The sequence below is a fragment of the Eleginops maclovinus genome, chromosome 21, assembly GCF_036324505.1.
Source record: "Eleginops maclovinus isolate JMC-PN-2008 ecotype Puerto Natales chromosome 21, JC_Emac_rtc_rv5, whole genome shotgun sequence".
In the NCBI taxonomy this organism is placed as follows: domain Eukaryota; kingdom Metazoa; phylum Chordata; class Actinopteri; order Perciformes; family Eleginopidae; genus Eleginops; species Eleginops maclovinus.
Window position 1 is genome coordinate 6,414,809 of NC_086369.1, and position 144,179 is coordinate 6,558,987.

The 144,179-nt window shown below is 40.2% G+C and overlaps 2 protein-coding genes across 4 annotated transcripts in view; one reads left to right on the forward strand and one right to left on the reverse strand.

The window, feature by feature from the left end:
• The window catches only part of cdh19 (cadherin 19, type 2), a 17,848-nt gene extending 11,699 nt beyond the window's left edge, over positions 1–6,149 (forward strand). The window contains exons 9-13 of the mRNA XM_063873929.1: positions 679–815; positions 1,666–1,787; positions 2,082–2,199; positions 3,318–3,569; positions 4,422–6,149. Coding sequence (XP_063729999.1) covers positions 679–815; positions 1,666–1,787; positions 2,082–2,199; positions 3,318–3,569; positions 4,422–4,942 — 1,150 coding nt within the window. The 3' untranslated portion in view covers positions 4,943–6,149. The remainder of the gene's footprint in view (positions 1–678; positions 816–1,665; positions 1,788–2,081; positions 2,200–3,317; positions 3,570–4,421) is intronic.
• An 18,220-nt stretch (positions 6,150–24,369) lies between these two features.
• Positions 24,370–105,277, reverse strand: cdh7a (cadherin 7a). 3 transcript variants are annotated; one of them, XM_063912686.1, is made up of 11 exons: positions 105,187–105,277; positions 73,720–74,014; positions 63,777–63,896; positions 54,100–54,267; positions 52,127–52,314; positions 49,493–49,746; positions 48,341–48,477; positions 45,972–46,093; positions 36,113–36,230; positions 33,696–33,944; positions 24,370–26,139 (listed from the first exon to the last, which is right to left on the reverse strand). In XM_063912686.1, exons 2-11 carry the CDS (start codon positions 73,730–73,732, stop codon positions 25,625–25,627), a joined length of 1,884 nt encoding a protein of 627 aa, XP_063768756.1. In that variant the 5' UTR covers positions 73,733–74,014; positions 105,187–105,277; the 3' UTR covers positions 24,370–25,624. The 3 variants fall into 3 exon arrangements, with proteins under 3 accessions (XP_063768756.1, XP_063768755.1, XP_063768757.1); XM_063912685.1 differs by lacking the exon at positions 105,187–105,277 and adding an exon at positions 100,193–100,429; XM_063912687.1 differs by lacking the exons at positions 73,720–74,014; positions 105,187–105,277 and adding an exon at positions 68,186–68,212.
• Between the last annotated feature and the right edge of the window lie 38,902 nt (positions 105,278–144,179).

A 144,179-nucleotide genomic window follows, 5' to 3' on the forward strand; every position in this document is an offset into this window, starting at 1 on the left:
TAATGTCCCTTTGGAGACAATGTTTCATTGATTAACACATTACAGCTGACATTTTAGGGAGTTCCATAGCTATACTAAATATGATTAAGTTTGCTTTGGTCAAATAAGCTTATTTTTCCAAAGTTGTTATCACAGAAAGGAGTCATTACTTGTTTCACTCCTGGTTACCCTAACTCACCATGGTGTTATAATCACTTATAATAATGGGTGGTAATGGTATGATAGGATGAACGATTTCCTTCATTAACAATTCTGTTTTCTTCGTCCCTGGATGATACATTTATTTGTACTTAAAAGTTGTTTTTTTTACCCACTGCCTGAAAAGAAGTCACTTTAGCAGCACCACTGGAATAAATAAAAAAAGACAGCACAAAGTTTCTATATGTCATAGATTTGTCTTTCTGTTTTCAAATCGTATTTCCTCACTGAAGACAAATAAAAAACGTCTTTTAAAAATATATAAATTCTATCTTAGCCCACTGGGACTTGCGTTGATTCACAGCGTTGTTGTCTCTGTTGTCACTTGCTTTTGTGTGGGCTCTCTTTGTTGGATATCTGTCAACAGTTACAAAAAATGGAGCAGTTTGCCTAATTAATCTCCCTGTGGTATCACAATGTTTTGTTTGCCCAGGAAACAACCTTGCCTGCTAATGTGTGTCTCTGTGTTTTTTCTTCCAGATATTCAATTGACAAACAGGGAGATAACACAAAAGCTTTCAAAATAGACCCAAACAATGGAACTATAATTGTCGCTAGAGCATTAGACCGAGAGAATGCAAACTGGCACAACATCACTGTCGAAGCCAAGGAAACAAGTAAGGAGATGTGTTGTATAATGGCCTGTTGTTAATATGGCTGACTTATGGCACATTAACCCTTTATCAGTCACAAATCCCAAGTAATTCACAGAAATATAATATGTCTAGATCAGTGATTTCCAACCAGGAGTACCCAAGGGTTTATTTAAAAAAGAAAAACTACAATTCTATCAAAGTAATAATCATTCAGCTGATAACCCTGAACAAGAGATTGTAATTAATTAATAGATGGGAACAAGTAAGAAGGCAAGAGAGGTCCAAAGAAAAAAGAAAGTGTTAAACTTTTCAAGCAGTTAGCTAAAAGGAATTCAGAAATGGGTATATTGGTAACTAATTAGACTAATGTTTGTTTTTTATATGGCATGTTTGTGCTATGCCTTCATCCGGCTGGTCTGAAATATTTGGCTTTAACTTTACGCTAGCGCTATACTCAAAGTAGCTAAAAGTTTTTCAGCAACAGTTGGAATTGTATGCCTATTCCATAAACCCTGGACTGTGTAGTGGCTTAATAGCATTTGAAAGTAATGGATACATGGTTGAAAATTGACATCAAGATAAGAACAAGTGATATCAATGAACGGATACGACTAGACGTTGGGAACCACTGATGCAGTAATGCAAACCCTAACATTTCTGCAAGGATTAACTTTTTTTGTACAATGTTTTGTCTTGCTTAGTTTGGGGAAAGCATAAAAAGTGAATGCCCATTTATTTTGTCTCCACAGTCATGTTTAAAGAAACAGTAACATTTATCAGTCCAACGTACAATTTTGACAAAGCTTTTACAAAGCCTTTATTATACATGCACCCAGTGGACTCCAGCAAATGTCTATCTTCACTACTGCAGCGCAGAGCCATTTATCCTCCTCTGTGGTGGTGTTCATCAAAGTGCTGGACATAAACGACAATGTGCCAAGGCTTGCAAGAGATTACCAGCCATATATCTGTGAGGGAACACAGGCGGGAGAAGTATGTATATTATGATGCTCTGATGTTCATGATTTATGATGTTATAGCAGTGTGGCAATGAGAATCTCCATGAAATGGACAGTAAAAGTTCTCATATTGCAACATATTGTATTACATCAATGTGGTATTTTGGACTCAAAAGGAGCCATTTGGCAATTGCACAACACTATACCATATTACCTTGATAAAATGCTCATCTGCTGACTGAGAGTCTGACTAATGCATTACAAATGCTGTATATGAAGCGTTAAGTTCACTTGTGTGTTCTCAGTAATGTGTCTTTGTGTCTCGTAGCTCATTCAGCTGCTCCGTGCTGTTGATCAGGATGACCCTGTGGAAGGACACCACTTCTACTTCTCTATGGTCCCCGAGAAACACATCAATCCAAACTTCACCATCAGAGACAATCAAGGTTATAATTAGAAAATGGTGGAAGTATTCTGATGCAATGAACACAGTAGTTAAGAAATATGTTCAAATCGAAGTTCATGCTTTCGCATTTTCTTTAAAGTGAAATAATAGAAGTATCATCTTTTAAATACGTTCAGTCCTATCAATACTCATTATGTTGAATGACAGAATATCATTTTATTAACAAATTATTGATGAAATCATATCATTTATTTTGCAGGTCGGGTCAAGCTTATTCCCACTGATTCTAATCTTTATGACAATCTTATCCTGAGCATGAAATAAAATGGTTTCATTATACTTGCACAAGGAAATGTTCTTCTCCAACTAACTGACATTTTACATTTTGGGGCTATGACCTGAGGGACAAAAGAAAATGAAAAATATAAAACCAAATGACACCATACTTAAAAGAAGAAGAAGAGTGATAGTGGGCTGCGGCTAAACCACCACCTGTGTGAGCAGTGGAAACTGTGGGAAATGGCAGAAGAAGGGCACCTTTTCATAATCACAATCATTTATATAATATGATCTCCTTAGTGTTTTTCCACATCTTGTCCTTCAAAAAAAACTCCTTCAGTAGGTTGTTCTTTTTATGTGGCTGACAAATTCTCAAAGTAAGTAAATTGAAAGTGTTTGCATTTGAAGTCAGGAGCCAGTCAACCCTTTCTCAAAGTTTATAATGAAATGAGCAACAAAAATCAAACAGAAAATAGTAAGTTTTCAGCAGTGGGATGTTTGAATGTGCAAATGAGTGGGAATGTAATGTTTGCAGGTGCAGTGTATGGGTGATTGCCGCGCAACAGCCAGCAACCAGGGAACTAATAATGGATCACACATATTATAAAACACATTTCCAAATGCCACGAGCCATATTTGACTCCAAAAAGTAATTGTTAGGAACCTTGAGGAAGTCTTATGGGGACTGTACTTTTGTACACAGTGAAAATGAGATTTGACAGGGTGCTCCAGACTTTTCTGAGAGCTTGGATTGAATTTTAAATCGCATTACGTGTGTCAGTTGAATTCCCCCACAATATCAGCACTCACGGTGAAAGTGCTACTCATGTTTTTTTCAAAGAAACTGAAAAGTGCACCTCTCTCCACTTTCATTTTTAGACAATACAGCCGGCATCGTGGCACGCAGGAGTTCTTTTACGCGCAAGGACCGAACCCAGTACCTCCTGCCTGTTGTGGTGACCGACAGCGGGTCTCCGGCTCTCTCAAGCACCAGCACTTTAACCATCAGTGTGTGCAGCTGCCAGCCTGCCGGTCATTGTCCCACAGGGAGGGTGGAGGCCCTTGCCCTGTCAATGGGGGTCAGCCTGCAAACATTGTTAGGAATTGTGATCTGCCTTATCACACTTATAGGTAAGAAAGCACGGTCTTATCTGGTACTCACATTCAAGCCTTGTCAAGATTATCAAGCTATGGTATAATAAGGATATGGAGTAGGCAGACAGATAGAAAAGAGGGTAAAGATACAAAGAAATAAAGATGGAAGTATAGATATCACTAGAGAAGAAACAAACACACCCATGCATACATTCTTAGATAGATAAATCTGTGATATTTTCTTTTAAAAAAGTCGTTCTTTTTCAGCGAATCTGTTGAGCTAGAGCAGCTCCAACTCACATCATTTTGGCAAGTATATAAACGTGTGTTAAACAGCAGGATTTTTCATTAACACGTTTGCACTTTCCTTTGAATTCCTTTTTTTAAAACTCACCAGCGTGCCTTTAACACACTTTAAAAAATGCTGAAAGCTTGCAGAGCAATGATGTAAGGTAATGAGCATATTGGTTGCAATACATCAGTAGCAACGCCACCATGGGACATTGATGGGTTTGCATAGTGAAGAGCTTTATTATGACCTCGGCTGCTGTGTGTCCTCCCTTTGCCCATCACATGAAAGATTAATGACAGTACCTGCTATGCTAACATTCTGTCGGATGAGAACAATACACGGTGGAAACACGGCAGAATAAAGCTCTTTCAGCATTCTGTGCCACATAGAGCAAATGCAAGAAGTCTTTCTGTTGTGCGTGAGCTGAAATGAAAGAAGATAATTCATTTGCGATCATATTGAATTTTAAATCCACAATAAGTTAGAGAAAAACAAATCTGGCTGCTATCCATCAGGCACTTAAGATGCGTTTTTTATCACCAAACTCGTGCCCTGGTGTTAATTGGTAATGAGCTCTTGCTGTGTCGTGTCTGCAGTGCTGTCAATTCTGATGCTGGTGGTGAGGAGACACAGGCTGAAGCAGCAGGAGAAGTTGGAGGTGGAGGGGAAAGAGCTGGAGCTGCCTGAGACGGTGTCGCAGAAGGTGCTTTATTACAGAGAAACAGGGGGTGTAGGAGCAGACCTCAACTTCTGCCAGCCTGCCGTCCCGCTGCGCCGCCACCCCAGGAGGAGGGAGAGGAGGCTGCGGAGGGAAGACGTTAGGGCTAGCATACGGATGTCTCTCAGAGAATCCCACCTCATCGGGCCGGACGACGACGTCTTCAGGCAGTTTATTCTGGACCGGCTGGCAGAGGCCGATCACGATCCTTACGTCCCCCCATTCGACAACCTAAGAACCTATGCTTATGAGGGGGTGGGGTCTCCCACAGGGTCCCTAAGCTCACTGGACTCAGCTACAACGGAGCTTGAACCTGAGCAACCTGTTTGTAATCCCAGAACCTACACAGTAAGACTCACGCCTTGGTATTGGGGCGGAGAGGAAGACACCATCTTCTGAGGGTCTCTGCTTCTGCTCCTTAAATGGCTGCTTCTCTAATCTTTGCCATGATGGACGTTCAGTTCACTTCCAATGAGCGATCATCAGTGACTAAAAGTTGCATTGAAGGGAAAGGCTCAGCATTTTGATGAATAATTCCATGTCCAGAGTTGAACCAGATTCATCTATGTATGCTGAATATAAATCAAACGCAGCCTGTCAGCTTAGCTTAGCTTAGCATGAAGACTGGAAAAAGGGTGAAACTTCTAGCCTGACTCGTTTTTTTGGGAGGCTTTAGTTCTGATAAGCCAACTTTCTAACTTTCGTCATCTCATTTGTCCTTTTCTACAGTCTTTTGTTGCTATGTTAGGATAACTGGAGCCTGGCTGTAGCTTTATATTTATCATACAGACACGAAAAAAAAGTATTTAATTCTTATGTTGCTTCAAGCAAGAAAGCATGGTGTATTACACAACATGACAAACCATTCCTGTTGGATGAAATCAATCCCTAATGATTACATTATGTATGCATCAATTCTTTGTATAACTCTTTGAAGATGGAGTATGAGAGCATTTATGACTTTTTATAGCTAATATGAATGTTGCTGTCTTAGTGCCTTTACATCAAAGAGCAAGGGGTCTCTCCTACACTTTTACGCAACAATCAAACACCATCCATCGTATGTCCTACAACATAAGCCATTTGTATAAATGCTGAAACAACTTACGTTTTTCCAGACACGCAACCTCTTGTGGTTGTGCAAATAAGAACTATCCTCTCTTAAGTTGCAAAGGACAAACAAGCGGACATGTTGCGTGTACGTTGCATGTTCCCTGAACTCCAGAAACCATCCAGTGTTCTAGCAAAAATGTTATTCTTCCATCTCTTTTCCCTAAACCATAAAGCTGCCTTCTTTTATTTGTTTGAGTTCTCTGAGGGGCAGTGGACCAAGCTGTAAACACAGCATTGTCAAAGTGCAAAGAGTGCACCAAGGAATTCATGCTTTGATTATTATAAATATAACAGTGTAATGATACTACACTCATTGTATAATACCTACAGTATTACTGACTTATGGTACAGCACGTCACTTCTTATCTAATTTTATAAATGGTTCATAACAATTTGTACTGTACATTACGTGGTTTTTTTGTATTTACCCTGATGAAATGATATAATTTAATGCGTACTCTTTGGTTATATAAATGGACACATTGGACACAAATGGACACAGTTTTGATTCCTAATTCGCCTTTTTCTTACAGAGATTCACTAACAGAAGAGTATCCATTATATATACGAAGTGTTTAACGTGGATTATGCTGTATGATATGACTTTCCTTTTTGTAAGGTCACGAGAGAGCAGATCACACGATTTGGGTGAGCCAATCAGCAGCGGAGAGAGATCACATGGGTGACAAAACTTCAGCAAAGTAAGAGAAGATTTGACGTGTATAAAGCGAGTGAAAGTCTTAACAAGAGCATTTTAAAAAACGTATACGTTATACACAGCGCTGTGCTCTTTTCTTCCTTCATGGTCAAGCAGCCTACATTATTATTGGGAAACAGCATGATCATGTTGTTGTGTGGGTGGCTGCTCGTGGGGTGACTTGAGGTAATTACATGGGGCTCAGGTACAGCCCCCTTCACCTTCTCATCCACTAATTGGGCTGTTTGCTTTCTGCGAAGGTCAGTGTTTAGACCACAGAGCATACAGTTCTCACTAAAGGAGAAACTGTATACAAAGACATAGACAAACAGAGTTGGAAAGTAATTGGAAAGCCTTGGGCAAAGCTACAAAATAAGGGAAACAACTAATTGTTTGAATCTATTCAGCTTTTCCTTTCCTTGCTGTGGTTACTTTTATGAGTAGGCGCACCACTCAGCAGGACATTTTCCAGACATTACTGCAACTCAAAGTGAGCTTCAAATAGCTTTCACTGTTGGAATCAATCTATCTGAGCAGTGCTAAATCATTATCTCACAATGGCTTCTAAAGACACAGATGTTCTAAAAAAAAAAGACTTTTGAAAGTCCTTTCAGACCAATCTCCACAGTCCAACATGTAGGTATTGGATTTGCCCATAAAGGCCCTGCTATAATTTGCTTTTCAAAAAGTACCTTAATGTCAAAAGTCGTTCAGCTCTCGGTGTCATTTAACCTTCTGAATTTCTGTCATTACCCATGGTGAATATCACGGGTAATTTAACCTAACAGCCCTTTTCTTTGTGTAATTATACCCATTACAGCAATGTGAAAGATTTCGCTCCGTCAACTGTTTCTGTCCTCAGCACAGGTTATAGATTCAGCTCTTCTTTTCAGAGTCATTGCAAGACTCATCACAAAGCCCCACAATGCTCACTTGAGGACCTTTGAGAGGGGGGCTCTCATTTGGCACACGTTGAGTTGATTGAAAAGATGCCTGAAAGGATTGCAGAGATCCATTTTTGTAAAGAAAAAAAAATCATTTGATACGTGTACGCCGCAAGGTTTGGCTGATCAATTAATTGATGTGCATTTGGGGATTTATGCAGCTACTGTAATTAAAGTGTATGAAGATTAATATTAAGTCATTCTATAACTTTTTTTAAGTCTATGTTTGTAATATATGTAGATCAACAATCGAACAAAAGTCATTAATAGTGGAATTTAGGTTTTTTCAGTGCATTTGAACAATACAGTATGTGTTGAAGACCATGCCTTTTTAATACAACATGACCCCATGTCACCCCACATGAATGATTTGAAGGGAGATGTAGTTTTGACCAAGAGAGAGCCCTTCTTAAATTAGTATCTGCTAGTCCATTAAGAAACTTAGAAAGATGAATTTTGGATGAATGGTTAGGTTGGAAAATATGTGAATTCTGTATATGCGTACAGTCTCTCATTGATCAGCCACCGGTTGTCAAATTGAAAATAATAAGCCAGGAATAGGGCAGCCTTAACATCACAATAATAAATATTAAATCATGATCAACACAAATAATATTTAAGCTGGCTATCAATGCCAGTAGAGAAAAGTGTGAGCCTACACATAACCAGGCTGTTATCGCAGCATGTGTGCCGGTGTCAAATCTGACAGAAAATGTGTTAAAATATTATGCAAACTTGAATATTTCTTGGATCTTAAGAAAAACATTTCTGGTAAGTTATATCATGTGAGCCTTTACCACTCTGCTACATTAACTGTCCCCGAGTTGTGTTGAGACTAGGGGAATGTCACACATTTCTAAGAGAAAAATAATAAGCAATGGTTTGCATAACATTTGGAAAGTATCATTGTTCATCAGAAGCTCTTTTTTATTTGGTGTGGTAATGTGTGGCCTTGTTTACAAGACAGTTGGTAGTTTCAAATCACTAGAGGCAAATTGATTATTATCAGGACCATTTGTGCTCAAGATTAATATGGGTTGATGGATCTGGCTGAAACAAATACATTGACATTCGCTCAGCTAACTCCCCCCTGCAGTGATGGACTCGTGTGTGTTTTACCCTTTTAAAAATAGTATAGGTTTAACCTTGTCCATATCTTTGTGTGTGATGTCCAAGCCAGAGAGCCGAAGGTCAATTTTACACCTCCGGCCTGATCTGGCGTCACAGATAATGTGATCGCATAGCTGGTTTGGATTAGTTTTCCAGGTTTAAATGAGTCAGTTGGAAGTTGGTCAGTCAGGTCTCTTTTCTGTACATAGAGTTTTCCATTTGATTGATCTTCCATCTTGCACCTGATATTGTCCACTCAAATCTGAAACCAATGACCTATTGTATACAATAACCCTGTGTGGGAGTTTTTGCTAGGGAATCCAAAAAAGAAAATTGAAAACCTGAATTATCCCAGCACAATTTTAGCTCTTAAAGCTCACGATAGCATGATCAGGTAGCTAGCTACAGCTGATGACATCTGCAAGGGACACCAAAAAGATCCTGGGACCCCAATCATTGTCAACTTGCATTAAATCATTTTCAGTGCAGGAAGAGGACATTGTTATAATTGTACTTTAAAAAGCACATGTGCTGCGAGAGAAAGGGGACAGGACAACTGACCTTTAAATAAAGCAATTCTTCCAATACATCTTATTTAGAGGTTAGGTTTTACACAATGTAGGATCAGAAGGACACATCTGAAATCAAAACCAAAAGTGACCATACAACCAATCAGCCAAACACAGGTGTTAAAAATGTGATTTGCCACTGTGACATTGTTGGCCCTCATTGAACACACCGCAAGAGAACATACACCGCATTTTAAGCTTTATGGTGATGATGCAAACTAAGACAACATCCAGTTTGTAAGCACCGGCCCGATCGGTGTCTTCTTCGTGAAATTACAGAAAGGCAGATCAGACTGTTGTGTTATTGTAGAGTTAGTGAGCCTGTTGCTAATCACCAATCATCATTTTGACTCCAGCATAAAATAAACATAAAAACATGTCCTCCCATTGACAAATCAGATTGCAATTCACAGCGGCTCGTAAAAAAAAAATGAACAGCAAGCTACATAAGAGCCAATAGAGTGGTGTTGTGAATGGCAGAGAGGTCATCCTTCAAATAAAGACTGTGCTTCAAAACCCCGACACAGACATCATTATCACTGACAAAGTGTGCTTGGCACTTACTGTGCTTCTATCATTTCCTGTTTCCCTGTTAGTGGATGGGATGCACTTTTTTGTTGAAGCTAACGAGCCTCGCACTCTGATAAAAACATACAAATAATGAGCTGTCCTTGATGAGCCAGTTGGTTTTCAGTTAATTAAAAGGGCCTGATACTGTGCTGTACTTAAGTCATGTCTTACAGGAACACAGAAGCTTCTTCCAAGTGCCAGTTTATTTTACATTAGGGATTTCTGAATGTCTTGCTGTGACTCAAACCTCTCTAGCCTAGTCACAAAGATTATCCCTTCCCTTTGGCGGACACAGTTTTTACCCCTAGAAGGCTGTACTTATGCATGGCGACAAATGTTTGGCAGTTGTGTGTGTCATTTCATAAACCATGTGCGTACATAGCCTTATCTTTTGGGAATTTCAGCTCTTTCAAAACCTCCAGTCCTAAAGAATGAAGCCCAACCAGGGGATAACTCCAAAAGACAGTACATGCCTGTTGGCCCATTTGTAAAATAGCCTAACTTTACAGCAGAAATATATATTTTATGCCACGTAACCCAAGCACTTCAGCTAGTGTTGCTAAGTTGTGGGCACTGGAAACATGGCATCCATACATAGACATCATAGAGACTGTTCAATTGTAATACAGTCTGATTGCTATTTGGACAGGGCTTACTTAGAAAATGCTGATTTAGAATCCAGTAAATGAAATCCAATGACAGTTGAAGGGTTACTTTCCATCAAATCTGACCTTACTTTGTTAACCTATCCTACTGAGCATTGTCATATATTGAGAGTCATTCTTTTGGTATACATCTTTACATTGTTATTGCAGGAGCATGCTGCATATTATACCTTAAATTGATATCAAACTGAAGCTGCTAAATAATGTTCTCCTTTGTTGAGGAATAATGTCCCTCTCATCATTGGCTGTGGGACTTTTTCGAATCAAAATACCTGAAAAGCTATTTTCAGAGTTTGGCTCATTAGATCTAATCTTTTTTCTCAAAGGGAGCTGCTAAATTAGGAAAAGAAATACATTCCACTTATCAAACATAACATATCCACTTGATCTGATATCATATTGTTCTTTCCCTAGGTCTTTACTACGAAACTACTATTATGGAATACCAAAGACTTGGGGTTCAAAGTGAAAAGTCCCATTAATAAAGAAGAGATTACTTTCACTTGCTGTCAGGGCCCTGCGCCGCTAAAGGATTGATGCTCTCACATTAAATCAGCCCCTTGAAAGGTCCTTCCAAAACTGTATGAGTGCCAACTGTATAGGTAATTTCATTCTCTATTTTGTTTTACTTTCAGGGCATGTTCAGTGATATTATCAAGGCATTGATGTAAGGATTTTGCTTTGTCGTTGGTTTGGTCATTTTTTTCCAGAACTTTATTTGTCATTGGTCTGCACACGTTCTTTGTTTCCTACTTTCTTACTTTCTTTTCTTTCCCTCCTCCATTTCTCTCCTCTGAGCCACAGGGTTTGTTGTTCACTTTTTGTTGTCTGAACCATCATTCAAAAATGCAGGGCTTTCTTCTGACAGGCACTGAAGCAAGGAAATGAGAAATGACTTACACAGTTTAGCTCCTCTTCATTTTCACTTGCATTATTATTATCAAACACATGCACTCCACGTCCGCACACATACACATGCGGGCCGCGTGCACGCACACACACTGCATGCACTCTTCACAGATGATTAGTGAAGTCTCCTCAGCAAAAAGACACCCACATCTGTAAAGCTGTGAGAGGTTTTTTGTCAATGTCCACACTCATGACATACAGTACATTTAGTAGACTTTGACACTGCGGAGAGCGATGGCCCCTGCGCTACACTAATTAGCTGTCATTCATAATTGATTAAAGTCCGAATGTAAATAATACATGGAAATTGAATTTTATTTGGGATGTCTTGTCAATTACATTTACCTAGGGCGCTGCTGGGAGTGGATGTAAACATGGCTGCATAATTGCAAAATGATTTGCCAATGAGATTAGGCTAATCATGTTAAAGGGCAAAGAGAGGCTGGAGGTGTCACGGGTTTTTTATTTCACTCTCTTCCCTTTTTTTTGATCTAATTCCACATTCAGGGCATGAGGAATAGATGGAACAGGTCTCTGGTCTTGCAGCACTTAAAATCTGACACTTAGCCAATCTAAACTTGATATTTTCTGGAGAGGATCTTTTACTTTTTCCTGCACAAATGGAATAATTATAATTCCCCTCTTTTTACCTCCTTAATGCATGGCAAGTAGGATGACAGTTGTGATGTTTTTTTCCGTTGGAAAATGATCCAAACAATCAGACCATCCATCAATGCACACAGATGATTTACTCTGGCAAGTTTTTACCATCTGCTTCCTTCCCTCTGCCGTTTATAATATGAATAACAAAACACTTTAATAGAGCTGAAACAGGAAAAAGGACTTTCTTTTAAATGCAAATACTTGGCTCAAAGTTCCTTATACTGCCTTAAAAACTGAATAGATCAAACAACTCACACCGAACACAAGATAGATGTTTAATTGAAAGGTTTTTTTGTGTGTGTCTGTTAAGAGCAAATCATATAGTACAGGGACCTTGATAGGCCTTGTTTAGTGGCCATTCTTTGGCCAATTCCGCAAAAACCATTCCGGGTGGGTTCCATGGGAAATCAGAAAATTCTATCAGAAATAAATACAGCGTTGAGAATGAGAAAACACATTGGGCAGGGTGTTAGTCTCTTCTGCAGAGCCCAGTGCCCTGACGCAGTCGGTAGTGCATGAACCCTGCAGCCTGCGATCGTTTAGTACATAACCTTTGTGTTTTTACTCCAGAAACATCTCTAAAGATGGAATAATAAATGATTTTATTCTACCTTCGGTCGACAACATTACTTGCCATTGTTGCCTTTATCTGGATTCCACCTTTGCACATTACTCCAGCAGAGAACAACAACACCCCAACATTTTTCAAAATATATAATTGAGTGTGTGTATACGATGTACCGCCTGGAGTCGTGTCCCTCCTCCTGTTTGTTGGTTGTGAGAAATGTTGTACGTTGATTCTTCGTTGCAAATCAACCACATATCGACATTGCTCTGATCAAATGGGCGTTGAGGATTGTCAAATTGACAGGCAACGATACACAGCGCTCTGATGTGATTGGGCATTGTCAGATTGAAAGTACAACAGCCCAATGTTGTTGGCGGGGCACAGGGGGGGGGCATGGCATGCTTCCTTTGGTGTATCTGACCCTGTATTTAATCCTGGCATGGTAAAACAGTGTATTCAGTGTGCACTTTAGTTTAGCACAGCAATTTCAGTTATCTTAGGCAGCCAGCCACCAGTCTGTTCTTGCATTTGTGGCTGTCTGCGTGTCTCCATTGTGTATGCGCATATTGTGAGGCGTGTGCTCTTGGAGTCAGAAAAAAAGCCATCGATGCAGTCCTCAGAAGTAGCACATCATTAATAACGGAGGGACCTTTGAAGATCCTGCATAAATGTCTAATTAGGTTTGGTAACCTTTAGGAAACTCAAGTGGGTGAATACTAAACAGGCCCGGAGATCTTGTACTGCATGGCAAACTAAGCACTCAACATGTGGGAGAGAGCGCTGACATTGAGGAGGTTTGTTCCCCTGCCTGAAAGGGCATGCAATTTAAGTCACATTACAAGCGCGTCTGAACTCATTGGCCAATTTCTGGCCAATTTATCGTAGTTACCATTCTGTGTATACACGTCATCGTGGCGGTACAAACAGAAATATGCCGGTTTTCCTCGTGCCCTTCATGCTGTGTTGATCATTGTTCGACATAACTGTGACAAGCACGGGTGGAATTAGGCAGACCCCTAAAGTTTGAGTATTCTAGCCAACAGCCATGTTCGTGCTGATAGTGTTAGAAGGATGTGACCCGGAAAAAAGCACTAGGGCTGCTTTACACTATACTGTCCTTGTCTCTGGCTTATAAACCCTGTATTAAAAGATGACAGCACTTGACAATAAAAAAGCTGCCATGTTTTGTTATAATACACCCCCCGCTGCTGGTTAAGCTCCAATCTTTAATGTCGGGTCGGGATATTGCTGTTTCACCTTGACTTTGTTGCTAGTTAACAACAGATCTCCTTCAAAAAGAGGCGACGTGTGTGCAATGTAGAAATAGACAGCCTACTTTTGCATTTCAATATGTACTGAAAGTAATATTTCTAAAACATGAAATCTGTCAAATTGAAGATAGATAGAATCGGAGGATGAAACCCTCTTTATTTGTCACATGCATGCACACAGCAGAGCACACACAGTGAAATTGGTCCTCTGCATTTAATCCATCCTAGTACTAGGAGCAGTGGGCAGCTATCGTGCAGCGCCCGGGGAGCAATGGGGAGGGGGATTGGAGGTGTCCGGTGCCTTGCTCAAGGGCACCACAGCAGGGCCCAGGAGGTGAACTGGGACCTCTCCAAGTAGCAGTCCACTTTCTATATTTCAAGTCTGTTCTGGGACTTGAACCGGCAACCCTACGATTCCCAGTCCAAGCCCCTACTGACTGAGCCACTGCTGGACAATGTATTTGAATTGAAAGGCATTAAATTGATGTCAAATTCTAAATACAAAGAACCTGCCTAATGCAAATCACATCACTGGATCAAAACAAAGTCTATATTAGATTCAAGATTTAGAATTATAATGTAATGGATGGAAAAACTTGGATCGCAGGTTCCTCAACAGTGCAATTTATAAGATGTACAGAAATAAATATAAGAAAATACAAATAGTGCAAACTGTGTGTGTTAGCCTTATGGACTGTTTAATGAAACTGTCTCTGAGTCTGGTGGTCTTTGTCCTGATGCTGCGGTACCGCCTGCCAGATGGCAGCAGACAGAACAGTTTGTTGCTAGGGTGATGGGGTCTTTTATAATCCTGTGGGCTTTCTTCCTGAGCCGCTGGGAGTAGAGTAGAGGTCCTCCATATATGGCAGCTCTGTCCTGGTGATGTCCTGTGCAGCTCTCACCTCCCTCTGCAGAGCCTGACAGTTAAGTGCGGTGCAACTGCTGTACCAGGCCGTGGTGCAGCCGGTCAGGATATGCACCTGTAGAAGGTGCAGAGTATCCTGGAGTCCGTGTTGAGTATAAAGCCGCTGTCGAGCTGTTTTGGTGACTGGTGTTTGTGTGATGTCAGGTCCTCGACCATGTGGACACCGAGGAACCTGAAGCTGCTGACTCTCTCCACCGTAGTCCCGTTGATGCCGATGGGGGCGCGTCCCTCGCTCTGCTGCTTCCTGTAATCCACAATCAGCTCCTTGGTTTTGCTGATGTTGAAATGGAGATGATATTATATATGATATCTACTATATCCATGATACAAGTGATAATAATACTGTATTAGCATTGTCAAACATGTTGAGAGTGCTCTTTACCCACATCTTGTTGTCAGTACAACAGAAACACTGTTTTTCTCTCCGTCTGCCACACATCCCACGGACACATAGTTCACCAATCTTGAAAAATAAAATATAAATTACAAATGACTGCATTTTGTTGCCCACGCATTGGAACTCAATCACAATAAAGTTAGACATAACTCTCAAAATGACATTGCAAGTATTTGAAATAGTTCATAGTTTCAAACATATTCATATTGTTACTCCCTGACTTTACTTTCCTTGCTTATTTCCTATACATCTATATATTAGCCTATACAGTATATAGAACTCATAAAGTGTATTGAGACAGGTATATACCATTTTTGTGTCTCCCAACAGATTTCGTGCTGTGTAGATTTTCTAAAAATAGCCCCTGTGTGTCCCGGCCATGATACCTTTATACTCCCTGCTATAAAGCAATATAAACATACACACCCCAAGACATACATCACAGGCACTGCAACATATTTATTATACACAGACACACAAACACACATGCACACACACACACACACACACGCAGAGTTGTCAGAGCGCAGTGTTAAATCAGAGGGGCTGTTAATGGAGGCGGACAGCTTGGCTGCTGTTTCATCAAAGTGCAGAGGAAATGCAGATCTGTGTCCTGCAGGATGCGGGGAATTGGATCAGCTTCCTTCTGTCTGCTGAATTTGAAACACAAACCATTAGGGATTAGACAGCCTTTACCACCGAACAGTGACTTTCTAATGGCCGTCCACAGGAAATATTTACTCACTGTCGCGCATGTGTTGATACACCCATCAGGAGCCTAAACTTGTCCCCTGGCCAGATAGCTTTATTTAGCTGCCAGCTATGTCGCAACCTTGAGTTTTTTTCACGTATTTGATTGATACAAGAAGCCCTGAGCGGCGAAAACTTTTCTCTCCCACTGTGTGTTTGCTATCTCATTTTTGATAATAGAAAAACCTACTGGGCCTGTAATTTGAAATTGTTATTGAATAATATAGCAATAATGTTCACAAAGAATAGCTATTATAAGGCTAATATATCCTCTAACCATCCCATATTTCTTCTGTGAATCATACAGTTCTTGGCAATGTTACCATAGATTTTACATTTTGTATGACGTGCACTAATTAAATAAAATATATGTTTGTATTAGTGTTGGATTTGGGTATTTACCGTTTGATGGTATTCAATAAAACACTTGTCATTGGTTTTGTAGATACATATATCATGTCCTGATAAGGAATCATATCGCAGTGATAGGAAATTATATTTCACTTGATTATCCATATTTCCTGATTCTCATATTTACTTCTCCTGTTTGGAGTTTTGGAAAACTTAGCCCTCTTAAACTGCTAAAAAAACAAAACAAGGTCACATGATGTTGTTAGGTTGTCACTATATTCATTATTATTTTTATCAGATGTCATGAAGAAGACCTGTGTCATGTTGAAGATTCCACAAAGACATAATCAATTAGATTTTCATATATTTATTCATTTAGAGTCAATATTACTTAAAGAGGAAATATTGTTTGAATAGAAAAATGAGGTTCTGCAGTCGCGTCACCGCATCGAGAGCTGAGCCAGAAGGCAAAGCTCTCTGTCTACCGGGCCATCTTCGTTCCTACCCTCACCTATGGTCATGAAGGATGGGTCATGACCGAAAGAACGAGACCGCGGATACAAGCGGCCGAAATGGGATTTCTCCGCAGGGTGGCTGGCATCTCCCTTAGGGATAAGGTGAGAAGTTCAGTCATCCGGGAGGGACTCGGAGTAGAACCGCTGCTCCTTCGCGTTGAAAGGAGCCAGTTGAGGTGGTTCGGGCACCTAGTGAGGATGCCACCTGGGCGCCTCCCTAGGGAGGTGTTCCAGGCACGTCCAGCTGGGAAGAGACCGAGGGGTAGACCTAGGACCAGGTGGAGGGATTATATCTCTTTGCTGGCCTGGGAGCGCCTCGGAATCCCCCAGTCAGAGCTGGTTGATGTGGCCAGGGAAAGAGAAGTTTGGGGCTCTCTGCTGGAGCTGTTACTTCTGTGACCCTGACAGATAAGCGGGAGAAGATGGATGGAGGGATGGATGGATGGATGGAAAATGATGAACATGGTTAGAAGTAAAGATGTTTTTTAAGACTTTTCAGTTTTATGGCTGTGTGTCAGATATAACAATAGCACTTTATTAAAAAGGACGCTATAACCAGCTGGGCCATTTTAATTATTTGTATTGATTGATAAATAAATGATACACATATGATAGACAATTTCTCTCATGGTTACATACTATTTGGTCTATTGTGCTTCTTTAAAATCTACTGCTTCTATTTGAGTTCTCAATACCAGTGGATTATATTAAGAAAGCTCCAGCATATCTCTCCCCTTTAAAAAGGAAATGACAATGAAAGACATTTTTTAATAAAAATGTTCCCGTCATTATTTTTCCACTCCAACAGTTTGTTACAAAAGAAGTATGAATAATAAAGCCAGAGAGAGTCCCAAGTATAAACAATTTATATTACATTCACATTTTTACGGCACAATTTGTATATGGGAATCAGAATAACTAAGTTGTATTTTGTTTTTCTCGTTTTGCTGTTTTTTTGTTGTTCAAAGAGCTGCTTCTCTCATACATGGTTGGCAATATTTGAAGTGAAGTACTATAACAACATAACTATGATGTCCCTTTGTGTACTTTGGGTTATTCTTACTGTATATTTGTGAATAAATAATGGTTTATTGGTGTGTGATCTGCATTGCACAGACTGAATAAATGACATCTGTATTTAAGGGAGATTGTGAACCGCTGTACTGTATCTATTTCCTATTTGGCCGCTTCTTTCACTAGCAATACGTCTTCTTCTTCTTTAAACAAGATGAACCCTGCTGGCTCATCAACCCTTCAAGCCACATTCCCCTTATAAGAGTTGAGACGTTTCCGGCCTTCCATATGTGTATTTTACTTTCTTAAAAAACCCTTGAGAAGTTCAGCTTCACTTTAGAGCAGCTACCTATTTAGTGTGTATGACAACAACAAAAACAAGTTAGACTTCATGCCATTATAGATGTCAAAACAAGGTATTAACTAAGACTAAATGCGGGAGCTATAGCAATTCCATCCCAGCGTAGGAACAATCTACCAGATGTTTTGTCATTAGGTATCAAGGCAACGCAGTTCATCTCCACCATTCAACAAGGACAGAGTTTTTACACGATTTAAACGAATCACTTTAAGCCTGATGTTATTTTTAAGAGAATCCATGTCAGCCCTCGGGAACCATATATGCATTTATTTCACGTTCCACAATCTGTCCGCGGCTCCGTTTTACTTCAAGGTGAAGGTCAGAGAAAGAAGTGTCTGTTATCTTCTTTGTGCGTATATTCGAGCCACAAATACAACATTTTACAAATTAATATAATCACGTAAAATACCATTATTACTCTCCTGCCTCTCCTCATTCTGCTCCCCTCTCTGAGAACAACAAAGAGAAGGTGTCAACTGGTTTTGCCATATTGATGGAGCCTTGGGTCTACGGAGACCTCTAATTTTCTGAGTGAACGGTCCCAGAAAGAGCTAATGATATGTTAATGCTGAATGGCAGACATTAGGGAGGCCAGATGACGGCAATTACCTCTCAGGGACGTGTCTTGTGTGGTTTTGTCACGCAAACAAACTCCGTAAATACAAATAACGTGCGGAACATGGCTGAAAGGACTCCGGGGTGGCTGACAAAATGTCATGGATCTGTGAAAACAATTGAAGAACTGGAGACCATGTGACTTAAACTCAAACAATAACGCCTCCACACTTTGTTCAGCTCTGAAGTGAGCTGCACCTCACTGTGAGGGATTTACATCTTTTATTTCCTATGAGAACAATTAAACCGGTGCATTTTTACCTTTCCAAAAATGTCACAAAACTTCATATGAAAACTTTTGATTGTTCCCTTTTGTTTGTAACTTTTTCTGGCACCCCAGTTTGGCAGGAATATGGGAATAGCGTCATGTTTACTCTAGCAGTCCTAGCTGCGTGGGGTGGAAGCAGGGGGAGCAGGTTAGTTTTGAATGGCACAAGATTGAAATATGCCAGGGCTGATTGTTGAATTCCCAAGCTTTACCACTTGGACATATCCCCCTGTGTGGGTTTACCTGTGAATGTATCGGTTAGTATGTATGTGTTCCTGTTTGGCTAGGCTTAGCTGGAGATTGCTTCCCCTCATCTCCTCCTCTAGTGTGCGCAGCATATGGCCATTGTGATGGAGGGTAAAAGGAAATGACAGGCCATTTGAAGATGCTCTAGTCCCTGCTTCATGAATAATGCAGAGGGTGCAGCGAGCAGGTTCTCAGCGCAAGCTTCAAAGTTTATCGGCATCCCTTGTCTCCCTGGGAGAGAGACTACAGGGCTGCGGGGGAGATTAGAACGACACTGAGCAGAGGCCTGGTCAAACTCAATTAAATACAACCAGGATAATTCCATCCTCTCATTGTGCCATTCGGTTTTATTCGAAAAATAAACCCAGCATGCTCACACCTTGAATGGGAACAGGCAGTGAATTATTAAGCAGGGCGTCGACTGTGTGCTTAGTTGCTTCATGTAAAAATATGTAAATGAGAGGGTGGCAGAAGACATGATCGATGAATATTTTCATTAATTATGTCAGACAAACACCCTTAGATCAGCAGAGGGAAACATCTTCCACAGCACACAGACTTTTCTTTGCAGCTCAAGGACGCGAGACGGGTAGATTTAAATACAATGGTGGTACTTAAACACACATAAGTGGTGTTCAACCATTGTTGATGGGTTCCAATAGTCCCATTGATTGATGATTTATTAGTCCTTCTGATTTGATTGTGTAATTCAGCTGAATATGACTGATGAAACCCCACAAACACCTACAGTAAATCTTGCTGTGAATTTGAATACGCGCGTTACCATCCTCACTTTCCAGAGTCTTTTGAGATCTAATTAGCCCTGAAGCCCCTCCTGAAGGCAGATGCAGGCCTACAGAAACACCCCCCTCCACCGAGGCTATTGTAGCATGTAACTATTTTCCGTGTCTACATGATAAACAAACACTTATGCCACCCACATATTCTGAGCTATATCAAGCCAGACTTGGCTAATGATGATAAACCTACGTAAAAGTACAAAGTGCCGCTAATTAGGCCTATGTCGATTATGGCTCATTAATGCTGATGTTACCCTGACATGTTTTTGCCAATCATCGCTGGAGAAGGCTCCAGTGCATCATTTTCTAATTACCATAATTCTTCATTGTACTGACGCTCCAAGCATGTTTGTATCTGTGGTCACGTGTTTGAAATAGAATTAGGGAGAAAAAAGACCCAAAATGAACCTACAAAAGGGTCGTTTCTGCAGAAAGTGGACTGTGTACGCGCTCTTATTGGATTTTGTATGAGACATTGCTCCAGAAAAATGTATTTCAACTATCCAAAGAAAAAAAAAAATGGATGATGTAATAAGGACTTATTTAAGGGTGAGATTTCAAAGCTCAGAATGTTGGAGAAAGTCAGGGGAAAAGTTAGAATCCTACAATCCTTTACAACCTGAAATGTGATGCTTTTAATAGTATTATATTAAGTCATACCTGCATATCTATGATATGTCCAACCAAGTGTGCAAATACCTGTGCAATGTATGTTTTAAATCTTGCCTAATGATTTTGACTGAAAGATGAACAGCATCTGAGCATTTAGTAGCTCCTGTCAATTCTTCATTCACATCTTTATCATTCTAGCACTTTTGTCAGATGTTAATGTTTCACTGATGGATTTATTTTGCGTTATCGTCCTAAATGTATCTTCTTTTACATCCTATTACTCTAATATTGCCACTTTGACCTACTTCTCCACTCCCTGCATTCCCCAGGTGCCTCAGGGGCAAGCTGTTGCACTCCCACTCACACCTCAAGAGAATTATTTATATTGCCCAGGTCTGGGACCAGTCTAATTTGTATGGAACTATAGAGTACACAAACTTCAGGTCTGACATTTCTGTTGCTGAAGGCAGGCAAACTGTGAGCGCTGCTGAGAGATAGAGAATAAAACATGGTTCTGTAACGGCCTTTGATCCTCCTTTCCCTCCTTTTCTCTTGTTCAAAGGACCAGTGAGGAGTCGTGCAGATGATGCGGGTGCAGGGGTCCCATCTCTCAGCCACCAATACGCAGACCGGGGTGGCTGACCGGCACATTATTTATTTTGTATTTTGTTCTGCGCGAGAGCGAGAAAACTGCAGAGAGAATTTCTTTGGAGTTTTCTTTCATGCTGGGTAATCGCAGAAAGAAATATTCACACGCATGCATTAATATGCAAGGTCTTAGTCCCCAGTTGGTTTAAAGTAAGCTTATATCCAACTCATTCCTCTGCATCGTTGCTAGAGAGGGGCATGTTATACTTAAATGATCCCACCTGAAAGCCACCTTTATGTGAAAGTCCTCACAATAAATGTTTCTATCTGCATTTGATTCAGCACGAACATCACACATACTATTAATCTTCTCTCTCTAAGTGTTTAATACAAAAATATGATTCTAAAAATGACTCTCTTGATATGGCAGGGCAATCTGTTGATGATGCATTATGATAAGAATTGAGTGAAGTGACTCTCACTGCCAAGGGCCTCCAGAGCCCGAGGAGCCCGGAACCAACACGAGTAATCAACCAAGGTCGAGATTGAGCCGCTGATAGAAGAGGGTCCCTGATTGCTCATAAGTACCCCCAGGCAGCACTCTTTTAAGACATTTTTTCCTGATTTTGATTGACAGCTGGTCAATCAAGATCAACTTCCTGTCGCAGCTGCTATCAGTGCTGGAGTTTACATCTGTGTTAGAGTTTATCAGCTGAGATAAAAGAAGTCCCTACGTGATACACCAGCTGCTTTTTGCTATAATATCACTAACATCTCTCTAGGTATTATCTTTTTTATAATGCTCAGAAAACAAACAGCTTCAGGGGAAACAGAGGAGAGCTGTATTTCGGTTTCAACCATTAACGGGCGCTAAACAACCTCTCTAAAGTTTTGTCACAGTAGCCCAAGCTGAGTTTAGAAAGCATATCAGTTTAAAGTGAGAATATACACTGCCTGGCCAAAAAAAAAAAGGTCACACACTCTAATATTCGTTGGACCGCCTTTAGCTTTGATTACGGCACGCATTCGCTGTGGCATCGTTTCCACGAGCTTCTGCAACCTCACAACATTTATTTCTGTCTTGCATTCATTTTTTCCGCCAAGATCTTGTATCGATGACGGGCGATTCGACCGCTGCGCAAAGTCTTCTCCAGCACATCCCAAAGATTCTCAATCGGGTTCAGGTCTGGACTCTGTGGGGGCCAATCTATGTGTGAGAGTGATGTCTCACGCTCCCTGAACCACTCTTTCACAATTTGAGCCCGATGGCATTGTCCTCTTGGAACATGCCCGTGCCATCAGGGAAGAAGAAATCCACTGATGGAATAACCTGGTCATTCAGTATATTCAGGTAGTCAGCTGACCTCATTCTTTGGGTACACTGCTGAACCTAGACCAGACCAACTGCAGCAACCCCAGATCATAGCACTGCCCCCCCACAGGCTTGTGACCTTTTTTGGCCGGGCAGTTTATGCCATGTAACTCTCCACGATATCATGTATGGTAATGTGAATGTGTAACCGAGAACACTCTCCACCTCTCTTCCGTAGCTTTGTGTTAATTGCATCATAATGAGCACGCACTGTGACCCTGGTTACTTCTGACTCACACTTAAAAAATCTCAGATGTTTTGCTTTTGCCAGGTTCAAAGCTTTGAAAACTGTGTCAATACCTGTAAGGAGATGGCATATTTACCAGGCAACAATGCATAATAAGTTCATTGCAATTTGTTGCATCACCGTGAATCATACTGTCAGCTGTATTCATAAACCTCTGAGTGCTGTCGGGATGCAGCGACAGCGGTGTGACAAAAGTCGACTCCTTCAGAACCCAATCTTCATTGATGTGGGCCATCAACTGAGCAGATTTTGCACGTTTCAAAACAGTTATTACTGAAATGTAAATGACAAAATGGAAGAACCAGTACGATATGATTTGGAGTGCAGTTTGTGTTGTCAATATTTGTACTGCATTACACACCATGATCTGTATGAGGCCTTTTTTTTACGAATGCTTTCCTATTACTTTCTCAAGTAACATGAATGTGATACTATACTCTGACTTTTGACTGACTAGAACATTTTGATGACATTATTAAGACATAATATAACAAAAATGAAATACTATGCTTCGACATGTGTTTTCGACATACTACGCCATGCCTTATCTCGACACATTATCCTGTGTAGTTTTTTGTTGCATTTTTTTATCCATAATGCACGTCATGTTTTTTCATTTTTTCGACATGTTGTATCATGCCTTATTTGGACACAGTACACCGTGCCTTACCCCTGCACAGTGTTCGGGTTCTTTAAGCATTTTTTGGACATGTTTCGAAAAAAAAGGGGTTTGTATGTTGTTATTTTAATTTTTTACACAAGCTGTTTTTATGCCTTATTTGTTCCTTACCCCTATGTAAAAATGGAGGAAAATCCACATCCTAACCCATGTCGTTTTTTTTTTCAATTTTGGTGAAACAGCATATCAGGTCCAAAAAATGATAAAGAAACTGATTGACACAGATTGCTGTGTAGGGGTAAAGGACGGCGTATTCTGTCCAAATGACGCACAATACAGCATGTTGAAATGAAAAAACATGCCGTAACATATTAGGGCTATAAATAAAATGCTAAAAATCAACGTAGAATTCTGTGTAGAGATAAGCATGTCGAAACTTTAATGGAGAATAAACAGTTTCTAGATGAAGGCACCATTCAACGTAAATATGCAGGTAAAATATTGGTATATAGAACTTTGCACAGTTTTGGGGTAATTACGTTGTAAAGGCGAGATATCATTTAAAGCAAACATAAAAGATCATATTAAACAAGAACAAATGAAGATTAAGACTTGTGTGTTGGGTCTTGAAACATTAGTTTGGAAGTATATTGCAGTGAGGACTTACAATACTTACACGTGTGTCAGGTGAGTTGCTGTATTTGAACGCACTTACTTCTTTGGACTGCACAACACATGCCCAACCACTACGGTCATCACACATGCCTCAGTGGAGCGCCTCCATCAGGGCCTTTCAACTACAAAAGCCTCATCAAAAAGAGATATGAAAGACACAAAATAATTTCCCATCCCTCTCCCTCTCTTGTTCTTTGAGCTCCCCAAATGCACAGCAATAGGCACCCTTCTCTTTCTTGTTTTTCAAATCATTGATTGCAGTTTATTATCAAAGGTAAACTATTTAAGATAGAGATGGACTGAAAAAAATCCCTTCAGTCTTTTAAGGAACTGAATGTCAATTTTATTTTCAGCAAAAAGGATAAAAACATCATTTGCACAATTCTGCCTTTTCAAAATAAATAATAACACACATTGGTTGTACATGTCGGCACCCAATTGAAACATAATTTGTTTAAGCCGGAAAAACAACATATCGCACAGTGTGTCCATTGACCATTATTTAACCAACAAACCATGAACATAAGTGATTTCTTTTCTGAATGACAATACGCCGAACTCTGCGAACTACAGAAGCAAAATTCAGTTACTTACAAAGTTCATCTAGATAACGACTGTCACTTCAGAAACAAATGATTTTTTCTAGACTCTAGGTGGCATGAACCTCGCTATCAAGCACAACAAGCACTGATCCTTCGACAGATTCTCAAGTAGAAGGCCCCCCCCACCTCGTATAAAAGCAGAACAACCAAATGTTGACATTTTAGAGCTCAGAAAATCGTACATCGGACTTGTCAATAGAAAGGCGATAGACTCAGACAAACACTACATTGCAACATCTGCAAAATGTATTGTTAGGAGAATACAATAAATGATACTACCTCTTTCTCCCAGTGAAGACATCCAACTCACATGTCATTCTTTTTGATTACTTGCACGACTTACAGTATGTCTTCACATCAAGTGCCGTTTTTTTCTGTATGAGTGCAGCTACACTTCTCATATAACGTCGAGAGGTGTGAGTCCATGAATAATGTGGAAAATATTTATGAAAAACAGCTTCTCATTACCCTGATCCCCAGCCAAAAGAAAAGAAGAAAAATAAAATAAGCCCACAGAAATGGTTGTCAAATTTCAAATGAACAGTCAAGTGACTGCTGATTAGCCGCCAGGGACACAGTATTTCATGAGAAACTTCAATGTTTTTTTTTTTTTAGCACAAAGATAGCAAAGGAATGCATCAAAGCAGGAGTGCTGGGCCGGTGCCCATCACTGGAATGAAAGGACAGGTGCCTCCCCATAAAAATGTTCCAACATGTATGCATTCTGCAGTCAATGGTTGGACTGGAGCCTAAAATCTGAAACCTTTAATGTCTTTTGAACACAAGGTCTCCTCCTCAGTCAAGCCACTTTTGAAGTCTGTGTCAAAACTCACCATGGCACGCTTTTGAAAAATCCACACAAGGAGGTAAACAAACCTAAAACCTTTGATGTCAAAGTGTTTCTCTTTCAATCTCTCTTGTGTTGCCTCTGAATATTTTCCTCCAATGCACTAAGGCAGACAAAATCATTTTCTCTGACAATAAATTACTCATATTTTTTTTATCTTTTTATAGTTCGAGAAATGTTAAGAGAGACATTGAGGGGCTATGAGAAGACACTGGTGCCGTCGCTGTTGCCGTACAGGTCAGCCAGCTTTTTAAAACGCGGCCCCCAGTTGCTGAGATAGTCATAGTTCTGATCGGAGTCTGTACTTAGAGATTCCAAAGAGCTCAGTGACTCGGCCACAGAGCCACTGCCTTCAAAAGCATAAGTCTGTAAAGAGTCATACGGGGGAGCTGACGGGTCCACGTCAGCATCTTTAAGGCGCTCCCAAATAAACTCGCGAAACACCACGTTGTCTGGCAGGGACTTATAGGTCGGGCGAGTGGTCGATGGGTAATGAAAGAAGGTGGGTGTATCTGGTGTGACGTCCCGCCTGACGTTGGGGTCCCGGATGACGTTTAGGTTGCGGAGGGTAACCATGTCGAAGGCCTCCGTGTCCTCCTCTCCCCCGCCCTCGTCGTCGTAGCGGACGATGTTCTCTCTGATGTCCCGCTCCTCCTCCAGAATCAGAGGCTCCTTCCTCCTCCGACGCATCGTCACAATTAGCAGAACCATTACTGCGGAAAAGGGGAGAGGAAATGTCAGTCAATATTGAATGACAACTCTGTGGCAATCAGCTGAAAATATGCAGGGACGTGGAACTTTTTTTGGGAGCTGAAAACAGTGTGACAGTTATTCCCAACCAGGGCAGCTTTAACCCAAGGGGGGTGGCAGAGTTTGTTGAAATGATATAGAAAATAACATATACCGTATAAATTCACTGTATTTTGAATATATTTATACATATTTACATTAAAGCAAAAGATTAAAGCTGAAATAAATGCAAAGCAATGTATAAATGAGGTGAGATAATAGATACATGGTTGAAATAGCAAGGTAAAAGAAATAGATACAAGTTTGAAATTGGGGGCTACTTTTTAGCATGTAAATAACACCCCGTTTAAAATCAAATGAACACATCAGAAACATGACAGTGGTGTCAGTGAAGGTGGGGACACAAAGTTGGGTAAACCGCTGCACTATGAATACAATTAGAGTTTACAAAACTAAACCTGCGATGTATCATATTGCGCTCCTCTGAGGTTTCCACCACCTACATTTTACTTCAAGGCTCCAACAAAATGGAATGCGTGTCCCTGTGAGATCCTACAGAAGCCCTCCTCCAGCCCCTGTTCCCGCTCCCATACATTATTGCTGAAAATAACTCCACGCCCAAGCAAACTGGCAAACGTCTAATGATCCTCTATCCATCAATGTCAAGCTGGTGCCAGTGAAATATCGCTCCGTGGGCCCATATTTCTTTTTTCCTTCTCCACGTCTAGCTGTTGCAGGCTGAGGAGAAGGAGGCCCAGGAACCGAATTCAAACACCACTTCACACCCTCTAATAAGGGAGCAAATGGAAAGGATGGAATGGAGGAAAATGTCACATGGAAAGGCCGCAGGAGATGAATGGGTTGCTTGGCTATTTGGTGACTGCTGGTACCCTACGACAGTTAGGTCCCTTCAGTTTAATAACCACTGCTAATATCTGTGAAAACAAGATGTCTGTGGAAGATTGTTTCCTTTTAATTTTCAGGAACTCGTCATTTTAAATTCTATTCGATTCAGTAGGGCTTCTCCAAAGTGAATTACAAAGTGGCACATTGAAATAGAATATTCTCAGTGCTTTCCAGCAAAGCTCTTTAGGGCTTAATGCCTAGAAGGCAGCCACGATGCTTCACAGACTGGAAGCAGGGCCAACATCCAATCACGTCCTACTAGGATGAGCATGTGGATGGTCGGGCATACAAATAGTGAGTTTGTGTCAGGTAATGTACCAAGGGTCCTATAAGAAATGATTTCCAGCCCAGACAGCTGAGCAAACATGACTAAGATAACGCCTCTCCATAACACATTTACTGACGCTGTACACTTAATGAAAAGCAGAAGCAAAGGAGCTCAATTTAGAGGTACAAAGGCTTTTTGCTGTAATTGAATTGTTTAAATGATCTACCAGGCTAAATCGATACAGAACAAGGTGAGTTTTCTGCTCTGCCCTTTTCTTACCAGCATGCATCACTTTCTCATTAGAGCGTTTATTTTTTCTCTCTCCAAGTGCTGCGTGGTTCTGGAAAAACTGGGACTGACTACTCACTCACTGTATGTGTCAGTGCTGCAGTTCAATTTCTCAGGGGTGTATCAAATAAAAACTGAGGGAGTGAGGGAGAATGTATGTATGTTTCTGATGTGAAGATCATGTTCGTAGTGTCGTCCAAATTAGAACAGTGCTTTTTTTTTTACATTTTAATGGAGGTTGAGAGAGATTTCTGTATTTCTGCTTTGAATGATTCAGCAATCAAATGCTTTCAGGATGCATCTCAGTGTATTCCCTTTCACAATAAAAAGCCCAGACACATAAAGTCCATCACTGCCTACCATAGAGCATTTTGTATTTGGAGAAAATAAATCAGTATGTGTTATTGGTAGCTCTGCAGAAAACAGAAAAAGATCACACGATGGGACACCAACAATATGCCAAGGGTGGAAAAGTTCTGCATTTCTTTCATGGACTTAAAGCACACAGCGGTCGATGAGGTCAAACAGGATATAGAACAATTATCAAGCGAATGAAACTCCCTCGGATAAAATCACTGACATTAAGTATTCTTAATCAAACTATCAATAGGACATATTTGTCAGCTGATAGTGAAAAATGAAGGTACTGTGGGAGATTCAGAGCCCTTTATGCGACTGCACGGAGCATGCTGCTACAGTTTAGCTGCTGATTAACAGCTTGATTTAATGGAAGATTAATGGCCAGCTGTTCAGCATCCGCTTTACATAAGAACAGCATGGGTCCTTTTTCATGGCCAACATATAAACGAAGGTAGACAGAATTTTTTTACATAAAGTGCTACTTAAAAACGTACCTGCAATCACGGTGCATTTTTAGGAAGACTCCAACCATTCTTCTTTTTTTTTTTTTGCTCCTTTTTGCAAAGTTACCACAAAGATGATTATCATTATCAATTATTTAGTGTCAATTATTTGATTTATTGATCCATAAGAAGTATATAGAGCACACGGTGATTTCTTAAGAATGCTTGTTTTGTGTGGCTGTCCAAACCCCATAAAATACACATACATAAAACAAGAATGATCAGATATTCCTCTTTTTTAAAGGATGTTGTTGTTTTAACTCTAGTTGCTGACTTGCTGACTTTGTAGCTTTACTAAGAAACAAAGAAAGAGACGTGGAGGAGAACTGGCCAGAAAATAAAGGTGTCTAGACACATGAAGAGGTCTCAGCGCCCTCATCAACATGACAGGTATCACTCTCCTCCATGGTTGATATTGGTACAAAATACATTCTGCAACACAGCCTGATGAAGGGCATAGAAAAACAATCAGAATCGACAAACACAAATCCTCCACGTCATTGGCTTCTGTATGTATTCTGCATGATTCAAACTGCTGTTATGGTGTCTTGCTGTTGGTATCTGTCACACTGTTACCTCTGTGTCTGTGTGGACACTCTGCCTGTGCTTCTTTCTCTCTGTTTTTAGTTTATTCTATGAATCCTTCTGCAAGCTGTTAGCATTTCTTCCTCCCAAAAAAGGCCTTTTAAGCTTCTGTCTAAGACAAATCTGTTCTTAATTGAGTCGCTAAGTAAAAGAAAAAAGAGCTCATTTCCTTTTCTTGTTTTATTTTGATCAAGTCAACCAGTGTGATTGCAAATAATTAGACAGTTGAAACACACATTTGCAGGTCACAATGTGCACAGTGGAGCTTGGAGATCAGATCTGGCGAAATAAATTGGCTTATGACTAAATACAGACCCGTAAATAGAGACGCACACAGAGGGGCTAACACTAGAGACAGAAAGTAAGGGACGGATAAATAGACATGAAGATTTACAGAACGCATCTGATAAGCAACGCTCAGACAGAAAGAACTGTCTGGGTATTCCGAGTGCTACATCCTAATGTCCTAATTGGCTCACTGGAGGATTGAGCCATACCTGACCTGTAAAAAAATCCTAACAACATAATGATCATCTCAGAAGTTTGGGATGTATCATCCAAAAAGGGGCTGTATCATTAAAAAAGGTTCTAAATGAAATGTACAAAGGGGGGGAAATATATACTTGTACCAAAGCATTTCTCAGGAATATAACTGCAAGGAGCAGAGGACAAGCTCTGTAATTAAATCTAAAAATATCAACGTATGATTAATGACCACTTAGCTTATGAGTACGTAGAGCCAAAGCTAATGTGCATGCAACTCGGCTTTACAGACAGGCAGGTGGAAACTGCACACTTTGTACCGGCTGTTGTGATTGAGGCTCTCGGACACAACTGATGGATCCTAAGATGAGTGAAGAGTGGCACACTGAAGAGCTCTCCACTCACAGCATTGTATTGTAGTTATTACACTGATGACGGCAACTAGAATCAGTGCTCCTCGCACCTGATCACATACAGAGACTGATGGAGGAAAGAGTGTGTACTTAAGTAACATTTCCAGGTGTTTTGCTTAAGTATTTCCATTGTATACTGCTTAAAACCTAAACTTCACTATAGTTCTGAGGTAAAGGCACTTTTACTTCACTATCTATATGGCTTCTTGTGTTGCATTATAGAATACACGTTATATATATAAATTAACGCATCATTTATGATACTATATAATACGTTGAGCGCTTTTAGCAGTTTCCACATTCAAGTGATCCTACACATTATTCTTTCCCTCATTTTAATCTTGTAGGTACTTTTACTTCTGGTACTTTAATGATAAGTGGGCAGAAAAGTACTTTGGTGATTTTCTACTTCTGATTTGTGAGATTTTAAGTGCAGGACTGTCTTAAGAGATTAAGTTTAGACAGAGGCTGTACTGCTTCAACAAAACTAAAAGGTCTGAGAAATTCTTCTGGTATTTTTCCAGACGGGCAGCATCTAAGGACGACTGAAGCCTGGGTCTTATTCCTGCTGGTGTCTCATTCAAAACAATACAATCACATGCAATCACAGCCTCAATTGCTATCTGCAGATTGAAAGATGTCTTGATGGAAGAGCATCAAGGAAGATCGGAATAAGGATCGCTTTTAATACAAGGCAAGATGGGAAGAGGGGGAGAATATGCACATAGAGGGAGCAGAGAAAAAACAGAAGAGGCTGACACAATTGAGTAAAACAGAATGATGAGGACAGCTAAGGACACACACACACACACACACACTCACAGAGAAAAGGCGACTTGGAGGTATATTAAACTGGAGGCCATTAGTTCTAAGCCTGTGGCCTGAGGCCATGCTGTTGAAAATAGAGCCAGCTTTCATTAGCGATGCTGGGTTCAGGGTTGCACTGACACATATTTGCTCTTGTTGCTCTTTTGAAGTTTTCATTTATCAAGAAAAGTATTATCTGCAATAGGAGGAAGGAAACCTTAAAAGGACAAGGGCAAAACACAAAGAGGACCCCATCACAAAATGACTTTTACTGTAGATACTGTTTAGATGCACACAGCTTACAATGTAATCACCTAAGCATTAAACTACAACTGTGCTCTGATGTGGAGACGCTCTGTCTATGGGTTTTATGAGCATAAAACAGCCAGGAGGTTCCGGCTCAGTGCTGCATCTTCTTTAAGGTTATGCTAATGAATTCTCATTTACAAGTGTCTTTATTAACTTGACATTACAGTAGAAAACAGAAGCAGAGGAGTGCCTGCCCTTGATAGGCGGTGTACCATACAGTACATATCTCTATGACCTTTATGAAATATCATAATTAGGTTTAGAAAAATACACTGGAATGTATCTGGGGGAAGGAAAATGATCTAAAATCTCATCACTACCTTCAGGCCCTGCTTTCTGTCAGTGTAGTCTGCTCAAACGCAGGAGGAGCACTGCCACATAAATGACACAGAATCATATCTGGCAATACAATGTTTAAAATGAAGCATAAATACTTAAGTTATTTTAATGTCCAAATGTCTTTTTTTAAGAATCAAGCCATCACATCTAGAATTTTGGACACGTTTCATTTTTTAAAGGTTAAATTATATAGTATTTATATATAGTCAAGGTTAAATCTTTGGGTGACCATGTATTCCTTCAGACCATGTTTATATGTTTATGTATCATCTACGGGGTCCAACTCTGAGGCTAAATAAAAATACTCCAAAACCCAGTGTAGTCACTCTGGTTAATTGATCGTGTTGGCAAGATTTCAGTTGTATTTCACTCGTGGAAATCCAGGCTGCTTTTCAGAGCTGACTGACCTAGGTCACATGTATTTAACAAAGAGGAAATATGAGGGGAAGATATCTCCCTCCAGGTTTGACATGTGGAAGACCTCTAGATGCAACTTTGTTTTGGAAAAAGCTTCTCTCACACATTCAACCGCCTGCAGAAAGCATAATAGTAAAGATAGGTCTAAATGGGTTGTAAATACTGAGGGAAGCAGTGGTTAACAGTGTAGCATTGTATCTACATCCTCACCAGTTAAATCTGAACCTAAAGATGAACTGCAAAGATTGTTGGCTTACATATATTCCCGCTGCAACAGAGCCTGCGAGCTGCTTCAGGCAGACAACTCGAAAGCGATGCTATGTTGGAGTCTATTAAGCTATCAATGCCCTGCCCACTCTTTAGCTTTGCTGGGGGAATGGGCAAACATTATTATGTGGAACAGGCGGTCAGAGAAGGGGGAGAGTTTCTATTTTAGCTGAAAGAAAAGTAATGGAATTGTATTGGAGAGCAGCGGGGGAGATTTGTATGTCAGATTAATTCCACAGTGGTAAGATGTATTACAAAATATCATCTGATCTTATACAAGGTACTTTTCTATTTTTGGATTATTTTATGATATCCAAATGGCTAACATAATTGAACGTTCACTATATTGAAGGGGTTTTCCTTTATAAATGAGAGAAATTTAAACAAAAGTCTTTCCTTTTAAGTCAATTGGAAGGTCAGAAAAAATGTCAGAATTTAGGACCCCCAATCATTTCTGTACAGCACCTTATTTGATCTGTTTCGATCAGTAACTGCTGCACATGTTTGGGATATTGTTCATATTCCAATTCTCACTGATTTAGTCGTGTTTGTGTTCTACAATACTAGCTGTTTAGGCAAATCTACTTGGTCACAAAAAACCATTAAACATGCTAAGAGTGTAGCTCCCCTTGCTCTGTCGTTGCAATGAGGGACTGCAGCACCTCCGGATCACTGCCTCACTTCATGGAACAAAATACTTGCCGCTCACACATCGACGGTTAAAGTTTGAGCTCTTTCAGTCGGTGTCAGTGTGCTTTGCAACATCAGGAGCTATTAGCTGCTGATGCCGCTAAATGCCTAATTGCTTCACTGCAGATCTACATTTGGAAGGTGTCTTAGCTTTAGCTTGTTTCTAATCATGCACTCCTGCCAGTTACCTATACGCTGTAATTGTATTGACGTTAACTGCTAATGAAAGCATTACACCGAGCTGATGTCATTTTCTTTTTGTTGTTGCTTAATTGCTGATCTGACAGGGAGCTGTGGTGGAATGTAGCTAAGTAAATGTACTAAAGAACTGTACTTATAATGTACTCTCACTTAACTCGATTGTTACCCTGACATTCTACTTTATGCTTTTACTCCACTACATTTCAGAGGCAAATATTTCACTAAAACTCCCAAATTGAATATATAAGGTTTTTCATTATCATGTCGGGAATTTATTTGTAATAAATGTGTTCCCAGACAATATTTAAAACAGCAATAATAGAATTAATAGAATTTAAATAGGTGTTTGATTTTTACTTTTCATATTATGTTGACCTTTTGCAGATGACACCTAATTAAAACTGTAAATGCAGGACCTTTACTCGTAGTAAAGCATTTTCTCATTGCTACTTTTTACTTCAGAAAATACCCTTAATATTTCTTCCACCACTGGTAAGGCAAGCAACGCCACGGTCGGACAGTTTGTAAAGAGCTATTCTAGTGAGTTATTCGATATCTGACAGAGACCTAAGCCGCAAAAGGAAAAACCTCTACAACAATGAGCACACTGAGCTTCACACCGCCCTCTTCAGCAGCACGGGAGTGTGTGTGTTACTTTGACACTGAGGGCATATGGATCTTACCGAGAAGCGTGATGATGCAGCCTAAAATAGCCAGGAGGGCACCGGTGCTCAGGCCGGTCGCAGTGTAGGCCACAGCTCCACAAGATAGGGCCACGCCGTCGGAGTCACAGTCACACACTCGCACCGAGAGTGTGTTTGTGCTGCTCAAGGCGGGACTTCCACTGTCCACAATCAACACCGGCAGCCGATAGATTGCCTGCTCCCGTCTCCTGAATCCGCTCCGCTTCGTCACTATGGAAGCTGTGTTGTCTGCAGAGAAGAGGAAAAAACATACATCGGTCAGACTCGAAAAGAAGCGCCTGTAGCTATTTTTTAATTTGCATGTTTATTGGCTTCAAATGAACAATGAACTGCATATATATGACTTGTAAGAGGCTTCACTAAATTCTGTGATGATTGCGGTGCTTTGTTTATGCAGTTTGAAATGATTTTACTGTATTAAAAACAGGAATGCTAACAGATGGTGTCATTAACACAATTCATTATATGACACACTGTGGCGTCTCTCCCTGGTTTTGGCCACCTGTTGGCTAATAACAGCGTTGGTTTAATGGTAATAATCTTATATAAAATCTTAGAATATTAGAGAGACAGAGGCAGCAAAAGAAGGGAAAACATGTCATTACACCGGCTATAAAAACTAATCAGATTATCTATGAACACTGCTTGCTCTTTGAGCAGTCTTAAGTTGAGCAGTCAGAGTTTTGTGAGTGATAATCACTCAGCTCTTTGAGCAAAAATGGTGACATCGGAGAAAAAAACAGTTGGTGGGTAACACATATGTTATGGGTCTAAAACAAACACGTTCATTGTTAAATAAATACAGTATATCTGAAGGTGAAACATGTGGTCTTTCAATGAGACTTTGAGCTACAATACAACAAATGGTGGGTTGCTGAACACTGTTAGAAACTTTTCATTAACAGATTTGAGAGGGCCATAACTTTTCTTATTAAACTCTGCCAGAAAAAAATGATTTCCAACATTTTTGAATTTACCCAACCCCAACCCCAACTCTTGGTGATTTAACCACGATCTCTCTTGGACAAAGCTATCAAACACGGTTTTCAAGCCAAGTAGCTTTTAGTCTGCTGAGGTTACCGTTAAACATCCAGTTCCTGATGTAACACAGGTTTGCACTCACATTGATTACTCTTGCACAACCTGGCTGCTGCTATCTCTGAAATGTGACGTGGCCGCCTTTGCAGCTCTAACAAAGCAGTAATTTCGGGGCATTTTACTCACTGAGTATTTCAATTGTGTATGTTCTTTAAAACAGATCATGATGGAGGCCTGTGCTCTCGATATATGTAAAGTTCTCCTATACGAGGAGCTAATTTTCTTCATCCGCCCACCGCTTTGCGTGTAGGTGGCGAGCAAATCATTACGGCACAAAGGCAATTTCCTGCCTCTGTGTTCAGGTTTAGGTTCTTTGATCTAATACATGTATGCTGTAATGGATTGTGGCATAAATCTCCGATGTGCTCCAGTTCCAGCAGGAAGTTTGTTTTTGCATTTGATGAACAATTACAAAATAAGAGGAGTAAGGATATTGTCATTGGAGAATTATGGTTTCATTTGGCACAGCTAGGCTCACCGGGGGGCACCAGTTACTCTGGACTTGGTCTCCTGAGTCAGATTGCAGAGTAGATTGTGTCTCTGCGCAGGGCAAATATAGAGAGCCGAGGTGAGCAATGGCCAAAGTGTCAATTGCATCGCTGCCAGGCTCAATTTGAAAGTAAGTAAGCAGCAAATAGACCGTACCTTATTCGACCAACACCCTTTACAGACTTAAAAGGGCCCCTGGCAATTTTCTCTAGGGAGGTTTTGCTTTAGCAGCTTAATGCAACAGGGTTGATCTCACACGTGGAGCTTTGACAAGGACATAGACATTTAGCACAAGTTCAAATTGGTGACTGACTTCTGCAACAAAACACAGTAAAGATTATTTGAGACCAAATAGCAACCGTACTATACCTTTGATAGTATGAATGTTTGATGGAAACCAGCACAGACCATAAAGGCTTTTCATCATGTTCTTTCCTTACTTCCCAGGCGTTTATACCAACATTTTCCTGGCTTTAATCAATCCTCTATTTCATATTGCCCATGCTAATGAGCTTTTAATATGAGTGATTGGGGAGTAAAATCCACAGTCATCATTTTGTGAAAAAGTGTTTTCAAAAGACAAGCTTGTTTGGAATATATTGACTTGTTTTGTCTAACTGCTGGAGGCTTCATATTATAGATTGGAAAAACTAACTTTATTGCCAACAGCAACTTTCTGCTTCGAATCGTTTGCACATTACCTGGACTTTCAGATTTCTCTGTTTACTTGTTCACCAATACAACACTTTAATAAAGAATAATATTTACACCAGGTAATATTTAGGAATATCAAAAAACGGTGGTTGCACCTTTGTTATCTCGCAGAGTGAAGTTGGGGTTGCCGGCAACAGGGGCAGCGAGGGCGAAGTAAAAGCGATGGCCGCTCAGTGGTTCGTCCTTATCCACTGCGCTGATGGTCTGGATCACCTGAAGACAACAGCAACAACAACACATTCGAGATTAGTTACCGATGTTTGGCTGATGAGGCGTTAACATAAGCTGTAATGTGCTTATTCCTCGAGAACTGTTTAAGGAAAACATTGTATTTGCATCGCTTTTCACTTTGACATACCTTTATTTAAAAGGCAGCATCAATCTTTTTTTTAAAGGCAAGGCAAGCGTGAGTGAACTGAAGACAAATTAGCTGGATTCTGATTGATTGAAAGATTTGTTTTGTAATGTGTGGCTGTGCTGTTGTGTTGTTTATCCTCTTCAAGAACAGTAAGTGCATATTTGGCATAGGGCTTGGCAACCTCTGAGGATGAAGTGTTTCTTTTTTCTTTCAGGAAGTGATTTCTTCTGAAGCATATCATAGTCAGGCGACTCTTTTCTCTGTCCCAGCAACTAGACCATAAGATCCATTTAGTGAAATAATGGTCCGACACAAAATAATAACAAAAAAACAACATAAATGGATTTTCTGTTGCCTTACATTGTTCCTGATGGCATTAACAACAATAACCTACTGTTCTGTTTTTTCCACTCACCACACAGTTTTGAAATGATGATCATGGTGAAATGACACTACAGTAAACAGACAGATATTAAAGGGACAATTTCTTTTTACACATCTCTGTTTCTGCCATATATAAAAGCCATATATCAAGCACAATAAAGTAAGACATTTTACATGAAACATAAACAGTAAGCACCACAAATAAATACAATCGTAATTGCTAGAAACATATTTGTTTTCATCCTCCAAACGCCAGCTCATTTACATATGAATGTTTCCGTTTACACTTCAGTTACACTTAAATAAACTGAAATATCACCAATATCACGTCAATATCACCCTGGAGTTACCTCATAATTAAACATAACATATAGATACTATACAATTATCATACAAACAAAAATGTGTAATAAGAAAAGTTCTATTTTCGGTTCTTTTCAGAAATGTTAGTAATGCTACCCTTACTATAAATACAACTCATTTCTATTTCTGCTTTGAAAATTAGAACAAAAATGAACATCACAAAACCAATATAAAACGTAAATACTGCATTGACCAAAACATAATAAAAAATGCTATGTAAGGTCAGTCCTTTCCCTGTTGTTTATATTCAAAATAAATGCGCATCCTATGCAGTCAGACATTTCTACTTCATTATTACAAGTTTGAAAATGACTCATGATAAGAACTGCTCTTGCCCGAGGCGATGCAAGACAAGCATTCATAACTGTGAGTTAAGCAAGTGAATGCCATTTATTCTGTCCCACTTTATTCTGCCTCTGAACTCAGGACTAAACAGTATCTTCCTCACTTTATTATACAGCCGTGTTGACAACTATAAATAATGCAGGAAATCAAATTACAAAATAAACCAATCTATTTACACCCACCAGCATGTGCTGTAATGACTGTTTTATTCAAACAAACAGAAAATCAAGTTATCTCTTTTTTAGTAAAAAAAAAAAGAGGAAAAACTCTAAACTGTAATTTCCTCTGTGCAGCAGCACTTAGCTTCAGTAAGGAGGGAGAAAAAAGGAAAATCTCACTGGGTACATGCTGTTCAGGACGAGTATATCACACACAAACATGCCATATGGACGACAAATGATAGCCACCAAGACGGCCATCAAAGTGGGAGTTACTGCAGCAGTGTCCTTATAAATTTAGATCAAGCCTCCTGAATCCTTTGTAGGCAATCTAGAAACTCAACCCTGTGACAACTCACACCCGTGGACTTGATCCAAGAGATTCTTAAAAGCAATTCACACTAAATTATCACATCTCACAGCCCCAAACAGCTCTGCGTCAAACATCAAGAGATGAACAGAATTATAGAAAAAATAAATCAACAAAAACGGGGCGAGGAAGAAGAAAAAGTAAACGATCCATCAGGGCTGAGACATGGATTATCAGTTGTCAGCAGTGATTAAATGCTGCTGGTTACAAGCTGTCAGGTATTAGGGGTTGGTGTAGGTGGTAAACGCCATCCTGCCAATTATTAAAACTGGCAAGCTGAGGGTGAGGGGATTCATGAATATTTGCCTGTGTTTCTTAACTAAATTAAAATGTTTCCTCTTTCATCAGCAAAAGTAATCAAAAAGTACGCTTTTCTTTCTGTTTACTGCTCGGTATTGCAGCACAGGGGGAATTTATATGTGGAGCGGGAATGCAAAGAGGTTATCTGCTCCAGTTCAGGAACATTTTAGATATCTGTGTATACAGACAGGAATTATGTTTGTGTCAGCATCACGTCGGCGACCCAAACACTGAGCACCTGAACATGCAGTGTGCGCACGCTCTGCTTGATATCATGAAAGCTGCCATTGATTCTGGGATCATAATAACTCATATGCCTCTCATTCTGTTATGGAAATCTCACATCTGATGGAAACCTTTCTTTGTGGTTCTTACACCGACGATGAATCCTATACACAATCTGAGCCCTTTGATGTCCTTTGAATATCGCAGATAGATTCGGAGCTTATCTCTAGGAAGGTTTCCATTCCCCTCTGCTGAGGGAGAGGACTGTAAATCATCCTTAAATCAAACACTTTGTAATGTATAATGCCTTTCATTAGTGTGGCTCTGATGCAAGGGCTTCCTGAGAACCTTTGCTGGGGAATTCTCTAATGGGTTGAGAAGCAGACAGGAGGAGAGAGGCAGAGATGTACACATAAATTCTGGCTGAAAGACATTAACGGCAGCAGCAGACTGGTGCCTGTCGCAAAGCAAGACTGAGGAGGCCTATGAATCACAGAATTAAAGGTTTCTTGAGTTTACACGTGGCTGCACGTCAGATCAAAAAGGATATCAAAGGACAAAGGTGTCTCTGTTTGTCGCTTTGGAGGCGGAGGAGTAGGAGAATGTGCAAACAACAGAGGCATGCTCACACTTTTCCATACACGTTCATCTGTGTATTGTCAGCTTGCAGTGACTGACTGTGAATTCGTAACTAAAATCTGAAGTATTAGAACATTTACTGTGTATTAAAAATCAGTACAGGCAAGAGAGCCTGAACTTTTAAAATACTGACAACATTTTAGGTCATAAATAGTGTCCGGAAACAACTATTCTCAACCCTTTTGACCTGTAGTTGTAGTTTCTTTTCTGCATGTGGTAGCTTAAACATCTGTTGCATTTGTATTAGCTGATAAACAAACAGATATAATTACATTAAAACAAATCGAAATCTTTTAATTGTGAACAAAATACAAACTTTACGGGGCATTTTGCAGGTACAACCTTCAAAATCACGAAACCGTTTCTAAATGACCTCATATCTGCAAAAAGCTTCTAATGACCTGGTTCATTTATTGAATACATTGCATTAGATGTCACTTGTTAGACTTACATACTCAATACTGTGGGCAATCCCCACAAGAGCAATTTGGGGTGAAGTATCTTGACCTTACACAACAACATGCTGACTGCAGTGGGACTGGAAACATCCCACTGCGCCACAGTCTCCCACCCATTGATCAAACTATAGGGTTGCATACTCCCAACCAAATAGTTATATTTTGCGACAGGAAAAAAAAGCCTTGGATTTATAAGTGGTGTGAGAGAGAGGGACAGTAAATCTGCAGGGGTTGTTTGTTCAAGTATCAAGTTCAAATATCAACACACTCTCTCTCCAGAATTGCATCACCTCCTTGAGCTAGTGAAAATGAGGAGCACGGACTCATCCCTCCTCGGCACAGCACCAAGCGCCTCGGACAATCCTTTGCGCCTGAAGCCATCAGTCTGCACAATTAAGGGCTAACCCTGTAACCCGTTAATGTGCATAAAACCTGCACTGTTTGTACAAGACTTTGACCTGCACTCACATCTGCACACCTATGTAAATATATCTAGCAATCCAAATATGTGTGCGTAGTGTAATATGTTTTACCGTGATATCTTGTTTCAACAGTGACTATGTCATTGTATTTTTAATTTTTTACCTGGTGTGAATCTGTTCTGTCCACACGGGGATCAATAAAGTTCCATTTAATCTTGTCTTATCGTAACTTACAATGCCATAAATCTGTAAAGGACTTTATGCCGTGTCAAACTACAGCAAAAGTGACCGAGCTTGTAATATGTGTTAAAACTTCTTTGTCTTTGAATAATAAAAATAATAAAAGGGTCTATTATTATATTTAAGCAAGTGATAAAGTGGAACTGTCAACAGGTTATTTTACACCAACTCAACAGTAATCAACACTTGTTAATTGCAATCCAATAACTGCAAACAGCACCTTTTTATGTTGTACTGCAGGCATCAGTACCTGTACTAGAAATTAGATTCAAGTTGAATTTAAATCTAGATGTATTTAATCCAATTATGGCATGCACATCTGACCGGGATGCTTATCAACCTGCTAAACTACTGTGTTGTGTTGAGTGTTACTGTAGTTTTGAAGTAATACCTTTATTTGTAATTTTAATGAATAAATAAAAAGTGTTAGCTTTTAAAACAACCGAAATATACTTGAGGCACAACTAGTCAAATCTGGTCATTTGATCAGATATTTCTTTCTCTCAGATGCTTTAGGAGCTTAAACTGTCCCTCGTCTTTAATCAGAAGCAATAAGGAGTCTATATTTTCTGATTGTAGACTTCAGTTTAGTAATATGGACACACATTTCTCCAGACATCCCATCACAAGCGCCACCTGGATGAGCGGAAATTTCGCGGACCATAGCTCACACCGTGCTTCCACAAATAACATCCTGCCAGCTGAAGTGTGTCTCTTCTCACCGGTGTGCGGTTCAGACAATTAGGATTTAATTCCCCTAAACACCTGAAGTATTTTTAGTGAACTACAATGACCATAATTCATTGCACCTACGACACGAAGCATCTGTGAGCTGCGGCGTGTCTGCGCCTGCTCCAGGCTCTCGCTGCAGAGACATTTAGAAATGTGGCCTCTGTAATGAGGGAAGAAATGTCAGCTAATGTAGCATGGCTAGACCGAGCGGCTTTGGTGTGTGAAAACATTGAGAGATAACGAGCCTGAGTAACATTTCCCCCTCTTTGACACCAGCAGAGTAAACACTCTGCATTTTAAAATCCCTACGACTGGAGTCTACTTCTAATTGTTGTTATTTCTTAAAAGTGTAATTATCAGAAGTCAACTGGATGTCAATAACAAGCTTGAAAGTTGAACTAAGAGTACAAATAAGCAGTGTATCAGATGGGTGACACTCATTGCCTTGGGGGGGGGGTTACATGGCTAAGAGGTGGCCTTGCTTTTTTCATTTTTCACACCCTTCCTGACATAGACACCAACATGTGACACCCACAACTTTGTGCTGAGGGATCAACAGCATTCACACCCCCACCCCTGCTATCATTAAAAACTCACACAACATTTGGAATGACAATCAAGAATCCTACAACTCTCACTTGACATTAATTATCCAAATCCTTCCCTGATATATATTTGTTGGCCGGATCCTAACAAGAAGCCCAAACTGCTGAGGCTGAAGCGATCTCCCGGTGAGGCCTGAGTTCACGCCACGTATGACGCCTCACGCCTATCTTGTATGAGTCACTTTGCGCCCTGCCATATCCGTTTTCATCTCCCACCTTGATGCAACACCCACATAATAATAAACCGATAATTTGGACGAAGAACGGAGGTGTGAAGGAAGTTCTCCTTCTTGTTGTGTGATTGATGTTGACACTGGAGGCGGTAATTAAAAAGGTGACAAGTAAAGAAGTTAAGAAGGTTTGATTATGGGTGGGGGGGGGGGGGGGGACTAGAAAAGTTCTTTAAAGTCTTTCTTGTCTATATTTAAACTGGTTTTCATACAGGACATACAGGAGGGAAAATAGTTCAATACAATTGGCTTTTTTAGTTGCTGCGAATATAATTTGTCCTTGTTTTATAAACTATAGCTCAGATAATGCTTTGTACAATGAAGTGAGTCAGTTTGCTGTACATTATAACCTGAGCCATGTGTTTTTACACCATATTCGTTTTCATATTGGTGAAGTGGCATCATTATAAGACAGCAAAATGAGCTTTTAGCATTCCTGTTTGCAGTGTCCCCATGAATTTACCATCCCTGGATTCCTTTGATACTGATCAACACCTAAAAAGTGTGAAAACTGTCAAGCAACTTCTGGGCTTTTATGATTCCTCAGGTCACTTATTGAAGGTTATTCGCAAAAAAACATCTAGGATAATGATATGCTCGTCAAATATAAGACACGCTTAACTATTAAAAGGTACTCAAAGGTAGAATCTTTGAACCAACGTGTTTTAAGAACATGTTTAGTCTCTCTTTCACGTCAAGCCCCTTCAACTCTTTCACAGTTTGAAAAGCTTTGTTTTTGACCAACCAAACATTCATGAATCTCTGGAGGACACTAAGCCACCTCAGGGAAGGTGCAGGAGTGCAGGGAGGGGCAGTGGAGCAGATTGGGGGCAGCAGAATGCCAAGTCCACTCATGTATGTAATGGCTACACTGAAGTGATTGTACAAAGACCCCTCCCTCCACTCCCCCTCTGTGCCATCCCCACTGCTGCTGCCCCCCTCCGCCCCGATCATAATATCAATTAATATTATGGCAGAAGACAGACGCACCGATGATCCGTAACAAGTGGCATCTCTGGAGAGAGCCAGTGCCACGAGACGGCCTTAATTAGGCCTGAAAAATGGCAGGTTATTCCATCCCTGCACTCCCTGTTAATCTGTGCTACAGAGCCACAGAGTGAACCCCGGCCTCAACTAGCAAATGTTATTATTTCATCTTTTCGCAGCTGTGAATAAGCCAATGGGCGTGACAATCAGTGGGCGACCTAAGATTTTCAACAAAGCTTTACAGGGAAGCAGACACTGTTAGCACAGCCAACTGTTCGCTGCTACAGCCGGACAGAGAGTGCACAACAGGCGCATTCTAATTAATTAGGACTAAGAGAGATGGTGGAGCGCACATTTGACAGGTTACAAGTCCACCCAGTCTGTCTGCTAAGAGACAGCAGACACCTAGTTGAAATTCAAACTGGGTCTCACATTCAAATGTCAACCTCTCTCCTTCTCTTTGCTCTGTATGTGTTTTTGGGTGTAAATTTCCTCATGAAATTTCCATTTTGTCTGCCTTCATTATTCAGTCTGAAGGTGCAATCCCACCGGTGCACTTGAGTGTTGCCTAAACAGAAGGCTGTATTTGAAGGAGGTTCAATGGAAAGGTAAGGTAGGATTTAATAGAAATTGGGATCAGTGGAAAACTAAGATGAGAACACACACTTCTTGACGTCTGTGGTGGTCGCTCTGACGTAAGAAAGATAAGATGAAGCAGCAAAACAGTTTTCTCGTGTGAAATACAGATTATATGTTTGATTTTCAGATAATTCACATGCTCAAGTGGCAGCCTATTACAGCAGCTCCTAGACACCTTACCAAAGTAGTTTCCTTACATTTTCTTCATTAGTGTCTTTAGTATTTTATGCATGCCTCTTAATTAATATTGAGCTATTTTTGGCTCTTTACTTTTACATAAGAGTGTCAAATTCCCCTCTGTTGGACGAGTAAAGGTATTCTGATTAAACACATTTCACATAAATTCCAATGCCTTATACTATATTTGTATACCAGCAGTTTTGGTCTTTATTGCGTTTATAGTAAAAAATAATATGATTCAATCAAATTGACTGGTGATGTTCAGCTATTTCACAGGCGCGATATAAGACTAAATAAAGGATCGGCAAAATTGGAGAGAGAATTTTATTTTTTTGCCCAATGCTTGCTTGTATTTGACTGTCCGTCTGTTGTCTGTTGTCAAAATTCTCTAAGTCAACAGTCAGATTTCTTTGGAACAATTCTCTTTATGTAAATACAGCTCTGAAGAGACCACTTCAGCATTATCAGTTGCTCCGGTTTTACTATTTATAGGTTTGTCTTTGAGGGGTTTTTATTATTGTTTTCTATAAACTTCTGACAACATTTCTCTGTGTTGGAATTCAACAGACACTGGAATGGCTGCCATACATGTAGATTTTGAGATTTAACACAAATGTGGAGTGGTCTCTACCCTTCTTCCGGGCTGTAAAAGGACACACATGGATACACACAAGCTATTAGCATGCTAAGACTAGCTTGTGGCTAAAGCAGCTAATTGTGCGACTGCACCATTTATCTACATGGACAGTATTTTATTGCAGCACGTCTTCTCGCCTAGGTTAATGAGGTTGGAGGCCTCGGTCACCAACAGCTCCTCGCTTTACAGCAGAGTAGCTCCTAGCTACACCTGGGGGGGGGGGGGGGGGCTCACGGCTCAGCTATCACTGGCATTGAGTAAGCAATCTGTCTGCTTCAGCTGAGTAATTACAGATTTGCTGTACCTTTTCCTGCTGATGATGCTGTCATGGACCCTGGCTGTTGCTATGTCCTGGGGGCCGGTATGATTGTTGGGGAATTACTTTGTTTCTGTGTTGTCATAGGCTTTGTGCCATAATTTATCAGGCACTAGTGGGGAGAAATGTACAAATTAACTGTTGAATTTCAAAGTCAGTGCAGTACATGTTTGCTAGGGCTGCTCTAAATTTCATATCACTGAGCAACATCTCCAGATAAGTGGCAGCATCGTTCACCAGAAATAGACATTCAGCAGTGGTAGAAATGTATTCTTTAATAATGATGGGAGCGAGTATGGAGGCAATGTGTATTCCAGCAAGTACTCTGTGCCCTAAGGCGAGAATCGGATTAATTCAATTTAGATTTTGCAATATCTAGAAATACCTTAACATGGGTTAAATTAAATGTACTAAACCTTTTTCGGTTATAAGTCTGAAAAAAACAAACCCGGTAAGCTTCACCTGTAAGGCTTCACATTGTGGTTAACCATCATGCACACAGAAAAAAGCTCTCATGACTTATAGTCCCTCATTTTTGCAAATGAAGTCATTTGCTATTTTTGTTCACCCTCCCGTGAGCACGGTGACAAACAACCCTGAAATAGGAATGCAAATAACATATTTAAAAGGGCCTAATAGCCATTTTCCAATACAATGCATCATTCTGATCAATTGTACTTATTCAGGACTACACGCCTCCTCTACCCTTCGCCTCTGATTGTATTTTCCAAATGCCAAGAGCAGACGAATCGCCGCCGCAGACACACAAGTCATTTAGCAACAATGAGGCCAAATGCTAAAGACAGGGAAAATGTGATACATGGCTACAGCTTCTTTTCTTTCCTTCTTTTCCTCAAACACAAAATCTTCAAGCCCTCAATTCCCTCTGGATTCCTTTTTCATGATTTTGCGATGCAGTTTCTGCATGACTGCACTCCGTGTTGATCGTCTTATTAGACAAAGCCTCAGAATGGAAAGTTAAACTGCAGAGATCACCAAACCGTCCCAGCATGAGGTAGCACATTAGGCCATGACATTATTGTGGATCAAGACCATAGGCGCTGTCATTAATTTAGTTGGCTTGAGCAGTATGGAATGAGAGTACCATCTCTAACAAATGAAAACACCTACAATACCTGCTATAAGATCTAAAGGATGTGTCTCATACTAATGATGCTGGAAGTTCCCGAAAATGACCTCAAGCTGTGAAGTGGGTATGTGCACAGTGGACTTCTTTTGAGGAACAAAAAAGAGCTTTAATGGCTTAGAAAGTCAGCAGGCTGTCTTTGTGAGTCAAACTTGAATCATGGAGAGAGAAAAAGGGCAGGAAAAATGGACTGGGTGCAGATATGTTTCTGGATCTTACCTGTCCTGTCCTGGCATTTTCACAGAGAAGAGTTTCATAGTCTATGGCAAAGACCGGGGCATTATCATTTATGTCCAGCACTGTGATGAGAGCGACGCCTTTCCCAATTTGGACCGGGTCCTCTGAAAGACAAAGGGAGAAAAGAAAGACCCTTTTCATGTCAAAACTTTGAGCAAACTTTATTTTAAACACTTTAATTCTGCCTTAACTTTCCCTTTATGCACTTGGCCAAATTATGGAATATTGATCTTTCTCATGTATTTTAATTAATCACAAAGGAGGAGGGGAAAAAGTGCTGCTGTAATGAAATATGCAGTGTGCCTCTAAAAGCTGCCATCCCTACCAGCTCTGCTCTGGATCGGCCAAAGTGATTACACTCGGTGGCGGCTTGTTGTCGGGGGAAGGCTGTGTGTGTGGACGAGCCATCCCGCACTGCAGGCTTCACGCCTCTGTCTGCCTGACACACACTGATGGTTAAATGGCTGCGTCTGAGTGCAGGATGATGATTTAGCCTGGCGTCGCCGCCCATGCCGGCAAGAAATGACGGGCTGACATTCGGGCCAGGCTGATTTGACGGTGATAAAAAGGACGTGCGGAGCCTCAGGCCACAGGCTTCTTGTCATTGCCGTGGTCGGGCCAGAGCGGATGAAATTTGAGTGACTGCAGCTCAAAAGCACAGCATTCTATAACCGAAGCATCCTTCACTCTCTCCAGTTACAAAGAACCTATTTACTATAAATACTGTCATCAGCCATACAGGCCAGTGGATTTCTTAGCCAGTGCGTGAACTCAAAGATGTTTTCAGCTGGAAACAGCACCCGAGTGTCACTATGTGTCAGAAGCCAGTACCTCACGCATGAGGGACTGTTGTGACATTTCATATGGCTATTATTATATGCTGCCTCCTCTTTGTTGCTATATCAGGCAAGCGCTCCCACTATGAAATCAACAGAGGGCTGAGTCTGTGTGCTTTTGGATGTAAATAAAAACACACCTTTGAAGCAAAGAATGATAAGAAGGTTTTGAAGACAAATGAATTCCATTTCACACAGTGTGAAGATGTGAAGGAAGAGGAACTGCCAGGCTGACAGACTGGTTGTCTTTTTCAACTTATACAGATGTGACACAGCTGTCGAAAGCGCTCTGCCGATCGGGCGCTGATGATTGTTGTCTGTTGTGTTTGCATGATCGCGGTGGAATGATATGGAGGCTTGGGGGAGGCATCCGTGTCCTTTGAGACATTGAGAGATGAACAAATAGGCAGGCGACTCTTCCTCACATCACATTAACATAGTTCACCCGAGGGTGAGGTCACCCACCCTTAGTCAGCATCTTGTCTTCACGACTGTGGGACACATGGAGGTCAAAATGACCGTCCTGTGCGTGAATTAACATTCCCCAACAGCCCTACAACAACCCCAACAACTGTTTTGCCCTCTACATAGAGGGCTATTGGACATTACAAAGACGATAACAGGACAAATGGTGTCACCCAGAGAGAATGAATAAAACCTCAGATCATAACAAGTATTGGAACCATTCATTAAGCTTTGATTTTTAAATAGAAAAACGCAGGCTTATCATTTCTAGCCAACAAACATTGATTATTCAAGCTGAGAAGATTAAGCTGGCATTCTGTTCTATTTCTACGGAGGAAAACTGACTGTTTTCAAATTGTTTGAAAAGAACTGACTTCCAAAAGGTATCTTAAATATGTACTTGATGGCTACATGGCCGTTTAGCTAAAAGACTAAGTGTGCTTGTCCTGGGCCAAAGGCTAGCATCCTCAGCTGTTTGTGATTTGTGAAGACAAGGAAATTAACCAACAGTATTGCTACTGTACTGCATTGTTGAGCAATTTAGTCCTAACATTATAGGTATGTTAAAGAATAAAATGTACGATCAAACTGTTATTTAATTGTAGCCACCTCTAAACTCTTTTTGTGAAAGTGGAAATTTGGGTCAAACTTAATCCATGTACCAGGGTTACTTGAGCTACTGACATTATCCTGAACTTTAAAAAATAAGATTCATCAAAGCGGGAAATACTACACTAAAACGTGGATTATTAAAATGTATTTAAACTGCAAAGTAATGAAGTTAACCAATAAATACTCTTCGGCATTATAAGTATTGCTTATTAATTCAGTGGTTTTACTACGGTAGGTAATAAGCTAGCTAGCCACGCTAAAATGCTAACCTTTTACTTTTGCTTCTGGGGTTTAGTTTTTTAATAGGTTTGAAAAAGAGATCATCCCCTCCAGATTGAGTACACTAGGTGTAAATCTTATTAAAACCAACAAGGCTTTAGACAAAGGTCAACTCTGCCTGGTACAGCAGATATGAGTGTATGCTGAAGGTACACTTACGGCTCTCGATGGCCAAAATGGTGAGGTTATGGACCATGTTGGCCTCTCGGTCCAGAGGCTTGGCTGTGCTGATGACCCCACTTAAAGCATCCACGTTAAAGAAGCGCTCCAAGTCGGTGTTTCGGTCAATGGAGTACCTGGAGAAAAAAATCACAACAATACACATAGCCGACAAAATAAGCTGGGTATTGATTTGACATTTAGGCGTTGCTTTAAAGATTATGATATTTTCCTTCCATCAAACTCTGCAGCAATCACACTAGTTGATAGAGAAACCACTTTTGTAAAACCTCAATGTTCACAATGAATACAATATATAGGATCTTTCTAAACAGTATTAATAAGTGTACACTGTACATTCAGAGATGCAGCAGAACTTCATTGGATGAGTGAAACAAAACTCGATTAAATTTGTATCAAACTGAAGTCTGCCTGCTTGTCCCTCAGCACACACCACTGATCAAACCCTTTCAATACACAGCAACTCGTATTACTAGAGAAAATTACAACTTCAATTAGCCTACATCCAAAGGGTATTATTACAATGTAATTTGACTCTTGTGGCTGCATTAGTTCCACAATAATTTTAATTTCAACAGATGTAGTGAAATATATTGCAGACGCTGATAACAGTCACAGGAGCAAAAAGAGGCAATTTGCAGCCACAATGGTGCAGTAATTTGATTTCCTGATTAGGATTACTAACAATCCTAACAGACAGAGCATGAATACCATACAATATTCATTCAATTAATGCAAAATAGGAGGGGATCTCGAGAGTGACACGGCACCGATTGGCATTGTGAGTGCTTGTTTTGAGTCATAAATGCCACGATACAAGTGCTGCGCCTTGACCCTTCAGCACAAAATGCCCTTCTCTCGTTCAAGATGGCATTTCACTTTTGCAAATTCTGCACTCTTTGGCCCTCCCACCATCTGGCATTGTCTTTGCGACATCCATATGGGGGACCTTCGAGGGTCTATGGATTCTGTGTTTTCAGATATATGGAGTAGTTGAAGACATTGGTATTCTTTATTTGATTTGTTCTCTAAGAAATGGCTCTGGAAAACTTTTCCCAAGTAATTATGAATAAAAGAGTTCAAAACAAAAGATTTATGAAACAGTATGCAGGCAGATAGTACTGTAATTACCGGATGCCGTTGTTGGTGTTGTCTGGGTCATGGGCAGAGACCCTCCCGATGGAGGTGCCTAATTTGGCATCTTCTGAAACAACCATCTTGCTAATCGGGGTGGAAAAAACGGGTGGCTCGTTCACATCTTCCACTGTCACCTTGACCGATGTTGTGTCGCTAAATGGGCCCGAGCTCAAGAAGTTGGAATCAATGTTCCTGTTTGTGGCCTCGATTCTCAGAGAGTAGCTGCTCTTCGTTTCAAAGTCCAGAGGCTAGAGGAGACAGAAAACACAACATAAAGTGAGAGATGTTCACTTTTCTTGTCAAAAATAAGAGGGAATGTTCTTTGTGGATTGTGCTTGAGGAATACAATGCTAAGGCTACATCACTTTCATTCAGTCAAGGTTAGACGAACAGTTTATAAGCATTATTTATACAACGCTGAGGTCCAAAATGAAGATCAGAATGGAGTCAGACTTATAAAAAAAAACATTTTCTGACAGGTTACAGTTTATTTGTAACCTGAAAGCTATAATATTGGTTTAAGCAAAGACACGCAACACTGAGAAATGCTTTCTTCTGAATTGTTTTGTCTGGGTTAAAGAACTGCTCTTTGCAACACGTAGCATACTGCAGGAGAACATGCATTTGACACATTCATTGTCCGAGTGTTGAGCAAAACAAACAAAGGATCAAATGGGCCCATCTGACAATGGCTGTGCCTCGCCTACAAAAGAGCTGCAGCAGTGAACTGTCACGTCCATGTGGCCTTAGGAGCCCATTTAAAGTCTTCAGAAACCATGAAATGTTAAGCGTGAGCCATGAGCACTACACCATCCAAAAGTGAGGCAAGAAAGGTCAACGGATTTCCTGCGTAAATAAATAATTGGCTTGGTTACACATTTAACTTGAGATGGTTGATTTATTTATGTAGGTGGGTATAGCATCTTGGTTTCTACTGTGAGAGGAGTCCTTTGTTTTGAGTGTGAAAGCCTCTGTTCCCTTCATCATCCTTACGGTGATGTCTATACTCTCATGAGAAAAAGTCCGGAGCTGTGGTGGTAGTAAACCTTTGATTGACCACGGGATGTTACCTTTAATCAAATGGTTCAATACTGATTTGTCGTTAGTGATTATCACTCAAACTTAAGGTGCAGAAGAAATCAGGAAAAGAGGTGAGTGAGTAAAGAGGAGAAAGGGAAACTGAAAAAGGAATTGTACTTTATATCCTTCAGCAAATTACCCTTGCGAAATGGTATCGTTATTTCGTTCAGTTTATTATACCCGAAGAATGCATTAATCATGGTGCGAGTGGTACAATTCTTTCCTAGTTTTACTATCTTCACAATTTCAAAGAGTCAAATATTTTTCTCGCAGCCAAATCCAATGAAAAGAGCAAATCTCACTCTGAGTCTGTCTCTTTAAAATGTCTGACTCAGCCCCATGCACATTAATCACTTCTGTATACCGTATATGTATTTATTCATAAATATATAGTTTTATTGAAGTTATGCACTGAAATGTTACTCGGATAAAAGTAAACAGACTGTTTTCATCTGCGGTTGAATACACATTAGGTGCTCTTTTCATTATTTAGAATGGTGAATGACTTCAGACTGATGTCTTCAACAGGGGGTCCACGACTAAGGGGTCCGCGGAGGTACTGCAGGGGGGGGGTCGCAAATATTTTCGCACATTTTTTCCCACAAATTCAAACCCAAAGCTACTTAGAACACACACCAGTTGAATACTTCCAACTTACATCCATCCAAGGTTAGATAAGTTGTGTGCTACACATCAGGGTCAGACATCTCACTGATGTGGGAGTATGTGAGTCATCCACAGATGGCTTGATCTGTGAATTATTTGAATAGCTCGGCGTTTAAAAATGGCAGTGGAATGGCCAACTTTGCTAAAAATAATCACATGAATAAATGAATGTATTAATTGAATAGTTTAGTATTGAATGCACAATCACAGGGTAGCTTTAAATACATGGCACCAGGCGCAGTTCAATATAAAACACCATTTTATTCAATATATCTGTAGTAGGGGGTCCCTGCTCCATCTCTCAATCAGGTTGGCCTGAAAAACGTTCAAGACTCCTGACTTAATATATTTCCCTGACCAAGTTCATGGCTATAATGGACCAAATCATACAGTGCTTGACGCTTTTTCGGCAATAATGGAGTTCTGAGGCACAACATATTCAACTATGTCAAGCTGCACAGGTAATCCATGAGAATACGATCAATACACTGTTGGTTTAGTACTTTTCATATCCTTTAATATTTCACATCGAGTGTAAGATTTCTGTGGTTTGGCTACAGATAAGTAACATTCTGTTGTAAATATAAACAGTAAGGAGAAAGAATATAGTATTGTGAGAATGTGTTCTTTAAGTAGAAAAGGGTAGAAAAAGGGAGCTAACTGTATGTGGAACAGTCACACCGGTTCAATCAGTATTCCCCGCAATATTGAATGCCACGCCAGCTGCTAAAGTACAGGGCTTTACCCAACAGCCGGAAAATTTCGCCCTATGTCTCACTGACTTTTCCGAAGGGAGGGTGAAGTACCATTTATGGGCAGAAAGTTATGGTACAAAAGGTTTCTGAGGCTGTCTTCATTTGAGTCTGTTTTTATATGCAGTACCTTCAGAAGGATGACAACCCCGTCCTGTGTGTTCTCGTCTGTTGTTATGTTGAACTTGCCAGGCCCGTCGCCATCCATCAACCTGTAGTCCATCTCTGCATTGGAGCCTATATCAGCGTCAGCCGCTTTGATTCTGGCCACCACAGATTGCACCGGCAGCGACTCCAGCACCGTGTACTGGTAGTTCTCTGTAATAGGAAAGACAGGAGCGGATGTCAGTAATGGATGTGCTCATTTCACCGCCAACTCACCTTCAGGCAGCTCAGCTTTTCTTATACCCCCTTCAGCTTTGATTCGGCTGTATGGCTCCTCTATAAATGTATGTTTCATAACACAGACAGGCAGCAGAGGTGGCACAAAGCACTTCGCTTTAACTTCATATTGTATAATACATATGCATTTCTACAGGTTTAACAGCTGAAAGTTTATATTTATCAAAGTATAAAACTCCCTAAATGCTGTCTGGGTGTAATGGGGTATCCCTTGGACCAAAAAAGACAAAGTAAGAATTAAAAAAAATATGAATGATACTCAGATCCCTTTCACAGGAAGGGATGAATTGTCCACTTGAAGATTCTATTAGGCAAAAAGTCTCCAATATGTTCCCTTAGCTTTTGTGTGACCCTTCGAATTTAAAGTACTCTTATAAGAATAAAGAAGGGAATCATATTCATAATCATAATCTCCCGAATCACCATGACAGAGCTTATTACCAGACCTTTCTGTGTTCCTCACGTTGTCTCCCTCAGCCACCGTCTAAATGCTAATCTGCCTGACATTGTTTGCCGCCATGTAATCTTTATAATGGCTTTTTAATTTGCCGTGGAATAGCAGCTCTTTAAAAGACAGAAGAATTGCTTTCCTCTCTCCGATTTGCCCCATGCACCTACCTCCTGCATGAGCCTGTCCTCTCATGCAGCTAACCTTGGCTTTTTCTTCTCTTCTCTTCCCTCGTTTTCTTCCAAGGACTAGCTATAGCTTCTGCACTCTCTCTCAGCTCTGATGCTCCACGATGGTCTCTCGACTCTGACCCATGACCCTGCGAGCTTGACAGCAGGAGCAATAGCCCCCAAACTCATCCAATGTCCCTTTTTTCCCAGTGTGACAGCACTGGGTTTAAACGGCATTGATCACTTGTTGTGAAAGTTTAAACCTTTTTCCCCCCAGGGCCCTACAAATTGACTCTGCTTCATGGCAGTCCAGTGGTGAGTACACTAGCCAGACCCGGGTAGGGCTATCAGCGGTAAACCGATTGCCGGAGCTTCGGATTATCATGAGAAGCACCACATGCCTTTGAATCTTAAGGCTGGGCCTGGAACCCATTTGCAGCCCGTGAAATAGGCTGACAACAAAAAAACGGAGCCTGATTGATCCTAGTATCGAGCGTCGAAGCATTCCCCAGCTCTGATGAGAGGTGCACACCTTGCAGAAAGGCTGCTTTTTAATTCAGACGTACAAGTCCTAATGTTTGCCAAAAAAGTGTAAGGGAATTGGCCAAGATAAAGAGAGAATGGTGTTCGGACGGCAGTTAACTAAGGAAATTGATGGGATGAAGTTAAATGGTGAAGATTTAATGAGTTTGTTTTGCTTCTGAGATTTCTGAGTCTGTTAACCTTGTTCTATCACACCAAAGTGTTGTTACGGATTAAATAGCAAATCTAATACTTTCAAGTGAGTGATTTTCAAAGGGTGGAGTTACAGCTCAGCCTTTTTTGAAGGCCGCCACACACTGCATTCATTACATACAATAAAAAGTGTTCCCTTTTTTGGTTCTCTGTGTTCAAGTGGTTAACCAGCTGTAATAGATCTTTTAAGCCTTATTCAGCTGGATCAAATAACAAATGTGAAAATGAAGGCAGAAGCGGGTGGTTTTATTCTGATTGCTGAGTAGCCTAGCTGTTGAAAACATGGCATGTACCATACACCACAGGCTTAATCAACCCCGTAGGGACAATCAGGAACAGGAGCCTTACTGTGAGTGAAGCGAGGCGGGTTGTCGTTGACATCAGTAAGCGTGACAGTAACAGTGGTAGTGCCGGAGAGGCCGCCCATCTGACCGACCATGTCTTTGGCCTGGATGACGAGCACATACTGGTCCCTCGTCTCCCGGTCCATGTTAGAAAGAGCTGTTCTGATGACGCCTAAAAAAAAAAAAAGAGGATCAGACATACTGTTTCATATTTGTTCATTTGGATATATTTTTCAAACAAGTGATTTGACATCGGGAATGCTTATTTAATGAAGTTAACACATTAAGTATTACCTGAAACCAATTACCTCAAATCTTTCGGTGTGACTGACTCAAAATATGGACATTTATCGTTAAAATTAATCAGATCTGGTTTTAATTAGTGAAGCTAAACACTTTTTCGAAATGCCTGTTTCTAATAGTAATCATAAAAAGCTTTTAAGGACCCCAGACATCTTACATTTAATCAAACCCCCAATGTCATAAAGCTCCGAGTATCATTAGGAAAACAAAAGTTAAAACCTATACAGTATATCCCATCTGAGCAATAGAATAGAGCATATTTTTTATTTATATTTAACCGTTTTTTCTTATTATTTCAGAATGGATTTATGATTTAATTGTACTTTGTGAAAAGACAATAAAGGAATTCCATTCTATACTATGTACTATTATAGATATCAACTTGAGAGGCAGCTGTTTCTGATGTCAGTGCAACCAAATATTTCCCTCTAACAGCCTAGCTATTTTTATTTTAAATACTTTGGAAAACCAATTCAATATGTCACAGCCAATATAACCCAGACAGTGCCAAAATGAAAGTAATAAATTCACAAAATAACAAAGAGACAAAAACACGGTTTAACTTCCTGCCCTGAAATTAAATATCAAGCAAAGACAAGTAGACCCACTCAAATACTAAAAGGCTTTATTTATGTCCGAAAGGATGGCCTCGAAACAGGGTGTCTGAAAATTAGGAATTCAGACTGGAAAAACATGTTCACATCATCCTTTCGAGTTGTGATCATAAAAGCACATGACTTGAGGTTAAAGGGTAGATGTCCATCATGTCTGGTAGCTTGTTTACACCACAGCAATGCATTGTGACTCAAATGTGCTCCAAATAGTTTAGTCTGGCATATGATGAGGTTAATGTTAAGATGCTGTCAGAAAAGTGAGCGCATGCAAGGGGACAATTTTAGCCACCAGGGAAGGCATTATCTGTCTGTCCTCCTGTCATGATTGATCAGTCATCAGAGGAGGATCAGAGATGTGACAGCACTGGCATCAAATGACTGGCATTTATCCGTTTGTGCATGAGTTGTTGTAGGAAACAGCTTGTCAAGATGTGCCACACATTAATGACAATTTTTTTTCCAATCTCAACTTTATCTACGGACTAAATGATAAAGCCAGAAGAAAATGAACGCCACGTTTTTAAATGCAAAGAAAAAAGTGCACTAATCCCTCAAAAGCAATCACTGTTGCTTTCAAAGTTAATGACTTCCCACACAATGTGTTTCATTCATTAAATGGCACTTATTAAAGATTCATACAGAACATGGAAGATTACTCATTATGGAACACACAAAGCCACAGCACACAGTTTCTGAATAAATAATCATTTTTAGTTGCTTTATCGTATTCACAGCCTGATTAAGCAGATCAAAGCACGGCTTTTTCTTAAAGTTAGCACCTGGAGACTTTCACATAATCCTTTAAATTAACCAGAAATGTGACGTGTAATTGAAGTCCAATCCTTAGAGAAAAGGAACAACATTACTTGCATTTTAGAATTCACAATCAGCTCTGCCCTCGACGAAGACTAGATGAGCAAGAATGGGTTAGTGAATAAATGCCTCGGATAAATCACCATCAACTGTGGATATAAGGCTTTATTTTTCTGAGTTATAACTCTGAAAAAGACAGGTGCTGTTTTAATTGGGTGCTCAAAATTGATCTTAAATGCTAAATAAATAAATCTCCTTTGAAGATTTCCTAACGATTAAAGTGTCCTCATAGTTTACGTGTACACACACACAGACACACACAAGGGGAATTTGCAATTAAACTAAATCGAGAAACTAAGAAAGAAGGACAAACAAATCAGGAAAAGTGGGTCAAAGGACCTCAAGAGAAAAATGAAGATGCCTTTGACCGTCAACCGCAGTCCTACTTGAAAATAAACAATTCCATTAAGTGTTTAATTTTCTCTCTCTGCCATCATTTATTAACGTCATTATAGTCCCTCCAGCTGAAAACTGTTATTGGCTACTCTAACTAAATGGCTCAGTTAGCTAAATTGTAGTCAGCTGTCCACTGTTTTTTTTTTCCAAAGTCCCTGCCAGTGGGCTTACATTGGGACGACGGTGGTCAATAAAACAATAATCTTTTGCTTTAGCTCTGCAAAACATGCCATTTCAGTCCAGCACGGAATAATGAAAGGTGGTGTTGTCGTGCAACAGTGGGGGAAAATAAGGATGCCTTTCTCTTCTTTAGTTAAACCTCAACAACATCTGTCTTTTTCCTTTTTATGCTTTTGTACCAAAAATGTAGGCATCTGTCTCAGGGTTGTGGATATTCACCCATCTGCTCTTTTGTTATTTCGCTTATCTCTCTCAGTCCTCCGTCAATCCTTTTTATAACTTCTCAGTTGCTTCCCGAAGTGTAACCTCGCAGCCAATTAAAGAGCACCACCACTGCTCCGGGGCTTGCAGCAGTGACACCTGTGAACCCTGTTTATCACCAAAGGTTACTTCAAGCCTTCAATCCAGCAAGGCTCCCATAATGCTTACTTGATACAAACTGAGCAAAAACTCTCTACTCCATACAACATGGCCATAGGGACCAAGCAGGCATGTCTAGACTTGAAAGAGGCATCTTTAAACATTCGGCAGAAGCAAAACTAAGTAGGAAGCTGGATAATGGTTGGATTATAATAGCCTCGGCAAAGAAATGGCTCCTTAAAGGTGAAATAAGCTGGTAAAAGATGCTAAACTTTTGCAGACCGCAGTGAGACAACTGAGTGCTCTCACTAAACCATATATAGGCTTCACAGAAAATTGATATACTTATTTAATATCAGCTTGGTGTGTTGGAGCCTGCGAGATATTGGCTGTGGTTAATGATGCCATGAATCCTGATTCCAGCACCCTAAAAAACAGAGACATGTTTCTCCTCGCGCCTGGCCAGAAGCACACAGACTTTTCACCGAGCAACACCACTAATCCACACTGCGCTGTTACGAGACTGTTGTTTGTCTGCTGGGTGCCAGCCTCCCCGCTCTCTATCTCTGTTACCCCGTGCGGCGCTGGTGTCATTCCTGGGGAGAGGCGATGATTAAAATCCTCCTGCTGCTATCACGGCACGGCCTCGCATTACGCCGTGACTCCTTGCCTCCGGTGCAAGCCTGACGCATTGTAGCCGCGCATTTATCTAGCTGTCTGCGCACCACTGGCGGCAGACGGGTGTGCCGTGCTACCCCCGCTAAAGCCCAGATACTTGACATTTGTCTTAGGATGAGGAAATAAAAGTGCAGACTTCGGAGGAACCCCCCTGGCTCTGCGTGTAGCTATGAGAGGTACTGATGAAGGTGATGAACACTTAAACATGAAGGGTGCAGTATGTGATTTGCTGTGACCCTTAGGCAGTCCGCTTACAAAGAATAGATCCCATAACACAATAACAGGCCGTGCAAACAGGGGATAAAACCTCTAGCAAAGGTAGTTTATTACTGAGTGACGTTACAAGAATCATGCTCTAATAATTGGTCACTATACATAGTCCGTGTGACGCAGCCACAACACAAAGGTCCCAAGTGTTATAGTGGATCTATTTTTTTCTAATGTTACGCTACGCACACATCCAGGTGGTGCTTGTTGTTATGATTAGAATTGATAAATTGCATCACCGTTTTTATATTACAGGAGTCAGCTAGATTTATATCCAGCCTTAAGCTGTAATGGTTTCGATTGAATGCAGTCGCAAACACAACAGTCTTTAACGAAGCCACAACAACACGCTTTTTTAAAATAATGGGGTTAAGAAAGGTCTAAAATTAGACCATGCTTATATCTTAATCACAGGCTCATCCTAGCAAATCCTTCTCCTTCTGACCTGTGCGCCATCATTCCAAACGCGATGATTGCACTGGGATTGAACCTGGCCTTTTCCTTTATTTCAGCGTTTTCGGTTTAATTAGATTCCCGGTCTGAGATGAGACAAAGCTCGGTCCGCCCATGGTCCTCTCACCTGAATGCCTGTCATATTCAGATGCTCTAAGAGGCAAGCCGTGTCACATTAAATACCCCCTTCAGAGTGTAATTAATCCTCTCATTCAGGCACCTGGCATTTTCTGCTAACTAAATTCTTCTCTTGTTATTCCTGCCATTGAGGCCTGTGAGCGTGCCTGCATGCGTGGCAGTGTTAATGTGCGCGGATAATTGTCTTTAGAGGACTTGCCATATCGCCAAGGTGTATGGCGCTGGAGGCAGCTGTTCAAACCTCCTTGAGCCTGCCATCAATTAGAACGCAGTCCTTAACAGCTTTTACAATTTCAGCATCACCTTCAAACTAAACTACAAGCTATCAATCAACATATACCACAGAACACTGTCTTAACTGAGCAGCTTTAGGCGAAGCAACTTATGTATTTTGCCGACATTATGTATTTCCCGGAAGTTATTGGAGCTATTCAGGATTAAGTACTTTTCCCAAGGGCACCTTGTAGATTCAATTTGGGATTAAGAAGCAGAGTTGTTCGGCGAAAGAGAGCCATGATGCTACCAACACCAGGTCACAGGCATCCTCCTCCCCCTGACCATTAGCCCTCTGCCACTTAATCGCTATTGCAGTATTGCAATTCGGAGCTTAGAGTGTATCTCAGCCCAGGCACTTTGTCAAAGTCACCCCGCTGCTCTGGCCCAGGCGTGAGCTGCAAATGGGACTAATTAGTGACTCGCAAAGACAGACTCACAATGCTCATCCCACAACACTCAATGCAGGTCTACTGTCCGTGACGCTGGAGTCTCAGCCCCAGAGTGCACTGTGTAAGATACATGGTATTGACGATATGTTAAAACTAACAGTTAACAAAAACAATTTGCTCCCTTTTGCAGCCAGAACTGAAGGTGGACATCTTTTTTATCACCTGTAATGATTATAATGTTATTTAAACTGAGACTGTGTGGCTTTTGAAAGACACATTGCCACATTACTTACTTAGAAAATAGCTAGATCAACAAGCAGGTTTGATTGATGGGAACGAACTGGAAATTGATAATCTCAATCTGCAGATCAGTTGCTCCACAGCTAATTCAGAATGCTTCAGCCCGACGTTCCCGAAGTTCTCCCACACCACACCTCTCCTTCGCTCCCTTCACTGGCTGCCAGTGACCGGCTTCAAGTCACTGGTACTAGCCTACCGAGCTGTGAAGGGATCAGCCACTACAGCCACTGAAAACACGCCTGCTATCCTGACTCCTAAATGGTGGAGTGAGCTCCTCATTGACTTCAGGACAGCAGAAACTGTAAACGCATCTGATTCGATCTTGAATATTACATTGCAGAAAAATAAAATGGATAGGGTTAGCTTAGACAAATTCACTAGGACTCACAATGGCATGACTTGCTTTAAGTGAATATGTCTGCACTTTCCTTGTTGTTTGGAGTTTGATTCTCTATGGTTTTTGCACTTATTGTAAGTCGCTTATTTTATCGTCAGCCAAATTAAATGTAATGTAAACATCTTTAAAGTTGGTAACAAAAGCTGATGAACAAAAGCATTAGAATTAAAGGTACATTATTTGCATTAAAACGTTTGAAGAGTATAAGTATAACTAGCATAAAAGGGAAACAAAGTATAGTAGTATCATATACTAAATTAGCATTTGCATTTTGAACTTAGGTACAGAACTCGTCTAAACATACCTATTAAAAGGAATGTATGTAAAGATCCAAACAAGGGTTTTTTAACTTTTCCTTTATAGCATAAAGAAGACCTTCAAAATATGCTCATCTTGGAGGTTGAATACACATTTAGAAATGAAAACTGGTTAAAAATTCTACTTATGTATGCGCAAATGTGGTGTTTTTGCAATTAAATTAAACATCAAATTGTGTCAAGGCGCAAATACACACACTCCTAACATTTGAGGATGCAATGTAGGTCGTTTTAAGCACACTGAGACCTTAACAAAACAAAATATAGCCACACTGAGATCAAAAGACATGTCTGCATGTTTCTAAGTATGTACATAGAATTCCATGTAGCATAAATCACCACTGGTTATTATCACAATCCACTGCAGAACACAGGACACTTACAGTGAGCAATCATTACCCATTAAAGTGTTTGAAATATCAACCTTGGGGTTTAAAGAATCCACTTAGCTTAATGAAAAACACGTCAGCAACCAAGGAGTATGAGCGCTGGTCATTGAGCGGAATGTCTCAAAGAAAAACATGATATGAGAGAAATAGCTACTTTATGGGCCAGACGAGCTGTTTGAACATCACTTAAGTAAATGTGTGCTCTCGCTCTGATTGGTATTGGTGTCATGAACTGCCACTTGAGACTCGTCGAGGCTCGGGTTCAAGCGTCCTTAGCAAAACTTTGTTAAAGATCATTGAAGAGCCGGAGGCATGTGGTTAAGTTTTGATCAGGCCCTGTTTTTAGGAATGACTGCTTTGGAGACAACATGATAAATGAGGCTCCTTTATTAGTTTTTCATGGTGAACATTGAGATGCATTCTTAAAATGTAAGTAGTAAAAGCAAGATCTGTTGAACATTTGAAACATTGCAATGCAAAAAAAAAAACAAATAAATAAAAAGGTTGTTTGTAGAAAGTGTTACGAAGTTAAACTTGGTGACATAACAGGGTTTTTATACACCAGCGGAGCATTTTTCAGTAGTATAATTTATTCATTTCCCAAGGTAGTTCTTCTTAAAAGGTAACTAAATTAGGATGAAGACAAACAGCGTGAACACTTCTTTATATTTCTCTCAATTACAGTTGTGTGCAATACCTTATCAGGGAGCAATAAGGGATCTGAAAGAAATCTATAAAAAAAACGTCCACAAACAAACAGAGACCTGGAGACATTAACAATGCAACTACAAGCCTGCAGGATTTGCCCCTCGACACACAGGTTACTGCTGTGTGTTTCTTGGTTGCAATTAAGGTTGTCAAACAACATATCATCACGCTTCCCTGCATGGAGTCCCACATGGAGTCACACGTCTCTGACAGCCGTCCATGGCGTTCAATTCTGACATCCATACTGCATCCCATAACCATGAGATCCAATCGGCTTCTGCGTGGTCGGAAAAGAGAGCCGAGTAAAATCAGTTGTGGTCAGGAAGAGCTGGGCGGCAGAAAGCTCAGGCTCTGGCAGGGGCCCAAGGGCTGCGTCTGGCTGCACATTTAGGCGTGTGTGTCTATTGTTTGACAGGTTAATAAAGCGGCCATTGCCCTACAGAAAGATAACCAACGTGGGAATAGTCTGCGAGCTTTAAATTCTGTGCTTAAAACAACTCTCCATTCTAACACCTTGAAAAACACCTTTCTTTCCTACATTGGTACAAAGTGGGTGTACAGGGTCTTCGCTCAGTGACAGATTTGGAGCCAGGAACAACTAATCCTTCAATTAATGCTTGCGGTGAAATGTGAAGCCTCTGCAAACTCGTAACAGGAAGGTAACAACTTTAACAATTTTAATTGGTGAGGAGGAATATCACATTCATTTGGTCGTATTTCACCTATCACAAGATGATGTCTACCAAGTGACTTACATTTATTTCAATGAAGTGAGTAGGTGGAGTCTTGTCAGGGGAACTTGGATACTCAAAAGGTTTTAGTAAAATTAGAAAACCTAGAATAAGACAAGATAAGATGGACCTTTATTAATCCCGTCATGCTAAAACTAAGATTTAGCAGTTCCCTTCGGCCTTCTACAGTACTTGTTTAGGACCCTCATCAGGCAGCTGAAGAATCACTCAAAAACAAATGTATTAGACCATCTCACCACACAGACAAATTGGATAATGCAGCTGATTAATAGAAGGATAATATGTAAATACATAATATCACTTACATTTAATTTGATTTCAGCTGAAGAGCTCATGCACACAAACTGAATGCTACCTGTTCAGCACCAAAGAGCCGACAAGTACGCATGTATCCGGTAAACACTTCAAATTATTAAGCATGTGAAGATCAAAATCTTTCCTTCAGGAAATGGTAGAGACCAAATCAGTTCATTTGGACAAAATGAGGTAAAGAAAAGTGACAATATGGTCAACTAAGTCAAATGAAGACACGCTCCCAGCAACATCTAAATCAAGATACATAACAATGAACTGGTTACTAACTTAAGAATTAATGAGGAAATAAATTACTTTGAGATCAAACAAACTTCCCTAAACTATCTATAAAATTGATTTAGCTTTGTGTGCCCATCTGGACTAATATGGCCAAAGGCAAAACTTGGACATAATAAGTCAAACTACCAGCTGTTTTTCAGTTTTAAATTCAATACAATTTAGAAACATCCATGGATATTTCTTTTTTAATCACCAGCTGAATTAATTGCAGAAAGCAACCGAGAAAAAGATTGAAGCACAAATAATTCACAAGTTCCAAACCAAACTAATCTCAAGGAAGGTGGTCGCATCTTTTTTTTTTGTGAGCATTAATTAGCCAACGGAAGAGTTTGCTTCTAGTAGTCTTGAGGATTCGCTTAATATCAAAGATTTACAGCCTCAGAGAAGTCCCTGTGGAACTGCCGGAGCTTAAAGAGTATCCATGAGGAACTTTCTCATTTAGAGTGAGTAAAACATGTAAATGTTCACCCCAAAACATGGAAACACGGAAATGATCGCTAATGAAAGCTTCAGCGGGAGGCTTCATTAGTTGAAGGTCTCTAGAAAGTGAAAAACAACATATAAAGTCTGTGATACTCCACAGACTTCAAATTCTGAAGCTCACAACATCTTTTCCCCCTCAAACACACCATCCATTATGCCAACACAGTATGAAGTCATTTCCTCTTCTTGTGTCATACATTCATATTTCTTCAATGGCCCATTTTTTTCCAGTGGTTAGGCTCATGAATGTTTACAGGTCACTGTGGAGTGTGTGAATGTCGAGCATCCCTCATATTTCTGGGGCTGTCTGAGTGTGAAAAACAACCGACATAAATCTCTGCATTGCAGTGGCTTTCACCAGTTCATGAATCGGAACTACATTCAGAAAAAGAACCCCGCCGTGTGTGTGTGTGTGTGTGTGTGTTGCTAGTGAAGCAGAGGATGGGATGATATTATGGCCTGTATTTTTCTGTTTATTTGCAAGAGTGCTTTGCATGAAGTAGCCCAGCCTCGGCAGGGCAGTGGCTAATGAGCCGGCTATGAAGATGTAGCGAAGACTGCCGCTGCACTTCTCAGGATAAAACGGCCCACAAGTCAACAATCTACCTCACATCTTCTATTGCAGTTTACTTCAGCCCTTTTTTCAGGCTTTTTCAAAACGGTTTTCTGGTTGCTGTTGTCATTATTGCTAAAATTGACAATGCGTTGTGGTTTCTAGATGGCTAACATGAAGCACTGGTGTTTTAGAATCCCCTGTTTCTTTCTCACTGTGGCCGCGTCTGTGTATCATTTCACCGCTCTGTCTGACACGTACCTGTTTTGGGCTCCACTGAGAAGTATGGCTGTCCGTGGACGATGCTGTAGATCACCCTGGCGCTGTTCCCATACGTCGGGTCATCTGCATCTGTGGCTGCCACTTGCACTACCATGGTTCCTGTGGGCAGACAACCCTTCATTAGTTTCCAAGACAGCATCTAGAAGCCAAGTCAAACAGAGCTAAATATGGAAGCAGTTATCATATCAACTGAGCGTGTGACCAATTCCACTTGAGAGAGAGGAGGGAAAGAAAAGAGTGAAAGCAATGAAAATGTGACTTCTGAGGCGGTAAATAATCTCATTAGTCATTACTACACTTCCTTTGTTGGGCCTGGTGTTTGGTTTCGAGTTTGTCTTTTTTTCCCTACAAGGTTTAAAGCACTTCAGCGGCAGCAGAAGATCTGACGTGCTGTGTGCTTTGCCTCAAACGCTGCTGAGAAAAATAACACATTGGGTTTGTTGCCGTCTTTTGCAGGGATGCTGCAGCGGGATGAAGTGTAACTGAGAGCCTTTGGGGAGCAGTTCCCCGCCATTGTTACCATTTCCCCCCCACCCGCAGATCAGTCAGAAGCATCTTTTCCCTTCGCTTCAATCTGTTGATTCTATTTCAGCAGCCAAATGGGTTGTGTAACCAATCTGTGTTCTTTTTACCAGGCCCTTCACCCCCACCACAAAATACATGATTGTGTGTGTCATACACTGATCCAAAAAATGAGTTTGAACTTGTCCTGAAGCGATGTGATTTTTGCACTAATTAGAGCTCAGTACAACTCTTTACATTAAATAGTTTTATGACACAAAGAGAGAAAAAGTCACAGTACAGAAAACATTTCTCCTGCCTCTTTTTTTTGTACTCTATTTTATTTTTTAGTCGAAATCTTTGTTGTAGGCACAGATGGTAACTCAGGCAGTTACTGATTTAAGGGTCCATAAACTTCGTCTGGAGAAGATGCTGATCTGCAGAGAGGAAAATGTATGAGATAAAACGCATCTAAAATGTTTTGTTGAGGAGGTTTTGTTGAATTCTGGTGCTAGTACACAATGCAAGGCAGACCTTCTGGTCTAGATGGATAAATATAGCTCTTACTACAGCAAAAAAGGAGCATGTGGTGGAATTTAACGCAAACAAAAGAAGTTATATACCCACAAATAAAATACCAAGCTAGTATCTAGTATAAAATTAGAGATTTACACCTGGAAAAATGTACCTATTTATTAAAAAAAAGGGCTATGGTAGCTAGAGATTCCATACATTTTCATTTTATTTATTAAGGTAAAAAACAAACCCCTTCATTTAAAAAAGGTTTTAATTGACACACTAAATATAATTTAAGGAATATATGAATAGGTCTGCATCCTTAAAATACCTTAGTTGGAAAACATTAATTTAATACATTAAGTCAAATAAAATGGCTTTAAGATGATTCAAAAATAAACACAAGTCTACGTCTATACAATAAAGTACATTTACACAGAATACCATTTATTGTACATGGTTAGGAAATGATTGGCATATATTCATATCAGTTTGGTTTTAGGGGAAACTGCAGATAAAGTCATAAAGCCCAACGTATAAAGCCTGATTTTGCCCTGTACTACCCTCGACTCCCCAAACTATCTCCGAGTTCACAAGAAGGAAATTTGTTTTTAAAACTATACTATGAACTCCACTGACTGACAACTGTTGTTCCTGCGTGCGGTTCAGTATTGTGCTTTCCCACTCTTCCTCCGAGGCACAGAAGAACACATCAAACATGACGCCATATAATATATATATATATATATTTTAAATCGGCTGAATGTGGTTGATGTGACTTGAGCTGACAGCCGTGGCTTGGAAGGTAAAGGCAGAGAAGCGTTTGAAGATTTCACAGAGAAAACATAATCAGCTTCAATCATTGCCCATCACGTTCAGAAGGTCGGCCATATCAGCCTTGTTGCTCTTTCATTGTTACAGATTATATAATGTCAAATAACTGATATGAATCGGATAAAAGGGAGGAAAAGCCAATTAACTGTTAAATTATAACAATCAAGCAGCACCTTGGAGTCTTCTGTTTGCTGTTAGACTGAACGTCAGAGTCGGTCTTAAAGCTGACGCCTGCTGCGATGAAATCATCAACAAAATACATTTTTGAAATAACCTTGGAGATGAAAAAACAATGCCTTTTTCCAGTCGGTCATATAAAAAGCTGCTTTAATATTTCACTTTAATAGCTAGCTGCACATATCTCAAGCCTGTGTGGCATTCGACAGAAAGTGCTGTCTTGCAAGTTGGTGATATTTTACTTTGGAGAAAAACATCCTAATAAAAATCTCACTTTCTATCATGAGAGGTTTTTTACAGGCTTTTTACAGAATGAAACTGATCATGGAAATTGAAGATTAGAGTCCTCCTTTGTGGCCATAAAGCGGAATTAACAGGCTCTTGCTGTGGATGTGAACAATATAATAGAAGAGAAAGAAGGCTTGGAGAAGCTGGAGAAGTTATCACCAGGCCGCTTGCAGAAGGACACCTAGATTATATCATCACCTCTTAGTCATGACAGGTTATATTACAGGTAGTTTAAAACACCAAGGTCAAAGGATGAACGAGAAGAAAGAGTGCGAAAGAGAGCTGGGGTGACGTCTAAATCTCTATTACAGGTTGATGGTTAAAATCACGTCACAGAGTGCTGTGCAGACGAGGCTGTAAATCAACATTCAATATGGTCGAGTTCAGCTTTAAAAGGGTTTCATTTTTTCCTCTCCAGGTTGTCCAACAAACATCCTTTCCTAACAATATTGTCAGAATGAAAGGTAGTCTGAGGTGGGTTACTGGATGTCAGAAAAACACCATGAAATTTGAATAGATTCTTTCTGCTCCATGAGGCTGTCATCTGCTACTCAATTTGCCCTGTCTGTGTCCCTTCAACATTTGTCCGTCTTCGTTGACGTGACAGATCTGATCTCCACTTTTTTTTATTCATTCCCCCGCAGCTGTGTACAAAACAGATTTCCTAATCAATTCCACATCTTGGGTGACCAATCTGCCAGTAATGAAAATAAATGCAGCATGCTTGAATCTGAATAGAAGACAGGTATTCTCAAGCCACTTACATATACAAGCTGCATCCAACTGTCAAGTACAATAAGCTTTTGTTAGTGTGCACTCTGAATGCAAATTTGAAAAAATGTTACCCAGGATGTAACCATAATATTAATACAAACAGCATATGTTTTCAAAAAAGCATATGAATAAAAGAGCACACATTTAAAACCCTATCGCTGAAATTGAATAGCGATATACATGAAAGGAAACATAAAGCAGTATTATGAATATTAAAACGTTCTGTTTAAGCTTTCATGAGTATTCAAAGCTGCCACTGTTGATTAAACTGATTATACTTGTGCACATTCACACCTGCTCCACATTGCTTCAGGGATTATTGCTAAGAGATCAATTCACTTTTATTTGCAATTGCCTAGAGAAAATGGATAAGAACACTTTTGAAGAAGTGGCTAACTACGTGCTGTTTCCACCGTGCTTTTCCCGAGAAAACAGGTGTCCCGGTCGAACGCAAACAAATTAAACTAATGTGCCATTCAATCCACTTATTATGACGCCTCTATTGTTCCCGTTAATTGGTAGAGCAAGGGCTTTTCTCGAAAAATATAGAACATGGTGCCTACGTCACTTCCGGTTAAACACTTTGCCCCGCCTACTTTCCGTGAAAAATAATGCATTAGAGCGAAGCGGAAAATAATAGTTTCTTCACGTGTTAAAGCTGCTGAGTCATATGTTGCACCTCAAACAACAAATAAATATCGACCTACGGTTTCTTTACTTCCTCTACAGAAAAAAAAGAACAGTAAAAGAAACAATCTAATTCAAAAATCTCAGTTTCAGTGCAAGCCGGCTGCCTGCCACTCATTCACCGGCAGACAGACCAGACATCCACCCCCTACTTATTCAGAGCTGTGTAAAAACAAAGCTGTCTCTGCCGTCTGACAGGCTATTTGACACGATTTACGTAATTATACAGTTTTTGACAAACAGAAATGGGTTTTTTCCAGTACGAAACACTGGCTGTAGCGTTACAAAAAGTTTTTAGGTCATTTTCTTCAGTAAACATCGTAAAACCTCACTCAGTAAGTTATTTACTATGAGTAATTGACCCTGTTTTGCCTTTTGGACATTGCATCTTTCAGCTGATCCAAAAGGATTTGAAAATTGTTTATTCTGCTTAAAACATAAAAGAATGTTCTCGGCTTTTAAAGGAAATGGAAGGAAACATCTAAAGGAAGGCAACATCTAAAATTTCCATAGATGGAGAAATGAAGGCTTTATGTGAGGAATAACTAAAGCCCTCAGAAAAAAGTAGTAGAGAAAAAAGAAGAAGATTTCAAGTAAAGAAAGCGTCTTACATTTTAATTTTTTGAGTAGATTCTTTATAACACCGCTTTTGGCCCCTGTAATAAAAATGTGATCAAATTTAAATATTTCATACAATGTTACCAACAACTGAACATCTACGCATATGTATGTATGTATGTATGTATGTATGTATGTATGTATGTATGTATGTATGTATGTATGTATGTATGTATGTATGTATGTATGTTATAAAGTCATTTATTACAGAAAATTAAATCTTAAACCGAAATTACATTTAATATTTTTTATTTTAACTTACATTATCCTGGGTCTCCTCGCTCATAGACAGGAACAATGACAGCTGCACATTGCGCTAGTGAACAGTAACTTGAAGAGCTGTGGCCTTGACTTGACATTACATTCCCTTTGCTTGTAATGAGCTCTCAGACTGCTCCTTTGGCCCTTCTCCGTGCAGTAGGAGAGAGCCTCGCCTCGCAATCGTCACACCTTCAACTGTCCTCAAAGCCCTCTTGTCTTTTATTTGACATCCCCTGCCACGATTAAGACAAAAGTCTTCAGAGATCCCTGGGCCGTAAGGTCTCCTTGTGTATGGACGAGCACAGCCTCTAATTACTTTAATTAATTAAATTCATGATTTCCTCTAAATTGAACCCATTCATCAGCGATGCAGAGCTGTGACCATTAATGATTTAAAGACATCCATAAAGGAATTATTGAGGACAAGAGGTTCATGGCCCCTTCCCTGCTTTTTTACTGCATCGCTGATCGCTTTGAGCAGATATTTACAAAGAGAAACGATGCCTTTATTCTACTGGTTGTTCTCTCGACTTGTGATGAAGACCTTCACAGGAGCTGGCAGATTAAATAAAGTGGCAAGGGTGACCCCGCGTTTCTGCGCCCGTGGTGTGAATGCATCCCTCCTCTGCGGTTGATGCACCGAGTTGCTGTCTTATCTGCGGTTGGACACGAGACTCCAAGCTCTTGTACTCTAATCCTCTGGTTCCTTAAGCCTGAGCTCTGTACCCCCTGTCGACAGTCAGCTGTGTAATCCTTCAGAGATCTCCCCGTCTGTGTGAAGCAAAGCACTGTTTCCCTTGGAATGACTCCCACTGCCACTGTATGCATGCAGACATTTTCATCTTGACTTTGAAGGTTGTAAAAAAAAGAAGAAGCCCTAAACACCTTTGTTTTACTCATTTCCATCTGTATGGTGCACACATGTTTGAGGTTTGGAGGTTACGATGATACGCGCAATGAGCTTTTCTTCGTCGTTATTAGTGTGGGGAAGTGCTTTCATTTTATATGCTGGTAAAACCCAGATATTTAAAGTGGGTATAATGAATAATTTTATAATAACGTGCACGAGAAAAGGGGTCGTGCTTAGTGATTAACCCGCAGAAAATGATCTTCTGCAGTTCCCCCCGCGGTGTGACAGAGCTTTCATTATTTTGGTTTTCTGGCACACAACTGCTCTGCTTCACTCTCACTGGTCTACAAGACTTGTATCCAGCTGCAGCAGCCAACTGTTCACTAACAAGTTCACCATTCTGTCTTAAGAGGTCATAATCTATTAGTGTTTTTTTCCCGGGTGGTTATTTGCTGCCTTAGGGAGCCAAAAAATCCTGTCTTGCCAGGTTTGTACAAAAGCTTAACACCCCCTACAACCTAAACAATACCCCAATATCCATCCTACTAAAGCTTTGACAGTATGACAGTCATCCAACCCAGCTTCTGTTTGTCGCACACTCTCAATGTAACCTTTTAAATAACGGTGGGAGTCACTGATCTAGATCTGGTTTTATACATTTAGGATGAAACCAAAGATTGTGGAGCAACAATATCACATAGTTCCTTTTTTTAAAGATTTCTTTGGGCAACCAGTGCCTTTAATACAGTGACAGTGAGAAATGGGGGGACAGAGGGGCTGACGCGCGGCAAAGGGTCTCAGGCTGGATTCGGACCTGGGTCCACCGCATGGGGATCAAACCCTAGTATATGGCCACCAGCTGTACCCACTGAGCTATACGACGGCCATATTTTCTGATAATATCTCCACTTTCCTTTTCGCAAAGGCAACCATGACCAGCACGTGTCCAAACTACGGCCCGGAGCGAAATTAGGTCCGTGGTCCATTTTGAATTAGCCCAGATTCTAAAAGTATAATGGCATATGGCCCCAAAACTTGTGCTTGTCTTATATTGTAGTTCTTGAATATACAGTGAAGGAAGTAAGTATTTGATCCCCTGCTGATTTTGTGAGTTTGCCCACTTACAAAGAACTGAACAGTCTTTTTCTACTTTTAATGGTAGGTGTATTTTAACAGTGAGAGACAGGATATCAAAAAGGAAATCCAGAAATGTACATAAATAAAAAGAGGTTTTAATTGTGGGAAAAAAGTATTTGATCCCCCTTGCAACCAACAAGAATTCTGGCTCCCACGGACCGCTTAAATAAGTCCTTTCGCTTTAGTACTCCTACCATTAACTCTTTACCTGGATAAAAGACACCTGTCCACAGTCAATAAATCGGATCTCCACCGAGGGCAAGACCAGAGACAGGTCTTGTGATCATGGTGGAACTAATGTCTAAGGACATCAGGGACAAGACTGTAGGCCAGCACAAGGCTGGAATAGAAGACAGGACCACCAGCAAGCAGCTTGCTGAGAGGGAGACAACTGGTTTGAGTATTAGAAAATTCAAATCAATGCTGTCAGTTAATGTAAAAAACCAACATTTTCTAACATTTAGTTGAAAAGAAAGCCCAATAACTTATTTGCATAACACGCTGGAAATAAACCCCTTCTTATTTTCCTTTATTAGAAGCAATCTGACGCTTCTGTTTTAAGGAAGGAGCTGCCAAAATAAATGAAACCCTATAGAGAGCTGTGATGTAGGCTGTTTCTTTTTCTTAAAGCATATTCAAGTATTAAGCGTTATTTATCTATATTTGACTGATTTTGCTGTAAACGTCATCTATAAGGCAATATACCTCACCACTAATGAGGGGCCCAGCTTTTCCGTATGTGGCCCTCAGTGAAAGTAGTTTTGCCTTAGTGTAAAAGATACACTGTCCATTGTCCACCGTCACAAATTGGTGGACATTGTCCTAAAATATTCTTACATAAATTCTCACATAGATAATGCATGTTCTGCCTTCTTTTACAAATGTAGACAAAGTTATGTTGATTGTGTCAACTGACTAATCTACATCTAATTCTAATCTTTTCAACACTTGTAGAAGACTGATTGCTGGCTCCCATCTTGATAATGGATTATAATAAAGACGGCAGATTGAAGTGCCTGTCAAATCAATATGTACATGCTCGGTATCACATCTTGAATCTTTCTCTCTCCTCTCACGAGGATTCATTGTGTCATTGCAAATTACTATATTTTATTAAATGTCTTCAATAACAATCAGTGAAGCCAGAGGAAATGCATATCATTTATCAGTCACCTAAAGCAATCTTAAGGTTTAAAATGGTTTTTATCATATCAACATTTTCCTGTCAATTGACACCCCAGATAATTCCAGCCTCCATCCCATCACTCAAAGCTCACTTGTGATTAGACCACAGCTCCCAGCATGCCCCAGAGCGCTTTTGGAACCCCTGACAGGAGCTGAAGGGAAGTTAAGGATGTGTCTGCTGCTCTGTTTAATGGATGGAGAGGAATGTATTTGTCTGGATCACACCTTTTTTCAGAGATGTTTTTTCTGCAGAGCGCTACCTGCAAATACCAGCCATTATGAACTCTGAGCCCAATGTCTTGAAAACATGCCCATGGCCTTCAAGCCTGATTCAGACCTTAAGTTTGCATGAGTCAGTTTTTTTAAACATGCGTCACTCATCAACATTGCTAAGCCCGGAGGTCTGTGCTGGCATATGTGAGGTGATAAATATGTAAATGAAGTCACATCAGACTTCATTACAATACACTGACTTTAAAACACCGTGAAATAGCATTTCCACAGCATTGTTCGCTCAGTAACACCCGCTTCTTCTTAACCAAAATGTAGATTTAAGTAGCATTTAATGGTGAACTGGAAAATTCATACGAAGAAAGAGAAAAACAAACCCTTAAATGTTTTTTATTGCTGATGAAATGTTTTAAGAGCTATGTTCCAGTAGGTTCAATATAAAGAACACATATGGAAATCACTCTCCATCCTCCACTCCATATACTCCTGCTAAGTTCAAAAGCCTCAGGATGTTGTTGTGTCTAATTTGCATTTACTAGCATTTTGAGCAGGAGCGTGACCGGTTTAAACCTTAGAGGAAGTCTTGACCATGCAGCTTGAAGCAGCAGGTTAAAGACAGGGTCTGATACGATGGGTTCCTGCAGGACTGGATTTAAAACAGACAGATAAAGGAAATATAAGCTGGTATGAATGCTAATGTGATCAACCGCATAATATCTGCTGAGTCCTTATAACATGTACAGCTGTTTAATGTTTTAAAGCCATGCTGGCGGTGTGGAAATGGCAATGTCAAACTGACATATCTGAGCAACTAGTGGATGGATTGCAATGACATTTTGTATAGAATTTCCCGAAGGGTGAACCACAATTAAAATAATACTTGTGGTTTGGGGATGAAATGTTTTGACAACTCTTGGATAAAATGCCTTGATATTTTGTAAAGTCATTCAGGATTTCTTCAGGGTATTGTGTCTTTACTTCACAGACCATTTGACTTTATCTACTGGCTTCATATGGTAAATATGTAATCAAATACCTGGAAAACTAATGGCACTTCAATCATACACAACTGTGGTTTGTCTTTAGTACCAATGAGCAAATATTAGCTGTAATAAGATGGTTAATATGCTAACTAGCACTGACATTAGCACTTAGTTTAAAGCCCTTGTAGTTTTGTCTATATCGGATCAATAACTGAAAACATGTTGCCAATAACCCTTAAGGTTTAAGGTTTCTGATTTTCACACACAAACTGAACCCTACAAACATCCCTGGTCATCTGGGTGCTTCATATGAAAGATCGTGAAGACCGTTATTTCACTCTTCAGTGAAGTACTGTGATGTCATAATGCGCTACATGAATGAATTGCCTTGCCAAAATCTCCAAGGGCAAATGTTTAGTACAGTCCTTGTACATCATCATGCTTTCAGAAACAGAGCTGGAGGTATTTCAAATTGAGAAAGACCCGGAATTCCTTAATGATTAGTGTTTATGGAAAAAATTAATTGCCATAGCTGAGGACAAAATTGAAGAAGTCTAAACTGGACCTAGACTGAATTTGAGCTCATGTACTTAAATTCATGCAGTTTAAATTGGGCCAAATGTGCTGAGTATGTAAGTTTTTAAAAAGCAACACGCTGGATTCAAATGAATATTGCAAACTTCCCTATTCGCCCCATGACCCAAACACTGGGAGAGATGAAGACAAACTGAGTGAGGCGGAAAATTATCAAATGCAGATGTAAGAGTGAGGGCAAGTCAAAGAGAAAGTGTAAGAGGGAGTAGAAAGAGGATGGAAATGGGGAAGAATAGTAAAAGGGAACTATAAAGGATTATATTATAAGACTAAGAGGCAGGCTTACCTAAGGGGGACATTTCCGGTACCCCAGCCAAGTATGGTCCATCAAGAAACTTGGGCTCATTATCGTTGATGTCCTGGACCTTGACCACAAATTCGGATCTGGGCTCTACGGGGATATTGGTGATCCGGTCTACAGCTTGAGCTTGGAGGGTGTAGTAGGGCTGCGCCTCTCGATCAAGGCGCTTTGTGGCGTGGATGTCCCCTGTGTTCTCATCAATGGTGAAGATGGAGGTGGCGCCCTCGCCAGATAACACATACTTCACCTTGCCATCTCCTTTGTCCACGTCTGAGTGAAGCTGAAAGAAAAAGGAACATCAGACTAAGGGACCACGGAAGAAAGTAAAAATATCCATTTCATTTGCTCGTGTTTTAATATTTTAGTGGTGGTGTTCGACCTAATAAAGAATGACTTGAGGGCATTTGTCTTTAAGCAGAACACGATAGTGGTTGTTGGATGATGATAACACAAGTGAGGGTGTTACATCGTATAACCTATTCATAGATAAAAAGCTAAACTGATTAAACTTGAGTTGAACATTTCATATTTTTAAACACATTGCATTTAAACATGTTTGTTGGACAGCCATTTGAATCAGATCAAAAGATCAACACATGCTGCATCTGTGCGTGAATTCATTACGTTAGAGAATCCCATCATGATTTGCCTTTTGATACAAATTAATGGGATGAAATGATGCCACTTACTGCAATGCCATTGTGACTTGTTAGCTTTTCTAATGGTCATTACGACTGATCAAACTCACACTTTTCCATTAAAGCCACCAGCAATAACCAGCTCATCTAAAAAAACACACACTACAGCTCTTAGAAAATACAAAAAGACAATGATGATTCACCAAATGGATGTAATTTCACTTATTTTCTGTTTCCGAAGCCAAAGTTGCTGCTACATTACCCATAATGCAGCGGAATAACAAATGTCTTCCTAGAAATCTGTAATTTCATAAATTTGGAGATGTTTTATGCAAAAAAGATCTTGGGCTACTTTGCCTAAATCAAGCTGAAGTGAAGATACTTATTTTTGCCTTGAAATAGTCCAATATATAACAGCCACAGCTGATTGGAACCTTTATTCAATCTTTCACATTATTTTTATTAATTCATCTTCTGAGCTTTTTGAATAAATAGAGCACAGATGGTTGGACAGACGAGAATATTCTCTTTGGGATATATCAATGACAAATCTGATAAAGAGAGGATTCTACAAGTTTTGACCTCTAATAATCAAAAGCACGAGCTGAGGCCATGTTGTCAGTTCAGACCTTTTAATGGCCACATAAAACATCGAAGCCTAAAATCGGTGGGATAGACTTCCATCCAATCTTTTTCAGCTCTGTGGAATTCAAGTTTTGTTTCTTGGAGCAGCTAGAATATTAATAGGAGTTGTTTTATTGTTCCATAAACAGACATACTACAATAAAGGTGGAAAAGCTACCTATCTTTTGAATCACTGAACCTGTGCAGTCACTACAAACACATTCTTATGGCAGAGTTTTAGTCTCAGAGGAGCAAGTCATGAGTTTAAAGATGACTTTAAGACCCCTCCTCAAACTACGACTCCAACAAAAATAATCCTTGAACAACTCTAAAGAAAGAACACTCAAATCTTCTTTGAGCACAAAAATTACCATGACAAGTAACCAGCCTTGAATAATCACGTTTGAAGTCAAAGCTGTCTGAGGGCCGTCAACCCCTTCAACGTTCTGAACTTCAGAGCGATCACAGAATCCGCCGTGTATCTTAGGGGAAGGTTGTTGTTGGTGTTTTAAAAAATGGACAGATGGACCGTTTTAACTGTCAGTGTTTACCAGAGTGCATATTTTTACCTCACCTCCAACACGACCAAACAGCTCAATTAACAGCAAAGCATGCTTTTAGTGGATTTGATTATGAAATGTTTTTCCTGATTCTCGATGTTTGGTGTTAAAAGAGCACAGAGTACAGCTTTAATTGAACCTGTAATGGAGAACGGTAAATGAACTGCACTTATTGTCCATTCTTTGTGACCCTCAAAGCACATTCCACATAATTCGGATATCCGTGGACATGCCGTTAGGAGCAATCTGGGGTAAAGGACACATAGACATGTTGACTGATAGGGCTGGGGATTGAACTACCAACCTTTAAATGGGTGGATCTACCTCCTGGGAAATGTAATATTCAGCAATGTTCTCAATCTTCCTAGTGTTTTGCGTGCAATTTTCTCCAAAATGAAGTGAACCAATACACAAGGAAATGAAACAAAACAGCAACAGAATGTAATGCCACTGTAATTAGTTATTCTAACAACCAACAACCAATTTCCCAAGGAAACATCTAGGAATAACAAACCCATATCACCCAAAAAAAGTTTCACCTAAGCCAAAGCACTTAATGTGTTTGTATGAATGATTCACAAAATGATATTCCTAAGTAAGGTTATGAAATTGAGCTTCTTACCACTCATCTTGGCAGTTTTTAAATCCCTGCAATACAATCAGAAATGGTGACGATGCAGACACGTCACCAACATATTCCCAATCACTGCTTCCTGGGACATTCAATAGAAACCCAATACATCTAATCGGGATAGGTGCATTCCAAATACCTACTGTATAAGATAATAAAGAAGAGATCCTTATTTCCAATAGCCGGACTAAAACTATGTTCTTTCTGCTGGATCTGAGTTTCTCTAAGAAGTGTCTCCTTGTCAGCACTCTAGTTGGAATGACTTGTTCACTTAAGGAGCATGAGGCGCTGTTCCTGAACTCCCAGTGACACTGAGAAAGCACGCAACCAATGACAAGCTGCCAGTTCGCTGCAATCTCAAGGCACATTTTCTCCACCAGCATGGGGATGGGTTAGGCTTGGGATGAGCTCGCTGACATGTTGCGTTCAGGTTCAGGAGATCTTTGTTGTGTACTGTCCACTGCATGATCCCTATTTGAGGTCAGTAGCTTACTATTGCAGATAAAACCATCAGGGTAAAGGCCTGGCATGTAGAGCACTCCGATGGTTTCTCAGAACCTCTTGGACGCTACATTATTTTTATATCCGTACTCCATCTGACCTAGTGTGAAAAAGAACGAAAAGCTGGAGAAACGTTGGAGAAAAAGTCTTAAGGGGAGTTTATGTTTGAGCAATTTCATTATTTCTGATCACTATGATTACATTTTTAAATCGTCGAAACTGAAAAGAGTATGCACACATTGTTTACACTGCTTTTCAATTAATTACTGACCTCTCTCTTGTTGTTCATGTTGAGGCGTTATGATAAAATCCAATTATAAAGCATTTATTTTCAAGGTACACTGTAACACTGTAGAAACTCTTCCTTGAATTTATCTGTAAATGTCAACATCTCATTACGGTAAAGAACATTTGGTATTTCAGGTTTCTTGCCAGCGCTGCAGGGGGGGGGGGAGAATGATTAGGTCAATATTATATTGGTGGCACTGAAGGAGTACAAGCTGTACGGAGGATACAACACCAAAGGTCTTTTATGAATGGAATCTATCAGGCCGCTGATTGATGCTACGTTCCAGACGTGATGATTGCATTGGATGTTTCCTTAAGGCTCTCAGCGTGCATTATGTTGCCTCTCTTGTGGAGCCCGCCGTGTTTATTCACCACCTCCTGCTGTATGGAGCAAAATTGAGGTAAACTGTCAGTCGAGGTGAGAGTCAACATTTAATCTTGAGGAAGCCATCCGTGGTACTTTTTTTGGGGGTAAATGCCATTGACATGAAGGCCACAAAGCATGCAAGGCGTGTCAAGGGTCAAGCACACTATGTGGTCTTTTCAGTGAACTTTTTGCTTCCTTTCCCACTCTGCCTGGCAGGAGAATACACAACAGTGCAGCAGCTGTGGCCACAAATCACATCTCCAAACTATATCAACAATGGGGGCTTTATGAAATATATATAGCTTGGCCGGGCTTATTTAAGTACCCTGTTTAATACTTTTTTCTCTCATTGATTTAACGTATTTTCAAACTGTCAATTCTTATTTTCTATAGAATACTATTTCATTCAATATTAAATTAATACATACAATGCAAAAAACATACTGTTTAAAGGATTTTTTAGATAGCCTTTTAAATATTTTTCTGAAAGTATTTATTAAGATTTGAATTAAATGGAATTTCAAAACTGGTATTTTGGGTTTCTCTCCATATTACTCTTATCACCATGTTGTAATTGCAGACATATAAAGACTGTAATTACTTTCCTGGCTTCCACTTGAGGTGAGCGTACCTCAGCTCGAAGCATGGCAATGTAGCTCAAAAGCACACCAAGGGATTGTGACGGAGGGGTGGGACTTGAGCACGAACACTTCTGAAATCAAAGCTGACACTCGTCATCACTTTGTATGCCGGCGGATCTCGAGGGACCAGCCTGTTAGCTTTGTGTTTGCTTGTTTACCTTGTAGCAAGGGAGAGGAGTAAAAAGCATAAAAGATGATACAACACCCCTCTGGTACACGCTTGTCCCATCACTGGCACTGCTGCACAATGTGTACAATTGTTACTGCTTTTTTTTTACCGTTCAAAGCTACATGAAAAGTCCTGTTGGAAAGTGTGTTTTTCTATTCTGCTTCTCTTTACGGCCATTAGGCTCGGCTCTGTGAAACACTGCAAGTGGAAAAACAGAAATAAACATACAAATAAAAACGCTCTTACACCAAAATGTATCGTTCAAGCTTTGTATTTGCACCTCCCTTGAGTAGACTATAAATTCTCCCATTCAATGGACTGTGCACCATCCGAAATAGATACAAAAGTCCATACCTACAGGCAACCTGTGAGCAACACTGAATCCGGTACACCAAATCAGCCTCTGCTGCTGCTCAAGAGTCCTTAATCAAAACTCGCCCTCAAGATATTTCACAGAACGGCAGAATGTGGGAAGCTTAACGCGGTCTCGACGAGCGAGGTATGCTTTATAAACAACCAAAAATAAACTGCGGACGACTGCGCTGTGGGAAGGCTTGCCGGTTTCTAGTGCAACATAAGGAAACAAGTGTATATGTCATACTTTATTCGATTATTATATATCCTACAGAAATCAAATAAAGGTTATTACAGGAGACGGCAGGGAGTTCAGACTCATATAATAAAACATACATGAAGTGCTCATAAAGCAGACAGCAGATGGGGGCGAGAGGGGTCATTCTGCTACAAAAAGGGAGCTGAAAATGTAGACGGGGGCTGTGGTGCAGCTGTCACTGACATGCTTGTACAGCCATATTCTGGTGAGTAGCCATGGTGCTGTCCTCGGCGAGATATATATATATCACACAGTGGGGAGATACATGGGATCTATACACACAGGCTCCCGCTCCTTCATTCACTGAGTAATGATCACTTATTGGTCCTTACTTCATTATATATATAAGATCTAAATCTGTTTGTGATACAGGGCTTAGGTAGTCTGATTGTATTGGACACTGAATCAATTTAACAGATATAATTACAATGTACTTTGGATCAGTTCTATATTCAGTTGAGTCATACCAATAAGGCAGGCTCTGGTTTAGGGATATACAGTTTATAAAAATACATTTATTGAAACACTCCATGAATACTGTTCGAGCAGCTACATTGTTTTGACTCATTTGCAGTGAAACAGACTTTTCGTCCCAGAATAAGTGTAAGTTATTTACTTTGTCACATGAAAACCCTCTCAAGTACAAAGATGCTGGTGGATGCGAATATTCTTTTCCCTTAAGTATCCGAGGTTTGTGTGCCATTTGAAGTGCGGTGCTCAGAAATACACATGATTAGAAAGCAAATAAGCAGATATCTTACAACAATAGACGGGTCAAAAGTTTATAACAGCTTAGGGCATTGATTGTATTTTTGCAGCGTGTTTGTAAGTAGCAGACGGTTCACCGTTTAAAAAATAAAGTAATAATAGAGTAGAGTGGCTGCGGTTGAAAAAAAGGGGCACACTATAGTTAATTGTATTCATAGCAACATTTTGATTCTGCAGCAGGGCCCTGTGAGGCCTATGACGCAACATTATATAGAAATAAATAGAAGAAAATATGAATTAAAAGATGGAAACAGCGTAAACAAGTATACATGTCTTTAAATGTTGAGTCCTGGATTTTGAAAACCTTCAATAATCCTGAAACTTTTGCTTTAAAATAAATGTCTGTCACTATATATGGCCAAATGAGGTAAAGCTGTTTCATTCGCAGGTTAGCAGCCAACACAGTCTGGATCTCTGGGAAGTGAGATCGAAAGGGATATCTTTGAAATGGCAACTTTAAGAACTGAAAAGAAGTTGAAGTGTGAGAGATCAAAACAGCACGTCTAATCGCTGAGATTTTCCGTATAAAGTTTGAGCAATGTAGGCAAGAAAACAAAAGCTGTTGAAGGTAAAGCACCAGGAATAGTTTAAGTGTATGCAGAGCGAAATAGAGGTAGTTGAAGTGTCACTTTAAAGTGTAGACATGTGTTGAATATTCATCAAAAGAGAAGCACACATTTTTGTAATTTATTGAACAAAATAAATAAATATTTTCCTTTTTTTTTGTGCCGAATTAGCTGCTTCAGAATGAGCGAAAAAGGCAGTTGAAAAGACTGTTAAATACACACAAACAGATGTGTGTGATGGCTTGACAGCAGGTACAAAGCAAGTGCAGATAGGTTTTATAGAGGATAAATATGAAAATGCAGGGAGGCGGTTTTCAGCGGGGGATAAGGCAGGGCTCGCTGCTCCCTCTCTCTCTCTCAGACTGTTCACAAACGGGAATCGGCTTTCAATCAAAGTCAGAAATGATTTTGTGAATTCTGACTGCCATTTATTCACTTTGTCTCCATCCGACAGCGGCGGCTCATATCTGCACCTGCTTGCTGAGTCATAACACCAGGGAGATAATGGCTCTGTTTCCGTGTGAGGAGGATAAATGAGTCTTCTTGGAAAATGGGCTTGAACAGTTCCAGTCAAGATCTCAAAGGCAAACAATGCTATATAAACATTTGTTTCTAATCCATGTTCTCAGCCATGTATTTATGCCATACGTTATTCATGTCTCAGTCAGTAAATCAGTGTCAGTAGCATGTATTTATACAATATGTTGTACTTAATATAGACCTGAACACAAGGCAGGAAGTGCCAAAAAGACTCCTCTACTAAAGCCTTTTAAGACTTTAATTATTGTGGAGAATAAAATAGATATGATAGTTTGGACTAGTCATTATTGCGCTCACAGATATTCTCTCACATATCCCTCATGAGATTACGCATCCAGCTCAATGGTTAATTCTTACTAGTCGAATTTAATTAAACAGATCTCACATTTAATTAGTTATCTGACTCCCCATAAGTGCACTGCAGATATCTGTAATGTAAATCCCGTCCAGAATTATAAATTATAAAACAGGCTTGGCGATTTCTGTCACGTCATTATAGATATCTTGAAAGGATTGAATCTATTTGAAGATATATTGAATGGTTGTTCTTTCCAGCGAATTGGAGATAAGTTGAATTATACATCTCAAAAGGTTAAGATTGTAATTATGACTGGTCAAAATGAATCTAGATTTCCAATATGTGATAAGAGATGGTCAAGTGAAAGTTAAAATGGACAGTGGGAGGCAGCAGATAAACGACATTTACAAAGTTTCAGCCATGATAGGAGAAATAGACAAAAACGAATTGAACTTCTGGGAGCTTTGTTATCGGGGTAAAGTTGAAAGTGATTGCCATTTTTGCATATTATAACAATTTAAGGGAGTTAATGTTCCATGGAATGACTCGACCGAATCATCAAATGTTGTGGCGTACAAATGAGCAATCATTTGAATGGCTGTTTAATTTTCTAACTTAGTCTGAAAAAGATTTGTAATTAGTAGTTATTTAGATTTTTCATGTACTACAAGGAACATATTCTCAGCCAAAGTCAGTGATTGATGAATTTCGGTCTGTAGATTGGACCGTTAAAGATGTTTAGGCTTTATCTATAATGTTTTCAGTTGTACGCTATTTCTGGCTTGCATTTATTCATGGTATCTTAAGAGGCAATAGTTCAAAAGTGATACGTTCATTCATTTTAAAGATACTTCACACGCTTAATACACAGGGGGACACACAGAGTATAAAAAAAGACATGTTTTTACTGAAAGAGGTGCAGCATATGTCCAGTGTTGGATATAAGTAACGGATTTACAGTAATATCTTACTTGTTGCTGAAACGCATTAATATAAACGCATTACTAAAGGTGGGTATCATTATACCCGTTACAATTCTGTACTGTAGCGCACGGTACAACAGATTTTAACCCAAATGAAATGGTGTTTTGTTTTTTAAGAATTCTCCAACAATGCGGGACATTCCGACATCAGAGGACCTGTTTTGCGGGTCGAATAGTATGCCTATTTACTATTGGTCAAAGTGGCTGAAGAAACAAATTCCACTTTTGCCTCGAGAAGTTAAGAGACTCGTGGCAGAGTTACTTACACCAAACAGCGACGTATTGTTACGAGTATCCAAATAAAGTTAAACGGTGTATGAGTTTAATATCTAGCATGAGTTTAATATCTAGCTATCTTCTGAATTATCAGAGTACTGCCAGATAGAAAGACATTTGCCAAAGAGTTGGATAAAGTAATATATGCTGTACTACATTTTGGAAGTTACTTGCCCAACACTGCATATCTCACATCTATGCTGCTGATCTACTGCCCAACATGAGCTTTGAACTAACTTAAAAGAACTCACATGTACTTTAATCTACTACCACAATAGGATTGTATTTGGATTAGCCCTCGACACACACATGTTAATTAAAAGACAAGCAGAAGTGCTTCCCCGGGCCTGTCAATCTTTGTTCCCCGCTACCTTTTAATGGTGTGCCAGCCTTGCCACCAGGCCGATTTGTCCTCCACATCAATGAAAGTAATCAAGGTAAGCAATCAGGGCAAGCTTTCACTTATTTTTTATGATGTGTCTGGGTTTGGTGCTGTGTGGCTTTCAGCTGCCCTCATCACTGAGATGCAAATACATGGAGGACAGGAATAGGCATCCCTTTCAAAGTATTATGGAGGATGAATCAAAGCGCTGTTGTCACAAAAAGCTTCCTTAGATGCTATCGATGTGACGAGTGTTTTTTTTTTTTCATGTGCAAGTGAGTGGAGGCTACAACTGGTAGACTATTAAAGGACGAATCAAAATGTAAACATAAAGAGATTTATAAGGAAGCTGTATTTCCATATCAGGTGTTGTAGATGCAATAAATCCTATTTGCTTGCTGTAGCTACAATACCTGTTATTTCTGTCTCCCTCTGTGGGATAACATGTAAACAAATGACAGTATTGGGTAAGCAAACTGAAAATAGACAGCAAACTAACTTGTTAACCTTTTGCCAAACACGTGTTTTGTAATGTAACAGTGACCTTAACCTTTGAACTCAATTTTTGTGCCCAATCAAAAGAGATTTTCTGCAGGCATTTCTGAGCTGTAATGTTCACGTGCCTTCGCATTTCAACACCAAATTCAAATCTATTCATCCTCGATTCCAAGGCCTAATCACATTGTCCACACACCTCCTGCAAATCAAAGTTAAGAAACTAATTAAGACAACTTTTCCCTGGCCTGGGAGCGTAATGGAAGGGAAAAGTTTGTTTGGGGTACACAGCTTAAGTGTTATATATCACAAAATGGCAAAACTACATGCAAGAAGAAAAATAAGCCGCCGGGGAGAAGTGCATAGTATAGTACAGTTGAGGAGGCCACAGTGGGCTATAAATATCACTTGACTTGTTCTGAACCTGTGGACCCATGGCTCACTGTTTCAAACTCCGATGCTGCAGTCCACCGAAACCACAAAAACTCTGCTACTACGAAATTCATGCTGTTTATAGCATGAGGTCACGGCGAAATGGACATTTTTTAAAATTCATTTATCAGAATTCGACACATTTTAAATTAGCATTTTGATTTCCGACTGAAATGAACAAATCTAACTGCTTCACGGCACTTCGATAAAAAGCATCTGCTTTTAAATGTACTAGGCAAAAACATGTAGTCGGTGTTTTAGTTGAATTTCGGTTGAATAAGGCATGTACAACATTGCACTAAGGTCCAGCCGTTTTAGAGAATTCATGATCCAAACATTCAGGTGGAAATAAGGGTGTCTGCTTGTTGAAAAAGGTCATGTGTACTTAATGATTATGATTAAATCATTTCAAATTTGAGACAAAACTAGAGAAACATAGAAATATACAGGCTCACGGTGCTTTGAGTGTAGTTTTCAAATGCAAGTAAGAAGAGACATATATTTTTCTGGATGATAAATCATTTTGACATTGTTGTGCAGCAAGGAGGAACAAGTGACTCACAAAAGATGTCAATGAATAAACAGACTCGATGGAAACGACAAACTGCTGTATTATTATTGTATCATATTGTGTCTGCTGTGTAAAGTACAACCTTGTGATTAGTGTGCTCACAAAAACAACAATGGGCTTTGTTGGATCGTGTTTATAAGGTTAACACGTTCTTCAACTTTTAGAAAGAGCTGCTCTTCGCCAACAGAAAAGAGAAGGCCTTTCCAAAGTGGCTGCGATCCATCTGTCTTGCAGCCGCTCCCCATTGGCTGTGGTATGAAAAAGGAGCTGGCAGTTTGTTAAAACGCCTTAAAACTGGCCAAAATTTGGAGGGTGTTTTGACTGTATAATGAAGAAGCATTCACTGTAGTTTTGGTGTAAAGTCGACAATAAAAGTTTCTAGCTTTATGTGCTACGAGCGAAATTTGATTTGCTCTATTGAAGTATTCAATCCCATCTATTGACACTGGTTATTAAAACTTCTACTGCCAAGCTGTTGTTAATCCAACTCATGTTTAAATAAAAATAAACGTATGTATTCCCAAATCGTTTGGTTGGTGTTCTTTTATGCAAATAATAAATATAGCAAAGTGAAAAGATTACATTGAGACGGTTCACTGGCTTTTGGCTTTTGGCTTCTTTTTTTTATGGACTGTTCTGGGACGGAGGTGAAATAGATTTGAGGTCTGATATGGAAAATGTTGTACCCCTGGCCATCATATCAAATGGACTGCCTGCATAAGTGCAGCTTAGATAAATGCTTAACAGGACTGATATTCGCTGCCAAACATGTGCAGTAAATGTAAAATAAATCAAACGTGTTCTAGCCTTAAAAACCATTTTTGCCTTGAAGAAAACAGACAATACGTTATTTGTGAGCGATGATTTATGTCTTTACTACCCTCATTCTTTGGTGATTGTGACAAGCACTTTCACGTCATTCATATATTTTTCGTAATGCTTAGGGAAGCATAATTGCCTGTGTTTTTTTACTCCTGTTTTTCACATGCACTCAAGCTCTCTACAGCAAACAGCTTTCGATGATGTTTGACACATTATTATGATTAAAAACCTGTTCAGTGAAGAGTACTCATTGCTCCAAGCACTCAGAGGTGACCGCCCGATGACAGTGACATCAATAATCTCTTCTCAGGCGCTATTCACATACAATACGCAAATGAAGATGACCGACAAGGACAGTGAACAATCCAAATATTGAAGATGTGGATCAGGAGAATGATAACCACCTCATTATTGCCCATAAATTGCACAATAACAAGAACTGGAGACTGAAATGACTTAACCATTTATGACTCTAACACTCCGATTCTAAGGGTTTGGTACCTTGGCATCTCACATCTATCTCTTTCCCATCACTTCCTGTCAAATGTCTACTCAAACAAAGCTTCACTTTGTAACTGGAGTGGATAAGTTCTCTTCAGCGATGGGATGGGGGCTCTCAAAGTTTCCAAGAGTGGGATATGAAGTTAAAGGGCAGGCCTCCTCAGTGTTGGGAATAAATACTGTCGTCACCAGTGGGAAATGCTCCATTTGTTTAATGTGCCATTTCAAAAGTGGAACCCTTGTAATCGTAGACATGGCAACCTCACCGTGCATACCACCCCCTCTGGAATTTGATCAGAGCTAAAAACTGTTTACCAATGTTTGGAGTTTGACATTTATTGAAAGTGGCCTTTAGTAAAAGTCATATCTAAAGCGTGAAGAGGTTTCCTGATGAGCTTGTGAAGCTGCTCTGTCTCTTGGGCCAATAAGACAGAAATTGGTGTTTTAATAAGCAATATATCAGTCGGTCACATCAGCAGAGGAACAGGTGGCCTCAGAGGGCTTCAGCCAAAACACTCTATATATACTCCCAAACACTCCATATTTACTTAGACATGGGGAAATCAAACGTGATGCTAATTCAGAATAAAATAAAATAGATTTATGCCTTGAATTCCCAAGACTGAAGTCCATATCTGAGCTACTATTGGGTTGCCACTAAAACCACTTTTCATCAGGTCAAAATGTGAGTTTGTCTAATAGTAAGTCAAGAAACGGACAATGTCCAAATGCTTTCATAAGATCTGGTATATATACATTTCTATACAAATGGGACCTACCGATATGGACATACCCGAAAACTAAACAGCTATGAACCCTCCCATAAGGGAATGTTTCCCATCACTTCCATTCCACCAGGGCATTGGGCCAGCCAGCTAGCATGGCAATTGTCACAACACATCATGCATCATGCTGTCAAATGGAATGGGTAATATGGAGCTGAACCTAAATATTCTCCCCATTACATTTGGAGGACACACCGAGCAGAGTAGTCACCCTGGACATTTGAGCTCTATGTTTCCTGTTTTTGGTATTATGGGTTACTGTGTTCCATCTATTCTTCACATGACATTTGGGAATCTCGCTGTCAAGAACAAGTCATCTTTGATATCGTCTGCTGCTTGTGGGAAACCAATGTGTTGTTCCTGTTGCCGTGTCACTGCCTTAAGTACCCCAGACAGCACAAGAGTGGACAAGACATCCCTGCTGTATGTGCCACGGTCTGCTGAAAAGACCCTGAGGCCAACAGATTTAAGAGTCAGCAAAAGTTTGGCCAACAAGGAGATCTCATGAGTCATAGTGGTTCATGACTCCGAAGCAAACCAGAACTGCATGAACCACCAACATCGAAAAAGGGTAAAACAACGCTCTCATTGTTTAAAATGGGACTTTGAAAGTGAGTTCACAAGGATTGTTCTTCATAAAAGTGAAATAAAAGCCTGTTCTTATTGGAAGAGCTATGTTTTTGTGTTTAGGAAAAGAACAACGACCGTCAAACTTCTAAGACTCCTGAATATAGATAGTCATTGGCCTCAAAGTCAAGCATACACAACCATTGCTACTTTTGAATGACTAAAGAAGTCCTTAAACCTTTCCTTCACTCAACTTCAAACTTGTTTTTTTTAATCACAAACGACTGAAAATGTCTCATATTTTAAAAACCCCAGCGCAACTCAAGAGTTTCTTTGGTATAGAGATAGTTCAACCACATAGGACCAACACAACTGATTTAGGAAAATATATCAGGGACATAAATACTAAGTAATGAACACACCATACTGTGTTACACCTTAGTAAATGTGATGCAACGTGTCTGTAATGTGCATATATAATACGTTTCTAATTTGTCTTTGACGCATACAGTATATAATTCGGGTCTATCAGCAACCGTGTCTGCACTTCAACGTTGAAACTACATTTAAATGCAGGCACAGGTCTGCACGATGAAGATTGACATCAAATGTGTTCACTTCTATAAGTTAGTCGATACAGAGGTCAAATGAAAAGCCTCTGCTCCACGTTTCATTATAAATATTTAGTGCAAGTGCTGTAAAGCCCGTTTTTCTTTCCATGTGACACACGTTGTCTTCTTCTAGTTAACTAAAGTAAATGCTTTCCTCTACATTTAAAAACTGCCTGTGTTTTATCTGCATTTGCCAAGTGCAATCAATGCATCAAATGTAAATGTGAAGGCTTGTAAGCACACAGCCTTAAACGATGATCTTTAATTGATTGGATGCCATGTAAAGTAGAACTGATCATCTACAGGAATGTAAAATGGATGTTAATGACGCCCAGAAGCATTTATCCAATCTGCATTACAGTCAAAGCTAATTAAAATGAAAGTCCATATAGCTAGCAGTCAACAGCGGCTGATGCATGTCCACACAATTCCATATCGGTGTGTGTTGATGCCAGCCTCCTTAAATAACTACTGCGCTGCATCAGACTGTGCTATCTTTCTTCACTGCTAGATGTGTGAAAAATACTGAACATCCATTCATCTTTTCCACAGTTTATACATAAAGCACAACAGCTACAGTTGATTTAAAGAATGTCACTTTGGTTCTTTCATTTTAAAGACCTTTATATTTGCTTGCTGTAGGGCTTTGTGTGCTTTAATTGGATTTTCTTTCAGAAAGAAAATGTTACAACAACAATAAAACAGCAGAATGACAGACATACATTCAATTCCAACACATAACTTCATTTTTCATCAGACTAATTGTCTAGAATTTAAAATCTCAGACGATTATATGAAAGTATTCAAGGTAAGCGTTCAAATGTATTGTTTTGGAAAACCAAAGTTTTGCAGTTAATCATGACATATTGTGTTTAAATGCATTAAATATTCAATCATTTCGAACTTTAGAACACTGTATTTTCTAGTTAAGGGTTGATATTTGAATCACTGCATCAAACACTGAGATTGTACCTATGCAATGTCTTTTCGCTTCAGTTTGGTAACTTTAAAAATGATCTATCTAAGAACATCTAAACTAACAACACAATATTGTTAAACTGCCTGAATTGTGTCCACACCGAATTATCTAGGATGTTAATTTGGTTCATAGAAGTGGTCCTGATATGAGGATTATCAGGAGCATTTTTTACTTAGCATATAAAACTCCCGCCAAAAGCGAAGGGCGTCACTTTTCAAAAGTGTTATTGCGCTCCACCCTTTTTTGTGTACTCACTAATTCTCCTTGTTATTTGCTCGCAACACCTACATATACATAGCCAGGATCTACACACTGAAAAAACTGAAACATGAATTGAATGTATTAAGTCAACAGGTTGCACTTAACTGCATTAAGTTAGTTGGAAGCAATAATCTTACGTTCACATAGGTTCAACCTAATATTATTGCTTTCAACTAACCTAGTACAGTTATGTGCAAACTGTTGACATAAAACATTTAATGAAAGTCAACATTTCAGTTTTTTCGGTGCAGTGTCACAGACGATTTATGTAGGAACCATTATACACTGTATATGTGTGGCCAGGGGACAATTATTGAGGAAGCCAATGATCTCCTACTCTTTTTAAGAGTGTTGAACACGCCTGTGACATGTTTTGAGAACGATGTTTGCAAACCGAACCCCTCCATGGGGTTATGGGAAAACATTTGAAAACATTTCCAAATTGCACATCTTGACACTAAAACCAGCCTTTATTACATTTGTTTGTGCACACTATTTTTCAGAACATTTATAAGTTTGACATAATAAGGACAAAATTGACCAACATGTCCGCTGCGCAAACGCCTATGACTCCCGCAAATATTACAGAAACTGTGTTAATTTGTGAATCTTCAAACCCCGAGATTTGAATGATTTATATAACATGTAGAAATTAGCAAATGACCACAGACTAAATCCAAGGTTGCTAATGCACACACCACCATAAGAAGTCAAGGACTGAAGCCATGTAATGTGACCTTCTTCACCTAGTCATCACTTGACCTACACTTTCAGAAAAGAAACATGTGAACCCTTTCCCAGCTTTCTATTTCTCTCTTATTCTGTGTGAAGGACCAACTTACCATAACCAACAAACATGTCCAACACCCACACTGGCATTGAAGTATATAGAACCAATCCTGAGCCCCTGTGAGTCAAGCCTTCCTTTAATTCTTTGGGGAAGGAACTAAAAAGCCTACCTGGATTATACAATGTGATCGAAGAGGATGTGTTGGTGAGACAGAAAGAAAACACGAGGATAATACCATGTCTTTTATACTACCGGCAGCGCTGCTATGATCCAAAGGGATTATAAACAACTCAAACAAGCAGTACTACTTCAAACAATAAAATACCTTATTAAACCCCAACATGAGAGGGCCTTCGGGAAGGAAGACTTTTGATGTGTACACAATCCCTCCAGTGTTGAATATATTTAGTTTTGAACCACGAAAAAAAACGAGCAAATCATTCTCCTGACGCCATTCTTCATTGTGAAGGATATCAAAAGCCAAATTCAATAAGAACTTTAGATCATAGCCCAATCCATCTCTGAATCATCTTTGCATAGCCTAAGCCCCCTGGCATAATTTAACACTGTCAGACTATGAACTCATCGCCACCATAGAAAATGAATGGGCTCTGTTCCAAGACCAGGCTATCTTCACAGAAATCCTTCAAACTTCTCAGGAGCCACTACATTTAACTGGATTCAGACTGTTTCAAATCTACTGGAAGGACATAAATGGACTGAAGTGGAATTAAATGTCTAAATGGACGGGAAATAAGTTGTCTCACACCTTTAGTATACATTCTATGGGCTCAGCTTAAGGCTAATGTCCTTTTGGTGGTAAGGAAGTTTTACAAGGGTAAGAAAACCAGTCCCTTTAACCGTTTTTTTTGTATGTAAAAAATACTTGTATAGTGTAGAAATAAAGCAACATAAGAAGCATGAAAACATGCCAAATGAAAGACCAATAAAATAATCTTGAAGCCAGTAAGAAAGAACAAAATAACAAGACAACATTTTCAGCACTACCAAAGATCCACCTATCCCTGTTGTCCCTGAAATTGGATGAAAAGCTTTGGGGTAAGAGAATGAAAAGAAACAGAATTGATCCACTCACCAGCTTTTTTCAATACAGTTGCTTTGATTCTGAATTTCATAAATCAACCTTGGGGCTCTGACGGTCTGATCCAGACTGGATCAAAATTCCAAAATTAGTCATGTGGAGTAGGCATTGGGGTTTGTTCATTGAAGCATGCAAAATCTAAATCGAGCAGTAATGATGTCGCCTGTACCTCAGATGAAGAGAGGCACCAGTCACTCATTGTATTCTGATTATGAACTATTGGTTTGAAACGTAGTTCACAAATCCATACCACCTTAGCTTGAATTGTGAGCCCCTCATAAGGTCAACCTTTGAATGTGCCGATACTTTAAATCACAACCAGATATCTTATCGACTGTATGAAAAGCATGTGAATGCATAGAGAATGCATTGTGACAGGTTGAGATAAGATCAGTAGGACCATCGCTAGTGGAGGTTAGGCATGCATTGTGATTGGACATCTTCCTGCTAGAAGCGAATGTTACTTGAACAGAAGCTAGCAGGTCTGGCGAGGCTTAACGTAACCTGGGATGTGGAATGTCAGCTGAGCCTGATCAGGATAGTAGAGAGCTTATCCACACCAGTTGTAAATGCAGGACTTGGGGATTTGGTGTGTATGTTATTATCCAGATAAAGATCATATGTCAATATCAGGTGTTAAAGGCGCCTGAGACATAATAATGCAATGGAGGAGGGATTTTATATATATATATATATATATATATATATATATATACAGTATATACCTGGCAATCTGCCAAGGGGAAAATCTGTTTTCCTGTACCACATGATTGATAATTGAGGCACATAATTAGGCAGGAACAAAATATTGGAATTAAAAAATACACTACAGTGAATTGAACACAATGAATCCAACTTGCAAATCAAAGATAGAAATCATATTCACCCAGAGCCACTCTGAGGCTATTGAACACAGGAAAAACAAAGTACGCATTATCTCCGTTGTCCTGCTGCCAAGCGTAATTTTTTAGACAATGAAGCGGTGACAGCATCTTGGGCTGCTACCAACGTGGTCTGCCAATGATAAAATACACCTCCATGGGCAAAAGGTACAGAGGCACCATAGTGAATCACCGACATTAGTCCGATGACTGGCTCATACAGTACCTTAATAGCCTCGTGTTACTATGCACGGATTCTCGCTCCAAAGAGCAATGAGCCACATCATATTGCTATTCAACTCACCAAGCATAAGCTGGAAGCAAATACGAAAAGTAAAAAAAACTAAAACATTTGACTACATTATTAAAGGCTCTCAAGCGTTGACCTGCCTCGCGATACATCTTTCGAGCTGCCACCGGATTTAGCTAACGATGCCCTGTGTGATATACAGTTTAAATACGTAAACAGAACAGGAGATGGAAATGAGCACGCTGGATTTACTTACACGCCTCAAAGTGAAGATTGTGCGTCTTTTTCATGCTTTCAGAGCCAATGCCGAGTAAGGAAGTAGTAGTAAAAAAGGCTTTTCTAACAGCTTTTTCCAGTACATGTAGGTCATTTCTATTCCCGGTGGAAACATAGGCTTTTTTAGGATTAGGCGCTATGATTCATTATGAGAGGTGGCCAATGCATGCCTGGTTCTAACACATATTATATTGGTACATTTCTAGAGGAGGGCGTGGGGGGTTGGGTTTTGTGAAGAGTGTGTTTGCTTGTGTGTGTGTGTGTGTGTGTGTGTGTGTGTGTGTGTGTGTGTGTGTGTGTGTGTGTGTGTGTGAGCATGGTAGGAGAGAAAGCTTCAGGTTACTTAAGCAGAGCTGCAATTTGTATACATGCACATAACACACACACACACACACACACACACACACACACACACACACACACACACACACACACACACACACACACACACACACACACACACACACACACACACACACACACACACACCACACACACACACACACACACACGTTAAAGCAGATTACTGAGAGCGATCGAGTTAAGGTGAGCGAGCACATATATTTCTACTCCTCTACCATTTCTAGAGAAGCAGTCTTAGGTCAGAATCAACCGTAAGTGCATTATTGTAAACCAACAAAGTGCATGCAAATTACTCCAAAGAAGGTTTACCATTAATATAAATCATGCAAACAACCACTTTGTAATAGCAATTAATGATTGTCAGTCGAAGATAGGCTAGTGTGGTGTCTGTTGTACCTTCAAAGCCCTGTCGATTGGCTGCAGTAACTCGCATCTAAATCATACAATCACACCGTGTTACAATATGTTTAGCCATTTTAATTACATGACAGCACGGGATGGACCTCCACTTTGGTGAAGACTGACACATTTTTGCTATTAAAGGGACCGCCCCGATGTTTTGTATGGACATTCATGGTTTTCCAACAAGAACATACTGAAACAGGGCCGCACCTACTGGAAAAATAATAATCTCTTTCCAGGCACTGACACAGACGGAAGTCAATCACCTTTGGACCCTGTGCACCAGCTTGGCGGCTGTGCGTACTGCATCTTACATCTTGGATGAGAAAGGAAATGGACAGAGCTGCAACACGGCAGAGAGGTTTTACATCATCTTTAACAGTTAGTATATGTATACAACTACATTTCCAGCTTTCTTTTATGAAAAAAAAGAAATTATGCACGTGAAAAAAGCCTTTTTTTAAGGTTTGTTTCATAAATATGCATGAGTGAAAAGAAAGGCTGACTGACTTGAAAAAAGTATAATGATGTCTTGGTTTCCCTGTCAGAAGAGTGGGAATACATTGAACAGCTCAACATATCGTTATTGGCAGCTACATTGTATTTTAAAAACATAATTTGACCAGAAGTTTAACATTTTTGCTTCTATAGTTTCAGAAGTTTGATAAAATATGAAGTCATATTTCACAAAGTCTTTAAAGGTGGACATTTTCACGAGTTATTCTTCACTCATTGTTATTTTAACACATGCTAGCTAATAGTTAATGTGTACAACTGACTCGTGACTGAGGTTGAAGTTGACTGGGGTGTTTATTGGTTGGAGCGATAGTAAAGTAGAGCTCAGACTCTCACCAATTTCGAAGTGCACTTGTATGTCATATAATATACAGTATATGACGATCCTATGTTGTTCTTATCCGCAATCCTTCCCCGCATGAGACATAATACCTCTGGTTGGGAACCATTGGTAGAAGGTTTCTTTAATGGTACTCTCCGACATAAGGTTACATGCAACAACTCCCCAAAACCCCAGATAAGGTTATACAGGAAATAGAAATTGGGTTTCACCTTCACAAATCTACCTCTTTTAATCCAATTATTCTTCCTCCGTTAACATGAAAAAAGAAACCAGGTTTCTTACCAATGCTTCCAAAATTAGACTAAGGCTGAAAGTGGGGAATAATCAGATTACTATGAGGCATAAATGTTTGTTAAATTCAAAGGAGATCGGAAAGACTTTAAACCTGGGGTCTCATAAGCCATAGAGGGTAACACAGTACAAATCTTTCCCAAAACACAATGAGTCATTCTGTAATGGTATACGTGGTAAAAGAGAACAAGAGGAAACTCAATATCTCCAAAAATGTACTTTAAAGGTTTTTTAATACAGATTTCGGAGCATGGGGATTTCCCTGATCCCGCAGCCATTACTCCACTATAACCTTACATTGTAAATACTTGTTTGCTGCTGTATCAATTCTCAGAATATCAAATTAAGGACCATTAAGAAAACATTTTTAATGCCTCAATCTCATGTCTAATGGTGTATCAGGCTGTACGGAAAACCCATTTCAGATGCACCGAGATCAAACTGCTTTCATTTCATACTGATATTATGTGGAATGTAATTAGTCAGTGCATCAAGAAACAGAAGCGCTATATTATATCTTTAGGGAGAAGAAGTCAAGTAGCCTCATCGCAAACAGACGTCTGACCAGCTTTACGTCTCATGTCAATTAACTGAATGCAATATTCACTAAAGGTAACTGGTCTTCTCACCTCTTCTTTAAACCACGTCTAGGAGGAACAACTGTCAGACATTTAACCGACTGCTTTGTCAAACATGAACTGCTGTTGAGCCCTGCACGATTACATTATTCATTGAAATAACGCTTGATACGACAATTACGCCGAACACTGTAGTCTCCGTCTCAATTTTGTAGAGAAAAAAAGAGATATCGAGAATCTTCAGGGAAACTTGTGTGCATTCATCGTACATCTATACTCTCAGCACAGGTGGCGGACCTCCCTTGAATTATTCAAGATCAGACCTGTTGGGGATGTGAAAAATCCAATACCTCAGCACTTCAGGACATTTGCGGAACGCCGTACTCATGATAAAAGAGGCACATAAAAGAGGATTCAGACAAAAACAAAACATAAAAATCTATCTCACAACTCCCGTTCTCCCACAATAGAGCTTAATATTTAATTAAGTTACAGTATTACCCGGCTCCAGGAAAGAGGATTCAGTACGTCCAAATGTCACAATGATGTACCTTTGTTTCTATCAAGCCATAAACGGACCACCATCAATTTTAAGAACTGAAGCCAAGAGGGGAGACAAGGGGGAGAGTGAATAAATCCTGAGCTCTAAATAACAACTTTAGTTTGCCAAAAAAAGACAAACTACTTCTGTGATAAGTGCAAACACATGAGAAGTAAATCAATGTACAAGGCCATCATCCGAGTTATTTCTCTCTTGCCGACTCAGACAGGTCTTCTTGACATGGTGTAGAAAATTCTGGGATTCTTCTCAGGCACTCAGAACAACATTTTATTTTGACAGATTTGTCAAATTTACAGTGTGTGAGCTACCCATTGCAGAAAGAGTGGCTTCTGAGTTAACGAGTGGAAGCAGCTGCACACATGCAATCTAAAGAGTCTGGTTTTTTTTTATTAGCCCTGTCTCAGGATTGTGTGAAAGTGTACAAATTGTGAGTGATTGACATCTCGTATTCTTCAGGAAGTATCGCTATAGGTGTTATGAAGGGTACTCTTGCACCATTATCATCCTTCCTATTGGCTTGTCTCGAGTTTAAACACGACTTCATGACATCTCGTAGGCAGAATATAAACAGCGTTTTATGCAACCTGCACCAATGTGACATCATTTTTTTTTCTGTCTGTAGTTTTGTCATATTTAATAAAACAAATTGGGATAAAAGGACAGAGATTAAACCACTACCTGATTTGCTAGAACAAGATTTACCAACTGTAAATGATAGTGTGACCTTTTCTGGTGTCTTAGCAACTGCTCAGTCAATAGTCTGGCACATAACCCTCGGCAAAACAGCCACTTGTCATTTTCGATTACAAAATATAAAGGCTTAATTAGTGAGATTTGAGGTGCTGCCTCTTTCAGGCTAGCTGTTAAGCTAAGCTAACTCTGCTAGCTATAGCTTCATAGACAGCCAGGAGAGTGGTAGGGGTTCTTATGTGACTCCGCATTGGGGAATGAATGTGTATTTCTAAAATGTTTAATTATTTATCTTTTACTGTTAATAGTGTGTTCTGGAATACTGACCGGATATTCCATACGGGTAAATAAAACAACCGAACATGCTGTAATCTATTAAGAAACGCCATTATCTACTATCTCCTTTTGGTTTAGGTCAGGTTAATGGTAACAAATATGGTTGCCTACACACTAAAGTGTGTGGTGTCAACTTGGTGAACTAATAAATGTGTGAAAAAATATTTAAAGGGACTGAAAAAGAGCTGCCATTTTTATACCCAGTGTATTCCTTTGCAATTGCTAATTGGATGGATAAGGGTATCACAGTTCCTGCTGGTTATTGGTAATTATTAATTTACACGTTATTGCATGTTTTGGATCAGACCTAGTTCACACACACCCGTTTTGACCTTTCCCTGACCTCATTACTCGAAAAAACGGCCCTGATGTTGACTCCAGTCTTGGCCTTATATGTGAGAGAGAAGGAGTAAACAATATTCTTCCTGTACTCTTCCCTACCCCGCTGATAACTACCCTATAGGCTGGTTTACACTGCTGTTTTCATCCCCTTTGATTCCTTGGCTCAGATAAAGGCTTTCCCACCATCCCAGAGGCCCCCAGGATGTCTCATGAGCTCCCCCCTCTGTGAGCTCGTGTCCCTGGGTACTGTGTGTATGATGTCCCACCCCTGTCAGCTTGAATCACCCTCCTCCCCCGTGCTGCTCTCACCACTCCCGATGTGTTTGCGGCACCAGCAAATGTGAGTAGATGCTATTGAGACTGACCTTTTGCGAGAGCGCCCTATGCTCTATGATTCTAACCCATTTGACAGTGAGCTCCTAATAGAATGCTAATGAAGTAGCGTGTATAGCAACTGCTGCGCTGTCTCCATTGTAATTATCTGTGGGATTATCCCTGATGCCCGTGATGCAAATTGTTTGATTATTAAACCAAATTACTGTCATGCGCAACACGGGGCTCATGCTGCCAGGTCAGAAATGACTAATGATGCGTGCTCGCAAAAATGCATAATGGTTGTTGCAGTAAATACCATCAAACGGTATAACTTGTTGCAACAGGAACATGAAAATGTCCTGTGTCCCACGCGTAAGGAGACGAGCAATTTCCTTTCTTCGGTCTCAGTTGAAGATCTGACAGCAAGCTAAGAGATTCTTCCACCAGGGGATGTTTTCCATTTGAGGCTCCTTTTTTTATTTGTATTGGAGGGAGTCCTTCTGTGAGTGTGAGCCTGAATGCAGCCAGAATTATAAAGTGAAATAAATAAGCCCATCCATTACTCTGATGGTTAGCCGGACTGCCAAATTTGGAAGCATCTTTATAAATAAAGTGAGATTTAGTACAAGGTCTCTGTGTGTCTGTTTGCTTGCACCTCCCAAGATGTGAGGCAGCACAAGATGATCTATAAAAACAAACACAAGATCTGAACATGTGTCGGAAAATAACACGCCTGCGAACAATGCTTATTCAGAAGAAGCAAATTGGTACATGTCAACACTTGCAAATATTTAGTCGCATGAACACCCAGTAGAAAATGCTAATCAAATCATGTTTACAAGTAAGTGTTTGCTAAGTGGATGAGTTGCTGCGGCGCTTTTTTGCTTGTTTCAATATGTGCGTCACCAATTTGCCACCGTGCAGTTTGTCCCTTAATGTATGTTTCCTGCCGGCCTGATGTGACTGCGGCCTTTTCCAGGCCAGCACACTTACCCGAGGCACAGCGCCAAGGCATAATAGGACATTTGGTTGTGAAATTCCAAATCTGACAAAAGCATTAAAGCCAAGCAGAGTGCAGATGCAAAGGGAGCAGCCAGGGCCAAAGTGATGACTTCTCATTTCGTACCAACTATATCATATTTCCCCTTTGCTTGCAGCCAAATAATTGAACAAAGTGTGCAGCGACTGTGCCATGGTTGGGACACAGAGTCTATTGTTTTGCATTTTAGATACACACACACACACAAATGTGACAAAAACCATTAGTGTTAATGCCACTCTGGTGTTTTTGCCTATGACCTGTTGGAAAGCTGACTATGTAGCTTTGGCTAAATGTGTGTTTTTATGCAAGTACAAAAATGACATTAAGGTCACTCTGTTGACATGGCGGGACCTTCCATGTCGCTTACACTGACTCACGAGGTTGGGGTGACTTTTTACAGCAGCCGCCACCCTTGTGATACCAAAGGAACACGCACTATGTGACAACCGTGATCTTAGGGAACAAATAATGTGACAGCTTCTCAAGCTCCCAGGCAGACAGCCCTGCCCGCGGGGAGTAAATGAATCTGATTTTTCAGAATTCTGAAAGGGTTAGCTCGAGCTCGGGCATGAGGTCGGATGAAAACATGTAGCGATGTCTGGCTTTTTCACATGTTGTACACTGTTACCACACACAAACATAAATGAGAAATGTGCTCACTTTTAGAAAAGGGTGGGTGAATGTGTGTATTCACTGGGGATAAGCATATCTCTACACATCTATGAATTAATAATCAGCATGTTCACGTCCCTAGGGATTTACTTACAAGAAAAGCAATCAAACATGAGCATATGTAATAGAAAATAACAAAATCCCCTCTGAATCAGACAACAGACATTCACAACGAACTATTGAGTCACATAGTGTGGATATCTGGGGACACACATCAGACAAGACCGGGTTTGAAGACACTTCGGACAAGTAATGACCTTTAGCTGAACTCCAGCAATGTCACAAATAAGCTCATTCAGATTTAGATGCTTTCCTGCAGCATCCCTCTGGCGAAAAAAACAAAAAAACCGAGGGGGAGAACAATAGGACAGTCAAATGTATCCTAATTCCAGATGGAGACGCTAATCCAGTTCAGAGGCAGCGAGGAAATGGGCTTGTGAGAGCAAGCCCTGCAAATACATGCAGATGAGAATGATTATCCTGCAGATGAGCGGAAAGATGAAAACTAATTTAATAATAAGACCAGAAAATTCTCCAAGATAACAGGGATCTGGAGACCAATCCAAGACCCATCTGGCCTGCACAGCACATACACTGGAGCCATTTTCCAGGCGGGAGCTGTCCACTCATACGGTGGTGCTGAAAGCTTTGTGAACACCAAACGCAGGCATATATTTCAACATATACAAATGAATATGTTGGGAATATTATTAATATTAATCACTACATAGCATTTTGAGATTTGTATCCCTGTATTTGACTTCATTATAGCAATTTAGATCTGCTTTATAATTTAAAAATACTACATGTCATCGGTAAACTTACCATACCATATAGCTTTTTTTAGCTATAGTAACTATTTAAGTATGTATAGTTGAGTTTCCTCATGTTAAGTTACATGTGCCTGCATTTTTACTATACGACCCACCTAACTAAGGGAAATATTGTACATTTTACTCCATGTAAATACAATGTATCTCCAGTGGTGAAACGTAACTAAGTATGTTTTTTCAAGTTATTATATTTGATGCACCTGTGTCTCTACTGTCCTTGATTATTTCCATTTTAAACTTCTACTCCACTTACATCTTACAGGTAAATAATGTACTTTTAACTCTATTACATCTATGTTGCAGCTTTAGAGACTTTAAAAAATAATGACAGGCTTATAAATAACAACAACTACTCAGTACAAAAAGCAATTCATATAACAGTCAAATGGTGCTCACATGCTTACAGTTTGGGAATGAAAATAGCAGTGTTACTGAACTTCAGAAAGGCATGATTAGTCACTTTGTTGTTACACCCTCTCTTAAACTATGCCATTTGTAAAGTTGGGAAGTTTTAAACCTATATATCTGCCAAAACATGCATTACTTTGATCTATGTGCTTGTACCTTGGCAGAACACCTACAGTACAAAGACACATTTGATATACCTTTTTCCTGGAGACTGATTACGATGCAAATTACCTTGTCACGTCATGCACAGGCCTTTTGACTGAAACGGCGCGTTTGTTCGAGCACACAGTTCAGCCCGGCAGGAATAAAATACCTTCCTACGCTGTGTTATGTCTTGTCATTTGTTTTACACTTTATATAGGGCACTGGGATTATGTATAACTCAGTGCTGTGCCCCAGTTTCTGCAGGTCATTATGGTAAGAGGTTATTGATATGTGTATTAGTGTACAGGCGCACTAAACCTGCTCCCAGATGTGCACAAATACTGTGAATCATATTTTCTAACCAGAGATTGAATGTGTTCTTTTTAATGTGCATGTAACAACACATTGTAAAGCAGTGATAACACTGACCCATTAACAGTCACAGTAGCTTACCTTGCCAACATAGAGCGGTTCATTTCCTGTGTACTCCTCCAAAACGAAGAACTGGTTCCATACCCAGCTGCGTTTGTGCCTGTGCAGGGCCTCCCAGGGGTCTGGATCAGAGTGTGGGGACTTCTCCAGATCCCCAGAGCTGGGATTCAGCCCCCAGCAGCCCCTCTCCCGCGAGGGAAACAGGATTGCCAGGAGAGCCAGGGCTCTGCATATGCCTGAGCAACACCACCCCATCATCTGGACCCCCTCCAAAAAGCACCGACGCCAGGAAAAAAAGAGCAAGGAAGGAAAAAAAAGGAAAAGAAAACAGATAGTACGGCTGAAATGTCAAAACCCTCAGGGTTTTATCCACACAGTCCTGACCCTGTGTTTCACCAAAGAGCAAGAGCAGTCAGACCATGAAAAGAGCACATGGGTTGAAAAAGAGTCAAGCTCTGCATTTTGCTGTCTTGCTCTTCTTTTTTCCTGATTGGAGACTAAAAGTGGGGTAATTCCCTCCACTTAGGAGCCAGGGAGTTGACATTAAAGCCGGGTAACAGGGTCAGTGGCGACCGGGCAGGCTTCAACACAGGCTGTATAATTGGCACCTATCAGAACAGAGAGAGAGGGAAGGGGGGGAAAAAGGAGAGACAAAGACACAGAGGAGAGAAGAGAGAAAGTACCGTCAGCAAAATTGCCTCTGTGACCGCAGTCACTTTAGGCAGCAAGTAATGTGCTTGCTGATGCAATGATAATGACGTTTTTTCACCAATTCTGGAGGAATTGATGAAAAATGAATAGACAATAAATCTTGTACATACAATCAACACAATATCCTTCACACACGCCTGGCAAAGATAAATGGGGGGAGGTCAAAATGTTAATAAAGGGAAGATGGAGGGGAAAATGACCTGCAGGGAGATTTCACACAGAATGAAACAACAGCGGCTGCGTGGAATAACAATCATACGCCATTCAGCTGCCTCCCAATTATCTGGGCTTTACCTCACCAAGGTCATTATAGTGTCACATTTTCTTTGTATAAGATCGTGGCATAATGGTGGCGGGGCTCGCCACTCAACACTAACAAGCCACATGATCTGTGTGGCGAGCTCTCATCACCGGGATTAAAAATAAATCTGAGCTGTCAGCAGCACGATGGCCCGAGTGCTCCTGACCTCTACTCCCAGCAGTCTGTTTGCTGGCCTGAGCACATGCGCGGGGGATCTGTCTCCCAGCCGTCGTCATGCCGTGGCAGATCCCCCAAGATGCCAGAACAAAAAGACTTGTCAAGAGTAAAGAAAAGCATCAGCTCCTAACAGATAATGCTCTTCATGTCACAACCCATCCTGGCAGGCCCGAGTAGTTCTGCAATTACATTAAACTTCATAATATCGCTGGTGTTATCTGCCTAATTTCATAAGTAACAATTTCCCTCAGTAAATATTATGAACATTAAAACACACCCAACATTTTTTGCATTATCTTGGGCTGAAACTGACAGAAATGGCATTTAAACTTCAGGAGGTCTTCTGAAAGCAGGCGGTTAAACAACTCCGCCGCACATATATTTATTTCTTCCCTGACCTCTCTTTCTCTCTCCTCTACACAGGAGTATTGGCAGGGCCCTGGATGAGAAAGGTAATTGCTTTGGCATAAAATGACCTCTTTCTTCCCACACAGATTCTTGAGTTCTCATTTTACTTCCTCTCTGTTCCTCCTGGCTAAATAAAAAACAGCAACCGACTCTTCCTGTGGAAGTCATTTGTTTTATTTTGACGTGGCAAAGTCATTTTTGGGTGTTAATTATGCCCGTAGAAAGAAATATTAACAGTGTGATTGTCACCTGTGCAGGCAGCCTTGGAAGCATCAGGATTCATCAGTTACTTTTGAATTCTTTAAACGTTATTTTCTTCCTCTTTCTAGTCAAGGTACACAAACACCTACAAGGCAAGACTTTATCCAAGAAGCGAAACATCCGTAGCAACGTTCACCCTGAACTGCTTGGACCGGAATACACGCTATAGGCTGCAACACATGAACGTGCACATACAGAGCAACTGCCTATGCATGACAATTTAAGGTGGAAAGTAGAGCAGATCTGGCTGCGGGGCAACAGGGGTAGTGAAGGCAGGTTGCAGCGGTGGTATTGTGGGGGGAGGGGGTGGAGGGGAATGGGTGCAGGGTCAGTTTAAGCCAGGTGGCCAGGTTAATGCTTTCATTACGCTGAACAAACCCCGAACACTGGAGGAGATGGGAGGCAGATACAGACAGGAGATAACGCTAATGCTCTTTAGGGTGCAGCAGATATTGGCTTGTTATTAAATGAGCTTTGGCTGATTTACTGTGAAGTGAATTTGTCTAGATTATTAAGCAATTCATGCTGCAGGGAAAATCAATTTTTTTCAATTCATTTCTATTGTTAATCATTTTAAAGATTAAAAGCGCCTAACGCCAAATCTAGCTTGAAATTGGTTGTTATGCTCGCAAACAAATAGATGGATGTGTGTTTCATGAGTATTTTCTTCTTCCTCCTGTTAGTGTCAGGTGATTGACAGCAAGCGGAGTGTAATGCACTGCAGCTCTGATATGAAAACACTCGGCTCGGGCACAATGAAGTGACAATGAGACAGAAAAAAAAAGACTTGGGCAGAAAAAACAAATGCAGGCGCCGTGTCGTCTGTGATGGATTATCTCACTGGGTGGAAGTTGTTGTTTTGTTATACTGTACAGGAGTGAAAGCCACTTCCTGATGTCTTCAAGTATCATGAGTGAGAGAGGAGCTAAAAACCAACTGGAGAAGGACTGGGAAAAATGGGGAAAACTGAGGAATTGCTTTATTATCAGATATCAATCCATTTTAAAGCCTTCTGATGAATAGCTGGTAATAGTTCTGCTTTTAGCGATGGCAATGCGATGGTGCCAAATGCTCTAAGGGCTGGTGCCTTTTTTTCATCATTACAAATATTGAATATCAGCATAAAATATCATCTACTGACCAAATCTACTGGCCTTTTAAAAATAATGGTCAAAGTCCATGCTTGAGTCCCAGACTCTTTGTTGGGTCGAAAGTGTCAAAGCGATGAAGGGAAATTAAGTGAAAATGTGAGATAAAGCCGTGAATGTAAAGCTTCCCAGTCATCCCCCGGATCTGTTTCTCTTACACACAGTGTCCTAATCCCATTTGCCAGTTCTCACAACAGGATTACCAGTGCTACAGCGCTCAGTAACCAATCACACTCTTCCTCTGATCCATATTCTTCTCAATCATCGAGTGTCTGCACTCAAGGGTCAGAATACACAACACAAAGGGCTCAGAATGTAAGTAAATTATGGTTTCAGACATTTCATAAAGGCTGTCTGTGATGTCCTTTCGTCAAATAGTAAACCAGCATGTAGGGCTTTTTTGATGTGACATTTGTGATAAAAGAAAAAGGTAGCATGTGAGCAGTTATCAACAGATTTCTCCTGCACCTTCCCTCTTTGTTCGACTCTTTCCAGGAGAAAAAAGGGGGCAGAGGGTCAGTGACAGAGCGACAACAAGCCTGTAGCTGCTGGCTTCAAGGACTCGAAGCTTGAACCCTGTTGAAGGGTGGTCTCCCCAAATTCCTGATTTCTTTTCTGAAATTATTTTGAATTTGTCTGGCATCCTTCACTTGTAGATTTGAGACTAACTAATGCTGTGTATGTTTCATATGTTACATGGAACGACATAATGCAACAAGAGTTCTTTAGAAGGCTTTTTGTTTTTGTTTAATATACATGATGCATTCGCCTTTTTTCATTAATAACTCTAGAAAGGAAAATCTAACGATGAACAATTTGCCTTCAATCACCGAGTGGATAATTTATAAGTAAAAATAGCCTGACCTGAGACACTGAAGGACTCCTTTCTTGAGCCAGGCTTTTTATTTCATATTCCCATTATAAATAAGCAATCTGTTCAAAGAACACTTAATAGTTTTGGGAATCATGATATTAAAAAGTCCTAAAACTGAGACTTTAAGTTCCCCACAGATAAACAGACACAATAACATCCCACACTGTCCTTACTGCAACACAATCATATAAATTATGAATGCTGCTGGTGGGTTGTACAGAAAACTATATCATAAAAACATAGTGCACTCACTTTGAGGACAACAGGCTTACAGGAAACAAAAACACACTTGAGAGCTCATATAAGTTGATGCCTTTTGCTTGTAAATATAAGCTTGTACTGCAATAAAAACGTCATTATTATAAATCACTATAATGCATTTATACATTTATTTATTTGTTTGTCCTTAAACAAGTGGAACATTCTTCTAATTACTTCCTCTTATTCCCACTGCAGTCATTACGTTTCGTGTTGAAACATGTGGCTGTATTAAAAACAGAATTGGACAATATTTTTATAATTTAAAAACCCTAATTTGATTGAATAGAAGTTCATTTTTTCGCCAGCTTGCAGTTTTTTTCCCCCACTCCATATATATAAAATGTTGCAGCGCAGTCGTGCACCCAGCGACTCCTCGCAGTGTAAATCAGCAGGGAGCCCTGTGCTCGGCCCTGCGCGCGGATGTGACCTGACTGCGTTGACCCTGCTGTTAAGTATCAATCATTGCGCATTAGCTGTCAACACCTGCACAATGCAGAAAAAGTTCGCGGGGCGCACCTGTTCCCGAATCGATAGGAGACATTTGTCCGATAAAAACGCAGCTTGCATCATTAACACAGATCGATTAAACATCCCAACAACTTCGGGGTTTGTATGGAATAAAGAAGACAGAGGACGGTGGCAAATAAGGATCATGTTGGGAATCAGGCACACAGACAGTCAAATTCTCAGCGAGCGGCCGCCGCAGGAAACCCGTGTCCATGGAATACTAATTACCGAATAAGCGACGGGACAAAAATGCACTGAATACGTAAGTAGACTAACTGAGATGCATTGAGGGAATATTAAATAAACTCTACACTTGATTAAAAACTATCCCCCGTGCGCTTAAACATCTATTGGAAGAATTACTCACCAGAAGAAGGTAACTTCCGCGCCGCACAGATGGTGTCTGCTGCTAAAAGTTGTTTTGTTCACACCACGCACCAAAGAGACAAAAACAGCTCATGTGAAAATTAAGAGTTTAAAAGTTTTCATGGTGAAATTAGTCCTGGTGGCAGAGCAGGGCTGCTGGAGATCGGCTACTGGATCGCGCGTAAATGCTCACCCTTGGCAGGGATGTGGCAAGTCTGATCCTTCTCTCTCTCCCTCCCTTTCTCCCTCTCCCTCTTCCTCTCCCTCCGTGTATCCTGCGCAGTGCTGCCTCTGTGCAGGGAACCCCAGCTGCAGGCTTTTGGGTATGTATCTATCACGCACTTACATCGGCAACAGGGGACGCGCAGCAGCGAGGAGAGTCAGAGCGCGTATACCAGACAGGAAACGCTCCCATCTGAGCCAAATCCTCCCTGACTGGAGCGGAGGGAGCCTATCGAAATAGTTTGACCAAAATAAGTTGGCGGGGAGGGAGCCAGAGACACACGCAGCGTTTTGGCAGAGAGAATGAGAAGCCCAGTTTCCAAACCTGCCAGGTTTTTGGCAGCAGATGGCATGTGTACAGTTAAATGATTGCCTCGCTGGTGAGAAGAAAATCAATACAAAATTCTTGACACCTTCAACCAATGACAGGAAATGGACGCCTCCCTGCTCCATATTGAGAATTAATTAACTCATCAATACAATAATTGCACGTCATTTTAGGAGCAAATGAAACGGTCCCGTTTTTTTTATTTGCATTGAATAATTCACGCTTCCCAATTGTTCCTTTTTAACTGCACTTCCACACACATGTTTCTGATCTCTATTTCTGTATTTCATCCAATTAGCTGCAAACTGAGCTCCTGCAGTGACAGAAGAATGCAGCATGAGGCTGGGCTCTGTGAACTACTGCACCTTTTTACGCTCACAGACCTTTGAAAGCAAACCAGTATTAGTTAGCATTTTAATTACGGACAGTAAACATTGCACAGGCGTCCCCAATTAATATCATATGCATGCAGCTTCTCTCCCGGCCCCATCAAAGTAAACAGTTTAAACTCCCATTTCTGCATACGTTTATTTGCAATATTTACACCTGTTCTCCCATGAGAAAACACTATAATCACTTTAAACACAGTCCCTGGTCATTAGCTGCCCGTGGATTATCCTCTATGGGATTTTTTTGGGGGCGATTAGCATTTTTTGTGACGGAATACATTACAATTGTAACTTACTAAGAAGGAGTACTGACCCAAACTAATAGAAAGAGCAGCCTCTGTCTGTCATACCTGGAAGAGCAGTTAGCAAAAGTGAAATAGGACACAGGGGACAATGGACAGCTAAAACAAAAGGCTAGTAAAATACAACAGGGTTTATTTAAAGGAATATAACACCAGGGAGATAAACGTGGACTAAATAAGAAGTCAACTTAAAGGGAGATGGAGTACAGAGAGAGAGCGGGGGAGTGATAATAGAGGGAAAGGTGAAAGGGAGGAGAAGAGGGAGGTGAATTGCAGGAGGGGGGTGAGCAGAGGGGGGAGGCTGCAGTTCAGCGGTGAGAGTTATTTAATTGGAGAGTGACATTGGGAGCCCGGCTCGTCAGCTCTTCCCCATCAATCACCGGCGGTCAGGAGATGCCTGAGGTGATGTGGCCCGCGTCCCGCTCCCTCCGGAGCCCGCAGTTGGCCCCGGCATTCAACTGCCATGCCTCCCTTACATGTTCCCCGCCCTTACCTCCCCCACCCCAGCATCAGCGTACTCTGACCTCCGCTCACCTGGCCAACTGTTATCCCCCCCCCCCACCCCCGTGACACACCGCTTGATGGGTCTTTTGTTCACCGACTAACAAGACAAACCATGAAGGGTTACTGCAGCTGCTCAGCACTGACAAATGTGACCTCCAAGGACGACAGTGTTTTTGCATACTTGCCACTGCAACTCAGTATTTACATTTTATATTTACATGCCGTTACGGCTCTGATACAGTCGAATCAGCAAAAGTTATACTGACTATGATAATGTTTCCATAAATGTTTAATGTGATCAAGTTTGCATTTCAGCTACAACTTGGCATGGCTGAAGCTACACATCTGTATTATTTTGTTGCTCACCATATTAACGGTTTTAGTTTCAGTTATTGATTTGATTGACTTTACTTCTATTCCCAGGCATGTAAAGGAAAGCATGAATACACAATGCTTACACAGGTAGAGAGAGATATAGCAGCATTTTGTTAAAAGCAGAAATAAAACACAATACAACCTATGTCTAGAAATGCTGTTATTTATTCAAATCACAATGATTTAAGCTAAATTCATCAGTTTTAACTTGGATTTAGGCTATAGCTATGTCGTAAACTACCCAGTTATTTTAATTAAATTGACTCTTTATCCATTTGGCTAATTTATTTAACAATTATATTCAATCTGTTTTAAATGGTAGGGTAATTGTAGCTAAGAATTGCCGTTTGTCCATTATCGTAAGCTTTCTTTTACGAGGGTTACAAATATTTTTTTACAGTTTATCTTGTACTTTTTGATAGCTATTTCCACCTCAAATTCATCATTTGAATCCAACAATCATAACTGTTCATGCAGTACTTTAGGCCAATTCATTTAACTGTTCATCCATGACTTCAAGATAACTCTTCCAACCAATTATGCATTTTCTTTTAGGTAACAATTTCACCGATCTATTCGGTATGCTCCTTTAAGTGTCCATCCATATTTAGAATATTAATTTAACTACAATTTGATACATTTTAGCTGTTTAAACAACTCTGCTCTCTTGCCAACTCGTTTTCAAACCATTTCAATCACCGCCGCATACAGTAGGTCTCTCTGAGCTACTCTGACACCGTTACATGTACCTGACAACCACAGAGTTAACCCCCTGGGCTAAAAGCACCTTCTGGCTGGATAGCACTGCTTAAACAGACATATAAATATGGATTGACACTCTTAATAGCAAGATAACTAATGCTAATTGCTGATCAATTGCCGACCTTTTAAAAGACAATTGACATTATAATTCCAGTAACTGCTTTTTACTGTCATTGGGAACAGATGATTGTATCATTGACTGTCCAATTTCAGCTGTAAACAAGGTATTGATTTCCCCAGTGGACTTTTAAAGAAAGCATGTTGCTGTGCTCACAGCTAAAGAGCTGTCATAACATATGTTTTTTTAACAGCATTGCCAACACAACCACTAAATGGACAGTGAGGCACAGAAATAAAGAGAGCAGTGTTTAACACACACACGACTGCTGTCTTATTATGTAGATAAGAAAATCCAAATTACATTTGTACTATCATTTTTTTTTCAAGTTTATGAAAATACAATTCACTATCTAGCATCGGTCTTCGTGTTCTTTGGTGCCGGCGGAGCAATGATTCAAAGCAACTGACCTTTTTCACACAGTGATCTTGACAGTGGGAACCTGATTTATCATCAAACTGAATTACATTTAGTGGTTGTTGTGATTCATCTCTGACTCCTTCTCTCCCCCATAATTGCAAAAGAGACATTTGCACACAAGCTAAAATGCCCCCTTAATTTTACTTTATTTTATTCTAATCCCTTTCAATGATTGATTTTTCTTTCTGTCGAGCTCAGACACTTTCAGGGGCAGTTATTTTCCTCGCAGCAGCTCAGTCAGTGTGGGTTCTTTGCATTTCACACAGTATGTGAACATGCATTACATTTCACAGTGTTCATAAGGCTGCAGAGAGCCGAGGATCAGAGGCGCTGTGATGTTCAAGGGACAAGGCCGGGTAGTTGATGTCTCCCTGACTCCGCTACCACGAGCAACACACAAAAGACAAACTTATTTGCATGTGCTGCATCAAAAACATTCCTGCTTCTCCCCTTTCAAAAACGCAGGGATTTGGACTAAGCATACGGCAAGTATTGCGATTGCATTTTCATCTCATGCTTTGTAAGAGGGTCAGAAGATCAAGTGAACTAATGGATGACCTAATCACGGGGGATTGGATGTATCGATCCTGATGGTCCTATGCTCATTGTCTGTCAGGCCACTGAGGCTGGAGGCGGATACAATCCCTCACTGGCTGAAACCACCATATTCAAGAAACCCTCATTGAGATTACACTAATTTAGCCCATACTTCTCCTGCTCCCCCGGGGGTTAAATAGATTACGGGGGAGGAATGGCAATCTTGCTGAGTTGCAGCTTAGAACTCGTCTTCCAGAGGTTTAGACTTGGAATAATTTAATGTAACAGGTTTTTTATCATCCCTACTCCCTTTTTAGGTATTTTATATTTTCCCTATATTTCCTCAGAAAGAGATGGGGCAGCACACTGTACATCTGCGTGCCCCCCCCCCCCCATATAAATTGTCTTAATCCTCATTGATATACAGTGTGTTGAAAGTGTTGTCATGCTTGCAGATGCAATTTTGAGCGCAAGCAAAAATTATGACTTGGAGGTTGGTGACACTGACTGCCAACTCTGCAGAGACAGTCATTCTTCAAGGACAATCTTCTGCATCTGTGCAAATAATCAATGTAACTGAAAGTTTATCATGAACTCGTGGCATTTTTCATATCCCGACAGGCAATAAACGCTTCAGGAACATCCCACCCAGAAGTAAAAAAAAAGGGGCATTGCTTCTTTCTCAAGAAGATCGAGACAAACAAATCTAGGGAAATAGTCGAGATAGATAACGGACAAGTACAGAGGTCAATCTCAGCAATTTCCCTCCAGGCGCGTCACAGCAGGTTCTGAAAGAAAAACGTCTCACTGCAGACAGACATGTTCATTCACCTAACTCTGTGTCGACTGAGACGGCATCATGATCCGAATCCTAATGACACAGCAACTTGCTAGCATTCAGTGGTCTGGTCGTGTCACAGAGCCGTGGCAGCTCAGGCTTGTGCTCTCAATTCACACTACAATCTGCACCTACCAAATCTCTGCCAAAGGGAAATAAAGCTGTCAAAAAGAGATCCTCCCTGTCAACACAACCATATATATTATCTTGTCAGCATGTACGAGTTCTGAAACCTTGGATTTGAATCAGACATGGCATTCTTTTTAACATTAACCCAAAAAAAGGAGAAATATTCAAAGCTCCACTAATTAAAAAGCACATTTTCAAAAATGATAAATGACTACATGTATGGAGTTTGCTTTACGGCAAATACACAGACAATTACCACACAACTGTTTTTAGATCTTTAGCCTATTGTAAGCACATATCTCTCCTGTAAATTCACCATAAATTGATGCTTTCGCCCACAAAGCTCTTTTAATCCAACTGTGTACCACAACCAATGGTAAACAAACAATATAAGGAATTAAGTCAAATTAAAGGTCTCCTATTATGCTCTTTTATGGCATATATTGTAGGTCTAAAATATATATTAAAAAAGCATGTCTCTGACGTGTTTTGCTCAAAATACCAAACAGATTATGCATTTTTGCATGTCCGCTAAAGCTGAGCTGAAGCTGGCCACGCCCCTTCGGAGCAGCATGACCTCTCGGTCCGAAGAGCGAAGTTTCTAGCGGAGAAACTCAGCTAAACACTGTCGTGATTAAACGCAATATTATGTTCCATATCACATCAAGCATTATTTCTGAAACCCTTCTCAGTGTTTACCACTAGAAGAGTGACATTATATGTATTATATATACAACAACTCTCAGTCCCACATCCTGCTGAACACACAGACACACAGAGGTGCTGTGGAGGGGATTCAGCTAGTGACTGTATATGGGGGACGATAGGTTGGGAGGTGTCACGTGGATGGGACGTTGCCAGGAGTTCAATGTAAAGCCAGCCCACATTTCCGATATGACGTCATATCGGCAGTAAACCTGGAACAGCTCGTTTGCACCCCCGTTTTTATAGATGTGGGTAAGGAGGAGAAGAGAGAGGGTTGTATTTTCTGACACTTTGGGAGTCTGTTTACACACCAGGGACACATATTTATGTATAAAAGACACCAAAAAGTGCATTTTGCATAATAGGGGACCTTTAAAGCAACTTATATTTCATTGGCCAATTATAAAATTACACTTATTAAACATAGGTAGGTTAGTAGTGTCAGTTTAAACCACCATTTCCCCCAAAATCATGTACTTGTCGCTTTAATACTTAGCTTTAATGGAGGGCATCAGGAAAAGTTGAATCACAGCAGTTATTCCAATACTTTCATCATGCAAGAAGAGTAAAACTCCCTGAGAATTATCTAGACTAAACACTTATTATTGGCTAGCTAACATGTAGCTAAATGGTATACCCTGCTTTTGTCTCTTGAACAAGCCTATTCCCAGTCATTTAATAGAATTTGTACAATGTTCAGCAAGACAGTGTTTACTCTTTGAGTGTGGAAAGGTAAAACTGGGAGTTTATTTTTGTTTTCTGACATTGGATGTGCTAACAATGCTAGCCGGCTAGCAACAGCATGGGAAAAGTTGCATCCTGTTTGCTCCCTGATATCATTGAGCTTCGTAAGCAAATGGAGCATGCAATCCAATATGTGAGCTGGTGGGATCAATGGAAGGGCATAATGTTTTAATGCATTTGGGGATGTGTCCATGTCCGTGTGTGATCAGAGTGTATTTAGGTCTAACAAAAAGACAATAAATATATAACTTTTATCAGTTGCAATTGTGGTAAATCCAAGCTGACTTCAGCTGCCACTATCCGTGAAGGAGCCACAGCTTTTGCTACCAGAGTAAACAAAAGATTGATTTGTTTGTGGAATATCACAACGAAATTGCCTTACTTCAACCATTCTTGTGGGATCCAGCTTCAAAAGTCTCTCTTCACATTAACCGTAAGAACAAATCCTTTCAATAAACATCTTGTGGTTGCAAATTAAATCACATCTGTATTCATTTCTAGTTTACACATTTTCTAGTTTATTTGTTGCATCCCTGGAGCCAGGGTTTTCAATTAGGACTTCCCTGAAAGGTGGCAAGTGTTCCAGGCTTTTGACAGCAAGCTTAGACTGCATATCACCCAGATGCTTTTCTTTCCATTTTGAAAAGAGCGGAAATAATGTCACCTTGTGTTATGCACAATGAGAAAGTAAGGAAGAGCCAAACAGAGAGCAAGCACAAACAAGACAGAAATGAGGACAGGATGAGACAGAGACATAGACAAGGGGCAGGAAGGGATGGTACGGCAAAGGGAAAGGCATTGGCTTTGTCATGACAGTCTCCTCTCCCATGGCGGGGAAGATGTGTGTTCACATGCTCCAGTAGTCAGGCTGAAAAACCCAGGCCTGTTGCATTCACTCCAGCAGAGCAATAGCACTCATGGTTGTCTGGCTGGCAAAGAGCTTGTTATCCCCCCATCCCATCCCATCCCCTTCATCTGTTTGCTCTATCCACATCCCTTTTTTTCTCCCCACACCACAAGCATCTGCATTCTGTTTGCTTCAACGAGCCCCCGTGTTTCTTGGCCACCGTGTAACAAGGAAACAAGCGGCGTCTTTTTAGTCTCCTCGCATGACACAGGTGAACACAAACAGCACGGACAACAGCACAGGTGGCGTTTGCAGCAGCGATTGCGTCCTGATCCTGAAAATCCAATCCAGTCCAGTCAAGCCTAAGTAGCTTCTTCCCCCCTGAACCGTCCTGCCGGTGACAGAAGTGAGTCCCCCAATCTCAAGACAAAAACGAAATGAACAGTGATAGTCTAATGGAGTCAATCAAGCAACAAGTGTCAAATGGGAATACAAAGGCACGCATGAAGAGCCCGTCTGACTGAATACACTCGGTAATGAATGCCGGAGGAAAACTCAGGTCTCCTTCTTCTTATCGGGCATATTTCAAAAGTTTCTCATTAAGTCCAGGAGATTCTATTGTACCCATTAAATGTTCTCTCTGCCTTTATGTGAATGCGATTGTATGAGCCAAGAACACTTGCTGAGTCAGTGGGTGTAGGGCAAGCAGAACAAAATACATTACCAATATTCATTTTTTTTTCTTTTCTTGAGTGAATATAAAGTAAGGAATTGTTTTAAGTAAAAATAGACTTTAGGAGGGAGAGCTGATTGTGTTCCAATTGAAAAACAAGGACAAATACCTGCTGTCATGCCTGGAATATCTCAATTTGTTAAAAATGATCCCACGTTCATGCATCATCCTAATGGAATAAAGTTCCAAGATTAAAAGCATAATTATAAAACTACCTCTGCTGCTTGAGAAACAGGGATGAAACAGCCAGAATGTTCCTTTCTAAATTGTGGATTTCCCTTGATGCCATCGGTTGAAGGTGTTGCTAAACACCTTGCCCAAACTGTCCAATTATACCTTCGCAACTGTAACTAGGGAAAGCAATCAGTGGATTTTCTCCATGTGTTGAAGCAATGTGCATGCAGCTGAGGGAAGGTTGGCTCTTAAGAGTTTGGAGGCTTCTTTTAGCCTTTCCAAAACCAAAAAAGACCAAGTGTGGAATGGATTCATTAGTATGGTAAGCTGCTAACGTTAGCATGTCGGGCTAGGACAAAGAGGATACTCCGTGCTAAACTATAAAATAAAATATAAATATTATCAAGCATGTCCACTGTGTAGAAGCTGCTCGGTTCTTAGAATTGTGGGGTAACGTTAGCATGAATAATTATTAGTGTTTTGGGGGAAATTTGGGAGAATGGGTTACATTTGCTAAACGTGACGGTAGCTGTAACGTGAAAGCTGTGACATACATTGAATCCAATCAAAATATTAACCGGGCACACTTTGCGGTATTCACAAGTATTGTATCATTGTCCAAATAATCGTGGATCGTATAAAAAACGTACAGCCTTCATATTTAAGTAGTCAGCAGGTGTGTAAGACCCTTTAAAGACTCCTTGTCTTGAATGTCAGCAGAGTATTTTGAACCAAGTGATGAAGAAAATGATAGCAAGTAACCTTTACAAGTAAAAATGAGAAACCTGCTTTTGTCTAAGAACAAAGACAAATTTCTTCAAAAATAACTAATAACTTTGAGAGTTATATATATATATATATATATACAAGGATACTTAAAAAATCAAGCTATATTTTTAGTTTGAAACAAAAAGTATAAACTGACTGAGATTCATAGAGACGGAGAAAAAAGATGACAAACAATGGATCAATTCGTCATTGTGGAAAATGGTTACAGTTTAAATCAATAAAACCAACAAGCCTTGTTGATTACAAATGTCATCAGACAAAAGTCTCCAATATACAATGCTTCTTGTCTGTACACCATCTCCCACTTTCACTTAACTTGAACTCTATCTTCGAACTTCCAACACTTTGATTTCTCATGTGAGGAAAGAACCCCCGCGTCTGAAATGAGAAAAGTTCTCCGCTGGTGCCACAGCAAAGCTCAGTCCAGAGTGGCACAAGTTGATTGAGTTGATAGTGTGAGCGTCTAAAACCCTGTAAGCCGTTTCTACAAAAGGCCCCAGCGGGCTTTCCATGGTTCAGGAGTGCACCGGGGCCACACTGGCTTCAGCTGACAGGAACCCCCCCCCCCCCCCCACCTCCGCGCAGGTCCCGGCAGCTGCCAGGATGAAGAGAATACTCTGAGTGGACAAAGTGACAGGAGCTGATGTGGTGGTCCGCGTCCGTCACAGCTTTCATTTCCTACGCCATGCCATTGATTCCCTGGCCGGGTGACATTGGTGACACTCTCTTTTAATGTGTTGCAAAGAGCTTGACCTGTGGAGCACATCTCTTGAGGGTGGGAGCAAAACTCCAAATGGAAACTATCACTTTCTCCCTGGCAGTTTCAGGGAAAACCTCTCCACAGCGACACTTTTGGATCTGGGGGATGTTTTTTCGCTTTCACAAAGAAAAGAATCCCAAGGGAGGGATATAAAAGAGCTGCCCCGAAAAAACAAAAGTGAGCAAATTGCAAAAGGGCGTGGGCTAAGATCAGTGATTAGTTATGAGGGGGGGGAAAAAGCGTTTGATATCATGGCTCTACAGGGAGGCGTTTGCGTATAATTTTCTTCTGAAACCTGAGAGCAGCGTCAATTTGAGCATTGAGACGAGCGGTCGGATTCCTCCGTTGTGTTGTCAAAGCTGTTTGACATACTGTTTCAGCAGCGGGAAGCGGGAAGGAGTGCCCATGTAGACACAAGCCTGCATTTGGCGAGTGAAATTAAAGGTCATTTTGAGAAAGCGAAAATTAATGTGAGCTATCTATTTCAGCCTTTTAAAAAAAAACGTGACATATTTCAGCCTGACACATTTTAATTAGGCCATCAATAGTATGGCAACAGTGGCTAATGGTGCAGAAGACACAACCAGGATAAGTTGCCTTCACTTTAACTGTTGTTGAAACATTTAAATGGCATTTAAAGCGCTGTGTTGACAAAACAGAGGCTATTTAAACAGTTTTCTGCTAATTAACTTGATTTATGCTGTCAATATGTGCTGATTCTGATGTGCTATTGGTACAAAAAGTCATAATAGTACACTAAGTCACCTAATAAATCAATATCAATACTACCATCTTTGCTTTTTTCCATTTTCTAACTGATTCTTCTGAGAAAAATTGGGCCATCTGCATAGATCTAGAATACTGTTTGTGATTCAATTACACTTTTTATTCTTTTCTAGAAAAGCAAAAACAATCCTCCACTGGCAGATTTTGGTTTTCCAAAAAGAGGAACCCTTCTTCATTGGCGACACACTCTTTAAGCTGTTCCTGCTTTTGTCCCCTCCCCCTCTGTCCCTCCCGCCTCTTCCCAGAGAATAAATAAGATAAGGGAGAGCAATGAACGCATCCATCATTCAAAGTGGAAAAGGGTAATTTAGCTTGGCCCTCCTGACAGCTTTACAACTTTGCACGCTATTCTATTTTAATTGGCAATCATGAATTAACTGAATGAAAGCCCTGTTCACTGCCGATGTGTTTCTCATTGCAGCTTTTAATTGGGTTGACTTGATGAGTTCCTGAGATAAAACCAGACAATATATTCTCGTGATTGGCAACTCGTTTGTTGCCATATAATTAGGCTACAGACAAATCAAATACACAACTGTTTCCTCCTCAGCCAGCTTGAGGGAGTGCTACCTACAACAGTGACATAATACACAAATCCATGATGGAGCAGGATTCAGACTGGCGTGTTGCTCGACTTTGTAATCTGTCATTGTTCTGTTATGTATCCATTTGTCTCAAGCAATTATCGAATCTGCAGATCAATAGAAAGCGGTCACCTGCTCAAACTGTCACATGTGTTTCCGTGCCAAAGCGTGGTCATACTTTTACAGGAAAATGGAATAATCAAATCCTGCAATGATCTGATTTGAATATCATGTAAGTCCGCTCAAATAGAGCTAATTCTTTTTTTCCCCTCTTGCTGCTGCTTCTTAATGATTAAAACAATCCCTGAGGCTCCTCAGACTCACCCTACACTTTTACATATAAGGTCAAATGTTCAAAGCTTTTTCTCCATTTTAGAAATGGTGGGGAAAAGGGAATTAAACTTTAATGGGCTGATGAATAAATATTTTTTGTCTCCAGGACTCAGCACTTTCTCCCATTCCTGCAGCTGGCTTAATTAACTCTTCCTCGAGCCTTTTGTAAATGAACACATCTCTTTCAGTGTCCTTCGACATTGTTTTTCTGCTCCTTCTTCCATTTCTCCTTTTTCACCAGTCAAAGTTTGTAGGACAGCTTTTTCGTGCAGCAATGGAGGGATGAATAATTATTCAACCTAGAGACACTGTTTTAACTTACAGTGCAGATTTCTTCCTTTAGATGTTAGTCGGACCAGTCGCTTGAGGCTAGAGCTCACTTGGGATGTTTTTGTTCTCGCCAAATAGTATGCGAATCACTTAAGAATAGAATACTTTTATTTCTGAAATTCATAGTACAGCAGGCTACAGACTTGGACTTAATATCTGTAACTGAATTATCCCTTATTTATTTTTCTTCAGTTAGGTGATCTACCTGATTGGTCCTGAACTGTGACAGCACAGTTGAAGACAACACTAAACATTATGGGTAAGGCTTAAAGAAATGCCACCAAACGCTTTCAATGCTGGAAATAGCTCATATTTTCAGGTTCATTCATGTTCAAAAAGTGGATAAATCAGTAGAAAAAAAGCAAGGCAATGCCACTAAGGTGGTTAAAACAAGGTTGGACTGCCCGGGTGACTTTGTCTCGCTCAAAACGTAATTCCTGACTCTCGTAGTGAGAACTTGCTGACATGCTATTGGACTCGATTTCCCAGGTTTATTCACGGGTTTCAACACCCTCAATCACTTCCTGCAACCTGAAATATCCCTTTTTCACATCGACATTTGAGAACTTGTGATGATGAAAAGAGGAACCTCAAGTTGTTTGCTCTCTTTTTCTTCTAGTGTTCTGCTCCTCTACAGCTCAGATCCCCACTAGCAGGAGGTTTACACATCACCTCCTAAAGCTCTATGATCACACTACAGTCTGCTTGGAAGTAGATTCCTATTTTTATAACAGTAAAGATGCAAGATCTTTGCTAAAAAGTCCCAGTTAGATAGCTCTGCCAATCCACAACACAATAGTGAGCGTTGGCAGAAACAGGAGTAAAGTGCAGATAGCCACATGCTAACTGTACTGTTTTCTCTTCATGTGGTACAAAAGTGATTACTGCCAATCTCTACGATGAAAAAAAGCATTATTTGTTTATAGTTATTAATGTAATCAGGTTACTTTCTAGACAAGTATAATATGAGGGCGCTGATCTTTTATATAAGATGTATCAGTACTCGTGAGAACATGACGCCCGTATACAAGATGGGGCCGACGAAGTAAACAACAACGCAACTTAGGAAATCCATAAAAACTAAGCTGTCTGACGGTCTGCTTAAAAAGATGTTCAAACTTTTGGAGTAATTGTACAATTTTTGACCAACAAAAACACAGTTTTCTGGCATCTCTTTCAAATTGAACGCGAAAATCTGCATTTTGGTACAAGGGCGCAGCTCCCTGTTAACCGGTTTAGACAAAACCTTGATAATTATTATTCACAGTTCCCAATTTATAGTATGGTACATTATTATTAACTAGATATCGTCTTCCTTTTGACAAAAAAAGTGGTACCCCATTAAGGTGTTTTCTTTCTGGTAGCCATTTTAATACCTACAGCATTGTAATGCCACATTAATATCAGCCCCTGTTTATGATTTTATCAGACAAATATGGTGATTTATTTGTAATACTATCCTTAATAATCCCAACACCTGTCTAGATTCTGGGAGTCGATATTTCTGCACAGTCATTTTGGGGACTTTATCTCGAGTTACTCCCGCTGTCAGTCAGAGTGCAGCTACTCTTGCTGGCTTATATTGTTTTGTTTTTTTCTCTTTGGCCTATGCTCACCCCTCAGATTCTTCCCCGTCACATCTGCCGCCAAGTGATAAATGTGACGTTACTCCATCAGAGGATCATTACATGTCAGGTCCTGCCGTGACAGCGGAACGTCATGGCAGAAAGTCGATGGAGTGGGGTGGTGGTGGGGATTCGTGCGAGTGGAGGAATCGCCTGGTTGAAAAGCCTGCTGGGAAGGATCAATGGCTCATCTAACACCCACATGCCCACTTCCAAGACCAGTCAGGAACACTCTCACACTCCCCGCCTGGCAATGAGGTTGTCCAGCTGCTCGGAATGAGGATTCACAGTCAGATGCAAACCAATTGTTGTGCACCATCATGAGCGGAACCAATAAAATGAAATGAAAAATTGTAGAGATTTGCGGACGTTTGACAAAGATGTTTGGTGGAAAAATGAGGAAAGTCAATTTTTCAACCTTCTATACCCTAACATTAAGCTGAGAACACTGAATATACCGAATATAGACCAAAAAATTTGACATTCCGGTCTTTTATTTCTCTCATTCCTGTAGTATCCTCTGGTATCTTCTGGTATCCTCTGGTATCCTCTGGTATCCTCTGGTATCCTCTCATGTAAGGCAATAGTATGTGAAGTTCAGCACCCTCATATGGACTATAAGTATTGAATATTAAAGTTGTGCAACCCCCTGGCTAGCTTATGGAGCCGCTTTTATGCCTTATAGGGTGTGAAGGAAATTTCCCAAACACACTCTCAAGATTGCAGGTTACTTTTCCTCTCCTTTGTCATCATGCCCCTGTATTCGATGCACATAAGAGATAAAGAAGAAACTGAATGGTTGGAAATATTTGAAATACTTCTATTTTTGCCGACGGATTGAAGGGTTGGTGCCCCTCATGTTTGTATGGTCAATATGAAGCTAACGCTAGCAGCCAGTTAGCTTAAATTATCATAAAGTCTAAAAAAAACAGACAGGATTTAACATCATTCATGGCTTTAAGAGGTATTTGCAAGTGTGTTTTGTTTATTTGAACGGAGACAAGCTAACCTGCTTCAAGTTTGTTTGCTAACCTGCTAAAGTTCTAGTTTTAAGAAATGCTATGTCGTTTTTGGACTGGGAGCAGTTATGTCCAAGGCAAAGGTTTTTGAAAAGTTTAAACAAACAACATAGAGAGTAACATGATATTTTGTCATCTTTAGCAGGGCCTATTGGCCAGTCTTTATGCTAAGCTAGGCTAACCATCTCCTGGCTGTAGTTTAATATCTATCAGACATTTGGTACATCAATGTCAGTTAACCATTGGCACATATACAGCCGTGGAAAAAATTAAGAGACCACTTCAGCGTTAACATTTTCTCTTGTTTTATTATGTATAGGTATGAATTTGAGTTAAATGAATTTTATTGTATTCTATAAACTACTGACAATTTTCCACTGTGTTAGAATCCAACATACACTGGAATGGCTGCCATACATGTAAAGATTTAAGAAAAACTTGGAGTGGTCTGTTTATTGTGGTGTTAAGACATGAGATTAGGAGAAATACATTTAAATGGGGTGACATTAAATCAAATTGTATAGTGTAAAGACATTTGACTGAAACTTGTGTTTGATATACTGATGGTAGGCATAAAGACAAAGAACTTAAACTTATTTAATATGCATGGAAAATGTCTAGTGACCCACATTTCTTTTATCCAGCAGTGCATATTATCATTGTTATTCGAGACAGAAGACAAAAAAAAGGACAATGCTCATTGAAAAATAGCGCTGTTTTTTCATGGCTAATAGTCCAAAGGCTATTGAAACAGTAATGTAGCCTCGCTTCAAGGAGTGCAAACAGCCAGAGGAACAATAGGGATTCATCAAGCTGCAGCCTCTAAAGCCCCGGATCGTGACAGAGTTAAATGAATTGGTCTATCAGCGCGACACCTGAGAGACAGTCTTTGGGAGTCTGTCAAGATAAACTCTTTAGGATCTTGCGGAGGGTGCATTGCAGCAAGGTCATCTTCACATTGCATCAAACAGGGTGCCTGGAAGAGAGCTTTTGTTCTCTTGTGTGAAGTCCCATTTGCCAGAGGTAACAATTAAGACTCATCTGTCAGCGCACGCTAATGTGTTCATTCCTGATTCCACACCGGAAGACTTCACTTCCTCATTTGTGGTTTCATGGCCATCATTAGAGTCCAAGGTGTTCCAGGTAAAAGTTGCTCCCAGATTGCAGCAACGTCTGTCACTTTGAGCTGCATTTAAAAACAGCTATGATAGTGGTTATTGTAGCAGTCTGCCACTTTTGAAGCTGGAACTTCTCTTTCCAGCTTGAAGTAATCATCTAGTGAAACCTTGGTTGAAAAGGTGCTTTTCAGTGTCACGCGAGTATGGCACCAACCAATCTCCCAGTCTCCCCGCTGTCCCTGGGTCGCATTCATGGTTACAGTGAGCTTTATCAGATGTGACAGCTCGGGTCCAATAAAGCGGAGGTCTTTAACAAGAGTTCTTTTACCTGAATTTGTACACAGGGCGAATGGAAGATTGTATCTCCCCATCCCGCAGCAATTTATTTCTGAGATTTGTGCGTTGTTTGATGTTTTATCATAGCCAAAGGTCAAAGTTGGCATTTTGGGGTTATCACAAAACTTTACAGCCATTTTATTGCTGCAGAACTGTGATCAAATGGCAGTCCTGTGTAAAACAAATGTTGTGTCCTACGAGCCAAGGAGTATAACAGCAATGTATACTTGAATCCGAGCATATTTCAAGCAGTAATGAAGTTGCACTTGAATGAGAGGGAGCTGTTTGTGATTTAGTCACTTGGGAATAACAGACTGCGAGTCAATTCCTGCAGGTCTTTTGGAGAGTGCGCCGGCGAGATAAAGGCAAGGCGACATTGTTTAAGTCTTGATCCTGATGCGGTACTCCTCTGCTGGGGGATTGCACATTTACGATGTAGAAATCAGCCCCATCCTTTGTCCTCTAACCCGCAACGTGCAAATGCGGAGAGAATCCAAACATTCTCCATCCATCTCAAGATTACACGTTGCTTGTTTTCTTGCCCTGTCTCTGCACCCCTCCCCTGGCCTTTTCTCTTTGAAACTCTTTCATTTCACAAACATCTGTCGGCAAGAGGGAATCCCTAATCCCTCAAGGGCTTTCTTTCAAATTTCATTATTGAGACTGCATGCAGATTTGAGTAACTGCAGATGCTACTTTTTTATAAATATATATTTTGTCATCCTTTCTCTTTTAATAGATTTGTGAAGAGAATTTCTTTTTTACACACCATACACTAAATGACAGAGGCTTCAATTTTGCAAACACATTTTAACAGCTTTTTTGTTTCAAGTTTGTTGCTTGGTAAACTGACAAGATTTAACATCACTGATCAGTTGAAGTGGTATTTTGCTTCATTTGAATAGAGACAGGCTACCTCGAGTTTGTATGCTAACCAGTTATGTGAAAGACACCGGAAATCATTTTTAAGTTAAGGTTTTATCTCAGTTTAAACAAACAACATAGAGGGTAACATGATATTTTGTAAGCTTTGGCAACGGTCTATTGGCCAGTCTTTATGCTAAGCTAGGCTAACCATCTCCTGGCTGTAGGTTAATACCTATCAGACATTTGGTACATCAATGTCATTTAACCATAGCGCATATGTATCCCAAAACATCACCATACACTAAGTAACTATGGCTTTAATTTTGCAAACACATTTTAATGGCTTGTTTGATTCCCGTTTGTTGCTGTTTTTGGCATAGGCGGTCGTCTAGGACCATTGGCGCTCATCCTTACATTACTAATTAAATAGAGGAAACACGCTTTTCACCCCGGTTACATTTTTCCTTTGACGCTGAAAAGTGATTAAAGTGGGGGATAGAGACTCAACAGGCGCCCGCAGCTCACAGCCAAAGTGCGGCGGCAGCTCGAGCTGAAAGTGGGACAGAGCGCACGGGTTACGGGGATTGTTGTTGTTAGCATCTGGTGCTAGCTGCGCTAACGGATATAAAAAGGGAGAGATCTGATAACTACAGTTCAGGTAAGGTAAAGGACTCTCTGAGTGTTTAGATAGTTCACTTGCAATTAATCTCAGTGGGTTTCAAACGTTTTGATCATCATTTATGTAAAGAAATATTACCAAGGCACACCAGCTAAAATCTTGCCTAGGGCAGCAAATTGGTCAGAGCCGGCCCTGTATATTTGTACCCGTTAACATCAATGAGAGAAACTAACTTATTCCTTAAATAGCTATTACACCACAGTCCAAGGACATTTTCATACATATTGCATCTTAGAAGAAGCCCTTTTAACACAGATGTCTTTCACAAGATTGAGTTCAGAAAGTATGATGAGTGAACTGACATTCAAAGTGAAAGGATATTCAATTTCTAATCAACACAGCTCTGTGCTACATGTGCAGTATCCTGTATAGTCCAAAGCAAAGCCCTTTAGAACCATTTCTTGTAATTCTTTGATTCCTTTTTGAAGGAATCAGCAAAAGGCTTTACGTCTTGATGAAATCACCGCTTTGAGTATTAGTGGTTTGACTATTTCATCTTTTCGGAAATACAGTAGGTATATCTGTTATCGTACTGAAGCATCATAGAAAATGTGAAGGACACATTGGAATGTTTGAATAGGCTTACATTTGCGTTAAATCTGCAACTATCAGACTTTCTATTAAAAAACAAACAGTGGAAGCCTCACTTGCCTTCAATGGCCGCCTTATCGACTGCAACAAGGAAACTTGTGACAGGGAGAGGCAGCTTCAGCCTGTGCAGAAATCACACTCTCCCTGTGGGACCGAACAAAGGTATGGCCTCCCTCCCATCAACTGCATCGCCCGGACTGGGAACATAATGGGGAAGCAGAATAGAGAGACTGGAAGGATGAAGTCCAAATGGAGTTAGGCAGTTATTATAATAGATTCTTGTGACATTTTGAGTAAAGGAAAGTGATGTATTAGTGCATTAAAAGCACATTTTAGTTGGTTTTTTCATAACAAACTGATGAGGATTATTTTCCTAAAGTATCTTTTGATGTATAAAGCATAAAAAACAATCCTGTGCCAGGATGTCTGAATATGTACAATCCTCTTCAAACTAAATCCCCCATAAAACCACACCAGAAGAAATGATATACTGCCAGGGAACATTTGAAATATCTGAAAAACGTGCCACATCGACATCACACATTTTCATGTCTGATTTTGAGAAACATGCTGATGCTATTTATGTGCTGTAGAATTTGGTTGGGGGATGGGAAACTACTTTCCTGTTCATTTGTGTTGATCTGTTCATCTTCCAGCCCTGGACACATTTTCAATACAATAAGCAGATTCCAAGAAATCAGCCAGCTGATGCCAAGACGGTAACACTTCAGATCCTAATATCAGTCTTGAATTAATTTGCTTCTTTCATCTGTCAGGACCCATTGTACGTCTGTTAATAACTGACAGTGACAGCAGAAGCTCTCTCACCCACACAAATAATAATTATAATAATAAAGCCTGAGAATAACAGCAGCCGCTAAAATATAGCACTTTACTTGGTGACCTTTAACGGGAGGTGTTGTATTTCCAAAGTTTGTTTCAATATACAACAAACTAAGCGTGAAGGGAAGGAGTTTCTATTTTAGCAACCTGACACTTAAGGAGGAGGATGCCAGCAATTTAAGAAATGTACAGTCAGTGTGTTGCCCCGGTGTGCCAGGAGAGAAAATACCATTCTTTATGAAGGATGGAAATCTTACAGAAAAAACAGAGACTGTGTGGCGCCAAGGACGTAAAATCAGCTGCTTCACAGACAATAAATGGGTTGCTGACTTTGTGGAACTATAAGATGCTCGCCGCAGGTATAAAAACTGCTATTTCATCTTCATCTGGGCGCCATTCCATTCACACTATTGGTAATGGGCAATGCGATGACTCTATTCAGATAACCAAAAGCTTATAATCTAAGTATCTAAAGGCATTTTTGTTAGTTATCTTAATTAGGTCTTGTTCAGCAGTAAGTGACTATGCACTTCTTTGTAGAATTGGTTTTCCGACAATCAAGACATATTTAAATAAAATAAGTTGTGTATTTTGGGATCGAGGCATTTAAATAAGCTGTAAGGGTTGCAGTTTAACAGAAAATAATACAGAAACAGTAGGGGCTTAAATATGCGGGACATGGAAACAAAACAATGACATGCATGTGCCAACTGTGCATGTAGCCTGTTGCTCCTGCTAGTTTCAAATTGTAGCTTTCTATTCTCTTTTCTTTAGCTTTTTTTTGTTAAAAACTTCAATTATTACCATTATAGCTGTGAACTATCCGAACTTTCGTGTAGAGAGAGATTTTAATATCCTCTTTTCGCCGTTGAGTTGTTGCTGTGCTGGGGAGAAGCTAATCGCGCTAAAGCCAGTTAGCATGGTGGTACAAGGACAATTATTGCACATTTATCTTCAACTTTCATTATGTAAATATGTAGGCCTATTAATTATATTTCTAATATGTTTCAACTCTCACGAAACCCAATTTCCCCTGGAATAAATAAAGTATGTTGATTTGATGTGATTTTAAGAAGGGATGTTTACCATAAGGTTGAGGCTACCACTGAACAGATGTTTGTATTCATCCAACACTGAGGAAGAGGTATCTGATCTGTGGAGGAGTCATCACGCGCTTATCCTCATGGACCTAATCAGTTTTAATAATAACAACTATTATCCTCCAACTGCTACGACTTTCAAAATGTCTGCCTATATTGTACTTTATCATAGTGTTCATGAGGATGCCGGTATAATTCTTTATCTGATTTGAAAGGTTTGGAATGCGTCTCACACCTGGTTTTGTGGTGTAATATTTGATTAAATGCGGGACTGTAGTGTAAGAATATCAATGCAAAGGCTTCATATCTGTAGCAAGGCAGCAAAAACATTATTACTCCAACATTGTCATCAGCAGCTTCGCTCCTTTCCTTTCACCCTTCAAAATAAAAGCCTAGGACACATTCCCTGGATCACAGCTCACCAGAAAGAAAATATATGTCTTATAAAATAATATGTAACTTAACAGTGTACAGTGTCTTAACACTATAACACCAATTGTATCGTATTTGCTACGTTAAAATATATAAAGAGGAATTGAAGGATTTTTTCTATGCAATTTCAAATAGTACATGCCCTAAATGCCGAAAACATTGAGCTATTGTGTAAAATGTTAATAGCGTGGTAGAAAAAGTGGTTTCCAAATGTATTTTAAATATAAAGTAGCTATTGAACACCCCATACAATGAAGTTCTTCTTTTTCAAAATAAAGAGGTTGCAAAACGGTTGCTGTTTGAAAGAAAAATCAAAGAACCAAATCAGTTGAAATGTTCTGAATATTGCAAATGTAATGATCCATATATGTTTTTGTTTCGGTCAAAAAATCAACAGTTGTGAAAATGAGAATTTTCAGGCTATTATTTGATGTGTCATGCTTCATAAGGTTATCCTGCAATTTTGAAAACATAGTTTGTAATTGCGCAAATGTTTAGTATTGTTTCGTATTGTTATCACAGAAACACCCTGACATATATTTGATAGCCATATCGCCCACACCTAGAGATCTTGAGCAACACCAAACACATTTTTCGGGCTAATAACAACTATCAAACATTCCCCTGCTGTGATTAGTTCATTGTTAATCAGTACATGTTTACATGAAAGGACGGAAATTGGCTTAATGTTGACTCCTTGAAACCAACAGTGGACTAGTCAATCACTTAAAAGCAAAAAGTCAAAAAGCCTACATAACATTTGAGAAAAGAAATGGAGCAACGACAGTTGTGCAAGTTGGCAGACCTGAGTTGGGAAGTTGAAACTGCGAAATGTACCAACTATGAGTTTGGGGGAGCTTTCTTCATTCTATGGCAGTTGTTGTCAGGTAATACAGATTTCAAATCCTTGCCTGGAGGAATCATTTATTGTCTCATACTGAAAGCTCATGGCTATGAGATATGTTTTAATGAAATGCAAAACACTCATCGACTTATTATTCAAAGTCATTTTTAATTATATTTTTAATTAATTGGGCTGTGTGTGCGCTTAAAATAACAACAGAAAGGTTCCATGAAGTTTTGTCGTCAAAGTCTTACAAGAGCTTAACTGTCGAAGAAATGTGCATATTAAAAAGATATGAACTAAAGAATATCTGCTCACAGCTTTTGAAAGCACTTAAACTCCCATCTCATATTTATTCAAACCTTAAAAAACGTTGTAGGGGGTTTTAATGTGGTTTGATTTGATCTCAAAAGTAGCACCGGATTTTTATACACATGGAAAAGTATATCCAAGCTGGAGAGGTATTTTGTTTTATCATACACATTTATTGTGTATGATAAAATATTGGTTCTTGAGGAAAAAAACACTTCCCATATATTGCGATAGTTGAATTGAAGGACAGTAATATCCCTTAGTATCACCATACTGTTTTACATACTATTTATGACTCAATTATCACATTTGTGGCATATAATTATGCTTAATTAGAGTCTTTTTAATGGAGTCAATGATCCAGTGGAAGCATTATCCTGAAATGATAGATTATTTATCATCATGATCATATTATCTTTAGTGAAAGTATTGCCGGTGATCAAATATATTACCTGTTGAATAAGATGTTTTAGGACAAATGCCATTTTCTGCATGTACAGCATGGTCTTGAAAACAAAGGCTGGCTTTTTGATTTCAGAAGCAAGGGAACATCAATTGGTTTGATTACCCCCCCAGAAAATATATACTATACTTAAAAACAACTGCTGACTTGTAATGAGCCGCTGTGCAGCCATCCACAGAGGCACCATGCAGCTGCTGAGCGCAAGCCCAAACACAATGGAGAGGGTGTGTATTTACTGCATCTCCCGAGCAGCGGACCATAGCTGCGTACATTATACAGTGTCATGCTGCTGATGCCGTCTTTGTAACTAGGTGAGAGGCGGGAGCAGGGGTGGGTGGGTGGGGGGGGAGTCACCAGTCCGCGCTGTGCTAATTCCACTTGTGCGAGTCAATGTGCCGGGTGGCTCAAATTACGGAACATTGCATTGATTTATGTGGTGTGTATCTTATGGTCAATTGCGAGGATGTTGAGGTAATTGGTGGCCATTCAACAGAAAACAACCCAGCTGGGTGGCCTGGTCCCAGAAAGAGGAGGAGGAAAAAAGTCATAATAAGAAGCAATTGCTTGTAGTTTAAATTGGCTCCATATAGAGTGCAGCCAAAGTTTTCTCAACAGCCTCCTTTTCCCCCCCACCAAAAAAAAGAGAAGAACACACACTTTGGTATGGAAATGAAACACAAAATTATGGTAAAACGGGAGGCATTCATGTCCTGAGGGGCGGGTTTGGGAGGAGAGCTCAGGACAGGGGTGATGCAGCCAAGCAGTTTAACCCCTCGCCAATTAGCTGTGAAAGTTCTTTGATTATAATGCAGCGCTACAGACCGGCAGCACACTACATGTCCCTCAACCCTCATTACTCCACTGCCTAATTTTCTGACATAGCTCGCAGTATCTCCCCAGATGTAACGCCGCTGTTAATTACCGCGGCAGAGCCGGAGATGGAGCACTGCGGAGGGCGGTGGAGTGAGCGAGAGGGGCTGGAGAACGGTGGGAGTGTGGAGGAGAAACTGGACACTTCTTTTATTCAATCTGTGGTATGAATCTGTGAAAACGTATCTGTGCGCAAATCGTCAACACCAAAGGGGCTGTGGGAGAGTATGCTAATCAGCACTGTTCCCAAAATAAAAGCACAGAACTTAGACAATATTTCTTGTTCTACATTAAGGTTCATCGGGGAGAGAGTCTCATCTGACTGCTGCTTAAAGGATATATGCCTACAGTGCCTCTCTGTGCACCTGAAGTCAGGAAATATAGTTATTTTTGTTAACTGACACCTTACATGACATCAAAGTGCTGAAAGCAGCATGGGTGACTCCCAGGGAAATCCTGAACTCCAGTCTTGTGATTTTATCAAGGTGACATTTCTTGAAAATTCCATCTTCCGTCTCCGCTGTGCGGGTAAATTCCTTTGTGACAGCGACCTGTGATCCAAGCACTATTCCTGTGCAACTGTGATGTACAAGAGCACCGCTAAAAGGCAAAACAAGGGAGTTTCATTATTTAAAACGGAGGAATAAATAAAGGAAGAGGGCAGGGTGAGCGGATGTGTGGGCCAAAGTTACTGAAAAAGCTTCTAAAATAAATTAAAAAACACCAGGAAAAAGCATTCATGCCCACACTTCTCCCTCTCATAGCGCCACTTCATAAAAGTGCCAAGTGCAGCTATTTTAGGCCAATTTAATAGGCCATTACTCTACGCAATTAGGGTCAACTCAAATTGGACACTTTTCTGATAAGTGCGTTGTTATGGGGTTATTACAAGATTCAAATGTGCTGTTATCACAATGGATGTGAAGATAGTTTCGCCAAGTTCAAGCTTTAATTGTTTTTTTTAACTACAAAGGTCATACAAATTAAGCAAGAGGACTGAAGGGATTAAGCAAGAGGACTGAAAGTACATAAGGGGCCCTACTATGCTCGTCTTCAGGTTAACATTTGAACCTTTGCTGACCATTTACATACAAAAAAACCTATAAAAACACATTACAGGAAAGGAAAACCCCCAAAAAGGGCCACCCATAAGTAAGGAATAACAGTATTCAGGGATACGCAATATTGTTCACAGTTTTTTCTTTAAAAAAAGAACATTTCTCCCTCGAATGAATCTAAAAATGGAGTACAATTCTATAAAACATGCACTGTGCTGATGGTCACACTCATGGTGTATCTTTAGTTTCAGCTCCCTTCACACTATCTGCTCTGTTTTCTTGTATTAGGAATCTTAAATGGATATTTCTGGCATCAAACAGTGTAATTATTTCCTATTCTCTCTGGAGCAATTGGGTGTAGAATAACTTGCTAATGATATATGACACCGTGTTATGGGTTGGAGAGAAGATATAAGCCTGCAACAATATACAACCACTGTGCATGATAATCAACTGCAGTGTATATTCTCAGCGCCATATAATAATTAGTTTAATGACCTGTGATATTGGGATCAGACTGAACCAGATCTATGGAACTTTCAGAGCACCGACTGAAGTTGCAGTGCCAAAATCTGCCACTAAAATCATCCCAAAAATAATAGTAAAGAGAATATTGCGTTTCTATTTCATTATGTACCTCATTCATTTGGTTGATCCTGAACCCTCAAGTCATTCAGACCATACTCCTATCAGGGGTTTTTCTAGAAAAATATAGTACGAGGGCGCTAACGTCACTTCCGGACAAAAGTAACGCCCCGCCCACTTTCCGGCGAACATAATGCATTAGAGCGAACCGGAAAATAATAGTTTCTTCATGTCTTAAAACTGCTGACTTAGGTTTCTTTGCATCCTCTCCAGAAAAAAAGGACAGTAAAAGAAATAATCTAATTAAGAAATCACAGTTTAAGTGTTAAAACAAAACTGTCTGCGGTCTATTTGACACGATTTACAAATGATACAGTTTTTGACGAACAGAAATGTTGTGTTCTGGGGGAAAATCGGCATTTTGGTACGAGGGCGCACGCCGAAACTAAGAGGACGCAGCGCCCGTTACCCCGGTTAGACAAAACCCTGTGTATTACTTTCGAGTCATTCCTTTCTTAGCAAAAAAGCATATATTCAACGTGGAATTTTCAGCAAGGGCCTTCCCTCTCAATATAAAGTATTGGCATGTCACTCCACAACTGAGTAAGACACAGAATATATAGAAAAGATTGAAAAAACAATAATAGCCAAGCTTGATGTATATAGGAGAATCCATTTGAAATTCATTCAAAGCAAGAGGCATTGTCAAAGGATTGTCAAGCGTCCCGAAGGAACGTACCACCAAATACATGATTTAAATGGGTCATCCTTGAAGCAGATTTATAGAAATTTCAGTAAAATTGTTACGAAGGAGCTATGTATCTATAAAAACTGTTATTCTCTACAAGGTGCAAAGGGTTCAGGAGGTCACCACATCTCGTCCAGATGAACAACAACAGTGTGGCCTTGCATTTTCATACATTTTCGGGCTTCTGACCTAGCAGCACATTGCCTCGCCTGATAACTCGGGTCATCTATAAAGCAGTTAGGAATACCACACTTGACTTCATAATATATTTTTGTCACTGTCTTGTTACCAGAGCTAATAAAATTATACATTCATTAAGCCAACTGCCCATTATGGCCAGCCTGAACATGTACAGGTTTTGAAGGCTAAAATGGAAGTGAAGAAGGTAAGCTCGTAAATGTACAAGTGGGTGTGTGAGCAATAGAAAAGGTGAGCTCGCTGTGGCAAGGTTACCCGTTTCCAATATCTATGAGAGGCCTGTCCATTTATGTGATATTGAGTTTTCACCGCGAGGCCCATTTGGGTCCTGTTCCACCGCTCATTTTATCTGATTTACTAGGCCGTGTGTGTGCTATGGCATCTATTCATCTGTGTTTAACATCTCCGGGGCCACGGGTTCACCTGCCGCTCCACGCTCCCACTGGAGCTTATTAACCGCTGTCGCTAACGGGAGCACTCCTAGTTAATTACATAAATGGATATGTACACGCCAAAATGTAGCACATCTTGGTTTTATCTCCTAAATCATTTCACATAAATCTGACTCGATGTCCCCAGAGCACTGGGTCCTAACGATGATTGCATAGTTCGCTCCGGCTCCTTGCAGGTTATTTTCTTAGATGGGACTCCTTTTCAAAGCTTAAATGGTGTGTGTTATGCAGAGCAAAAATAGTCTTAAATATAAATGAATGAATCAGTAAAATATTGTCTTTGGTAAATAAATGAAATGAACTACAAATCAATTCCTTAAAACCCCATATAGATAATGACATTCATATTTAATAATGTTTTATTAATTACGGAAGACCTGATGAATTATACATATTTACTCTTCTATGTATTTTCTCTAGCTTATTGTATTTCTAAACAGTTTTACTTCCCTACTGCTTTGGTTGGCACACACAACGATTGGTCTGAGATAAAATGCTAATGGCTACATTTTAGGTAAATCCTCTGAGCTACAGGCCGAGTTCCACGTTAGTGATCCATAGGCTACTGATACATTAGGCTACTTACTTGCTACAACAGATTAATGCATAACATTGTCAATCTATGTGAGACTTTCTAACAGAAATTAAATAACGTTTAAGGTGGTTAAAGTAAATACATCTGTCTGCATGGATATATACCAGGGTTTTTGTCTAAACCGGGTAACAGGGGCGCTGTGCCCTCATACCAAAATGCAGATTTTTCCCCTTCAAATGTTATAGTGATGCCAGAAAGCTCCTCAAAAGCTGCATATGAAAATAGTGTCAAATACACCGTCAGATGGCATAGACAGCTTTGTTTTACGGAGCTCCAAATAAATAGGGGAACGATGTCGGGTCTTTTATTGTACTTTTTTCTGTAGAGGAAGTAAAGAAACTCTCGATGTATTTGTTGTTTGAGGAGCAATATATGAATCAGCAGCTTTAAGACATGAAAAAAAGTATGTTCTGCTTCGCTCTAAAGCATTATTTTCCGCCGAAAGTGGGCAGGGCCTAATTTTTCAGAATCCCTTTATTGGTCCCACAGAGGGGAAATGTAAAAGAGGTCTCTGCATTTGACACATCCTAGTGTTAGGAGCAGTGGGCTGCCATTATGCACAGCGCCCAGGGAGCAGTGTAGGGAACGGTGCTTTGCTCAGGGACACCACGGTAGCACCTGGTCTTTCGGGGACTTGAACTGGAGACCTTCCAGTTCCCAGGCCAAGTCGCTATGGACTTTGCCACCACCCGTACATTTTTTCCAGAATAAACCCTGGATACTGTAGATAAATGTGGGTTGTAGCTGCTTTATAGTATTCTGTATAACAATTCTCCCTGATACATTATCTTGAGTTATGCTGTGAGCCTACCTGGCCCGCATTCTTACATTCATCGCTGTCATTATTGCCGTCATTATCACTTTCGACTGTGATTGGTGCAGCTGTTTCAGAGCTGTGAGAACAGTGCTGTGATTTTCTTAGAGTTCATTGAATAATCATCACATGCACCCATGGATCCATATTCACCTTCACCCAGCCCTTGTGCATGTAACGCTGCTGCACATACACGAACCAAAATGCATGGAGACGCCCACGCGATCAGTTTCCTGAACACCGATCCCCTTGGCATTTATTGTTCAAATGTAAACCGACTGCGCAACAATATAAAACTGGGGGTGCAGTGCATGCTCTTGCACCCTTTTTTTAAACAAGGCCAGCTACTGTAAGCACCAGCTAGTGTAACACAGTTTTTAAGACACCATACTTGATTCTTTCATATGCATTTGCCTTGTATTCATCAATGAAAACATAAATAACTGCTTTGAAAATCCTTTGGGCTGAGTCTTATTAGCATACAAACAGTTCAAAAAAATGAAATGTTGTTTGGGGAAAATAAAGTAGATAGGAGATTAAATATGCATCAACAAAATGTACCTCCGCTCTGGTGAATTATACTGCAGATCTTTTTGAAAAGGTTTTTAAAAATATAGACGAGGTACTTTTGTTTGCATGACTAAACCCTTGATCCAACATGTGATCTAAACTGCCCAATGCCTTTCTCCCCTATACCTTACAGGAGGTTGGTCAGTGAAAGGGCTAAGATAAAACCGATATTTCATAGACAGAGCTTGATTGCTTTTTAAAAGCCACCTGATGCAACCTGCTTTAGAGTACAAACAATAAAGAAGGGGAAAGACGAGTGGGCGGACTCACACTGAGCTGCCTGCTTTTACTTCAACCATAGTTTCTCCTTTGTTGAAGCTGATTCATCAGAGAACATAAAAATGTACAGGCTTCTCATCTGAAGTACAGGAAGGATGTCTCTCAGTGTATTTCATTCTGTTTAAACAGATGTTTGTTGTAATGCTCACTGCTACTTTTAGCTTGGACTATCTAGAGGGACTTATTTAAAGCCCATAACAGCAGGCAAAGTGACCAATAGCGAGACAGTTATACATATTTATCTTTTATGTTACAGACAAGAAAAACTTCCACTTCCCTTTCACCCTTGCGTAATGTAATGCACAAACCCCGGTTAAGAACAACTAAATTAGTATAAATATTCTAACAAAAACCTTTGATGCCTATTATTATATGTTGTTAACAAGTATAAATAGAAGTCACAGGAGACGCCATCGTGAAGTAACTTCTCTAATTTTACTAAAAGTTGCACTTGCTTTCGAGGTACGAGACGGAGAGCAAGCTAAATATATCTGCATTTGATGTTAATGCCAAAGGAAATATGTGCAATTTCTGCTAGCTGAACAATCTCAGACAAAGAGAGAGAAGGTTGAATGCGAGGTGTTTCGTTTGTTAATGCTTGATAATTCCTACTTATTTCAGGCAAACAAGTGCCAACAAGTTTTCCAACCAAATAAAGAAATGTTAAACGGTGTATTCCTGGGCCTGAGCAGGCTTTAAACATGCTTCTCTTTCTAACCTTGTAGGTAAAACTCAATTGTTTCATTATATCCAACCTCCCCCCCAAATCAGCAGCTGCATCCAACGTGTTTTTTATAACAAACGAAAAGTCCAAACATATTGTGCAAACCCAAAGCCAAGGACTCATCACAGAACTTGTGTTAAATTCATTTGAGAAGGAATTGGTTATAGTCGAGGTTCAAGGTGATTTTTCATTCTCAGTGAGACAAAAAACCAGGGATAAAATGCATGATTATGAGGAAGATGTTATTAGACAGTCCCAACTGGGCGAGACGACCAGCTGATGTTTGCCGGCCCGCTCTGTTTCACCCGGTATGTCAGGCTGCCGGTTAACTCATGCAGGAGACCTGGCTGCCTTAGTCACTTTAAGCCTCACCGCCTCAACCATTAATATAATATAATATTAATTTAACATTAATATTAAAATCCACAATAAACTGTACCAGCGGGGTTTCATATCACCCCATGGTGGTTGAATTAAAAACAGCTCCTGCTCATCTCGCATTCTGCCCTCACCCGCTATCACGAGCAAAGACGAAGCTGTCATTTATCACCGTGAAATGTGATGCGAACAGGTGCAAAGGGTTTAAGGAGACGGGTTCAGAGACTTAAATGCGGTTCATTGTGTTGAGCGAGAGTCGAGGAGGGTTTGTGTTTAAGCGCAACACACTAAGCAAAAATAGCTGCCTTCTCGCAGAGATGTTATTCAATATTCAGAGTTACTTGATGCTTTCCACCTCAAAGGACGCATCTATTTACTATTTCATATGCACAGTGGAGGGTAAATTTAACCCACACATGCCTTTGTCCAAACTGGCAACAATATAAGCACTAGGTGTTGTTCAGGTGCTTTCTGTCAAATTCAAACGAGAATGAGTGCCATCCGAGAGAGGCAAATGACACATCTAAATCCTTGATATAAAGATTTGTAATCAGATTTGTCACAGACTTAATGTCTTGCTGTTAATTGCAAATCAGTTGTTGCCAAAGAAAAGCAGTGATCCACTAAAGCCTCTGGAGATTAGCTGTACAATTCTGTCAACTGTTTATGAGCATGTTCTCAGTGTGAAGAGATTAAATAATAATAATGAAAATGATTGTAAAAGTTCATAGAAAGAAAAAAAAACGTGCAGTTTCTCAATCATTGTGACGAATGTTATACGCCAGTACAGATCGATGGCTTTATATGAAAGTGTCTTCCACAGGTCCTCTTCCTAAATGTCACCTGGATTGTCTTATGCGTGGAGGGAGGATATTCGCACATCTGCCAGAAGCGAAAGCCCACCAAATCCTCATCTGATCAAGGTTTCATAAGCTTCACGGGCCGTTATATAAAATATTTTTTCATTCCCTGACGTGGCCTCTTCCTCGTCGGCCATCTTCAGTCAGACTTCACCGCCGGTGCGTTTCGGAAAGGGTTGGCATTTAGAGTTAACACCTGAAGGAATCTAATTAACAAAGGACCGGAGTACTTAATCACGTCTTACCAGTTCACAGTTCCCCCTTTACGTCATTTATTAAAAGTATTATGATTTTAAATAAATCCATCATTCACTGTCAGGGTTGGGGCATTCGGTGCACACTGAAGGTCTGATCTTATAGTGTGAAGAGTTTTGACAGGGACAACGTGGAAGGATTTTCGACCTGGACTACAAAAAAGTGTTTACTACTGGTTAAAGGTAAGTGAATTTACTCAAGCACTGTCCTTAAGTACCCTAAGTATTTACTTTGAATATTTCCGGGTACTCTATACTTCTCGACTACATTTCGTAGGGAAATGTGCCAACTTTTTTTCTACACTACTACACTTGTGTATTATGTTAAAATATCCTTCGACAAGCATTTCAAAAACATTGTTATCGTGGCTTGTGACCCCTTACAAAAATCAGTTGGAGCCTCTTGCAAATGTCTTTAGTTTCCATCCAAAACAAAAAGCGGAGAGACAATTATTTTTAACTGGCTAAAGAAAATGCTAAATGAATCGTAAACGCTTCCACAGAGAGCAATTGACTTCTTGACTTCTCTGATATAGCTTTTCAAGACCCAAAGAGGTACACGTATCCAGTATTTCACAAACAAAACAGAGGTTGGACAAATATCCCATAAAATTAATTCAATTTTATACCACTTCTCCTTGACCCGACATTTTTCTTCCGTGACCTTTTGGCGGCTGACTCCGAGGTTGGGAACCACTAAAATTACCCACCCACGATCACTGGGTGTAACGTATGTAAAAGTAAAATGCTTCTACAATCGGAGGCATCTGTTCAATCTAATATTATTTTATGAAATGTTGTTTATCTAGAAGATCGGTTTATCTGGAGCGTGACTGCTACACATGTGTTTAATACATGTTGCATATAATTACAATTGAGGACGTTCGATTCAGAGCAGATTAAAGTAGATCTATATGTTAAACGCTGTCTCCATTTATTATATCCAGTAGGATGGCTGTGTGATTAAATTTGATTAGTTAGAGTGGCTCCTGATTTATTCTCTCCTGTTCTTGTACCAGATGTCTAATAATCGCAGCTACAGCGGTTCAAAAGTTGCAGGGATACAACCGATGTAAAGGTCTTCGGCTACTAGATGTGCACAGATGCATGATTCACTTCAGGAATTAGTCGAATCAGTGCCGCATCTGAATCAAATGTGGCACAAAGCTGGTGGGACTCACAGTATGCAAACATACAGGTTTAATTTCCCAGGATTACTAACTAAATCCATCAAATTATCATGTGTTTGAGATCAAATACGGCAGATTGCAGGGTTTTTAAAAAATGATTCTGGATAATGCATTTGGAAGGGAAAAACCTACAAAAAAATCCAACCTTCGTCATTTCTTCCTCATTTTCTCACCAGATGTGCACCAATTGTAATGGGATGTACTCAACATATTGCATAGAGGACACCATTTGGTGGATAATATGATACAAATCAGAACGTAGCTTGTACAAAACATATGGAAAATAACACAAACACATGGTTATACAGTGACTTGATTATTTTGGGTGGCAGCAGATTTTTTGCCGTACAGTACATACACATCACCCGAGGAATAAATGAATGGAATAAGACGCTGGAAGGAATGATTATCTTAATTTGCTGGGCTCAAACTGTGCAAATTTGTGGTAGAGCAAACAAAGGGAATGTGTTGCAAATACAGCTGGCTGTTCTGCAGTAGTTGCTTCGAAAATAGCCAAAGAAAGAGCAAAACTAAATCAAAACAAATGCCATGAATTAGTTACAAGTGGCCAGGCCGTGGCGGGTAAGCAGCATGACACAGCCCAATGACCTCCTCATTTCAATTATGACCGGAGCAGAACAACAACAATCCGAGACAGGACCACAACTAAGACGAATCCGGCCAACGTCCAAGGCGAAAAAACACACACAGAATTACAGAATGTACTGCAACTCTTTCCCAACTTACTACTTTCTTAATGGCAAGACTTATACAGCAAAAATGATGGTGACTTTCTAAGTATCGACTCGTTTTGTCCGCAGATTTTTCTGTTCAGTATGAACACAGAACAAAGGAAACATGCCTTGAGTCTTGAAGCAGGGAAAATATAAGCGGATAAATGATGGTGTGATTGAACTATAATCAGCCGGGATCGTGGTGAGTTCTATATTTCAGTATACAAAAGGTGCCGTTATACAATGCTGCATGAATCGAGCGAGAAGGGTGCAGAAGGAAGGAAATTACCATTAAAAAAAAAAGACTCCTAAAGTAAATCACTGCCATTCCACATGATTCTAAGGGGTAAGCGATGTAGTGACTTTCAGCCCTTCTTGCTTTAATAACTTTGGAAATGAAGCTGATTAACAGTTGAGGTAGGAGTGCAGAATATTCCTGTCCCTGCACAGCCTATTCTTTGATGTTGTTGTTTTTGCATGTTGCACCGCCCCATCATTTGAATATCACACAGAGAGGGGGCTCCTGCTCGGCCACTTGCTGCGCCTTTGTTGCCTTGATTAAAGCAGGTGTCGCGCAGGGTTGTGTTTGTTAATGACAGTTTGCATTTAAATAGCTGTCACTCGTCTGTCAAGGGGGAGGTGGAGGAGGGGGAAATTGTTTGTTTCCGGGGCCTCCAACGTACTCAGAATGCATCTCGTTTGCATAAGCTTAACCTAGCTTTGCAAATGAGCTGGCAAACTTTTGCACCTGTATAAGACACTCCACTGATGTCGGCAAGTGAGAAAAAGTCCAAACTTTAAAAAAAAAAGGGAGGGAAAATGAAAGCTAACCCAGTTGAAAGTGTTGACTTGTAAGTATTTGTTTACAGCTTGAAGATCTGAAACTATTTTATACAGTTGCACAACATAATGAATAAAACACATCTGAAATAAGGTGCGGGAAGAAGGGCTTCATAATTGCAAAGAAAAGCCTGATATTGATTTATCCACGAGTAACCGCTAGTGCACTAAACGTTTTCATTGCTCATCTGTTTTTTTAATCTTCCAAAAAGTGCCGTAATAAAAATGATTTACTGCTTTAATCAGACTACAAAAAAGTTGAAGTTCAAAGGGACAGTTTGACCGAAAATCTAAAGAAAAAATGTTCCTCTTACCTGCAGTGGTGTTTATCCGTCTAGATGTTTTGGTGCAAGTTTGTCGGAGCCTTCTCTCGAATATTCTGGAACTAGAAGGCCATTCGCATGCGTACGTCAAAGCTTTAAAAATAAAAACATAGGAAAAACTCATTTTGGGAACTATTTTATCCTATCCCTGCGCAGACAAAAGTCCAGCGATATTTAAAGCTCCAAAAATGTGTGCGACAAAGATTTTTGCAACCAGCTTCAACCCCAATATTATTTTATCATGCATCTTAAGTAACATAACACATGTAGAAGAACATTACCTCCACCGATTCCAATGTGTAAAGTCTGCATCATTTAAAGGCTGATTTGGCTTCATTTATCATTGGAGAAATCGAGCAGATTTGTTTGCAACTGTCACACTTTTCTGTATTTTACAATAAGTTTGGAAGCCCCAAAAGTCTGAGATGCATTGTGCTGAGGTAGGTGTCATGTTTCCTTAAGTTTCCCCACATTTTTAAAACACTGTCTGGGCCCACAGACACTGCATCATGGCACAGTGTTGCATCCTTTCAGTGGAAAGTGACAACCAGGAGGCGAACATGACATTTTTTTTCTCCACACTAAAAACAGGTGATGTGTGTAGGTTGCATATTACAGGACACTCAAAGACATGGTGTCAAGGAATGTATTCAAGATGGCAAGGCATGAGAGATGCTTCGATGAGGTGATAACTCTAATCAAGGGAAGAATGGCGTAGGACCCGCAAGTCAAGAACAATTGTATCGTCCTTGAAGAGCAAATTCCTTTCTACGATAATGGCCGCGCATTGGCACTGTTTGCTGCTGACCCACCAAGGGCAGCTAAACAATCAAACACCCAGATCATTCATTCATGAGCCACTTTCATCATACCAAAGTTGGTAAAAACAAATGGGGGGGGGGGGGGTTGCCTTCTGGAAGTAATTAGCCCTAATCATGCTGTTCTGTAGCTATTGGTGGCATTAGCTTACCTTCGCTCTTAATCACTGTTTGTTTATAAGCACCCAAGGGACTTCTTAATATAAGCAAATGACTGAAACTTCAGAGGTGGCTTTATGGATGTGTGAGATATTGTTACAGAACAAAGGCTTTTCCAAGAACAACTTTTTTCTGACATGCTATTGCTAAAATGTTCTTTCTGCTAAGAAATTGGATTGTTAAATGAATGATACTGACATAGCTGAACTTCAAATCCTCCACAAATTGGGTTATGAATTTGTATCCAGGCTAAATCGAATTCTGTTTATTAGCACCGAGAAACCAGGTTGCTCATTACACTCACCTATTGATTACCTCAACCTGAGCGAAGGGAGATTAGGAGTCAACTTTCAGCACCTCAATCAATAATCATCTCCCTAATTGGGTATTAGCAACAAGAAAGTGGACTCACTTGTCACACAAACAAGGAAAAGAAATGCTTAAATTCTCAGTTTTGAAGCAGATGGGTTTTGGTCGTTATTCATCCGAAGCTTGCTCTCGCCTTTTCTTAATTTGAAATGAGGTTACTATTCTAGTTAGGGACGTGCGGTTCTTGCTGTCTGTGAAACATCATAATCCAGGATTTAGTGAATAATGCTACAAATCCCGCAGGACGAAGGCGCATGTGCTTGTTAATTTGCAGCCTTTCTTCTACGGAGTACTGTTGAGGAAATTTGAGTTGGAATGCTGGGCCGTTGTGAAACAAAGAAAGCGCTGCTATAGTGTTTGACCCTTAAAGGATTTGAACCTAAATCTATTTTTCATACTTCCGCCCTACACGTCACTGACCCTATGCGTGGCCCCTTCGATGACTCTTAAATTACTGAAAAGCGCTTGCATTCTTTTCCACATTCATCTGTAATTGATTTGTCCCGCTCACTTTGGATGCCGTACACCATGAGCCATTCTGCCGACTTCCCCTTTCTCTCTAGGGGCTTCCCATCTGGTTTCGCATTCAATCAGAGAAAGATTCAAGCAGAGCAGTTGCACAGCTTCTCGTTCTATCTGTACAATTGAAACAAATGCCTGCTTGAAACCAAGAGTGCCTGGTTAATTTCCAGACAATTCTACAGTGTTTTTTCCAAAGCAGCGACTCTCCATCAGCGCGTTCCATTCATAATTGCTAACAATGGGGCTGTGTTCAAAGCCAGTTCAGAGCGGGGAGAGATTACAGTTTTTTTCCATCATTTTTTCACTCCCAGAGAAGTTGACAAATAAAGAAAAAACAGTCCTCAGAATAACTTTGATTGGCCCCCGGCCGTGGCGCAACTGGCTGGGGCACCTGCACCGTACGCCGGCGACCCGAGTTCGATTCCCGACCCGTGATCCTTTCCGGATCCCACCCCGACTGTCTCTCCCACTTTCCTGTCACTCTCCACTGTCCTATAAAAAAGCCCCTAAAAAATAACTGAAATCTGTTGCAACATAGGCACCATGTTTTATGCTCGAATAGTTTGGAAAAAATCATTTTGCACACTGAAGCTTGTCATAGAAACAAGATACATTTGACATTGACGGTAGACAGTGCTGGAGTGATAATTGCAGTATTGTGATGTAAAGAGACCTGACAAAAAGACAGACATTTTCATTGTCGCTTTGGCCATTGTTACTGGAAGAATAAGACAGACAATGTGCTTTCGGCATTGTAGAAAACCTTTGACTAAACCTTGTGCACTTAACATTGACTGCCTTGCAATTATCTTTATACATCCCTCGGTTTTCTGTTAGAATATCCTTTCAAAGTTGTTTATATTGCTGCAACTTGCCTATTTAACTTTCAGAAATCTATGTGAAATGGATTTAGGGGCAATATCAATTTATTTCAATGTAATCCCTGCAATCGCTGGATTCGACCAGAGTAAAGAAAAACACGTTGTTTCAAAAGGCAATGACACAACTTTATATAAATACACATTTCTTAACATTTCTCATAATGCATTTCATTTCAATGTATGTTGTTTTCTGCACTTAGCAGACTTTGGATGGTTTCTTTTTATTATCTTCTAATTGTTGGTTGCAATTGCACTGAAAAGAAAACACAGCAATTTAAACTATTAACACACACACACACACACACACACACACACACACACACACACACACACACACACACACACACACACACACACACACACACACACACACACACACACAGCCACTCATACCTGTCCTCGCTTTGCCTATTGTGAGCAACTTGACGCTTGTCACTCTGCTCTGCCTTCTGCTCATATCAGTGGGCTGGTACAACACCAAGAAATCAGGTTGCAAAATCTGAATATCATAGTGGCCTTCAGCGTTTTAGAAACAAAAGGCGGTTTCATTTAGTGATTTACAGAACAACTCAAAAGGTTTCTCCCTGGAAAGAAGATCTTGGAACTCCATGAGTGATACTCTTTTATGCAAAACATGCCTCCTTATTAGAAACACATCTAATTCTGGTTTAAAGCCATTTTTTTTGCAGCAGGATCAAGACATTTGATGGCCTTAAAATCCCCAAATCAGTTCAGTCTGCAGACAACAGCCTTTATATAAAAACGATGTAGGTTCCCATCTCTGAAGTGTTTCTCTAGGACCAGAACCAAGCAGAAATAACGACCCTGGTAGTGCAGTGAGTGCGATTAGCGTGGAAAGATCTACCCATTAGCCATAACTTGTCATTCTGGTGTCGAGTGTCAACCGTGAGATAGACTTCTCCACAATGAACAGGATAAAGACTGAGCTCATGGCAGTATGACTGAAGCTGCCGCGATACAACAAACTGATAACCAGTCGCACTTAAGGCTATTCTTTCAAATAAACTTGGGATTAAAGACATACAAACTCAATTTAAAACAACTCCACAAATTTCATTTTACTGTCCTTTCTTCTATTATGGTTTACAGTAAAATAAAGGCAGGGGTAAATGTGTTTCTTGCCATTATTTTCATCCCATAAGAAACTTAAGGGGCCGTAGGAGAGTGCCACCCCCTGCCAAAGCAGTTTCCATTTGTGGAAAAAGTGTGTCTTTCTGCCCTGTAATGTTCTTCCTTGGCCACTTCTCCACACGTCCAAGCTTTATGAAAATAGAACCATACGTAATACATAACCTGCACTCAAAACGATACCGTATGACTCAACACAGGAAATGCCTGCTTAGACATAAAATGTGGATTAGTGAAAAAATGTGGATTTGAATGCCTTTAGCCTGTCCTGTATTTAAATGTATGGCCTCGACATAATCAACTTGAAATCTTCTTACCTTAAATAAGAGTACAAACAGTTTGCTTTTATGAATCTGGCGTACTGTCGTTCCTTTCATTTTAAAGGTCAGACAGAGCTTTGTAACATGCTGCAAGGTGAGCACCTGGCTCCTGCCTGAGGGTGTCCATCAAAGGATCGCACCTAGAGAAACTCAACTACAAAGGGTATAAGAACTGTCTTTCTCAAAGACACAGGGGAAAAAAGGTCCGAAGTCAAAAGATAAAATTTGCCAATAGGGATGTAGGAAGAGCCGATCGATACAACAAGAATGGCTCAAGTGAAGAAAACCCTACTTTGTTCGTGTTTACCATGCTTTGTGGTTGTGATTGATTGAGATTTGTCTCTATACAACAAATATAGGAGTCTGTTTTTACAACGCAATTGTTTACAACAGCACAATGTTATTTATAGATCTAGCCTCTTAATTTCGATCTCATCGCATACCCCAAGAACCCCCTCTGAGGTGCGCTCACCAAAGAAAATCCTGTGGGAAGCACTTAGAGATTATGTGACTCAGGCTAGCACTACAGTAGTTCATCTTTTATGTTTTTAATACTTTATGTAAAAGGGATTTGATCGCTTTGTGGATGAATTCCACTTACCCCCATACTTTTGTTTTCTGCCTTGACAACCGAGTTAAAGCTACATCTTCTAGTATCACGTACAAGGAAATACAGTCTTTACATTATTCATGTACGCAATCAGCAGTCGAAGTTGGTTTTCAGAACCTGGTATTGTGTGGCTCAAGTGGCCTAACATGAACTGAGAAGAATTTCTATTTTATCTTGAGGCTAAAGCCTGGGTCCTGACCAGGCGCTGCGGGGGACAGTTATAAAGTACTAGCGGTCCGTGCTGTGAGCCGGCGCTGACGGTAGGGGATTCGCTGCATCCCTTCCCCTCTACCGGTTCATCCGGCTCCCAAAGGGCCGCTGGTAAACACGTCAACCCCAAGGCCAATTAGCCTGCAAGAGCAGCCTAGTGAGTGGTCTTTTGGATAGGGGAGGGGGACTTAATTCAAAGAGCAGACTCCGTGAGAGTTCAACTATCCTAATCGCTAAAAGAGCTCCGGTCCCGGGGGTACCATTCTGGCTTTCAGGAAATATAACAGAGTTCTATTTTTCGGGAAAAGAACGAGTGAGAAAAATGCCCAATGGTGATTTTATATAATCATGTGGTGTTATAATGCGAGAAATAACAAGCAAGTGAGGGCTGTCTACAGAGAGGTCATTAGTCCGTGACCCTTAAAGGCAGATCCACCACAAAGTGAACACCTTTCCACCACACAGTGCACGCTTTGTTCGAGTAATTCCAGGCGATTGGGTTAGAGGAATTGAATTTTATCTTTAGGTAGCGTCGCAACAGCGGAT

Excerpts from the sequence above, each read along its gene's own strand:
- cdh7a (XM_063912685.1), bottom strand. The coding sequence starts at position 100,429 with ATGATGGGGTGGTGTTGCTCAGGCATATGCAGAGCCCTGGCTCTCCTG. Across the intron at positions 46,094-48,340 it reads CATTTTGGCCATCGAGAGCC|AGGACCCGGTCCAAATTGGG; the intron begins GTAAGTGTACCT and ends TTTGTCTTTCAG. Across the intron at positions 33,945-36,112 it reads CACTCTGCGAGATAACAAAG|ACAACACAGCTTCCATAGTG; the intron begins GTGCAACCACCG and ends TCTTCTCTGCAG.